Source organism: Tachypleus tridentatus, chromosome 8 (assembly GCF_004210375.1).
Source record: "Tachypleus tridentatus isolate NWPU-2018 chromosome 8, ASM421037v1, whole genome shotgun sequence".
NCBI lineage: Eukaryota > Metazoa > Arthropoda > Merostomata > Xiphosura > Limulidae > Tachypleus > Tachypleus tridentatus.
The window spans coordinates 144,234,020-144,362,820 of NC_134832.1; the positions used below are offsets into that span (position 1 = coordinate 144,234,020).

A 128,801-nucleotide genomic window follows, 5' to 3' on the forward strand; every position below is an offset into this window, starting at 1 on the left:
GGACATAGGAACAGTAGAACAAAATTTTATATAAAAAAATAAAACAGCAAGTTAAAATAATGAATTTTAAGTTCTGGAAAACTGATTTCAGTTTAAGAAAACTGTGAAATAAGTTCATAGAATTTCTTATATCCTGAGACTGGTTATTTCCAGTTAGTATATTAACATTTAGATACTTTTTATGCTATGGTAATTATAAGAACCCATGATAGAAATCAAAGGAGAATATGTTATATGTTAGTCACATTACATATGTCATCTCAGGTGTTGAGATGTCTCTTGTCAAACACTAGTAACAGTTAATATTTCAAAAGGTTTCTGATGTATTAAACAGTTATTGAGTTTTTTTCTTGTGTCTATCATCACAGTAAACAAAAAACAGTATATTAATATTAACTATCTTGTGGAAATGAAACACAAGCCACAACATCATACTTTAGACGAAACTTTGTATAAATCCAACCAACTATGAAAAAGAAACAAAAACTGAAGAGATAAATAAAACCAAATCACAAACCACAGAAGATATCTTGATGTATTCCCGTGTTTGTTTTATTAAGTTCTCTATATGTATTAACAGCTTCCTCTTTTAGTGAATAAAAATTAAAACTGTTAAGATATTTTTTGCTTCATCTATAATTTGCTTCATCTAAAAAAAATAGTTGTTATTCTATAGATTTTTAAAATACTACAGATGGCAGTAGCGCTTTGTTGCACAATGTTTTGGTGTTATTAAAGCAAAATAAACTATCTCCACTCTGCCCACCACGGGAATCAATATTTTTTAGGGTTGTAAGTTCTAATACGCTAATTCCTCTGTCATATCTGTACTGTCTAAGTATTAAACATTCAAATAATGTTTAACATACACTAGAACATGTAGAATAGCAGCCTCGTTATCCAGAAAACAAACAAACAAGCTTCTCTGTGGATTGTGATGGTAACCGCTACATTAATTTGTCATGTGGTTACAAAGCCATCAGTTTGTAAGGTATACATGACTTCACCTAATGCTTGTAAATGAGCTGTGTGTAAGTAACATGTATTAAAAGTCAGTTAGTTTAATTTGAATTTCGCATAAAGCCACACGAAGGCTGTCTGTGCTAGCCGTCCCTAATTCAGCAGTGTAAGACTAGAAGGAAGACAGCTAGTCATCACCACCCACCGCCAACACTTGGACTACTCTTTCACTAGCGAATAGTGGGATTGAACGTCATATTATAACACCCCCACTGCTAAATAGCGACTATGTTTGGTGTGACTGGAAATCGAACCTACAACTCACAGATTATGAATCGAGTGCCTTAACCACCTGGATGAGGTACAATCATATCACTAGAACATTTGCAAGACACTTGTTTCCTAGAAGGTAACTAGAAAAGTAAAACTAGTGCTAAAACCGCCACGTTATTTTGTATGCATCACATCAAAATTTGTAGTTACGAAATGTCTAGGAATTACAAAGGAAAAAATGTAAGTCGGTATTTGATATAACATTTGTTCTCAGTTTCAGTAGTGGAATTAGCAGCCTGAAACATTTACTCCAATCTCACCTAAGTAGATAATGTGATATACGTTATCTAACGCAAAACTAGTTTTTTTACCCCTTGCTTTATTTGTCTCGTTAACCTCCACCATTCTGAACCACTGGTTGAATTATCTCGTCAGATAAATTTTGATGTACCTCATAACACATCACTATTTTGATTCAGTGGCTCAACCAGTTCATCTTGAGTTATTCCACACTACTCGTTGTCATTCAGTCTCACTTGTTCAGTTATTATAGTATTGTTATATCCTTCCTTTTGCTTCGTTCTAGTTTATTTCTGCATAGCTTTCAACAACTACAATAACTTACGTGATGTGTGCTAGAATACTATATACATATGACACATAATCATGAGTGTAAAGATGAACCAACTGTATACTAGATACAATAACTTACGTGATGTGTGCTAGAATACTATATACATATGACACATAATCATGAGTGTAAAGATGAACCAACTGTATACTAGATACAATAACTTACGTGATGTGTGCTAGAATACTATATACATATGACACATAATCATGAGTGTAAAGATGAACCAACTGTATACTAGATACAATAAGTTACGTGATGTGTGCTAGAATACTATATACATATGACACATAATCATGAGTGTAAAGATGAACAAACTGTATACTAGATACAATAACTTACGTGATGTGTGCTAGAATACTATATACATATGACACATAATCATGAGTGTAAAGATGAACCAACTGTATACTAGATACAATAACTTACGTGATGTGTGCTAGAATACTATATACATATGACACATAATCATGAGTGTAAAGATGAACCAACTGTATACTAGACACAATAACTTACGTGATGTGTGCTAGAATACTATATACATATGACACATAATCATGAGTGTAAAGATGAACCAACTGTATACTAGACACAATAACTTACGTGATGTGTGCTAGAATACTATATACATATGACACATAATCATGAGTGTAAAGATGAACCAACTGTATACTAGACACAATAACTTACGTGATGTGTGCTAGAATACTATATACATATGATACATAATCATGAGTGTAAAGATGAACCAACTGTATACTAGACACAGTCAAAATTTCCTTTCTAAAATGAAAAAAAAAGTTACATAGGATAAATATGAATAAAAATTAAACCAAGTGAGTTTCCCTAAGTGCAGTCATATTTAGTTTGTTTGGTTTTATTCAGAAAGCTACATAAAGGGCTATCTGTGCTCTGCCCATTATGGGTGTCAAAACCAGGTTTCTAGCAGTGTAAGCTCGCATTGTGCCACTGAGGGGGAGTCATATTTAGATCCTTTCACTTATAGTTGGGCTTGGGAAAGTTGATTATTGAACATTAGTTTTTTTTCTGAGCTGTATATATCAATTTTATTAACTAATGTCAGCTAGTGTTTGGTTATCATATAGCATAGGAATATTTTTTTTATAGAAAAATCTATCGACGGTAGACTACTTTTTCTTTTCCTTACAAAAAACATTAACCATGTGTTAGTAGATCAATGTTGATGAAAATATACAAAATAAAAAAATAATTTTCATTTTGTTTGAGGTGTACATATCAGTACGAGAACTAATATCCCAACTTATCTAATATATATCCGTGGTAAAAATTAATCCTTCGATAATAGAAACGCTGTGATACGAATACCCAGTCAGAACTGTGCAGATTTCACACAATGTTTTTAGAAGTTACGAATTCTAATACTTTAACCAGGCAAAACTAGTTAGTTATATTACTTTAACATTTTCTCACAAGATGTGTTTCTTACATAGTCACGAGAAATGTTTCCTCGCTAGAGGGCAGTACTGCAACACACATACCAACCAGTTATATTTAACTCGAATAAATGTAAACGTATGCTTATTAATTTCTGTGAGTTGGATCTGCAGAATTGGTTTCCTTGATAATATACCATTCTTCGTTTTTTACTACAATTGAACAATGAACAACTCAAGCGACGCTGAGCTTATGAGAAACAATTCGTCAGGTAAAAAAGTGACAATACATCTTGTACTACCGTCCAGAGACTTACCAGCCCTGGAACAAGAAACTCTGACTTCATCTATCATTTTGGCTTTACTATTTTTTATTGCTATTTCTAGTAACTTGTCAATTATCATAACTTTTTTGTCAAGCTATAGTTTAAGAAGAATGACATTTAATTTTGTTATTTTAAATCTATCTTTGTGCTGTTTGGTCGAGTGTATATTTAACATGTTATTGGCTGTTTATTACGTAACTCGAACGGTGTGGACCTTGGGAATTACACTGTGTTCAGTGAATGCTTTTTTTACTTGTTTGTCTTCAATTGAGTTTAGTTTTGCTATATTTTTCATGTGCTTTCAGCGGTGGGCTGCATTATGGACACCTCTTTCATTCAAACGTGTACTCACTCGTAAGAAACAAACCGTTGCCATAGTTACACTGTGGGCCATTGGAGTGGCGCTGTCTTTACCTATCCTCGCAGGAGTAATCGAAGTCAAAGTTTTTCCAGGCCGTTACTCGTGCAGCATGGCGGATGACGAATGGTTAACATATTATTTGGTATTGACAATTTGTTGTTATGCAGTTCCCCTTTTTATTAGCTTGATTTGTCTCGTTTATTTAATAGTGCAGAATATTCAAGAAAATAGGATAGCAAAAAGACAAAGAAGGAATCAGTCTTACACAGATCTGTTTTTCCAACAATCCTTTCTCTGGAACGAATGGGTTAGCACTAAACTCATAAGTATCATTGTTGTCCTGTATCTCGTCTGTGAAATTCCGTTTATTTTTGTACAACAAAGAGGCCAACTGTGTAAGTGTTACAACAACACAGATCTTGTCTTATCTACCAACGTCACTAAACCTTTGGAAGTGGTAACATCCGACGTTGACATAACAGTAACTTGGTTTCGATATATTTTTCCCCTTCTCGTGCCCTTGGTCATATATTGGCAAAGGAAAGATTTTCGTCGCAAGTTTACGGCGATGTTTTGCTTTTGCAAAAAAGGGGCTGTTGGGGAAATTTCAGCCAGGCCAATCAAGAATAAAAAACTAAAAACTGAAGCATCTAATAAGGTTAAGAAAAATAAAGAGAAAGTTCGAGATCCCACAAACTTAGCCACTCCAGTTCTATATGCCACTCCAGAAGGGTTGCATCTTCGTCTACTGGACTTGACCTCAGAGACAAAGAAGAGAGTTAGGTTAGACCACACAATTGGGTCGAACTGGACTGTGGAACCTCATTTCATCAGCTATTTGTGTGACACTACCTGGGAAGATGAAGGTGTAGAAGATGCTATGGAAGATGAAATTGATTCCACCTCTCCACTGACCGAACGCCGGAGTTCTGGAAGCGATATATCATTGGACATGTTCGAGGACGCTGAAGAGCACCCGATCGCACCGAGAGACATCGCTATATTGTCCAGTATAGCGGACACTACAATATGCCACAAGAAACCCTGTAAAACAACAAAGTCGGTCAGATTTGCTGATACTATCACAATTTTCAGACCTTTCACCCCTAAGATGAAGGCAGTTGTAAAACAGCCTCACAGTCGAGTGTCCTGTAAAGTGATTGGTCAAGAATCATCTAATCTAAAACGCCGTGTTAACGTTAAAAAGAAGGTCGTTGCAACAGATGCGTCCACTCGCCGACACCAGACAGTGAAAAAAACAACTACTAAGATCCCCAAGGCTCCACCACCATGGAGGTAACTTGAAGGATATTATAATGTCTGTGTTGAAAATAGGATATCTTATTTTCTAAACATAAATACGCAATCGATAATATTATGTATATTGAATAATACATTGTTATATATTTCATAAAGATGTATTTTCACGGATTTTTTTTCATCTTCTACTTTCACTGTTTCGTTAAAGTATATAATTACAGACTTAACACAGAAAATATAAAACTCAACTTTTGAAGTTTTGCTGGAGAAAGGTTAGAAATGTACAGAACTGGCTCTGTAGTTAGAAAGTTGCACACATTGAACAGTGTGAAAGATAAAGCTACGCATTAAGAATATCCATAAGGTTGGTGTAGGTAGGTGTATTATACATATCACTACAAAATGTGTTATGTTATTTACATTTTTAAAGAGCCTCGGATGAAATATAAGTTGATTCAATTCAAAAAATAAAAGTAATCAAACGTAATTAAAGCTATCCACTATAATATAGTGGCCCAAAGGATCATCAGTCCCTTAGCACTGAGTCTGATGTTTATAATGGTTCAAGTGCGACGAATAAGACTGTGCACGTGCTTATATTTTGACCTATATCACTTATAAAGGTCTGCAACGTTTACTCAAGGACATTTGTAACTAGACAAAACACTGTTGTGTATATTGTATCTATAATAGCAGTAAAAATATATTATTTCTAGTAAATTTCCAATTGTTTACAATATCAGTAACAGTTAGATACTAATTAAGAATAGACTGTTCCTGGAAACTTCCTTCCAGTTCTTTACAATGTCATTAACAGTTAGATACTGAACAAGTACGTTGTTTCTGGTAACTCATCATTGGTTTACATTGTCAGTAAGAATTATATACTTAATAAGAGTGTACTACTTCTGATATTCATTGACCTGACGCTGTTCAGACTCTAATATGTGACATTTGAAGTTCGTTTACTTCACGATTTAAACTCTGTGAGTCACTGTTTCAATTGATGTTAGGCCAGTGTCTATCCTCAGCTAAAATGCATTGTTAATTTAACTTATATATACTTATCCAACTCATTGAAAATCGGCGTGGTTAACTTGATCTCTCTACTGTTAGTTACTGCTTTCAACAATGTCTAATAAGTTCCGTAAAGAAACAATTAATTTATGCCGATAAACCCTTAAGTGAGAAGGTTCATGTTTGTTATCTGTTTAGGTATATATCCTAAAGTGTCATACCTAAAATAACAAGTATAAGTGAAGTTACCCCATAAGAGAGAGAGAAAAGCATTGACATATGTTTTTCCGAAGTAGTTATGATATTGGTAAATATAGTTGAAGACCCATTACTGATGACAATGGAAAATATTATCAACAGTTAAGGTTGTCCTACGTCATGACATCTTCCAAAATTTATAAATGACATTTTCATTTCAAACTTTGGGTGAACTCTACTAAACAACTTCAAATGTTTAACTATAACTTGAATAAGAAAACAAACAAAAAACGGTAATATATTTCTTTGCTCGTCTTCAATTAATATTACTTCTGATCAAAGCAAGCATTTACACAAATCACATCTAAACATATGCAGTACTAGACGTAATTATACATAATGTTCAAACTACGTTACTTATAGTGATTAGAATACATTGTTTTCAGTTGGGTACCCTAACCATCAATGATATTTTCGGCCTTAAACACAATAATAACTCACGATGCTAAGTTACACTCTCCCCCCTTCCAAAAAAAAAATCGTATACTTATCTACCAAGTTATCTATCTTTTCTTCTTCTTTTTTTTTTTAATGCACTCCATGAGAATAACATGAAACTAAGCCTAGTTTGTGTTAGTTGCGTTATGAGGCGCTTTCTCAGCGCCGTTTATGAAGAAGTATTTCAGATGAATATACTTAGGTGTTTTTATTACTATTTTGTATTTATTGTGTTGCCAAATAGAATTAGAATGTATATCTGGTTTGCATACTTCTTGGGCACTTGTATAAAAACATATAATTAAAAACCTTTTTTTTTTTGCTTTGCACAATAAAAACTCGTTTTATTATAGACTAATCTATATTGTAAACTAAAAGAGGATGTTGTTTTTAGTTGTATTTATTTATTTGTATGTCTCTTTTATTTCATAGTTTTGTTCTTGCCAAATTCATGTGCTAATGAATCTTATTTGCCAAATGTGGACTTCTGTCACAAAATACATGCCAGAAACGTCTCGAAATCAAATATAAAGCTCAGAAATGTCTAGAATTAACTCAGTTCAACTTGTTCAACACATCATTTTAAATGTAGACCGTTTGCCAAACATAGCTTTGTATGTTTCATTGGGAGACTAGAACTTTTATAAACAAAATCTTATTTTCCTATAAGTTTGTATTCGTATAAACAAATAATGTGAACTATATATTTTTGTGAATATTCTTCCGCCATGTGTCACAAACTATATTTTTATGTAAATATTCTTTCGCTATATTTCATAACAAAAACTGTAATATTCTTGATAAAGTGGTGAAATACATACACACTGAATATGTTGCTGTCTGCGATGTTTTCTTCAAGGATTCTATTAGCAATACTTTTTACCCAAAACTTCAATTTCTGACCTTTGACCTTGAATAACTAAGATTTTGGATACCTCATTTTTTTTTATAAATATCTAATATGTTGAGGATACTGAGTTGTGTTTGCATATTCATCACTATTCTTTACATAAAACTCAAAACAAACGGTTTTAAGAAAAAACTTTCAAAGTCTCTTCTGTTCAGTACTTGAAAAAATAGTTTAAGTTAAGGCTTAAAATTAAGGTTACTTTATCTATCTGGTTTTCTTTCAGGTCCTGAATTCACACTGTAGTATACCCTGAAACTCTAACCGTGTACTGTATTTTAGAGTTACTAACTTACATACTGGATGTATTTATTTACGTGGTCAAGCATCTGTCTTTTAAACATGTATTCATTTTCAATGTCATCATAAAGTCAAAGAAACTTATAAGTTTCATATAGAATATCAATCAGTTATTCAAATATTTCTTTATACTACAACCATATAGGTGTGTCTATATTTGACGTTGTGATTATAAAAATTATGCCAACAGATTGTTGTTTAACTTGTGAAAATTACATAGATACATAAGTTTGTAGAGATTTAATACTGTGTGAATAAAGTATTGATAAAAGCAGCTGCCATCAAGCCTGTTTATAACTTGATACACTACAAGCACCTTCCTTCGAGTATCATCATCATAATACTATAATCGAACTTTTGATTATATGATACTGGAAAAACGTTTTTATCACGCAATGTGTAACTCCCAACTTCACGAATTTTTTATCCTGTATGCATGCAAATTTGCAGTATGGGTCACGGAGAACTTTATTTTTATCCATTCTCAGGATGTATATATGACGTCATGAATACGTCACACGCGGATCTAATGCACTGGCGCTACAGGTAATCATCGGCTAGTGTTAATAATAAACAATTAAATCTTTCTATGATACAATTTGATATACTATACTACAATCATCTGCTCTTGAAATAACTTAATAATGACCAAGTAAATCTGTTTATATCCTGCTACATTACACTGCATCTTTCCTCAGAGTATCTTAATAATAACCAGCCAAGTTTCTCTTGACATGCTTCATTACAGGTATCGTCCCTTCGATTATCTTAACAATAACCAACTAAGCATGCTTATAACTTAATACATTACACTACAGCCATCGTTCTTTGGACTATCTTAATATCAAAAAACATATTTCTCCATGAGTTGACGCACTATGGTATAGACACATTACTTTGAAGTAACTTAACAATAACCAATCAAGTCTGTTTATAACTTGATACACTATTCTACAAGCACCTTACCTTGGAGTGTTTGAATAATAGCCAACCAGTTTATAACTTTATACAGTATAGTACAGAGATCTTTTCTGGTTTGTTGTTTTTGAGTTATCTAATTGGTCCTAAAACATAGATAGGTGCTTTGAGTTGTCTACTGGATCCTAGAAACAAAGGAAAGTGTTGTGAGTTATTTAATTGGTTCCAAAAATATAGGTATATGTTATGAGTTCCCTATTTTATTCTTCAAACACGGATAGGTGTTTTGAGATTACTTCTTAGTCCTCCCTGTAAGAGTAGGTGTTTGAGTTGTCTAAATGGTCCTGGAAACACAGGTAGGTGTTGTGATTTTATACTTGGTTCTGAAAACACGGATAGATTTTGTGAGTTGTCTGTTTGGTTCTCGAAACATAGATAGATGTTATGAGATCTCTACTTGGATCTGGAAACACAGGTAGGTGTTGTGAGTTGTCTACATAGCCCTGTAAATAAAGGTAGGTGTTGCTATTTTATACTTAGTTCTGGAAATACGGGCAGGAGTTGAATGTGGTTTACTCTGTCCTAAAAACGAAGGTAAGTGTTGTGATTTGTTTATTTAGTCATAGAAACACCGAAACGTCTTGTAGTTTGTCTATTTGGGCCTAGAAACATTGATAGGTGTTGTCGTTTGCTTATTTAATCCTGTAAACTCGGAAATATGTTAATTACTTGATTTTCGAAATAAGAGTAGATGTTGTAAGTTGTCTTCTTTATGAAACACGGGTATATGTTCTTGTTTGTCTAAATGATTCTTAAAACGCGGGTAAACGTTGTGAGTTATATATTTATTTATGGAAACACTAGTAGGTGTTGTGAGTTGTCCACTTGTTTCTTGAAACACAGGTAGGTGTTATGAGTTTTCTTCTTGGTTCTTGAAACACGGGTAGATGTTGTGAGTTGTCTTCTTGGTTCTTGAAACACAAGTAGTTATTGTAAGCCGTCTACCTGTTTCTAGAAACACAGGTATATGTTGTGAGTTGTCGTCTTGGTTCTTGAAACACAGGTAGGCCCGGCATGGCCAGGTGGCTTAAGGCATTCGACTCGTAATCTGAGGGTCGCGGGTTTGAATCTCCGTCGCACCAAACATACTCACCCTTTCAGCCGTGGGGGCGTTATAATGTGACAGTCAATCCCACTATACGTTGGTAAAAGAGTAGCCCAAGAGTTGGCGGTGGGTGGTAATGACTAGCTGCCTTCCCTCTAGTCTTACACTACTAAATTAGGGACGGCAAGCACAGATAGCGCTCGTGTAGCTTTGTGCGAAAATTCAAAACAAACAAACAATGTTTGTTATTTTTATCTTTGTTTTGATAAATTTTACACAAAGCTACTCGAAGATTAGCATTAGCTGTTCGTAATTTTGGAGTGATGGACTAGAAATAAAACAGCTAGTCAATGCTATCCACTGACAAAGTAGTGAGATACTTTTCTCCAGTTAAGATTTGGAGGAACTGTCATATTATAACACACCCACAGTTGAAAATACAAGCAAATTTGGCAACAAAACTTTTATCCATTATCCACAAATTGCTAGCCAAGCATTGTAATAACCACACTGCTTAGGACACATCACATTAATATGATGAAGAAACTTGGAAAATACCTTCTAAAATAATATAAGAAAAATTGTGAGTAGAGCATACATGATGGTGGGACAGTTTTATACGTCACATGCGCGTATACGGTAAATATTTATGTTGACAATTATGTTATAAATTTTATATCCCAAGAAAGAACAGTGGTACAATGTAAGCAAACGGCGAGGGCCATAATATACGTTTTATACCTAAATAAAACACAATAGTAACAATATATCGGTAATTCTCGATTTACGCGAATTCATTTTACGCGTTTTTGGACTCACTCGATCGATGGAATAACACCATTTCTCGATTTACACGCTTGCGAATTCGGATAAACGCGTTTTTCGAGCGATTTGTGTGTTGTAACGGTACAAATACTGTAGAAGCATTTACTCACCGCGTGCTTCAAGGTTTAGCCGATGCACACGCTTTATTACGATAACAACCGCGATAACGTGACGCACGCCAGTTGAAGTGCGTTACAATGACAATAACAATACGGTTATTCGCGAGGTTCGTTTGATGATACAACGAAGTCATTAAGGTCAATTTATCATACATACTTCACACTGAAGCTGATGCTCTCTGTAGATATATAATTTTGACAACGTGAGCATAGACGGCACTCCTGCAGTCTATTGAGGTTTGACTAATCGCGTTCCCACTGGGGTTGTACGAATTGTGTATACTCTATGGGAAATACTATGATTTACGCGATTTTAACTTAAGCGACCAATTCCTGGAACGTAAGTATCGCATAAATCGAGGAGTACTTGTATGTTAATTGTGAGAACTATATTATAACGCTTTACTTTAGTGGTGAATAAAAGTAAGCCTCATCTGACATTTATTTTATTGACTTCACAAGATGATCTGTGTGTTTTTAGAGTTTACTGAACATCGATGATTAACGAAGGCACGTGCTATATCCGATATTAAAAATCACTTTCGTTTAGCGTCATCGTCACGCATCAAAAACTGAAACAGAAGACAAACTAGAACCGTTCCTTCCATTCCATATCCATCTAAAACTCGTTTTGGAAGCATTCGAGTTACTCTTAAATGTCATCAAAACTGCTTTAGTCAGTTTTTCACATCTTAATTATGGCGCCAAGACTCTAAAAAGAGACAGTTTTATACATAAAGATATCCTTTAAATGTGTGGACAACACTACTGGTGACAACCGTATTTTATAGCATTCTTAGAAAATCGTGTACACTGCATACATGTAATCGATTAGAATCGTGTTTTTACATTGTAAAAAATAACGTGTAATGGGTTAGAATCGTATTTTTTACATTGTTAGAAATAACGTGCCAATAGTAAGAACTGTTTCTTACACACTGAGAAAACGTGGATACGACATACGTAACTAGTAAAGCCCGTATTTCAAAATCTTAGAGAAATATAGACGTAACATATATTACTGGCAAGGATAGTATTTTACAGATGTGTGATAACACTACCTACGACCGATGGTCACTTCAAGGTTCCCAACTGCAACGCATATAATTTACATATCTTTGGTAATAATGAACCACGGATAATAATGCCACGCTCGTATTTATACAGAAAGTTCCACTCTTATTATATGAGCTTTAAAAACCATCGAACAAGCAGATAATAATGTAGTTGAAACGTTTCTGAAAGCTAACGCACGTAGAAACGCCCACAGGAAGTTATAAAACCGACCTCGCTATCTTTATGATGACGGAAAAGCCAATATCTACCTAATGATTCTACCGACATGTCGATTAGGTGCTGTCCTGTCTAGAACAGATGTGGGTGATCAATACAAGCTCGTGAGATTCTTCGTCTTCACTTTGAAAGAGCTCCGGCATGACCAGATGGCGCTCGACTCGTAATCTGGGAGTCGCGGAATTCGAATCCCCGTCACACCAGAAATACTCGCCCTTTGAGCTGTGGGGGTGTTATAACGTGAAGGTTTATTCTTTAATAAACGAGAAGCTGAAGAGTTGATGATGATGACTAGCTGCCTTCCCTCTAGTGTTTCACTTTAAAAGTCACTTTCTGTATACAAACTGTCCAATACGACAGTGTAAAATTATTTTCGAGATTCAAAGTTCTGAAAAGAGAACAAAATTTTACAGATAAACCTAATAGGTGAAATTTCCTTTTTTGTTTATTTACGCTGACTCTCATTATTGAATTAACTTCACTGAGAGAATCTAGTCAGCTATAAACATGAGATGTTAGAGAGTTACTGAATCATTCTTGATCATGATAAACCCACTTCAAATTAAAATGTATCTTAGAATGGCTGGTATGGATATTAACACTTTTATTAATGAGCATAGAACAATGTTTTGACCTTCCTAGGTCATCTTCAGAAGACCTAAGGTTGAAACATTGTTCTCTGCTTATCAATAAAAGTATTAATACCCATACCAGCCATTCTGAGCTATTGCATCAGTTTATCATCATATTCCCCCTACTGGTAATAAGAGGCTCTGATACAGTCCCCATATCTTCTAATCTGCTGTACTTCTCTGATCTTCATTGGTGGCAAATGTGCTGACATGCATAGCATTGATGTCCTTTAGGATTTACATTACAACTTGCTACTGAACAATCTATGACTTCTATAGCTTCTTGGTCAAGACAGGTCATCACAATCCTTGCTGTATTACTGTGGAACATTATCAACTGTTTGGAAAAAGTCTAACATAACTGAAAACAATGTCGCCTTGTTTAGTCACCATCAAGTAAACCCTTCCTCTGAAATTACAATACTGATGTCAAGGCATAACAAACAGGGCTCAATGATTTGTATTGTATACATTCTATAATACACAGGGTCCAAATCTATATTTTACATTGTCCATTACATAGCAAATAAATTGTATTGTATATTGTCCATAACACACAAGGCCCAGTACATTGTATTGTATGTTGTCAATAACACATAGGGCCCAATAATTTGTACTGTCTGCTATCTATGTCCATAACACATAAGGTCCACTCCTAACATGCATAACTCAACATTTGGTATTGTCTGCTTTCTGTGTACATACCACAAAAGGCCCAACAACTTGTTCTGTCTGTTGTCCATGTCCATGACAAAGAACGCCAATTCTTGATGACAAGAAACCCACTCAAAATAAAAATGTATCTCAGAATGGCTGGTATGGGTATTAACACTTTTACTCATAAGCAGAGAACAAAGTTTCGATCTTCCTAGATCATCTTCAGGTTAACAAAGAGAGTTTCCAACTGACTGTCACTGGGCACGTCTTAGAGAGGAGAGTATGAACAAGTACCTGATTGTAGGGGTGTTGCAGATGGATTTTAGGTAATTAATTAGTACAGGTATAAAAGTGTTCCTTTATGTTGGTTTAATTACGGTTTTAGTTGTTGTATAAATAGGGCTTCTCTGATTTTGCGTTTCTTTATATTTATTTCCCTACTTAGTATCTGGGTGTTTTCTATGGTTATATTGTGTTTATTCAAGTTGCAGTATTCAAAAACCTGTGAAGGTGTTGTTTTTTTTGTTCTTTGAATCTAGTTTCCATTTTTCTGCTTATCAACAGAAGTGTTGATACCCATACCAACTGTTTTGAGAAACAGAGCCAACGATTTGTATTACATGTGTTCATAATATGCAGGGCCCAAAAATTTGTATCATAGGTTGTATGTGTCTATAATGCACACAGGTACATTCTCCTGGCAAATGAAACTTTCCACAAGGAAAGCAAAACAAGTTCACTTGGTTTTAAGGGACTCATTCTTAACAGAAAAATAGTATCTGATAGCTCCAAATGACAATAAATGACAGCTATATTAGGATAAATAAGCACCATGTTTCTCAAATGGATATACCTTGATGATACAAAATTCATGTATATCATGATATATAACTACTATGTACCCCAACTAAATACACTATGATGACTAGTTAAATACATTATCCTTAATATGCACAACATTTCTCAACTTGATGCACCATGATATCACATTCCACAAACACATTATGATAGACAAGTATCATGTTTTTTTACAGAAAGTAGCATGATAACACATTATTCATTTACATCATTGTGGATAAGTACTACATTTAAGGACTAGATATACCCTAATGATCAACATTGTGACTGATCAACACCATCCTTTTCGACTGGATCTAAGGTGATGACACTCTACACACGTTATCAAGTAACCTCCATTCATAAATAATGCCAATGATGCAAAATTATTACATGACTACATCCACAAATTCTTAACACCAATTCCATTTGACTTTAAGCAGAAAGTTACCTCTTTTGCTGTTGAAACAAACCAACTAACGAACATTATCATTTTTATAAAATAGTCACGCTATAAGAAAGGAAAAATACATTAATACATACATCTACACATTTATTCCCAAATAAAACTTGAAAAATATAAGTTATCCATACAAGAAACCTTTAGTGCACATTTCTTGGACAAAATCCTTTTTGTTTTTAAATTCAAACTAGATTCAATTAAAAATATTTCCTAATAATCTCTGTAATCATAATAAAAAAAAAAACTGAAGATTTGTGAATGTTACAAAATCACTGAGTTCAGACTAAAAACTTCTAAGCTGATGATATTCTCATGTGAAACTGAAAAACAATTCTCCTTTATACCAGCAATTGTGGCACACACAATTAATAATGAATTAATAACATTCACTGAAATGTCATTACTTCCACATTTTGTTCAAGAAGTCTTACATCTTTTCAATTCATCTGGTTGTTCTGATTGTACCCAGTGAGAAGCATTCTTGACAATCCTCAAAGTGGCATCATCTGCAAAGCAGACACATCCAGTTGCAAGTTGAAGACAAAGTCTTTTCTTCTCCCCACACCACTAAAGTTGGAACTCTGATGTAATTATTTCTTAAATTCAATGCCAGTTTCTATTACAGCTATGGTCGCTTAATAGAAATTTATGGGTGGTGTTAATGCTCCTGAAGAAAAAAATTCTCAAGTATCAATCTTACAACTGATGAGAGTTAATAAACCTAATAATAAAAAGTTCCTGACTTATCACATGAAAAGCTCTAACATAGACTTGTAACTACATCACTATATTACCCAGTAAATCTGTGATAATTTCAAAACCTGATGTAAAAATCATAAAACTAAGCAACTACGTAAAGCAGAATTACAACAAAGTAAGTTTTCCTTAAGATAATAAAGAAACTTTTCAGTGAAATAACAGAAAAACAACTTCGTACGTGTTGGTTAAATTCAAACATTCAGCCAGAACTTTGTGACATCACTCTTTATTCTCACTGATTTAGTGTTTTGGTGTGTTATCGTGTTTGTCTTATGTAACTTGGGTGATGTCAGTCTTTATATCCTTACTGATTTAGTGTTTTGGTGTGTTATCGTGTTTGTCTTATGTAACTTGGGTGATGTCAGTCTTTATATTCTTACTGATTTAGTGTTTTGGTATGTTATTGTGTTTGTTCTTATGTAACTTGTGTGATGTCAGTCTTTATATTCTCAGTGATTTAGTGTTTTGGTATGTTATTGTGTTTGTCTTATGTAACTTGAGTGATGTCAGTCTTTATATTCTTACTAATTTAGTGTTTTGGTATGTTATTGTGTTTGTTCTTATGTAACTTGTGTGTTGTCACTCCTTATACAAAGTAATTTAGTGTTCTGGTATGTTATTGTGTTTGTTCTAAAATAACTTGTGTGATGTCAGTCTTTATATTCTCATTAATTTAGTGTTTTGGAATGTTAATAGTGTTTTTTCTTATGTAACTTATGTCATTATTTCAGGATACAAGATTAGTATTAGATGTTATTCTGTCAGATATTAATACAGAACTGTTACAATTGAAACTATGAACTTTACCATTAAGAGGATGAACCACAAAGGTTTCTAAGCAATATAAAAACTTTTTTATAACATCCAAATATGTTGAAAAGTAATGTGCAGCACTGGACCGTTATATGTGTAAAAACACCAAAATACTAATAAAATTACACAACAAACACAAGAGGAATTACTTTAGGCTCGTAAACAAAACTTCTTCAAAACAACATCAAAATATTTTCCAGCTGGATACCAGGCTAAAACTCCACCCCAATCATGACAAACAACAATGGCCTTCTGCAAACCTGAGTAGGAAAGAAAACACTTGAGTAAGTCATATTAAATCAAATATAAAAACATTACAACTTTATGAAAATATAGTTTTCTAAGATTATAAACATAAGGTACAATTGAATGCACAAGAGAAAGACAGTGATAAACAACAAACTCATTATATAAAAATGGAAGTAAATTGTAATTATTACTTTCACGAAATTAATACTGTTGTTTTTAAGATAAAAGCTAAAAATCAGTACATCTTCATTCTCTTTAAAACACAAGGAGAAAAGTCCTGGTCTGTAACTTACGTTCTTAATCTACATGAAACCGTACAATGAAATACGGTAATGTTATAATTTTTTCATAAGGAAATTGTATTTCTGATTGATACTTCCCTTCTTTTGCAAGATTAGCTATTACTGTCCAGTGCTGCCCTCTATATGCACACTTTTTATTTACTCATGCTAGAAGCCTTCTGCTCCTCCCTCTCAGAATCAAATGATTCCCTCATGTCTCTCATTTAAATCACCTTGCATCTCTTAACCACCAATAAGAGCATGGCATACTCATGACACATTACTCCTTCTATATGCCTCTATCAAAGTATCATTTAGAGGTTTGGTAGAAGACACCAGCACTGAAGGAAAGAGTGGGAAGTGTGAGTCTAGGGAAGTACTTATCAGAAATACCTTTTAAGTAGAGAAAAATTATAATCTCTGACACCTCTTCACTTCCAAGATTTGCTGGAGTCCCACATTGATTAGGTGGTGGAACTGATGTGAAGGAATGACAGAAGTATCCCCCAAGGATATGCCTGAAAAAAGAAAGTCACATCTAAAGACCTAATTAGGATAACCACACCACTTCTCAACCAGGTATACTCTTTGCCCATCTGTGAAATGTGTAGTGGATAAGGGCAGGAAAAAAAGGGGAGGGGCATATACAAGTGGGAGAAAAGTGTGGCATGATAGTGATCTTAAACATGTAAATATATATGTAACTCAGTCATACAAAGTACAAAAATAAGTAAAATAATGGATGTGTGCCTAGGTGTAGAATAGCTATGATGTAACTGTTCATATTTCGTAAATAAACAGCATCTAAAACCCACGCTGCTGGGAACCTACATCCACCAGGGGGAAGGGGTAACGAGAATCACATCATCAACATAACATCAAGTTTCAAAATGACATCTACATAAGTCATTCCCAACAATCATCTTTATATCCACTGTGACCTACAACACAGAAAGAATATGATTAAGAAAGGAATATAGACAACCACAAACATGTGTGAGTACTTATGTTAATTGGTTCTATTCTAAATCCAAAACCAAACCATGGTAGACCAACATCCATGTTGAGATAGGATGAGGGCTCTTAACTTAAGGAGTGAACTGTAATTTGATATCTAACTCCTTTGTGAGTGTATACTGCATATTGGAAGATAGCACATAATCTAAACCAGCAGAACATCACCTTCCTATTCTGCACTCAATGGTTATAACCATCTTTGTGAGGATACCTCCATGATCAACCACACCAGTAGCAAATAATGGGAAAGGGTAACAATACAGTGAAAATTCTGAGGGACCACAAAACCCTATTTGAAAAGTAGACCATATCAATTTATTCAATACAAGGAATGACACAGAAGGGCATCTATCCCCTTTTGCCTTACCCATGCTGTCAACTGGTGGTGCAGTCTAGAACAGGCTAGTTTACTGAGCAATTAAATTGCAAGGTTATTCGCCTATAAGTGATTTTGTGCAAATGCCCCATCTCAACTGTGAGCATTGTAAAGCCACAAAAGGCAAGATAAAACACAAGTCAACATGGCTGTACAGTGTGGATTTCACATTGAAGAATGCCTGGTCAGACATCACTCACCACAGAGTGAGATCCATATAATGAGTAAATGATGAAATGGCCCCTGAAATAAAAAGTGTTAACATAAACTTACCAAAATCGTACTAAAGTCTGAATATGAATGCAGGTGGAAGACCAAAAACCCAACAAAGAAGAAACCATGATATGGTATAAATATTGGGAAACAAATGTATTAGATTTAGCCCACATGGAGGAACAAGCCAATTGAACCAAAAGTTAAACTGTACCGGTGAGAGTAAAAAAGGAAGATCCCAAACAGAGGAAGACTGCCAAGGGATAAAGAGTCAGGAATGGGTACCAGGGAAGAAAACTGTGCAGGCAACAGAACAATGAAAATATGAACCAGGCATAGAAGACTATCTGGATTGGGACAAGGGTAGGGATGAGAAATGGAAGAAAGGGAAATAGGCAAAAAGTAGTAGTTATCCTTTGTAGCCACTGAGGTCTTAGGGACAAAGAAACAATACAGATAAAGGAGATAGGTAGGATAGTAAAATGTACATAAAATATCAATGACAAACAATGTGACTATTGACATCCACATGCTAATAGGAGAAAGAAGTATGTTTTAATGGAAAGGTGAAACATGGGACATGAGGAAAGTGGTTTGCTGGAAGTAAAGTGAGAGAATGAAGGACCACATGAATATCCCAGTCTGAAAGAGTAAGCAATCAGGAAAGATGAAGAATACAAAAGGAACACATTAACATTGTAAGGACAGAGAAAGCAAAAGAAAAATGAAAAATATAGGTTAAGACAGCCAGGGGCCTGGCAGGGCCAGGTGGTTATGGTGCTCAACTCACAATCTGAGGGTCCTGGGTTTGAATGCCTGTCACAGAATAAAAGAGTAGCAAGAGTTTGTCATGGGTGGTGATCACTAGCTGCTTTCCTTCTGGCCTAACACTACTAAATTATGGACAGATAGCACAGGTAGCTCTTGTGTTATTTTTGAATTTCACACAAATTTACCAAAACAAACAAACTGAACAGCAAGATAACCCAAGAAAAAGGAGAACAATGACTCCTTGTAAAAAATCCATGTGAGAAACCCCACCATTCAAACCACAATAAGATGGTCAGCTCTGGCTGAAGGCATCAACAGAAAGAACCTGAGGATGAGGTACTGCAGGCCAAAAGAGGGATACCTCTTAGACTGAGGGCTGTGGCAAATGCTTCTACATAAGGAAAATTCCATTGATTGCAAACCCACTACAAAACATGGGGATCTGAAAACCACTCCGTCAGATATATTTGGTCAGGGTGAAAAAAGTAATCTGCTGCAAGATTGAAAGCACCATATGAGATGAATATAGCACATGTGAATCCAGTATAGCAGACCAAACATTTGAAAACAGAGATTTCGACTGAGAGTCTCCTTGGTGATTGATATGTTCTACCACTGTAGAATTGTCAGAATAAATCATCACTAGGCAACATCTGTTGACAGAAAGGAGTTGATTCAAAGTTCAACAAACTATGAGGAACTTGAGGATGGTAACATCCAAAGACCTCATGACTACAGGTCAATAACATGAAGCCTGATGATGAATGGCTTATGCACCCTAACCCTGAAGGGTAGAATTTGTGAAAAAAGTGTAAATCTGAACAAGTAGGGGGAAGTAAAATACCCACCAACATATTAGCCTTGTCCAGTTCCCAATCGGATCATCCATCAAAGTAGGAGAAAGAGTAATGTGAGCTCATAAGAGATCCCGAGCAAGCTTTCATTGATGATGAAGAGCCCACTGAAGGGAGTGCATCAGCAAACAACCAATGGGAGACCAATGATGTTATTGAAGACAACATCCCCCAAAACAAAAAAAGCCTTGCGAGCAGAAAGTGAGGGAGCTGAAAGCGCGCATGGTCTACTAACAGTCCCATGGAATGAAGTCAGACACGATAAGATTGTGCCCAACTGAGGCAAGTGTCAAAAAAAAGATACCCAAATGGACAAAAAATTGAGTAGGTTGGAGGAAAACCTTCTCCAATGTGATTAACCACCCACCTGAGCAGCCATTAGAAGGAGTTGATGGGTATTGCTGGCAAACTCCAGTTTGGAATAAGATAAAAGAAGCCAGTCATCCATGTAATAGTTCAATTGCACCCCAGAGCATGAAAATGGTAAGCAAAAGCCCTGACCACCCAACAGAAAACACACTGGGCAGAAGCAAACCTGAAGGGTAGAGCACACAATTTATAAACCACTCTATGATGAACAAACCAAAGATACATATAAGACTGGTGATCTAGAGAAGTGAAGGTAAGTAGGTGAGAAATGACTTCATGATACAAAGGAACAGTTAAACCAAGCAAATGAGGTGCAATAAAGTGAAGAAGGTCTCCAGTCCTCGATTTTCTTCAGAACAACAGAGATTCTGGAATAAAAACTTGGTGAACGATGTAGAATAAATTTGATAGTATGCCAAGATGGTAATTCCTCAACTGCCTCCAAAAACTGCTGGCTGGTCATTGGATCCCGAAACAAAAGGAAGGAAACAGGTATAGGAAACATGGGACGTGAGGGAAAATGGGGTCATGAATCCTTCAGATAAAATTTGAAAAACCCAACAATCCTTGATGAAAAGACACCAGTGATGAAGAAAATTGGCACACTGAGCTCTCTCCTAATAGTCATTGATACTGTTGATGATGTGGCGTGCAAAGAGGAGAACAAAAGGAGGTACCCCAAGAAGAAGGAATAGGTAGGGTTGAGAAGGAGGGGATGGGAGATGGTAACAGGTGCCATATTTGGTTCTGACTGAGATAAACAGACAACAAGGTTGGAAAGGTACTGTTGTTGTACTGATGAAACTTGTGATCCAAAGACTCGGGGATTGTGTCAAAGATGTATCACTACAGAAATGAGGCTACACGTAAATCCCAAAGATAAGATATTGGTAAATGGATGCAAGTTCAGGTCACTTAGAAAGTCTCAACAACAGAGAAACCATCTATGTAAAGTTAGAGCTGAAGATGACAAACGAGTCTATTTGAAAGAAAGAAAGGGGATGATGTTCCCAGAAAATCCCTCAGAATTTTGGTGAAGAGTCTCAAAGATGAGATGGATAGCAGAGATACTACTATATAAATGGTTGCAAGGGTAAAACAAAGGCAAAAAAATTGGCCATGGATCAGACTTACAGGAGATTTAGGGGCTACACCCTTAACAGGCAAAATGGAACCTAACAACTGCTAGTCTAAAAAAGGACAGCCTGCAAAACGACATGCAAGAACAAACTGAACCAAAGCTCATAGGGGAGGCATGCTATTCCTGTCACTTAATTGTGAGGCAAGTTGGTCAGAATGTACCTGAATATCTAAAGAAGCAGAAAAATCCATAACCAAGCAAGTTAATAGCCACAAGCATACAAAGTAAAACTATAATTGATCAGAATTTGTCATATTTAAGATGACCTATTTATATGATGCCACATACTAAATACAATATAACAGCAAATTGAAAAAGTAACACTACAAAGACCTCAATACTCAATCTTTTGTTATACACTGTATACCATCAAACCTGCAAAGGGTTTTATAGGCCAATGCTATTGCATTACTTAAATAACAGTGCTAAACTGCTTTAATATATAGATGATTTCAGAAATACATAGTATTGTATTACTTAAGATGATAAGTTACATTAATTCAAATGAAAAGATAATCATTAGAGGTGTTTATAACATCATAGTAGTACATGCATATATAGACACAGAAGTTTTACCAACAAATATTTTTGTGTTTTTTAAAGATTTGTAGTGCATACTGGAGGGATTTACACATTTTGATAAAAATTAAAAAAAAAAATCTTTACAATCAGATAAAAGTACAAGAATAAATTTATCTCTAGATTACAGATGTTACAAAGTTTGAGAACTTTGTAATTTATTATCTTGTATTACCAACACTGTCTTGATAAAGTACATCACACTTTAAAATGCTTTTTCAAGTTTAATCAACTAACTGGCAGCTGGAAAGAGAAGTAAAATTAATGCCAGTCTACCTTTTTGTTATTGTTAATTTGTCATTTTACTTTACATGTAATGTTTTTGATAAAATAAATGAAGACAACATTTATTACTTAACATTCATCTTCCTTTATTGAATCATTAAGTTTTAGTAAAAATACTTTATTAGAAATATGATTTTTTTCTGCACAAAAGGCTTATATTATTTACTGAAAACTTGGCAAATTTCATGAAGGTATATCGATCATATTTCCTTGGACAATGTATCGATACAATCATATCACAGTTTCATAATATTATATCATAGTACTGTATTACCACACCTTTAGTAATTATATAGGTCCATTGTATTGTACTAATTACAATTACAAATTTATACTGCTTCAACCTTCTAACTGATTATATAAGTCCATGGTAGTATCTTACATAGATAAAACTGTTCTGTCTATTGGTCTTTAGTCATTTACAAATACATTTACATTTCTAAAAAAACAATTATTTCTACGATATATATAGAAACACACACACTAAAACATTTATTTATGCCCACCTTAAAACACAAATAATGTAGCTATATAAGAAATACTAAATTGTTAATTTCAACATTAGTACACAAAACAACAAAACTGTTTAAGAAAGAAATTGCAAGTAGCAAACACTGTAAAACAGATGTATTAAAAAAAAAAAACAATGATTCTGTGTCTACATAACCAAAATCAATAATTTAACAGTAATCCTTAGAGAATTCTTTCAGTTGATAATACTAAGTTTAACCAATAAATTACAATTAGTCCTTATAAAATTCTTTCATTTCAGGTTTCTAATGGAACAAAACTCTGCAAAAAAAAAAAAACATATCAAGGACCTACCAATTGTCCTTACAAGGTTTACAAGAAAACAAAAACACTTGAGAAATAAAACCAATGACACACCTGTAGACCTCAGGAATTCTTTCATGTGGTGGTGTCAAGACACCCAAAGCACTTTATGATACTAATACTACTTACAAAATTCTCTAATTTTATGTAAACAACAAAACCAAAAATCTTGACAGAACAAGTCAATGTGTTATCAACAGTTCTTTTAGAAGTTTTTTCAATTTATGATGCAAAGAAAACTAAAACTTTGAACCAAACCAAACTAATGACTTAAGAGTATTTTTAATGAATTATTTCAGTTGAACATAACAAGGAAGCTAAAACCCTAGACAAATTAAATTGCTGACATACTAGTAGTCCTTAAAAAAATTTAACCTTTTCAGTTGATGGCACTAGGAAAATCAGAACCCTGAACAAAACAAAACCAATGATTTATCTCTGGTCCTTACAGAATTATTTCACTTGATGACACCAAGAACAGCAAAATTCTAGAAAACTAAACTGATGATTTATCAGTGATTAATCCTCAAAGAATTATTTCAGTTTATGACACACAAAACAACATCCTGGACAAACCAACTCAATTATTCATAGGTAACCCCTACAGAATTTGTTCAGTTCATAAATGCTAAGAAAACCAAAACCCTGAACAAACCAAAAGCATTTAAGTAGTTCTTAGAAAAATCTTTCAGTTTATGATGCCAAGAAAACCAAACAACTGGATAACTCAAACACATGACATGCCAGTTATACTTTGAGAGCTATTTCAGTTGAAGATGTCAAGAAAATTATAAACCTAACCAAATAAATCCACTGACTTGCAAGTAGCCGTCAGAAATTTCTTTCACTTTCGGCTGGCCATCCCCAAAAAACCAAAACAATAGAAAAAACAACAAATAAAAGGCATACTAATAGATTTTACAGAATAATTTATGTTTATAATGACAATGACACAAAAATTCTGTACAAACCACATGAATCAGTACCCAGAACTAGTTTGAAAAGGTTTCAGTTAATAACACCAAGAAAATCAAATCTCTGGACAATATCAAACCAATGAATTACCATAAGTCCTTACACAATTCTTCAGTTAATAACAAAATGCTTAAAAAATTAAAAAGAAATACTTAATAGTAATTCATAGAATTAATACAAAGACCCCTCCACTGATGGCCAAAGAAATCCAAAATTCTGGACATATTCAAAACAATGATTTACCAGTAATCCTTAGTAAATGTGTTTAGTAAGATTAACAAATCCTAAACACCAGACAAACCAAATTAAACTAGCCACTCAGCAAAGACCAAAGCTCTACACAAACTAAATTGATGACTTATTAGTAATATTTACATAATTCTTTCAGTTGATGACACAAAGAAAACCAAATCAATTGTCAAATGAAACTAATGGCTTACCTATAGTCCTTAGAGAATTATTTCAATTGTTCATGATGCTAAAAAATTCCAAACCTTAGACAAATCAACTACAACTTATTAGCAGTCCTCAGAAAATTACTTCACTCAATTACTCCAAGAAAAGCAAAACTATAAACAACCCAAATCAACACCTTATCAGTAGCCCTTAAAAAAATTCTTTTATTTGATAATATCAAGAAAATGAAACCATGGACAAACTAAATTACTGACTTACAAAAAGTCCTTAAAGAATTCATTAAGTTGGTGACTCTAATATAATAAAAACTATGTAAAATAAACAAAAAAACAATGCCTTATCAGTAGTCCATGGAGAAAGTTTTCACTTGATGACATGGCAAGAACAAAATTCTGGGCAAATCCAAACTTATGAATTAGCAGTAGTCCTTAACAAATTATCATTTGATGACACCATGAAAAGCAAACTTCAGGTAAATCATGTCATTCACTTAGCAGTAATCCTCATAGGATTTTTTGTTCATAATGTGAAGAAAAGAAAAACTGTACAAAACAAATAACTGACTTATGAAAAAAACTCTTTCAGTTGGTAAGACTAAGAAAATCAAAACATTGGACAAAACTAAACCAATGAATAACCAGTAATCTTTACAGAAGATCTTGAGTTGATGAAACTAAGAAAATGAAACTCTAGAAAAACCAAATCAATGAATTACCAGCAGTCCTGAGAGAGTTATTTCAGTTTCTAACACCAAGAAAACTAAAACTCTGGAAATCCATGAAATAATAACATCAAGGTTTTTTCAGTATCTCCTGCTGTCACATAATGAGTTTTTATGTTTTTGTAAAAATAAATACACTTTGAATTTGATATTTATATATTTTATTTTCATCGATTATCTTTTGTTTTAGAACAAAGTAGCATTCAGTTATCTGTTATGTGCACTGCAAGAAGTCCAACCTCAGAATTCAGCATTGTAAGTCCCTAGATATACTGCCATCCAATAAGAAGACATTATTATTTTATTGAGCTGTTTGTTTCTTACTGAAAGGCTTTAATGGAATGTTTATGCTTTGTACACCAAAACAGCTGAAACCTGATGTTAACATTTTCCTCTCCTAAACATGTATTTCCAACAGAATAGTTAATTCTGTTAATCCTACTAATTATCATATTGTGCTGTACAACATCAGTGAAAAACTCTTCACAGTCATTCACCCCAACAGCCAGAAACTGTTAAGTAGAAAGGGTCTTCAGTTCTACACTTGAGTCAGGAGAAAGGGAGAATGTGTCTTGGAAAAATGCAAAGAAAAGTCTGGATCCCCATCACATGCCTGCTAGAAACGTCTTTTAATGGAGAAAGTACAATGGGTAACCATGAAACACTATTTTGAAAAGCCAACAAGCACAAGACAAACAACTGAGCAACTACTGCCTTTTCACCACAATAATCCATGTAATGGTATAGTCTGGATCAAGCAACAGAACAACCTTAATACCATGACTGGTTGAGCAATTTCTGTTACCTTTGACCCAATGCAAATTGTGAGAAATAAGCAACACCAGACATATGGAAGGATCTTATAAGAAGGAAGAGGTGATATACTTACCTTTTTCAATAACAATGTGTACTTTAATTGAAGAACAGTTGAAATCTTGCATGAAATGAAACAGCCAGGTGATGGAGATGAATGTACATGAATTCATCCACATGCTAAACTGAAAAAGTGTTGGTTAAAATCTGATGTAATAAAATGTGAAAGAATGACTAGGCACTAAAGCAGTTGATGTCTGATAAAGAAAGGCCTAGTCTGGGTAGAGAATCTAAGTACAGTGGAGAAAGTGCTGTGCATAGGGGAATTAGGTTGTGGTAAATAGCCAGTCGATTCATCACTCTGCTTAAACACAAGCTGAGAAGAAGAAACAACAGACAGATGGATTGGACAACAAGGCCCCATGTGCATGAAAGAATCCATAATACATTGAACAGCAATTGTCATGTCTTCCCCAGACACCAAGACTACAGTAACCAGGTTCTATGTTAGGTACATCACCACTATAACAAAATGAAGCACAAGCTTCCACAACTCGTGAATTTATATTAACAGGTAAACAAAAAATGCCTTTTTTTCCTTCAAGAAAACTGAAAGAAATCAATTAAGCTTGAACAAATCTACTGCAATCTAAAACACTGCTACAAATCTCATGTAATTCATTAATAACTTTAAAAATATATCAGCTGAAGAAAATGTCAAGGAAAAATAGTAAGTTATTTTGATTCAAGTGCTTGGAGAGTTACTGCAGAAAGAGGTCGTGTCACTTTCCTGCTTGGAGAGAACAACTGTTGCATGTCATCATTCACTAGAGTAGTTCACATTAAATGTGATTTTTAGATAGGAGTTAACTCCTGGCTAGTGGTATGTATATCTCATTGGATGATGCATGAGGTATCAAATTATTCTGTGTATGGAGATGAAATTTAGCACTATAAGTCTGAAAACTTACCATTGACCAACCACAGATCATCTCATTGTGATAAAATCATAGTTTTCATGTAAAGACAGCAGTACTATCCATCATGTAGCAATATGTTTACACTTCCAGGTTGTATGTTTTTAGTCATTGTTAAGCACAAAGCAATATAATAGGCTATTTGGGCTGTGCTCACCCTGAATATTATAACTCAGTTTTTAGTATTACAAGCCCTCACAGTTCAGACTTTAGCTTGAACAGATGATGAATGTGAGAAGAAAAGGATAATAAATTGGAAAGAAAGAGACGAGAATAAAAAGCATAAGAATATTATTGTTACAGAAGATTCTTGAGTACAGTACATGAATAGGGAAGTCTGTGTAGTAAACAAGGAGAAAAGAATTAAGTTTTAGTTGGCATGATTTTTAATGGGTTTTCAGTGTATATGTTAAGTTTAATTTTTCATGTTTCATTTATCACAGATTGTTTCAAATGTGTTGTTATGTATCTGTATGACTTTCTTTGTATAGATCATTACATATTAAATCTTGTACTCCATTGGAACAAACTTACAATAATAAAACCTAGGGTTTAAGCCCGTGCAGTGGACACATCAGATAACCACTCAACGTGGCTTGGTTCTAAAACAAACAAGAGCTCAACAAAAAAATCAAATATTTACAGAAAATTGTTATTGTATTTGATACTTTATTATTTCATAGTATTTCATAATGATGGGTATTGAGTAATTATGTTTTTTGTTATTTACTGATAAAGGGCTTTTACATTTTTTAGAATTAAAGAGTTTAATTTCATAATGCTAAAGGATATTTCTGTAGCATGATAAATTATATATATATATCTTTTTAAATTCAAAAATGATCATCTTTCATAAAATATTTTATCCTGTTTTTATTTGTCACAATTTTGTATTAATTAACATAAAAAATGTCATTTGATCTTTTTGGCACACATTGTCTGGCCTACATAATAAACATGTTTTCCATTGTTAAAGTACATTCACATATATAAACTATACGAGAGTATATCTTTGTGAAAAGGTATTTCTGTATTACATTTCATTGTAAAATAGATGTATTATCTGTGTTGCTTATTGTTACATGTAGAAGCAATAAAAATTTACAGAACTCCTTGACCAATACATGTGTAAATATTTATACTTTAAAACTGTCAGCTGGAAGACAAGTCTGAAAGAAATGGAGCAAGGAAAACTATACGAGTTTTCTACCTTCTTTATTTAATGAAGAATTTTATAAATAGCTTTCATTCCACCAACCTTTTTTCTTCATCATCTCTTAGAAATGACACCTTGTCTGCCATGAAGAATACAGCTGTAAAGCTGCATCTTCAGTAAGTCAAGTACCATCTAGCATGACTTATCAGTTTGCATCTGAAAAAAACAGCAAGATCAATATTTGTATAATGAGTAAATATCACAAAACACAGTGAAGATTGTAGATATCTGACTAATTAATAACTACAGTTGGTTTAATATTTCAATATGCAGATTTCAAGCTTAAATAAAACTGTAAATGATTATAAAATCACAAATATTTTAACTATTATATTATTACAGTTATGATGATACTCTTGATATAAGATTTAGTTATATCATTGGACACGTGCAAATACTCTTGATATCAGAATTATTAAAAGTTCACAAATGTCCCAAAAATGACGTTTATTCAAAGATATTTTGAATAACAGGCTTACCCAATTTTAAAATCTATTATATTGGATAATTAATTCTACAAAATATCAAATCTTTTACAAAACTATTCTGTCTCCAAATAAGTTTATTTACTATGTTTAATGTACTAATAAAGAACTTTAGTATAACCACCACCATCAGTTTTCATTAGTAGTTTAACTAAAGAACCAACATCAGTAAAACAGTTCAGCCAGTCCAAATAGTGTAGCTTCCCAACAGCTCAGTAAAATTAGATTTCAATTGCCTATTGTGTAGCTTTTCACTTAAAAACAAACAAAGTCAAACCTAAAACCACATCAAAGGCAGCATCCCAAGTGGTAAGTCTGATATAAAGCATCTTTGCTGATGTTCTAGTTTGCTACATCACAGAAAACCTGTGCATGTGTACACATATAACACATTCGTTATTCATACAACACAAAAGCTAATATAGTCAGTATCACCATTCCCAGGTTTGATGTTCTTACCTGATAAACATACCTTTTGCAACAGTCTTCCTGGTTTTAAATAATGAACATTAGTTCTGTTTCACCTCTAAATTTTTCTGCACAATTTTGTAAACAGTCCACAACATTGACAAAAACAAGAAGAGACAACATGTTTACTCAAACTTAATATTGTAAATTATGCATTATAAACAGAAACAGTTATGTGTTTAAAACAGAATCCAAGCAACACTTTATTTCATACCTATGACATATGCAGAAGACAGTCAAATGTAGAGCAGAAATACACTGTCACTCAAGCCACTCTCTGCATGAAGAATGCATTGCACCTTATCCTATAAATATCTAAGTTATTACAGATACGAAAACTGTCTTAGTAAAAAAAGAATCACAAGATCTTAAAGTTACAGTGATTGAAAATTGTCACCCATTTGTATCATATTAAATTCCATGTTATGTAGTTAATCCTGTATATCAATATGTTCTCCTTTCAGTCAATAGTTCTTAATAACAAGTTTAATGTTGTATTTCATGATTGAAAAACATGTTCATATTCAAAAAATTCAATAAAAAAATATTCAGTGTAATGTGTTTCTTAGTGCATGTGTATTGTTAACAGTTAATATAACATTAAAGGACAACAAGGAACCTTTTAATTCACCTAAACAATCTCATCAAACAAATTAAACACCAAATTACTGAGTCAGCCCTGATCATTCAAGTATCTGTTGAAGATGGCTCTTATCCTGTAGTTATGTCCTATAACCTTATCATTCTCATCTGTGTATATGAAAAAAAATTATGCATTAACACTATCATTCCCTTGACAACTTACAATATTTTTTTAACATCCAACATATATGAAGGCAATCCTTCTTAGAGGCTAAACACCTTGCTGTAAAAACAAAGTTGTCTCAGCTGAAGTTTATATTTATGCCCATTAGTTTTACAATTCTTACCACTAAATATGATAAACACTATTATCAACACTATGAATTCCCTTAACAATCATAAGCACTTCAAGAAAATCCCCTCTAGTTCTTTTTTCAAGAGAAAAATTTAGATACCTTAACCTATTCTCATGTAACAACTTATCATCCTAGATATCATCCTTGTAGCCCTGCTCTTTCCCAACAATTCTGTATTATTTCTAGGACTGAACACAGAACTCCAAATACAGCCTAGCCAATAGCCAATACAATGAAGCTATAGTCTCTTTAGACTTGTATTCAGTATTTCTATACGTAAAATGTATGTACTGTTGCATTTACTATTAACAACAGCACACTTCTTGGATGACTTGAAAGATTTTTTTTTCTTTTTCCATAACACCATTAATGTTATTTCCATCAAACTGTAATCATAGTTCAAACTGTGATATTCTATATATGTATAATCTTACATTTATTATAATTCAAAGTCACTTGCCATTCATTCATGTAACATACCAAATAATCCAAATCCTTTCAAGCACCAATAATATCCTCCTCACAGTCAATACTCATAACCTTAATATAAACAAGTTTAATGATCTGTTGACCATTCCTACATAAATGTCAAAGATCCTAACACCGAGTCCTGAGGTACCTCACTCATGATATTAATCTAGTTTCACTGAACTCCATTTTTAACAACCTTCTTCTTTCTCCTATCAAGCCAGCTTGATATCCACTGAACTAACCCATCTTTCATACCTATGGAAATAACTTTTTAACAAGCCTTTAATTTGGCAAATTGTCAAATATTTTCAGTTTGAAGTGACTTCAAGTAACCTCTTGCTGAATCATGCTCAATTGTCATGATACCACAAGAAGTCATTTTAAAATTCACAAACTACATGAAACATTCACCATTAAATATGGCCACTTATTTGAACTAATAAACATGAGAACCACTAAGAGGCAAGGAGGGCAGCCAGGAAGGTTCCCTAGGGATCCAAGAATGGACAAGCCAGTTAAATATGGATAAAAAAGACCCTATAGTGTAAGACTTCTAAAAATGGACATATAAAGCATCATATCTAAGTGGGCCTAAGTCAGTCATCACTGTCTCTGTACAGAAGCGTTAGATCATTTCTATCATCAACATAATCTCATTTCAAAAAGAATATACATTCTTGATTGTAAGCTATTAAAACCTGATCATTTTATAAAGTAAGACATTAATTAGGCAGCAAAATTAGGCATTTGAAACAGCTGCCAGATAGAGCAGCTCAAATCTTTTTTTGTTCATAGAGATAGGAAACTGGTCTTAGCAATATAGTCTTTGGTTTAACCTCTTAATAGTATTTATAAGCTATACAACTGTTCATTATATAGTAAAGCATTGTGACACCAATGCATGAAAATAAGAGGAAAACCTGATATTATTTATATGAATTAAAATCACTTTAGTGAGTAATTTGACTCAAATTTAAATCACACTTCCCTCCAAAGAAAGTAAAACTTGGTGTACATACCTGTATGTAGAGACATAAGTTGAAAAGGGTCATGCATAACTCCTGCTTATTTGTACTGTTGTAGCACTGTTCTTTTACTGGTCAAGTTATTTTATATTATAAAATAATTCAAAGTACATTTCACATGAAAGTATCAAATAAATTGATTTCTTCCAAATATTTCTACAAGCTTGTAGGCCTAAGTTCATAAATGTCATTTCAATGGAAATAATTAATGCAAAAATTAATCTTATATATTCAGACTAAATACCTGACTCAATGACTAGCATTACCATTGAAAAGGAAACAGTAACTTGCTGCTTGATTGCTTACTGACTGATCCACCTGTATTTGATGCCTTACTTATGGATTGCAATGGGTGCCTGCAACAGTCTTAATGCAAAAATAAAATACTAAACTGCCTATTCATAAATTTTTTGTTGGTGGTTTGCTCCTCTGAAGTCCATAGTAAACAGATGGGATGACTTATTGTCACTTGTTTTCATTGGCTGTCCTGTCACAAAGATAGTTCTTCTTGAACAGTTGTCTATGGGAAAATATGTAAGCATTTCCATGGTTATGCTAACCTAATCATGGCATAAAAAAGTCGAAACGTTGTTCTCTGCTTTATTAGTAAAAATATTAATACCAACCATCCTTAGATACGTTAATAAAATTTATTGAATGTTCACGTCTTAAATTTCGGAGACTAAATTGTGGCAATAGTTAGTGGTGGATTTGTTATTCCAAACTTACAGATAACTCTCGTTACTTGAAGAAGCAAATTTATATTATTCTTTTTTCTATATATACTTCCTTACTGCTACATATCTTAATTTTGCACAATTTGAGCAAACTTAAATCAGAAATTGAAGACGTAATTACTTTGTAATTATTTTAATCTCCTAAAATACTTTTCCAAACCCATTAATAATTCGTTAAGTTTTTAGTTTTTCCTTCGTCTTGAAATGTTTAAACCGAGCGATCATTTCACGGGTATACGAATATTTTTCTTTCGCGTAAAACTGCTTTATGAGCTTTACGCATTCTGTCCACCATATGCACTTGGAACTCCTATATTAGCGTCGTTAAGTCGATAAATTTACCACTAAACCACCAGAAAACTCGCAAACATTAAATTTATTTATTTATTAATATAATGTTTATAATCTACCAAATTTAATTAAAAGGAAACATTTCTCGATAATTTTAGGCATTACGTTTTCAATAATTATTGTCTCCTTAAGCTGATCAACGATAATTTTACGGTCTCAATTCCCAGTGCGAGACAAAGTACTGATAGCCTATCATGTAGCTTTGCGCTAAATCAAACACTAATTACTTTTACCATAAAGTTGAATTATAATTTGCAGCAAAATTTTAAATAGTTTCATAATTCAACACGACGTTTAGAATTTAAATCATTCAAACATTAAATAAACTAGCCTGAAAATTACATCATTTTCTTTAACTGACAGTCTTTTTTTTTCATAAACTAGATGGAAGTGATATACTTTTCTGAGATCTTTACCTTATTTTGAAACTAACTAAATCTGCTCATAACAACTAAATACTTATCCCAAATTATGATTTCTTTTAGACAAAAATTTCGTTGATTCGTTATTACTATTATTTTAAAAGCATCCTCATTTGTTTTCACACACTAAGGTGAACTGTAGTTTTTCCAGGGGCCCGGCGTGCCCAAGTGTGTTAAGGCGTGCGACTCGTAATCTGAGGGTCATGGGTTCGCAACCCCTTCGCGCCAAACATGCTCGCCCTTTCAGCCGTGGGGGCGTTATAATGTTACGGTCAGTTCCACTATTCGTTGGTAAAAGAATAGCCCAAGAGTTAGCGGTGGGTGGTAATGACTAGCTGCCTTCCCTCTCGTCTTACACTGCTAAATTAGGGACGGCTAGCACAGATAGCCCTCGAGTAGCTTGGTGCTAAATTCAAAGAAACAAACAAACATACAGTTATTCCAGGTCAGTCCCAGTCAGTAACAGAACTACCCGCACACGTCTCCGATTTATTATTTTACGTTTGTTACGCATTATGATTTCAAATAGCCGGGAGTTTTAATTTTAGTTTAGAAAGTAACTGAATTTCGATATGTTTCAAAGTTATGATATTTGCCAACAATATTGGCACACACAGTTGTTTTGCTTCACATGCTCTTCAGTAACACAGCAGTATGTCTGCGAACTTACACGGCTAAAAATCAGGTTTCAATAGCGGTGACGAGTAGTGCACAGATGAGACAGCCTATTATGTAGTTTTGTGCTTAATTCCCAGCAATTACTCAAATTTTCTTGACAAACATTTACTTTAATATACAAACAACAATAGAGTTTATAACAACCGTTATTAAAAATAGTTAAGGCCCAACATGGCAAGGTGGTTAAGGAGCTCAACTTGTAATCCCAGGGTCCCTCCGTCACACCAAACATGCTCCTCCTTTCAGCCGTGGGGGCGTTATAATGTACGGTCAATTCCACTATTCTTTGGTAAAAGAGTAGTCAAAGAATTGGCAGTTGGTGGTGATGACTAGCTGCCTTCCCTCTAGTCTTATACCGCTAAATTAGGGACGGCTAGTGCAGATAGCCCTTGTGTAGCTTTGCGCGAAATTCAAAACAAACCAAACATATTATTCGTTGGTAAAAGAGTAACCCAAGAATTGGAGGTGGGTAGTGATGACTAGTTGTCTTCCCTCTAATCTTGCACTACTAAATTAGAGGCAACTAATAGTCATTACAAGTAATGATTTATGTACAAGAGTTTTACAAACTATATTGAGTCTTCTATATGGTCTAGCACTAAATATTTTAGAAACGGTTCAGGTTCACGACAAGCTCATTAATTCTGAACTGATATTGTTACATCTCGCTTAAGCTAGCTCGCTTGACTGGCCTAGCGCCGCTTATATTTTGACTTTTTCTGGGAAAGATATTTAATGTTCTCGTAAAAATTCTGATGTCCAAAGTTAATTCACTGTAGAACTATGTCCAAAGCTAATTCACTGAAGTTAAATAGTCTGTAATATTCAAAGTCTATAAATGTTCCTGGTGAAATTCTCTACTTTTCCCATTAATAAGCGTTAGCCAGAATTACAGCTTCCAAGGCTTATGGTGTACTGATTGTAGCTGACCAACAATATTCTTTCTGTCTCTTTTTTATGTCTTGTGATGGCATGGTTTTATATACTCACGCGAGACTCTCGAATGTTCAACAATGCTCGAAAACACGCTAGGGTTTCCGTAAACCTCATATCGTTGATTTTTGCTCTAAAGAATATTCTACAAATTTAGGGAACAGGCGGGACTTAAGCAATACACATCTAACAATATACATCACATGCATAAAAAAAAAAACGTAGGTGTTAAAATAAAAGTATAACGGTAAAACCGTTACACAACAAAAGATGGGTCCCCCACAGTTATTGGGGAACACTTACGCTACTAGTCCCATTTCTCATAGAAAAGTTGTTGGGACACATAAACCGTCCCGGTTTTATGACAAATTCACCAAACTGTAGATACATCAAATCACTAATGTGATAGGCCTATTTAACTTGCTCATAATTTTACACGTACTACAACAAGTTGATGGTAGATATTTAGATGAAAAATAGTTTGAATTGTAATATTGGAATTTCAAATTATTTTGTATCTCGAGCGTTATAAGATTTCATCCTCTTTCGCCCTCGCACAAAATAATGATGTATTTTACTTCATGGGCTGGAATGGTTATGACCTATTGATTTAGATAAACTATAGAAAATATGGTACACTGTCCGTTAACACAAGATGTCGAAGCTACAGTGAAGAAGAAACATGTTCCGGGAAATAAAACCTATAATAAAAGACGTCAACAACCAAGCATCGATACCATATCAACAAGCGTGATGAACGTGAAAGATATGGTTTAGCTGGTGAAATTTCGTTTCCTAGTACTTAAACAGATCGCCGATCCAAAACAGGATCCACAGGTCTCTTCACTATTTCAGTATGCATTCGACAAAGTTGAACTGGAGAAAGTTAAAAATGGTTACTTTTTCAGAAACGGCGTTTTCGTGAGAAAATGAATACAACCAAATGTACCAACTTCAGAGGACTGGAATGTAGTTTAACAAATCGTTGTTCCCAAAGCATATTCTCAAATATTGAAAGTTATCATGAATTCTCCATGAGAGAGCATGTAGATGTTAACAAGACATGTGTCAAAATTATGTTATGTTTCGTTTGGCAAAATTTAGACAAAATGTTTCTCAATTTTGTCATACTTGTCATATCTGTCAATTGATTGGAAACCATAACCATAAATTTCGTTACTCCTTTGAAACCTATTTCAGCTTTCGAAAAACACCTCAGCGTGTGATTATTGATTGTGTTAAACCAAACGGATAACAGCTGTGTTTAAGCACTTTCACGATGCTGTGTAATTTTATGATCATTAAGTTATTTAAATTTATTGCACTATTTTTACTCTCAAGACTTTTGAAGTTGTATAGTTTTTTATAATATATTTTATTTAATGTATTGTTCGCAATGTTAAAAACTGTCTAACACCGATTTTTAAATCTCCATGGAGGGTTTGTTTGTTTGTTTGTTTTTTGAATTTCGCACAAAGCTACTCGAGGGCTATCTGTACAAGCCGTCCCTAACTTAGTAGTGTAAGACTAGAGGGAAGGCAGCTAGTCATCACCACCCACCGCCAACTCCTGGGCTACTATTTTACCAACGAATAGTGGGATTGACCGTAACATTATAACGCTCCCACGGCTGAAAGGACGAGCATGTTTGGCGAGACGGAGATGCGAACTCGCGACCTTCAGATTACGAGTCGCACGCCTTAACACGCTTGGCCATGCCGGGCCCCCCATGGAGGGAGGTGTAACAGATTTACTAATGTATATTTATTTTAATATTTGTGTTTGTTTTAGTTAAATATATATTTTGAGATACGTGTAGCTTATATTATTAAATGTGTATACGAAAGCCCAGCCTGTTTTCTAAATGTTTAGAAGATTCTCAAGTGTAAGAATCAACAATACATATATCTATGTAAATACCAGTACTGTTGGCCCGGCATGGCCAGGTGGTTAAGGCACTCGACTCGTAATCCAAGGGTAGCGGGTTCGAATCACCGCCGCACCAAACATGCTCGCCCTTTCAGCCATGGGGGCATTACATGTTTCCGTCAGTCCCACTATTCGTTGGTAAAATAGCCCAAGAGTTGGCGGTGGGTGGTGGTGAGTAACTGCCGTCCCTCTAGTCTTACACTGCTAAATTAGGGACGGCTGGCGCAGATAGCTCTCGAGTAGGTTTGCGCGAAATTCAAAACAAACCTCACCATAAAGTTTATAAATCGTAATATGCGGAGACACAGTTTACTGATATTGTTTATCTGCTACAGTCAATATATTATAAACCTTGGAAGTTGTAATTGGGATAAATGCTTATTAGACGAACAACTACAGACATTTGACCAGGAACGTTTATAGATTTCGAACATTACAAACCAAATCATTATAAATGCTCTGCCTAAATAGTCTGTCAAAGAATTAAAGTATTCCTTTAGATGATATCTGTAACGGATTCCAAACGGATTCACTGTTATACATTTATTTTAATATCCATGTTTGCTTCAATTTAATGCGTGTAACGTATATTGTCAAATGTGTATTGCACAAGTTCGGCCTGTTTTCTAAACAGAATGTAGAAGACTCTCAAGTGTATGAATCAACAATATATATTTTACGAAAACGCCGGCATATTTTCGAACATTGTTGAGCCTTCGAGAATCTCGCCTAATGAATATATAAAAGAAAGCCATCACAAGACACCAAGAGACAGTTGCAGAATATTGTTTTGTCGCTACAATCAGTGTACTATAAACCTCGGAAGCTATAATTATGCTTAATGCTTATTATTAATCAGAAAACTACAGAATTTGGCCAGGAATGTTTATATATTTCAACCATTCCAACCGTTTTGACCTCAATGAATTAACTGAATTAATTAACGTTAGTGTTTATGCAAGAAAATTAGATATCTTCGTCTAATGTGCTTGTTTGTTTTGAATTTCGCACAAAGCTACACAAGAACCATCTACGCTAACCCTTCCTTATTTAGCAGTGTAAGACCAGAGGGAAGGCAACTAGTCATCACCTCCCACCACCAACTCTTGAACTTCTCTTTTACCAAAGGAGAGTGGGATTGACTGCCGCATTATAATGCGTCCGCGACTGAAAGGGCAAACATGTTTGGTATGACGGGGATTCGAACCCACGAGCCTCATATTACGAGTCGAGTGTTTTAATCACCCGGCCATGCAGGGCCGAAATATTGAAGAAATAGTGTGAAAAGACCAATATATTCAAAAGAATAAAAAAGACTTACTCTATATGTGCTGCAGAATCAGCAGACTGTAATTATTGTTCAAAATTTTCTATTTTATGTACTTTGTGCTTTTTCTCTCATTAACTTTTTATATTTAGGGTTTATTTGAATTTAATATTGTATTATATTTCATTTAAGTTACGTTTTATTTTGGTTTGTATCTATTATTTTGATTTGTAACGTAAAAACGAAAGATGGAAGACTTTCGAAACGTCGTCCTCTACATTTGTATTGTTGTTGGAGTTTTTTTTAATTTTTTACAATAAACAGTTACCGTCCTTTCAGGTATACTCATCATGATTACGTTGTATAATGACCTTGAATGTCGTTTCTAATTTGTCCATAGAATCTTTAATTCGAAATTTGAAGGAGGATGCTTCTCAGCCAAATGATGGGAATTTGCATAGATGAAACATTTATGGATTCCATCTTTCACGTTGACTGTATGTTTAAAGGATGTAAATATGTACCCATCCTTTTAAACAGGTAAGGGTTACATAATCCAACTTTTATTCTTATCTGTCGAACTAGCATGTCCGAATTTCTGTGTCGGCTTTGAACAACGTAGCCTGTTCAAACAGGTAACACAGGATTAAGAGTAAAAAACACAATATGCCGAGTTTTTGGCACAATAAAAAGTAAATCCTTTATAATTAGTTACAATCGACTAGTTTCGGTAATACACGTAACATTATCAGGTCGCACTTTTTCTTTAGCTTGGGGCATTATGATGGGTAAAACAAAATGATCCAGCTAACTAATGAATAAACCTTTGCTGTAAAGTTGTTATCAATGTTATAAGTATAGCGACAGTTTTGGCTGCCAGTTTTGGTTACAGTTATTTAAGGCGCATGCACAATTCCTTTCTGGTTGTTCATCCCAAATTGCACTAAAGTCACTGCACCACTGGCCAAGAAAGACCAACCTAACAAGGTTACAGCAAATGGTATTCAAGAAGATGAGGAACAAATGAAGAAGTTTGTCCATCTTTAGAATGCAAGATTTCAATAGATCATTGATCGTTCAACCTGATGCATTAGACATTGGATATGGAGCATTACTTCTGCAAGAACATAAAAATGGACGGTTTACGCTTTTAACTGTGAAGTACGTTAGTAAAATGTTAGAACTAACTCTACAGGAAAAAGTTCGTCTTTCAGCCGGGTTCACCGCTGGTACAGCGGTAAGTCCACGGATTTACAAAGCTAAAATAATGGGTTTGATTCCCTTTGGTGGACTCAGCAGATAGTCCAATGTGGCTTTGCTATAAGAAAACACACACACATTCAAATGGACCATCAAGAAGTACAAAATCGACAGTGCAAGGATCAACTACCAATTTCACAAGATATTATTTATTATATTATGATTGCATTTAAATGATCAATACAGGAGCTCTTTCATTTTGCTGAATAATTAATATTTTGATAAGAAATATTTGTTTGCTAAAAGACCAGGTCTGTTGTTGTTGTTTGTTTTGGAATTTTGCGCAAAGCTACTGGAGGGTTATCTGTGCTAGCCGTCCCTAATTTAGCAGTGTAAGACCAGAGGGAAGGCAACTAGTCATCACCTCCCACCACCAACTCTTGGATTTCTCTTTTACCAACGAAAAGTGGGATTGACCGTCACATTATAACGCCCCCACGGCTGGGAGGGTGAGCATGTTTGGTGTGACTCGGGCGCGAACCCGCGACCTTCAGATTACGAAGCGCACGCCTTAACGCGTTAGGCCATGCCAGGCCCCATTATTTATTTATTAAAGGTTTCTCTTTTATTTTTCTTTGATTGGGCACATGTGTGTTTCGATGGTGAAATACGGGAACATACTATATGATTTCCATTCCTTTAATTTGTTTTTTTTATATTGTACTGTATTTCATAATTCGAGTTTTAACATAGCGAGGCACTCAAGCAAGTTACTCACTTTAGCTTTCTCTGAGTATAAAATAGGGTTCTAGATAAATGCCAAAGCTTGCTTTTCTGATTTTCTAATTAGAATGGTTAAAACAATAATGAATTAGCAATTAAGCTGCTCTTATCTGCAAATTGGTTAACAGCTACGGGTAGTCATAGATTTTTTATATGCTAATAACTCGAGATTTAATCAGCATATTGAAAGCCGTGTTTAAATTTGGGACATCAGTTTTTCAATTCGCTTTTCTTGTTGCCAGCAATATTTATATGTACAGAATTTGTATATGCAGTTCTTTGTGTACGTGTGTCCTATAAGTTCTTATCATTTTTCCCATTTTACATTTCCACTTTCTTTGTAGGATAACAGTTCTTATGGCCCATAAATGTGCTACATTTGGTGGAAACAGTAAACAAAGGCGAGGTTTAGAATAGATTGTCAAGAAGACAATAGGCTCTTGTTTTTGGGAGAGGCCTGGCATGGCCTAGCGCGTAAGGCGTGCGACTCGTAATCCGAGGGTTGCGGGTTCGAGCCCGCGTCGCGCTAAACATGCTCGCCCTCCCAGCCGTGTGGGTGTATAAGTGACGGTCAATCCCACTTTTCGTTGGTAAAAGAGAAATCCAAGAGTTGGTGGTGGGAGGTGATGACTAGTTGCCTTCCCTCTGGTCTTACACTGCTAAATTAGGGACGGCTAGCACAGATAGCCCTCGAGTAGCTTTGTGCGAAATTCCAAACAAACAAAAAAATTTTGTTCTTGGGAGGGATATGAACCTTCAAGTAAAGTGATTAGTGTAATTCAAAAGTGACTTAAAGTGATTTCAAAGGATTTTAATATACTTTGCTTTATAATGATTTGATTTCTGCTTAATTTACTTTAATTAACGGGGTGGAGGAACATGGATTTTCAAGAAGGTTTCCGCTAAATTGTTCACTGTGAATGTTATTCGTCGTGCAGTTTTTTATTTCAATTTTGCAGCACGCAATTACTGGTTGTATTGCTCTTTGTGTTATTTCGTGTTACAAACTAAGCAGGTATAGGGTAGTTGATGTATAATCACATATTTTCCTCTATTATTACTCATAAATATTAATAATTAAACATTTCTTATTCGTGTGAACCTGTGTCTTTTCCTTTCTCTGTGACAATGGTTGCTTAATGTCTCAGCTCTGTCGATTATCTGAGAGATATCACGATAGTAAAGCCCTGTTCACCTACTGTTGGGATTTTTGTTGCATACACAGTCAGTCAAAGAATCAGCATTATTTAATGTTCAACTAACTGTGTTGGTGTCTGGAACATTTCGTCTCCTTCCTCATATTTCTGAAATTTGTTTGTACATCTCCATACACGTCGACTCCTACACTTTAGCGATTCAACCATTCTTCTTCATATTGTAATTTACTACTAGCTTGATATTTATTCTCTTCTGGCTCTTCTGGCTATTTGTTTGACAACATCATATACCGTTTGTATGTATTTTTCAACGATTTATGTCCTCATGCTCAGAGTACATATCATGTTATTTATCATAGAGAACAAAGATAAGAACAAGACAACTTTAATTGTGTTTTTTTCTATCACGCAATTAACCAAAACTGTGTACAAACTAATTGCACGAAACTTTCTTTTTATCTGTTAGATGCTAAAAGCAAGTAGAAAACCTATGGCATGCCTGCATATCCCAGATGGGTACTTATTACTATAATGATTAATTTACATCGTTCTTACTTTCGATCAATTTGAATATATACCTATCTATGTACGCGAACGAAATAATAAATACAATTGTCATCTCAATTTCAGAAGTAATGACTAAAACTAGTGAAATGTGGCGACATCTATTAACTGGCACCATAAACCAAAAATCCACAAAAATGTTCACATTTTCGCCGTTCAAGGTGTGCAACAACCTCATCTTTATAATAAAACACAATTTTAAATAATAGTACTCTCTCCACAACAATAACACAACTTTCATTAGGACTGTATATAAGGATTTCATTATATCTTTATTAATGTAAAATTCAAATGTAGCTCTAAAACGTTTTTTTCAATGAAGGAAGCACTTTTACGTATAAAACATAACAGTTTATATCAGTAAAATTTATGAAAATCTTCAGCTCTGTATATTGAGTTATTTCAATGAGCACAATCCGAACACTTTTTCTGTGCAGTACTTCCAGAAAAAATACTATTTTTACAGAATGTTCAATTTTTATATACATATTTTTACAATAAGTTATAAATACTGCAGTTTGTACTTACAAGCACAAATGTCAGCCCTACAGCGTTTGTGCTAGTAATGTTAAGAAACCTGTTTAAATTTCAGTTTTCGAGGAGAAAGATTCAAGTGAGGAGAAACATTAAACAAACTGATACAATTCTTTTAACATACATTTATGAGCCATTTGTCGCATCTAACCGTTATTCTATAAAACAACAGACTTAATGATCCATAGATAGTAACTTGCCTTCGTTTTTTCTCAAAAACCATTCAATATATAGCTACATTGCTATAATCGGGAGTGTCTGATACCATGTTCATAAAATTTGTAAAGGCAGTGCAGGTGTATTGTTTATTTCTGAATGTATGTTTAGTATAATACAATTTTTCTTCTGTCACAATGGCATCTGGTTTGATTCTTGTTAAGCTTAAAACTACACAAAACGCTATCTGATCTAAGGTTGGTATCGAAACACGAGTTTTAGCGCCATTGCGGGCAACACTATTTAGTCTAAGTTACTATGGTTTGGGAGAGTAATTGTTTAGTACACTTGAAAATACTATATTTAAAGAGGAACTTGATAGATTCTAATACATTTTCAATATTAAGTGCTTGTATTATTTATTGATAGAATTCATGAGTGAAAGTAAAGGAGATGCCAATAATATCTCAACCACTCAATATCTGCTGTTTGCTACAGCTGCGATCCCTTTCACTCAATAGCGGGGATAACCAGGACAGATGAGAAACAACAAATGTAGTAGTGGTCGAGATGCTAATTATATCACGAAATAACTTGGACAATAATAACTCTGTTGATGTGAACTAAATTAAGTTGGTGAACTGTACTTTTATCGCATTTGTTTATATGATAACACATCTGATCAAGGTTTTTTCTTGTGTTTTTTAACACACACACAAAATCAAAAGTTTTTTTAGCATTTCGCGCAAAGCTATTCGAGGGCTATCTGTGCTAGCCGTCCCTAATTTAGCAATGTAAGACTAGAGGGAAGGCAACTAATCATCGCCACCCACCGCAAACTCTTGGGCTACTCTTTTACCAAGAAATAGTGTGTTTGACCGCGACATTATAACGTTCCCACGGCTAAAAAGGCGAGCATGTTTGGTGCAACGGGGATGCGAACCCGCGATCCTCAGATTACGAGTCGTACGCCTTAACCCACCCGGCCATTCTAGTTAAAAGTATAACCCCAGCGTTGTTTCACCACCGTTGATTCGTCGTTTTTGTTTGTTTTTCGATATTTGATCTTGCGAATCTTTTTTTTTTTTTTGGCCCAACAGATTTGACACTATTGCAATGATTTATGAGTAATAATCACTTTGCCTCGATAACTATGGAACTATTTTGCTATTAATAGGTCATAAAATAGAATTAGGCCTAGTAATAACATTTAGCTTGAGCTGTTACTGCCAATGCTATACTTTATCTCCTAGCAACTGTGCGTTGTTTACTTCATATTTAATTCAAGCAACCGTAAATAATGTGCGGTGTGACTTACAAGTAACATTTATCAAATCTTAACGTTTGGTTAGATATTCGGCACGGCTTCACGAGTGGAAGATCTTCGCTTGCTAATCGTTTGACATTCTTCGAACTTTGACTTTGAAGAGATTACGGCTTGTGTAGGTTAAGGTATGCATGTGGATTTGGAATTACAAACTTCCACGTAAAAGACTAGTAAAAAAGATTTGTCTCGGTAAGTATGATGGATAAGTTGACTCATTGTGTAGAAAACCATAGATTGAAAAATACAGATGGCTTCATAAATTGAGTTAGTTAAATTGATTAATGTCGTAAGTTGGGTTCCTCATGTCTCAGTGTTATAACTATTTCTAATTTATATCAGTGACATAGATGAGGAATGGTCAATATATTATTTAAATTCCCTGACAAAATTAAAGGTTTTAGGTATTTCTGGCTCTAAGTGAATATGTTAAATTTAATTTTTACAGTAATCTACCTTTTGTTAACAGTAATCAGCTGTTTTTGTTAACCTGAGGATGACCTAAGAAGGTCAAAACATTGTTCTGTACTTTATTTTAATTAAAGTTTTAATACCCATATCAGCGATCTTGAGAATACATTTTTACTTTAAGTATCACAAAGTATCAACCTTATACTAAAGCAGGGCCTGTGGTAAATTGTTTTGTAAGTGTAAACTATATATAATCCAGATAAGATCATCTCTTCAGCATTCAAGGTCTATTAAATAAGTATTTTGAAGTCTGAGATAAATTACTGTGACACATTTTATTTTACATAACATAACTAGGGAATCACACTTTGGTAATTCAGACAAATAAATACAGATGTCTCTTTGTAATAAACTTGAGTTGATACATGTGGAATATTGCAGTTTGAAATATGAGTGTAATTTTTATGGGACTCACTGTAACAGTATAATTGAATAAAAAAGACCTTGTTTTGATTGGTCATTTTATTAAGCTATCGAAGTAATGTGTGTTGCTAGTGGTAAGGCAAATAGGATGTTAGGTTGTATTTACAGAAATACTGAATACAAATCTGAAGAGTTTATTATGTCATTGTATAGGTCATTAAGTAGGCCACATTTAGAGTACTATGCTCAGTATGGGGCTCCTTGCCTCAGAAAGGACATGGGTCATTCCATGTTAAGTCATCATCCAGGGAGTTGCAGGTGGCCCCCACAGAATGCCTTGAAACAATTCACACGTGCTGATCTACCCATATAATGAACAATTACTAAAGATTAGATCAATATCTCTAATAGTTTCTGATTTACAACCCTGTAAAATTTTGTTAATTTTTTTTTATTTTTGGCAAATTCATTATTGGGCAACTTTGGCTGTTTAAAATTGCAAGAGTAAAGGTGGTAGAAGGCTGAAATTTGCTACACTGACTGAATTAATTTCACAGAATTCAAATATGGTCTCAAACCAAGTTTATCTCTTTTAGGATTTGCATAATGAGGCAGTAAAATCACCTGAAAACCCAAAATAATAAAAAACATTGGTTTATGTAATAAGCCATAGCTCTAAGAGTTATTATGATACAAAGCTGACTTTTTTTTTTCTAATTTCCTATAACATATCAGTTGATAAATCAGCAATTGTTGTAATTAAAAGTCTATTAAATCTCCTGTAAAAACTTTAGTTGCATGCAACTTTTTATGATTTTTAGCTGAAAATAGCCCTACTTTAGGCCACAGTTTGACCATGTCACCAGTTATTCAACCTTTTCAGATTTTTACCATATATTCTTACAACTCTGAATATGACCTACAAAATAAATCAGGATGGTGTTCAACCTATTTTTTGAGTTATAAATTTTTAAAGTATCCTCTGACCATACATTTTGGACTTGAAAATAAAAACTTCAATTCAGGTGTGTTACTGTGAACAAATATATCCATACAATTTTGAAATAATTGATGCATCCCATTGAAATATTCTAATCAGCCTTTACCATATATTCTTACATCTCTGAACAAGATTTTCAAAAAAATCAAGGTTGTGAAAACTAATAAATAATCAAATATTAAGTGTCTCTGATATGTACCATTTGGCAAAGAACCACATTCAGGGCATTCAGTTTTTCTTGTCAATCAGGAATCAGTCCTGCAGAATTGTGTAAAGTTTGATCTGCTTGAGTGCTATGAAAAACACAAAACTGTGGCAGGTATTAGGTCACATCACAGCTTTATTCTACCAACAAATTGTATATGAGAAGGCTATAAGATGATGATGTGTAACTGTTGTAACTGTTGGTAGTAGCAGTGAAAGTGATGCTGCAGCAGCTCAGATAGGGTCTAATGATAGCAATGACAATTATCAGCCAGGGAAATATGTGGCATGCTTATACGATCATGAATGGTATGTGGGAAACATAAAAGATAGATCAGATGAACATTCCGATGTGTTGGTGTCATTTATGAAGAAATCAAGAAACGAACTGTTCTCATGGCCTGGAAGGTCACATAAAGATGAAAGCTGGATTCCTTTCCAACATATTCTTTGTCTGATACGTGCACCTACCATGCAAGGCAGTAGTGCTCACCACTATGTTCTAAGTCAAAGTAATCTCAACATAATCAAACTCAAATTTCAGAAATTTATTCAAGCTGTCTGAACAAAGCAATGTTCATTTGATGTTGTTAAGGCTAATTTATCGCCAAAGCAGTTTTTGAAACATTTCATTGTCACGATTATTGCAGTTTGGTGTGACTATAATCTTTCTCAGTTATCCCCTGCTTTTTTGTGTCTGATTTACCTTTGTATTTATTATATTATGAATCTTAAACTCAGCCATATCTGCATAACTGTAATGCATACACAATATATTTGCATTGCCATGTGATCTAACTAGTTATGCCAATAAACTTGTTCAGAAATGAATTAATTCTTTCTTGTTTCTTACAACTTCATTAATTAACATTGTGAAAGGTTGGTTAGAATAATTCAGTGGGATTCATAAAATTCTGACAGGTATTTTACTCTTGCAGCTTTAAGCAGCCAAAGTTGCCCAAAAATGAATTTGCCAAAAATAACAAAAAAATTAATTAAATTTTACAGGGCTGTAAATCAGAAACTATTAGAGATACTGATCTAATCTTTGGTGATTTTTTATTATATGGGTAGATGAGCACATATGAAGTTTTTCAAGGCATTTTGAGGGGTCACTTGGAAACTTTTCCACAATGTGGATGATTTGACATAAAATGATCCACATTGAATTGTTGGAAAGATTTCAGAGGATAGCTCATACCTGGGTGGGAAAGGTTATCCTACAAGGAAAAAAGAAGAGTTAGGTGTGATTTGAGTGAGGTGCTTAAGGTAGTTAAGGGAATTGTTAGTACATTGAAAACATATATATTTTGTAATGGTAGGAATGATTTTCAGCTACAACCAAGAGAATAGTTTGACTTTGGAAAATGTTGTCTTCAGATATTGTGCATGCAGTAAATTTAAGGGAGTTGAAGAGAAAGCTTGATAAATATTTCAATGATAAAAGCTGTCTTATTTAGGATTTAGTAGGGAGGACAGTCTAGATGGATGAAAAGGTCCCTTGATGCCTTTTAATTTTGTACTTTAGATTAAAGTTTAGTGATTGATACATGTGGTGATACTTTCATTAAAAAAAATATACAAATGTTTTAGAAACCAAGGTTGTGTTTAGTATTTTAGTTCCCTTGTTGGTAATTTGAGGTGCTTACACTATAAAGTTTCAAAACATAAACTATTCATATGTATAAAAAACCAATGTTGTATCTAGTATTTTAATTCTCTTGTTGGTAATTCAAGGTGCTTACACTGTAAATTTTGAAAACATAACTTGTAACAGAAAATGTTTCATGAATATCAGTGTCTTATAATGAAATTTGAAATAAAATATAACCTTTTGTGAGAATAATTTTTAAAGGTATTTAAAACTGTACAGGTTGTGTATTTAGTATATTATTGTTGAACTGAATGCCTGGTGTGCTTGATAATACATGTATATCTTATTTTAAAAAAAGTTATATTTATATATATATATATATGGTTTAATAACAACAAGGGATTTATTAGTACATGAAGGCCTTCCCATCCACTGAACTAAACTTTAAAATTAAAACACTCAACACCAGTAGTTGTTCAAATATTTATGAAGCTCTTCCCATCAACTAATTTAAATTAACTCTATCCACCACATCTGAAAGCAATCAGTTCCAATGTCTAGCCATTGTGTTAGAGAAATAAAGGTATTTTATCTGAATAGGACTCCTATCCTGCCAACATTTATATTTCTGTCCATCAGTTTTATAATTCTTATCATTAAGTAAACAAAAAATGATGAACCATCAGCAATTCCCTAAACAATTTTATTAAACACCTTATTTGGTTTTTAACTTTTTTTTGCTTTTCAAGAGAACATATCAGATATCACAACACATACTTGTATTCATGATTTGTCTGTGAGGTTTGTATTGTCCTGTGATTTGTTATTAATAACATTTTGGTATCCCTTGTCCAGCCAATATATGAAGTAAATTTACTGTTTTTTTGTGTGTGTTTTTTCCCCAACCCCTTTACTAATGTCTTTCTCAACTAACCTTTTCTGTAACAACTTATCAAAAATATTTTGGAAGTTAACTACACCATTACACCTAACAATCCTTAGAATAACATTGTCAAAAAACATCAACAGTTTCGTAAGTCAAGATTCCTCTTTATGAATCAGTTTTCTCTTGTTTATGACACCACATTCCATAAAATAATTTTGATAAATTTCTTTTATCAGACTTTGCACTTTTTACCATTATCAAAGTAAGACTAATTGGCATGTAACTTTCAGGGCAACTCTTATAATCCTCATTAAAAATAGGAGTAACATTAGCAACTGTCCAGTCCTCTAGCATTTCTACCTTGTCTCTTGCCCCAAAATGAGAGAGGAGCTGAAATATGCAACCATTGACTATTCCCCTTAAAATCTTGGGAAAAAATGGTTGTGATACTATTTTTTAACCTCAGTTTTTCTACTACTCATTAAAAGATTAATATATATATAATGGTAGCAGGATAGTACAGACACTACATTAAAAGTTTGTGAAAAGGAAAAGTAACTAATTAAATGAAGAACAGAACTGTACAGTGAGTAGTAAAATACATAAAGTATAAAATTTAAATATATTAAAATAATTATTAAACACTGTGATCATATTACTCATGGCTGTCTGCCATATAAGTAGACAAGGTAGACAGACTACTGCTCTGAAGTGAAAAAATTGTTATACAAGAGAGAATGTTTATTTATCCACTCAGTGTTTTCCAGTGTTCAATGTACAGTGCCACTATGATACCTGATTCTCTAACATTTATTGAACTAACAGGAGGAAAAACACTTATGATGATTGCACTTAAGATGTGTACAAGATAGTTATGAATAGTTCATGACATGGTATAGAAAACTATTTTTAATTTCTTCATGAACCTCTTTCCTACAATCAAAATTTAGCAAAATTATTCTTTGTGAACACTGCCTTAGTATCTGTTTTAGTAACAACCCCAATTTCAATGTCATTTTCTCTCTTAAAATGTGGTCTATAACAGTCACTAGTTAAAAAATTATACCCATGAAACCCTGGTTGTAATGCATGTAGTTTCAGCAAGACTAGACTTGGCTGCTGTTTTCTGCCTCCAATCTCAACAGGTTCTTTTATGATAAAAGCCACGTTCAAATTGTAAAAAGTTTAATAAACAACTTGTAACCAATAATGAATTCCTAATATGAATATTTATGTATAACCAAGTTTTAGTATCTCTCATTATATATATCAGTCTTTCATTTCAGTTTGAAAAATGAATTTACTAATTTATTCTCTGATACTGCTAATATTAGAGTTTTAACACACAATATTATTCTTGAAACTCTTATTTGGAATTTTAAATGTGATCCATATAATTCAAACTGTTTACTTGTATTTTAAATCTTTTACTGATCTACCCTATGTCATAGATATGCTCTATACTTCATGATGGACCTAGTGCTAACATTTGTAAGCATTATAGGTTGCTTTACTTCTGTAAGATTTTATGTATTCCTGTAATGAAATATGCTGTTTAAATTAATGACATTAGTTGTAGCAACAATATTTCAAAGGAATTATGTTTATGTAGTTCATAACTATTAATGTCTAATTTATATGTGATAAGCATTCAGCATTATTTCTGTACTAGAGGTGTAGATAAATTTTAATATGAATCATAAAATAGTTCTTACACATTATAAATATGATTAAAAATCTGATATTTATGTTAATTTTAAAATTTTATATAACTATTAATGTCTAACTTATATGTGATAAGCATTCAGCATTATTTCTGTACTAGAGGTGTAGATAAATTTTAATATGAATCATAAAATAGTTCTTACACATTATAAATATGATAAAAATCTGATATTTATGTTAATATTTATTGTGTCTGCCTGTCTGTTCTTAATTTTATTCAGAGAATACTGTAATTTGGTTTTATTTAAGTTTTACTATTTTATGATATGCCTTTTAGGTTGAAGATGTGGAAACAGTTAATGAAAGTAGTGGGCAGTTTATTTCATGTAAAAGCTTGTCTGAATAGATTTTGTAGTTAAACCAAATTTGGCTTTATGAAATGTGATATGTTAGATTGTATCGAGAAATTTCTTATATAATAGTTTTAAATAAAGAGAATATCCTCCTGGAATTAATGAAGGGTAAAAATGATTAATAATTTTAGTACAAAACTGTATAAAGATAAATAAAATTTATTATGTCAGTAGTTATAACACTTGAATTAATTACATTGTTCAGACATATCTTTTGAGTGGGCTAAAAATTCTACTTTTTTCTTTTTGCTAGGATGCAAGATTTAGTTCTTAACCTATAGTCTAACTTCAAGCAGTGATAACAATATGAAAGTGAAGCTGTGATGCAACAATGGAAGTATTAAAAATGAAGGTTGAACCCTTTTCTGATGAGGAACAAGATGTTTTGTTGAATATGAAGTTGGTGAAAAATGAAGAGAAAATTGTTACAGTAACTAGTAGTAAGTAATGTAATTTAAGTGAAGGTATTTCTTGGATTTAAAACATTCAAATTATGTACGATACATCTGTTAGTAATGTTTTGTACAATTCTGTTTTTCATGGAATGGTTTCTGGTAAAAAAAGTGTTGCATTTCTGAAGACAGCTTGTAATATTACTATGAAACGATATTGTTACTGTACCCACAAGTATGAAACGATATTGTCACTGTACCCACAAGTATGAAACGATATTGTCACTGTACCCACAAGTATGAAATAATATTGTCACTGTACCCACAAGTATGAAACAATATTGTCACTGTACCCACAAGTATGAAATAATATTGTCACTGTACCCACAAGTATGAAATAATATTGTCACTGTACCCACAAGTATGAAATAATATTGTCACTGTACCCACAAGTATGAAATAATATTGTCACTGTACCCACAAGTATGAAACAATATTGTCACTGTACCCACAAGTATGAAACAATATTGTTACTGTACCTACAAGTATGAAACAATATTGTTACTGTACCGACAAGTATGAAACAATATTGTCACTGTACCCACAAGTATGAAACAATATTGTCACTGTACTGAAACAATATTGTCACTGAAACAATATTGTCACTGTACCCACAAGTATGAAATAATATTGTCACTGTACCGACAAGTATGAAACAATATTGTTACTGTACCGACAAGTATGAAACAATATTGTCACTGTACCTACAAGTATGAAACAATATTGTCACTGTACCGACAAGTATGAAACAATATTGTCACTGTACCGACAAGTATGAAACAATATTGTCACTGTACCCACAAGTATGGAACAATATTGTCACTGTACCCACAAGTATGAAATAATATTGTCACTGTACCGACAAGTATGAAACAATATTGTCACTGTACCCACAAGTATGAAATAATATTGTTACTGTACCTACAAGTATGAAACAATATTGTTACTGTACCGACAAGTATGAAACAATATTGTCCTTGTACCTACAAGTATGAAACAATATTGTCACTGTACCCACAAGTATGAAACAATATTGTCACTGTACCCACAAGTATGAAACAATATTGTCCTTGTACCTACAAGTATGAAACAATATTGTTACTGTACCGACAATGTGAAACAATATTGTCACTGTCACTGTACCTACAAGTATGAAACAATATTGTCACTGTACCCACAAGTATGAAACAATATTGTCACTGTACCCACAAGTATGAAACAATATTGTCCTTGTACCTACAAGTATGAAACAATATTGTTACTGTACCGACAAGTATGAAACAATATTGTCCTTGTACCTACAAGTATGAAACAATATTTTTACTGTACCTACAAGTCCACAAGTATGAAACAATATTGTCCTTGTACCCACAAGTATGAAACAATATTGTCACTGTACCCACAAGTATGAAACAATATTGTCCTTGTACCCACAAGTATGAAACAATATTGTCACTGTACCCACAGGTATGAAACAATATTGTCCTTGTACCTACAAGTATGAAACAATATTGTTATTGTACCGACAAGTATGAAACAATATTGTCCTTGTACCTACAAGTATGAAACAATATTGTTACTGTACCTACAAGTCCACAAGTATGAAACAATATTGTCACTGTACCCACAAGTATGAAACGATATTGTCACTGTACCCACAAGTATGAAACAATATTGTCACTGTACCCACAAGTCCACAAGTATGAAACAATATTGTCACTGTACCCACAAGTCCACAAGTATGAAACAATATTGTCACTGTACCAACAAGTATGAAACAATATTGTCACTGTACCTACAAGTATGAAACAATATTGTCACTGTACCCACAAGTCCACAAGTATGAAACAATATTGTCACTGTACCCACAAGTATGAAACAATATTGTCACTGTACCCACAAGTATGAAACAATATTGTCACTGTACCCACAAGTATGAAACAATATTGTCACTGTACCTACAAGTATGAAACAATATTGTCACTGTACCCACAAGTATGAAACAATATTGTCACTGTACCTACAAGTATGAAACAATATTGTCCTTGTACCTACAAGTATGAAACAATATTGTTACTGTACCGACAAGTATGAAACAATATTGTCACTGTACCTACAAGTATGAAACAATATTGTCACTGTACCTACAAGTATGAAACAATATTGTGACTATACCTACAAGTATGAAATAATATTGTCACTGTTCCTACAAGTACGAAACAATATTGCCACTGTACCCACAAGTATGACTACTGTGTTATATTTCTACTTACCATGTTTAAAGAAAAAAAAAATCAAGGTCAGTTAAATACAATTCAACAACAACTGTGCAAAATTATCAGGCACAGTTATCCTCATATCAGAAGAAAGATATGTTTGGATTTCACTAATGTAAACATAGCAAACTCTGCATTTCAAGTAAATTCCATCCTGGACTTAACCCTGATACTGGTTAAAATTCCACTGTGATTTAGAAGTTAGAATAATTAGTAGAAAAATGTTTGAGGATATACGTGTTCCAGCTGTGTGTTATAGTCACTTAAATATTATGAACACAGAAATCAACAGTAGTTAGGAGTTGGGCAGTAAATAGAAGCATCTATTGATATCAATAGACATTTGAAGTACCTAGCTTCTTATAGAAGGATAAAACCTTATATCCAACATTGTTTCTGTGTCTCTTTAAAGTGTTAATGTGTGTATATAAGTGTGTATTCCAAGTCAAGTCTGGCTGATATTGTAAGAGAGGCTATAAAAAAGATAATTGTAACATCGTCTAAAACCCATCCTTCTCCTACATTACTGATGTATCATTACTCCTTCTCCTACATTACTGATGTATCATTACATTATATGAAGTTTTATTGTTAGTTTATAATAAATAAATTATATTCGTTCATGTTGTTACAAATAAATACATATTGTTTTATATTTCCAGCAACACAAGAATCTGATTCATTAACAGAAAGATTTTCAGACAACAGATTTGGGTTTCATGTAACAAAAGAGGAACAAGAGGAGAAGTGTGATGTACTTCCACAGAAGACTGAGGTAACTTGTAGACTAACAGTTCTGTTATCACAGTAATATGTTTATGTAATTCATTTTTAGTTGATTATAGTTGTTACAAAAACCTTAAAAAAAGTGGTATTTTCTTCTCTTTTAAAACAGTGCTTAAATTATTTTTTTTCTCTCTCTCTCTATATATATATATCGGGTCCGAACACTACATCGCCTGTGTCACGTCCTGTTAGAGCCAGACGTGTACGTGCCCGTGTGGGTGGCGAATAGGTCCAGCTGTGTGCCAGTTATGAACATGCATGTGGAAGATAACTGTTATAAACAGTTGTTAATATCAGAGTATTATAAACAACACATTACATTAGTACATCCACTGGTTTTCCAAAAGACAGACAGCAAGCCTCAATATGTAATGGATGTAACAGAGCATTATGTACAATGTAGTATGAGAATACATGGAAGTTTATCATACCTTTATTATTAAACACAATAGTGGTTAGTATGTAGGGATAGGCAAAGAAAATAAACATCTGCCATATTCATTCTATTACTTTATAATGTTTACAGATAACTGCTAAAATTAAGTTATAGATTTCTTTGAACAACTTATTGTTGAGTGTTTCATAGCTTGTTAGACTTCCATTATTAATGAAAATAATTGCTAAGGCAGAGAACTGGGAACTAGCTAAAGAGTTCACTTTTTTTCTCTCTAGCCAAAAATTATATGTGAAGTTTTTTATAATAGCTTTAGTATAATATAAAAGTATTTTAGGAGAACTTGTGGACAGGTTATCAGGAAGCATGTTGGTACTTAATATAATCTAAAAAAACCACAATTCTAGTATAAACAATATTATCATTACCCCTTGAAGTTAGCTTTCTTACAGAAATCTAGTGTTCTTTTAAAAGTTTAAGTACAGAATGAAACAAGAATTACCAACCAGCAATACTTGAACATTAGATGAGAATAACATGTAGAATACTCAATGCTTTGAACACTACAGTGGGTGTCTTTTGGGATCCAGCCCCTATATTATATATGAAGTGAAGGACTGAAAACAAAAGTCAATACATATAATATTAAATTTTATTACACACATTCAGAGAACTCACTGAATCTCAGTCAGGAGAAAAACATGTTAGAAAGCAAGTAAGTAAATATTCAAGCATGAATATAGGGATGATACAGCTATACATCTTGAATACATTCTTTCTTTACTGTAGATTTCTCAACATTAAGTTTTGAGAGGTCACAGTTATGACCAGTGATAATCAGTGATCTATTGTAACCAGTTGTATGGTGTAATATTAATATTTGAAGTCATTTTACAAGTGCAGTGAAGAAACTGACAAAATTGATGTGATATTAACAATATATATTACCACTAAATTACAAAAATAAATCAAATGTTCACTTACCAAACAACTAACATTTATGAAATTGTTTTGAAACAAAAGTTTGCAAGAATTACATCCAGCAATGCCAAAAAATGCACAAAACCATACACAAATCAATACATTAGTAGGCCAGAACTTTCCAAGAATAAATGTTATCTACAACTAAATGTTGAATTCTTGCAGCTGCATGAATTTGGGTTTGAATAAAATTGTTTAAAATGAACAATTTTATACATACTTGTAATGACCAATAACTATGAGCTTGTAAGATTGACCCTGTACTTACTGGCTAATTAAGTAGGGATTTCTTATAGTTTTTGTACTTCTGTACATTTTGGCATTGTGATCTCTACATCATATCTAATATTTGCAAACTTTTTTTCACTACTTGTTTCACATGGATAAATTATCTCATTTCTGTTTGATTTCATTTATTTTTCTTTACCTACTGGAACAGAGCCATCTGTCAACTCCCAGCTAGTATTCACTCATTCCCCATACATTGGAAGGATTTTTTAATTAAGATTTATGTTTTTAGAATTTAAAATAAAATCAGTTATTTCATATTTTTAAAAGGCAATACTATAATTTCTTAGTACTTGCATTAGTTGTTACATTCTTTTAACACTCAGTATGTGAGGTAACAAGAAGATATAATAAAGCTTTAGATGTGTGGTGACACAAAGTGTATCTTGTATTACAGGTATACACAAATTATCACACTCTGAAAAAAAACTTAACAGGTTAAACTTATAATGTCACAGTTTTTAAAGTGGTCAGGCATTCTTCCATAGAACCTGGTCATGAATGATACACTTTTTGTACAATTATTGTAGACCATTTAATATGGTTGACCAAGAAATAACATAAGACTAAACAATCACTGTAATTGGGTAACAGTCAAAGGAAAATATATAATTGGAGTATTATATAAGAAGTATCTCTCCTGTGACATTCTAGCTCCCTCTAAGGATCGAGAGAAGATAGTGACATGCTATCATACTTTTATACTTCTATCTTTAGAGAAGATAGTGACATGCTATCACACTTTTATACTTCTATCTTTAGAGAAGATAGTGACATGCTATCACACTTTTATACTTCTATCTTTAGAGAAGATAGTGACATGCTATCATACTTTTATACTTCTATCTTTAGAGAAGATAGTGACATGCTATCATACTTTTATACTTCTATCTTTAGAGAAGATAGTGACATGCTATCACACTTTTATACTTCTATCTTTAGAGAAGATAGTGACATGCTATCACACTTTTATACTTCTATCTTTAGAGAAGATAGTGACATGCTATCACACTTTTATACTTCTATCTTTAGAGAGGATAGTGACATGCTATCACACTTTTATAATTCTATCTTTAGAGAAGATAGTGACATGCTATCACACTTTTATACTTCTATCTTTAGAGAAGATAGTGACATGCTATCACACTTTTATACTTCTATCTTTAGAGAAGATAGTGACATGCTATCACACTTTTATAATTCTATCTTTAGAGAAGATAGTGACATGCTATCACACTTTTATACTTCTATCTTTAGAGAAGATAGTGACATGCTATCACACTTTTATACTTCTATCTTTAGAGAAGATAGTGACATGCTATCACACTTTTATACTTCTATCTTTAGAGAAGATAGTGACATGCTATCACACTTTTATACTTCTATCTTTAGAGAAGATAGTGACATGCTATCATACTTTTATACTTCTATCTTTAGAGAAGATAGTGACATGCTATCATACTTTTATACTTCTATCTTTAGAGAGGATAGTGACATGCTATCACACTTTTATACTTCTATCTTTAGAGAAGATAGTGACATGCTATCACACTTTTATACTTCTATCTTTAGAGAAGATACTGACATGCTATCACACTTTTATATTTCTATCTTTAGAGAAGATAGTGACATGCTATCATACTTTTATACTTCTATCTTTAGAGAAGATAGTGACATGCTATCATACTTTTATACTTCTATCTTTAGAGAGGATAGTGACATGCTATCACACTTTTATACTTCTATCTTTAGAGAAGATAGTGACATGCTATCATACTTTTATACTTCTATCTTTAGAGAGGATAGTGACATGCTATCACACTTTTATACTTCTATCTTTAGAGAAGATAGTGACATGCTATCATACTTTTATACTTCTATCTTTAGAGAGGATAGTGACATGCTATCACACTTTTATACTTCTATCTTTAGAGAAGATAGTGACATGCTATCACACTTTTATACTTCTATCTTTAGAGAAGATAGTGACATGCTATCATACTTTTATACTTCTATCTTTAGAGAGGATAGTGACATGCTATCACACTTTTATACTTCTATCTTTAGAGAGGATAGTGACATGCTATCATACTTTTATACTTCTATCTTTAGAGAAGATAGTGACATGCTATCACACTTTTATACTTCTATCTTTAGAGAAGATAGTGACATGCTATCACACTTTTATACTTCTATCTTTAGAGAGGATAGTGACATGCTATCACACTTTTATACTTCTATCTTTAGAGAAGATAGTGACATGCTATCATACTTTTATACTTCTATCTTTAGAGAGGATAGTGACATGCTATCACACTTTTATACTTCTATCTTTAGAGAAGATAGTGACATGCTATCATACTTTTATACTTCTATCTTTAGAGAGGATAGTGACATGCTATCACACTTTTATACTTCTATCTTTAGAGAAGATAGTGACATGCTATCATACTTTTATACTTCTATCTTTAGAGAAGATAGTGACATGCTATCATACTTTTATAATTCTATCTTTAGAGAAGATAGTGACATGCTATCACACTTTTATACTTCTATCTTTAGAGAAGATAGTGACATGCTATCATACTTTTATACTTCTATCTTTAGAGAGGATAGTGACATGCTATCACACTTTTATACTTCTATCTTTAGAGAAGATAGTGACATGCTATCACACTTTTATACTTCTATCTTTAGAGAAGATAGTGACATGCTATCACACTTTTATACTTCTATCTTTAGAGAAGATAGTGACATGCTATCACACTTTTATACTTCTATCTTTAGAGAAGATAGTGACATGCTATCACACTTTTATACTTCTATCTTTAGAGAAGATACTGACATGCTATCACACTTTTATACTTCTATCTTTAGAGAAGATAGTGACATGCTATCATACTTTTATACTTCTATCTTTAGAGAAGATAGTGACATGCTATCATACTTTTATACTTCTATCTTTCTTGTTGGTATCTTTAGTTGATTCCACTCTCATGCTGATCTTTCCCCTCATTATTACCAAATTCACCCCTGTATCATTGTAGCTCTTCCCTATCAAAGATACTTTCTTACCCTATGTTGTCATTGTCCTTTGCTCATTTTTTTCATTGTGATACTGCTCTTTGCTCTTATAGTTAGATATTCATTATTGACTTATGTTAAAGTCATTGTTTGTAAGATAGGACTTGAAATCAGTTTTGTATTTCTTTGTCAACTAACTAAAGGCTGGTACAAGATGTTCCATTGATTGTTTTCCTTTAGGAGGACACCTTTAGTATTTATTTGGACACCTTCACTAGTGTGTGTTGTGTCTCAAGATAGCTTTCTATGAATTGTCTTGTTCTTTGTCACCATCACCATTTCCAAACTGATAAAACATAACAGTAGATAGGAAAAAAAAAAAGAAGCCATTCTTCTCAGGATGAAGGTGTTACCCACATTGTTTATGGACACTCACTACAAAATAATATAACCTTTCTTTTTAAATGTTTGACCTCTGAGTTTTTTTAGTTTAATACTTTGTAAAAATATTCATTTTTTATTTTGTGTCTTTAAAATGATGTTAAAACATTGTACCAGTTTATATTTTTTCTCTCATCTTAAACAATATAGCTGTATTGTTTTTAACCCTTTGGATGCCATAATCAAATTTATCCTACTTGATATTTATAGCTGTTTGTGGTGCCAAAAACTTTTCCTTATAGTGCAACAATCATGATACAGAATTTTCTGCCTTTGTGTTATGCACATGTACATCACTAAGCAAAAGCTCAACTACCAGTGGATTTTGATATAGAAAACTATTAAAAATGGATAAATTCTAAATTTCATTTTTTCATGAATAATTGACACTCCTGAGAATGCATTGAAATTTAATTGAGCACTTAAAAGTTAAAATTTGATTTTAAAAGTTTTTTGTTTTGTTCTTTCGTTCCAATGTACTGTTTATACTGTGCTAGTTTTATCAGTTTCTTCTGTAATTCATTGAATCTATTTACTTGTTTTCTCTAAACTGTATTACTTTTATACTTACATCTTTTAATTGAAACAATGTTGGTAGAAGAGAATTTTGCCTCATTAAGTTACTAATGAGATCTCTTTTATCTTTCATTTTAGTGTTACCTTTGTTATCAAATGATTTCAGCACAACCTGTTACTTATCTGTTGTAATATAAACCCAAATACATTGCTGACTTAATATACTTATTTGTTTCATGAATATAGTAGATGTTTCTTTCTTCTGTATTCTGTCAGTGATCTATCACTAAATTACCAAATGTTATAAGGTAGCTTGAATTTGTTATGTTATCTACAACATAGAATCCTCTGATATCCTCTCTCCACTTTATTATAAAATAATGGTATTGTGGTTAAGAAGTGTGGACTTACTTTCTCTTTTGAATCTTAATGGTGCTAGAGAAGTGGCTAAATCTTTATTTTCAGAGCATAACTGTAATGGTGGGGTAAAGGTAACACTAATTACTGGCTTAACACCTTCCTGAGAATCAGTTTTCATGTTATCACCTCCTGTGAAAATTTTATAACATTAAATACCACAGCTTCCCAATTTAAATGCACTTAAACTTTTTTTCACAGATTGACCACCACCTCTTGTAACCATTTTGAAATACTTCCATAGCTTATCCCTTTTTTAGTGCTTTTAAACGTTTTTTTGGAGACCATCTGAATTTGTTTTGTTTGTCAGTGGATCACATGTTCATTAGTGTATATAAACTATGTGTTATTATATATCCATAATTATGTAATCTTTCTTTGTACTGTTGACAACAGATTGTAACCTCTTCTCTATTTTATTCTTCTTTACATATATTCTATTCTTATTTTTCCTCCAAATCTTCTGTTGGCTGGCAGAACTTTTAATTCTGGAAACACCTACATTGTTTTTTACCATTACAAGTTGTATTTATTTAAAATATCAAAAACAGTTCAATTAATGACAAAAAAAAGTCCACGAACTTGAGGAAGCTTACATGTGAAAAAAAACTTTGTGACAAAATCCATTTTGTAAAATATTTATTAAAATTAGTTATATCTGATTCAAAAACTATTTTATTTATGTATTAATTTAAACCTTTTGATAAAATTCTTTTCCTCTGAAATCACAGTATAAAAGATTCACCTTGCAGCTCACCTCTTAAAACAACTAATTTCGATCTAAGTTGCTTACAAGTTAAATCCTTCTCTCTTGTGGTTTGCAAACTATATCACTAGTTTTTTTCTCTTGGTTGGTAACTGAATAGGTTAGTTCAGAGATACATGGTATGTTTTCAGTTTCTAATGCAGTGAGCCATAGCTGAATGATTCAACTGATTTAATCCATGTAATCATTTATCTATGAAAAGTGATTACATTAATTAATGTGTTATAATTCAATTCATTAATCCAAAATTATGATTAATTAATTAATATCAAGAAAAATTGATTAATCCAAAATTGTGATTAATTAATTAATTAATATCAAGAAAAATTGATTAATCAAAATTATTTTTCAGTTTATTCCAATTGTCAGTTTTTCAAAATTACAATTAAACTGATTGTTTGAAAATTATTAGAAAACATATCACTGTTCTTTGTTTAATTGAGCTATTAATTTTCATGAAAGGTTTCTTGAGGGTTCTGAAATTAACAAAGCTGAAATTCAGAGTAATTCAGTTATTTACTGTAAATAATTAAGCACTGTATTAATTACTTGCTACAGATATTACAATTGTATTGTTTCTTAATCAATGTGATTCAGGTATTATAAAACTATGTAACAAAATTTTTACTTTTTCTTGTTCTTGGACAGAAAGTGTTATTTCCCAATTGCTTATGCCTAAAGTAAATAGGAAAGGCCTGTTTTTCTCTTCAAACTTTGCTTTTGTGACCTGGGTAATGAAATTTTGAAATTAATGATTTAAAAACAGGAATAATAATGCAACTCTAAGGATGACCTCTTAAACTATTAACAGATTATTTCTAAACATATAAATGTTTCCATGGCAAAATTTCATATCTTGACTTTTTCCAGACACACTAAGAAATGTGTTTAGACTTTAGTGATCTGTTTTAGTAAGCCCTAGTAATGTCTCAAACACCTGCAGTTTCTGTAATGAAGATTCATTACAAAATTCATTTTTTCTTGTTTAGAAGATAAAAGTTTTAGGAGAAAGATATTTTTTGTTATTGATCATACAAGTGGCATGACACTATAAATGTTGAATGTGTAGAAAACTCTAAAAATCACTTTTAAAAAACTTTGTAAATCAGTTTCAAAATTCTCATTTTCACTTTGCATTTTTAAATGCTTAAAATGGTTAAAGTTTCTTGTTACCAATTGGGAAATAAATAGTTAATTTCATTCTAAATGCATTAACATCATTCACCAAGTTAGTAAATAATCTTTTTAGTGTCAAGCTTAACTGAATTGTCTCAAAATTATTAAAAAACAAGTCACTGTTCTTTGTTAATTTTTAATGAAAAACAAAGTGGAAATTAATGTTCAATTAAGTTGTTTAATATTTTAATAAAATTTTACCACTAAATGCTCCAGTGTTTCTTAATATTGTTATAAATAATAACTATTTAATTTTAATTTAAATAAATAAACTGTTTGTTTTTAAGTGTTTTTATTTCTATATCAGTCACATTACTAGAAGTAAAGATGTTTGGCTTATTAGGTTTACTTTAGAACTGTATGGTTAATGTATTATTATAATGGAAGTCCATTCTTTTTTGTAAAAGATACTGAAAAGTTGGTTACAGAGTTACATGTGACTTTTAGAAAATTAACTGATACGATACTGTCATTGTAAAAATGATATATTGGAGCAGCATATGGGGAGAAGTTAAACATTCCATCTGTAAGTTGCATTCATTGGAGAAAACTGCAGTTGCTATGGTATTGTGTATTTTCACTTCACTGTGGTTGTCTTCAACTATCTGTGATGGTGGCTGCAATATACCATAAGTACAATGTTTTAAACCATAGAAAATTTAGATTTTATTAATGTTTCTCACTGAACTTAAGTATTTGGTAGTAAATTGTCCATTTTATTGGAGAAACAAAGATTAAAATTCCTGAATTTTGAAGTTTTAGCTAGATATCCTCATCTACTGAATTTAGTAAGTTGTGGAGACCCTTAATATTTTGGTGATGTTATTTTCTATTAATCTTTTTGTTTCAGCACACAGTTGTCAGATGGAAAACTGGACAATCAGATGCCTTAGAACAACATAATGTTATTTCAAAGTTCAGTGACAATGATGATGAAGCTAATGATGTAGTGAATGTGAAAAAAGAAAATGTGCAACAAATCAATTCTGGGTCAGAAGATACATCTGGTAAGTATAAATGTCTTAAAATTAACATAGTTAATACTGATTGAAAGAGTTTTTCATATAATCAAATGATATTAGTAGTTTATATTTACTGGACGTCTTATGCTAATACAGAACTACTTGTTTTGATATAATTACTGATATTTTATAAATGTTGCCTTTACTAATGAGAAAGAATATAGTTATATCAGGGATTTGCTTCCTCTTGTCTCTTAGTTTTTGTGCTGTTTCATCATCCACACTCATCCCTGTATCAGTTCAATTATCTGTATCCATTCAACCTTGTCATTGGTGTTATATCTTTTATGATCAGATACTCTTAAATTATGTTCTGAGTGATAATATGAAATTCCACACATATGAACATAACATGAACATAAATTAGGAAGCTTACACTTCAATACGGTCCTATCTCCTCTTCATAAAGCCATCTTGATTCTTTTCTGCCCTATAAACATTACCAAACATTTTTGCAATCACTGCTCTAGTCTTTATATCCATCAATTTCATGTCATTTCTGAACATATACATATCATGTGACTACTTGTCTTGCCTATATTGGTGCAGGTAGTTCCTTTTCCACTCATTTCTTACTTTTTTAGTGACATAATATTGTTTAGATGTGTGTTTGTTTTCCCATGTAGCTACTGTTATGAATATGCTTCTCTGTCACTTTTATTTTTTAACAATTTTATTTTACTGTGTTTGCATTCACTTCTTTCAAAATTTTTATTTTGCAGTTATTCTTTGTTACCAAATTATAAGAGATTGTAGTATGAATTTGCAATCAATCTATCGAATATGGAAATTCCTGTTACAGTCTAAAGTCTTATCAACATGAATTCCCAGGAATTGGGTTCAACTTTATTTGCACAGGGAGTTACAGGCTAATTCAGAGGGAGCTAGATTCATGTGTTTGACCTTGGAATTTTTCTTTGTAATGTGACAATGTTTTTTAGAAAGAATGTATCAATGAGGAGACATCTGGACTCTCTTTTTTCCTGCCACCTTCCATCAGTTGCCGTACTGCCACCTCATTCACTTCGGTGGAGAATTATTCTTCTCATTTCTTCCTGTTGCTACCAGCTACCCCAGGATCTCTGTTGTAAGGTCTTTTACTTGTACATCTCACATTTCATTGATTTACCTGACAGAGGTCTGTCCAGATGCCCTTTGTGAGGTTTTTGTCCTTATCAACACACAGGAGAATTAACTATTTCACAACATTGGTGCTTGGTCTCTGGTAAGTTAGATATTTATGTGTTCGTTGTCATTAAGTCACTTAAGATGAATTGTAAGTGAGATATTATTTTTTACTTTGTTTTTTAAGTAAATTTGATCATTTAGCATATTTATTAATATCACATACTTTGTAGACTTGGCAAGTTTTGTGGTTTGTAGTTTATTACTAATAACTACTTTAATTAGGTATGTTTAAATTGTTCATTACTATTAGTAACATTCTACTTGAGTTGTGTTTTTTCTCTCATTGTTTACTGTATGCCTTCTCATCCTAATTTTTGTCAGGGTGGGAATTGATTTAGTGTCTTTTGTCTTCTAGGTTAATTTAAAGGAATATTAAATTAGATTTTGATTATTAGGGTGTTTTCTCTCTAATTTTTGTCAGTTTGAATGTCAATTATTAATGTATACCTTTCAGACTAAATAAATGTAGATAGTTTGTCTATTAGATATTTATCATATTTTATTAACTGGTTATATTTTGATAGTTGGGACATTACACATCATTACCACTAGGTAACATATAATTCATTGTTCTGTCTTAATCATTTTTTCATATTGTTAACTATGTGTCTTACCATCCTAATTTTCATCATTGTGGGACTGGGGAGGCAGAATCTGATCATTCTGTTTGTTCACTCCACACCCAATTATCCCACCTTCATCTCACCCTGTCAATTCTTCTGCAGTATTTATCTGCTATCCACCTTCTTTCCAAGGCAATCCACAGAGATTCTGCAGGGTGACCTCTTTTCCATGGTTTTTGTCCTTCCCACCCTTCCATTTCTCATTTATCCATATTCTTCACCTAATTTTTTTGACAAAGTGTTATATTTGGAGGTACCCATGAAAGGTTGCCTTCTGCACAGTGTCTTTTCACATCATTATGTTCTTTGCTTTACAACTTCAACATTCTTTGGAAGAAATTGTTCAGGCCAGAATATGGACTATTTCCTTTGTTGCTTCATATTTGCAAGATCTAGCTGTATCTTCCTCTGGTGGATATTGTTTACCTACCATGGAGATTCTACAAAATGCTAGTTTGCCTTTGACTGGAGTAAGTCTTATCACTTCAGTTCATTTGTTTTTATTTCAGAAACCTTAGTTTTAATTGCTGATAATGGGATCCCACTCTGTAGCAGGTGTCACCTGGTGAAGTATGGTAAACCTTAAACCTACACTATATATATATATATATATATATTCCTCCAGTCTATCCACTGTTTACTTTTCCCCTTTTTTTATACCAGTGGAGCTCAGGAGTCCTTAATTCCCAATTGTTGAGTTTGAGAGACTTGACATCTACCTCATAATGTTGGCAATAGGGTGTGTGTATACTGTTCCTGCAGTGGAATAAATGTGCAACGTCCTCCTCATAATTCTGAATGTAAGATGTTTCTTCTCACATTTATGATTCAGTGACTTATCATTTCTGTTCATGATACTTATAACAGGTATAACCTGCTCTTACAATTCAGCTTAGGCATTACCATGACCCCATAATGCTGGGTTTATTTTCGTGTGCTTATAGTTCCTACTGTTGTTTTATCTGCTTTGCACCAAAAACTTACTTTATCCTCATAATTCCAATTGGTTGACATATGGTACTCTCCTTACAATTGGGATTCCAAATTGTGTATAATATGATCTCCATACCTTAATCACTATATATATTCTACATAATGTTAAAGAAATATTTTTATTTACAAGTTCAAGTTGTGAACCTTGTCTGTTCAGTTGAGGTTATATATTTACATAGTTACTTCTGATTATATTTTATTTTGCATTATGGCTCTCAGAACTAACAGCAGTTTTGGACGTTCTCCTAATGCCAAGGATGAATCTTGGAACCTCATCAGTCTAGTTGAGGTTGTTTATGTATGTAGTTAATTCTGTTCATATTTTAGTATGCATTACACCTCTAACAATGACTTGCATTTGTTGCATATTCTTCTAATACTGAGGATGATTTATGAAATTTTGTGTGTCTGTTTGGGGTTGTGTATGTATCTCCTCGTGTCAAATTCATTTCCTGCTTCAAGGGCAAAGAGAATACCTTTTCTATACATAGTGCAGTATTGCACTTGTGCACTTCATTCATCTGTGAGCACACTCATTCATTCTGGGCAGTCTATTTCTGCTTGATTACTCTGTTGCAATCAGAAATTCTAGATTTGTGTAAGAGAAGGTAGGACTGTGTTATTACACTGAAAATATATTTCTGATAGGTACTTACTTCCTCTCACACACTTCATACCCTAACTACCGGTGTTCTTCTCTTAGAACATACAAAAGTGAGGATTTAACAGGAACAGCAGAGAGAGCTAGTTACACCATTAGAGGTGATTCAATATTATTGTTGAAAAGTAGTCACATGATGTGCATGTTCAAAAATGGTGCAAAATCGATGGGGTGTAAATACTGGTAGGCTGATCACGAAAACTTTCAACAATGCTCAGGGACAGAAACAAATCTAAATAGGTAGGAGGTAAGAACCTATCTGAAATAACTTTTCAGTGTGAGAAAAATTTTAACATGTTGTGAGAGTTAAAGTTTGCATAGTTTTACTTGTTCCAGTCCTTCATAAATAATTCAGTTGTTTCACTTTTGTAGACATTTAATATAAATCCAGTTTGATATGACGTGTAAAAATGTGTAAGAGATAATTTTACGTTGAATTCTTATGTTTCAATTGAATGTTTTTTAAATTAAATATTTTATTATTCACAGTCCATTATAAATACGTCATTTTGTTGATGTATTTCTCCTAATTTTTGTTTTAAATTTGTAATTTCAAAAGAACAACTATATTAATGTCACAAGTGCAGAAACTGGAATGTTCATTTTCATACTCTAGCCTGTGCATTATGAACATGTACAATTAAATTTTGTTTTCTTAGCACTTGTGTATAATGTTAGAATAATAAGTAAATAACACACAATGTTAAAATTGATACACAATTAAAAATACTTCTGAAATATGGACTCTACAGGTATCCAACTTTACCACATCATCATTAGGAGTAAACTTGAACACATAACTGTTGTATTTATGTTTTATTAGTTAGATAATGTGACCTGTATGTAAATTTATATTTCTGCATAAGTCTTAGAGAAAGTCCCAGAACATTTTTACACAGATAAATGCCAGACCTTTGTATCTGTTTAAAAATATTATGAATTATTAAATAGAGATGGAGGTATGAGAAAAATCTTTGTAAAAATGTGGCAGGACTTCCTCTGAGATGTATGGAAATGTTAAGTTACATGCATGTTACATAATCTAATTAAGAAGAAAATAAATATGATCCTTATGTCCTGCAAGTTCATTCCTAATAATGACATGGTAAACATTAAAGTATGTGAAGTCCACTGTTTAATTGTATATTGATTTTAATATTACATGTTATTTATTTGTTATACTCCACAGTTAATATGTGAATATATTGTAGTTCCTATATCACTGTTTTTCATTCTCTTAAATGGTGGATATATATGTATATATTTATCTTTTAAGTATATGATTCTCATGAGTTATAAACAAAAATAACATCTTGTTCTGAGTACTTCAACATTTAATTTTTCTGTTGATAACAATGAGTTGAGTACTAAATCACAATGCAAGCATTTCTACAAGATACTGTTCCCTCATATGCAAACTTCCTACCTTCCAGAGTGTAGAAAAAGGAGTTATGTTACTGATGCTACCAATGCTCTACTAATAAGTATAACATAAGTATAACATAAGTATAACATAAGAAGAAAGTAGTTTAATAACATTTTAATGTAAAGCACTAAACCTTTGTGTCATGTGCAGTATAACATAAGTATAACATAAGAAGAAAGTAGTTTAATAACATTTTAATGTAAAGCACTAAACCTTTGTGTCATGTGCAGTATAACATAAGTATAACATAAGAAGAAAGTAGTTTAATAACATTTTAATGTAAAGCACTAAACCTTTGTGTCATGTGCAGTATAACATAAGTATAACATAAGAAGAAAGTAGTTTAATAACATTTTAATGTAAAGCACTAAACCTTTGTGTCATGTGCAGTATAACATAAGTATAACATAAGAAGAAAGTAGTTTAATAACATTTTAATGTAAAGCACTAAACCTTTGTGTCATGTGCAGTAAGGAATACCCAGGCGATTGTGTTAAAGAGAACAGTGGTTAGATAATGTAAAGTATAGTCCACATCCTAGTGAGTAATTTTGCTTGTAAACACTTGCAACTCAATGTTCTATTTCCAGTTTTCTGATGAAGCTAATTGAACTGTTGTTCGTTGTTGGGAATATTAAAGAAATACTTGGTACTAAGAACAGTTTGTTGTAATTCTTTGTTTTGGTAAAGTTAATTAAACTATTACTTATTGTTATTGAGCATATTAGAGAAATAGCTATAACACTTGAAATCTAACCCACAGTTGTATATTTCTTATACATGTGTATATCTGGGAGAATATTTTTCACAGAAATAAGTTTTGTTTGGTAATTAAACTGTTTACTTTTCCAGTTTCATAATGTAACTCTTCAGTAAAACGATCATTAATGACCCATAGTTTCATTTTTTCTTTTATGAATATGTTATGTTTGTTTGAAAATTGAAAAAAAAATTGTTGTTCCACTTACATGACTGTGCCTATATTTTCACTGCCAACTTCATATTTTGTTAATTGGTAAAACAATGACAAATAGCTTTTACAAAAGTTTAGTCTGTCAATGAGCCTGTTTTACATCAATAGTTTTCGTGTAATGTCAGATAGTGTGTACTGATTTACTGCTAAAAGATGTTATAATGATGGCAGTCACAGGTGGTGCTATCTTTGAAAAAAATGCCAACATTATGTGACTTCAAATTGAATTTTTATTCAAGTTGGAGAGTCAGATATTTACAAAAGTTTGCAAATAATTAGACAGTAGGAGTGCACAAAAACAAATCTCAGTATTCTGTTTGAATACAGAAATAGGTAAATGGAGAGAGGCAGAAAAGGAACTTGCCTATCATGTTAGCAGTTGAAAACATGTAATGTTAATTTTGTACACTTCCAATGTGATTTTATCCCTTAGTTGGTGGATCTTCTTAACTCTGACCACCTTTCACATACTGATGGCTTTGAATAGTTTGTTTAAAAACCAATGCAGTACGCTACCAAAATTTTTATTTCTTTATAAACCTGGCTTTATTTTAGTAGTGCAAGCTATTTTACCTCTACCAACACATGTAATTAATATACTGAACAATTCTCACTTTACTATGAAATCAACACTTGCTTCAAGGTAATCCTACATAAGACTTTTCTTTTTGCATTGAACTTGTAATTAGCAAAATCGTCAAGTTGCCATCATATGAAAACATGGCTTAGGTGGTGACAAGTTAAACTTAGAATAGTGTCCTCTACTAATCAAAATAAATAACAAAAGGAACTCTAGTTTAGAACTCGTGGCTAGTGTTTGATGATGTCTTGGATTTGTCATCCCATTCTTTGTCACTCATCTGCTTCTCAATCTGATCCCTCCTAACATTTGATCTACTTGGAGCAAGACCAGAAGCTGATCCTCTCAGACAAGATATAAAGTGGTCTTGATCATCTTCATATTGCTGAACTATTTTTTTTCCCTTTCAGAGCTGGTTGCTACAGACAGCAGTAGGTCACAGATGTTAGGTGGTTCCTCCTTAACTACTAGCCTTTCTTTCTATGCCTGGTGAATAAAGTAATGAAACAGATGTATCTGAGAGATCATCCTTAGAGTTGCATTATTATTCCTGTTTTTAAATCATTAATTTCAAAATTTCATTACCCAGGTCACAAAAGCAAAGTTTGAAGAGAAAAACAGGCCTTTCCCATTTACTTTATGCATAAGCAATTGGGAAATAACACTTTCTGTCCAAGAACAAGAAAAAGTAAAAATTTTGTAACAGAGTTTTATAGTACCTGAATCACATTGATTAAGAAACAATACAATTGTAATATCTGTAGCAAGTAATTAATACAGTGCTTAATTATTTACAGTAAACATTAACTTAGTTGAGTGTGGTAATGATTTTGACAGTAATAGTAGCTAGAAACTTGTTGACTTACAAGAAACTTACACACAGTTTTCTCTTATACATACACCATCTGCTTAACACAATGGAGATAATCTTATATCAGTGTGGTGTACAATATGATGTTCAGAAATAGTATCAAAAAATGTGTTGAAAATTCATAATTTGGTAGAATATTTTCAAAGTGAGTCAGGTTTACAAACTTAGCAAAACAACTGTAGTGGATACACACTAATAATTTGTGAAACTTGTGGCAAATAACTTTCAAATTATGTGATGTGACTATAGACGTTTAATAAGAAGCACTGAATTGGAATCATAATTGCTTATTTGATGAGAGTCTTACTAATCATTTAATTATTAAACATTTTAGTACAATTAGATGTTTTATTTGATGTCAAAGGTCAACTGTTGGTAATTGTTGGCTTTCATATAATAAATTGTTAAGCTTTCTATGAGTTATGAATCATTTCAGTGGCTAAAATATTAACACTTGTTATATAAATGGTCAGTTCTAGTGAATGTTCATATTAAAGTATTAAATGGTTTTTCATTAGTTGTTATATAAAGTACTGAGTTATCATAATGGGAAAGTTAATTATATTTGATAGCCGTTATTTTTTCCATAAAGCTATGTTGAAGCCAATTATTATGACAACGTTTCCTTGTGTTTGTTAAATGAAACTCAAAAATATTCTTTCAAGATTTTAAAGAAGGTAGTTGTGCTGACTATGAAACATATATTATCTGTATGTCAGATCTTGTGATTCATAGTTGTGTCTTCTTGGATAACAAACTTATTTTTATGAAATCTGTTTTTTCAAATATCATAATATTCAAAAAACGTTTTTATTTATTATTATATTTATTGCATATTTATTTGATTTTTAGATGTAAAGACTGATATAAGCAGCTGTGGTGGAAATCAGTTTCAACATTGTCATGATTTAACACAGGAAGATTCTCAAACCCAAATTATCAAATCTCAGATGCCAAACACTAAGTATATGTTTGGTAAAAGTACTTCAATAAGAAATCATGTACAGCATTATGATGTACCCTACACTGGAGTGAAACCATACAGTTGTAGAATCTGTGGAAAAGGGTTTGTAAAAAATCATAACTTAAAAATGCATCAGACAATACACACTGGTGAGAAACCATACAATTGTTTTATGTGTGGCAAAAATTTTAGGACAAAGAGTGAACTAAAAATACATCAGAGAACACACACTGGGGAGAAACCATTTAGTTGTGTTATTTGTGGAAAGGAATTTGGAAGAAATACTGACCTGAAACTGCATGAGAGAATACACACTGGAGAGAAACCATACAGTTGTGGCATCTGTGGAAAAGAATTTAGAAGTAATAGTAATCTGAAAATACATCAGAAGATACATACTGGGGAGAAACCATACAGTTGTTTAATCTGTGGTAAAGATTTCAGAAGAAACTGTAAACTAAAAATACATCAGAGAGTTCATACTGGGGAGAAACCATACAGCTGTGATATCTGTGGGAAACAGTTTGGAAGAAATAGTAACCTGAATATACATCAGAGGACACACACTGGGGAGAAACCATACAGCTGTGTAGTGTGTGGTAAAGGATTTGGAACAAATAGTGAACTAAAAAAACATGAGATTATACATACTGGAGAGAAACCATATTGTTGTGTATTATGTGGCAAAAAATTTGGAAGAAGTTTTGATCTAAAAATACATCAGAGGATGCACACTGTGGAGAAACCGTATAGCTGTGGAATTTGTGGTAAAAAATTCAAAATAAACAGCAATTTAAAAATACATGAAAGAACACATGCTGGAGAAAAGCCATATTGTTGTGTAGTATGCAGTAAAGAATTTGTAAGTAATAGTTATCTAAGGAAACATGAGAAGATACACTCTATGGAAAAACCATACAGTTGTGCAGTGTGTGGCAAAGAATTCCGAAGAAATTGTAAACTGAAAATACATCAGAGAATTCACACTGGAGAGAAACCATACAATTGTGCAATTTGTGGCAAAGAATTTGGAAGAAGTTGTAACCTAAAAATACATCAAAGAATCCACACTGGGGAGAAACCATACATTTGTGTAGTTTGTGGCAAAGACTTTGGAACAAATAGTGAACTAAAAAAACATGAAAGGATACACACTGGTGAGAAACCCTATAATTGTGTAGTGTGTGGTAAAAAGTTTGGAAGAAGTGGTGACTTAACAATACATCAGAGAGTTCATACTGGTGAGAAACCATACAGTTGTGAAATCTGTGGAAAAGAATTTGGAATAAACAGTAATTTAAAAATACACCAAAAATTACATACTGGGGAGAAACCATACAGTTGTGTAATGTGTGGCAAAGATTTTGTTAGTAAAAGTTACCTAAAAAAACATGCACGAGTACACAGCATGGATAAGCCATACAGTTGTGTTGTGTGTGGCAAGAAATTTCGAAGGAGTACTTATTTAAAAGATCATGGAGAATACACACTGGGGAAAAACCATATAGTTGTATAATATGTGGCAAAGAATTTATAAGCAATAGTAGTGTAAGAAAACATGAAAAGACACACAGCAGGGAAAGATTAGAGATAGAAGTGTGGGACAAAAATATTTTGTAATGAAATGTTGAAGTTATATCTGAAGATATAATCCACAGTTGTGTGATGTGGTTGACAAATAAGAGCTGCAAAATAAACTCAATAATTTCACAAACATAACATTACTGGCAGCAGGCTTAGTTAAATTCATGTTTTTGTGTCTTATTTTAGCATAGAAACAGTGAACCAATAATATAAGTACACTTCTCTTAATTTTGGCTGAAAAACTTATGAAACTAACTTGGTCACAAAATAATACTCCTTTAATTAATTATGACACACAGTTGGCTGTAGAAAGGTTTAGTGGTGGATGCATGTAATTAAGGCTAGGCCTGATGCACCCCCCACCCCTAAGGTGGGAATGGTGTGTGAGAGTCAATGGAAGCCATAAGTCTTTTTTTTACTTTCATATTTATTGCTAACAATTCAGAAACAAACAACTGATAATTAATATGCATAAATTTTATATTGTTTATCTTGAGTTTGGTATTTCAGCATACTTGCTGCTTGACAATCGAAGTTTAGTGATATTCATGACTTATGTATGTTAGAAATATGCAAGGTTATTGGTAACTCAACACTAAGAGAATTTGACTCAAATGTTTCCACATTTACACACACAAATTGTATCATACACGTGTGTTTATGTATGAAACATTTGGTTCACACACATAAAAGCAGAAAGAAAAAAAACATTAATTTTACTGTTCTTACACTTATCGACATCAGAGTAATTGCCAATATCAAACTCGTATGTTTTGATACATGTATGTAAATGGTACATCTGAAGTGAAGTAAACTTAGCACTGTCTTAAACCAAAAGTAAATATTTGTTAGTGTAGTGTTTTGATTATAAGTATGTGTCAATGGAGATGTCCTTTCTTTGAACACAAAATCATATGATTTTGTTCTATACTGTGATGAAAAGAAAAGTCAGAGTTTACATTGATATGTAGTTAAACCTAAGGCTAATACAGACTGGAATGTTTAGATGAATAAACACAATACCCTCCCCTAGATCCATTATATCAGTTAAAATAATAATAGCCTTTGACTAACTGCAGCCATATTATTATAGGCTACCTTTCCATGATACTTAGCTAATCATAGTGTTTAATATCTCATTCTGTTTACTGAGTGCTTAGCCAGTCATAATATTTAGTATTCCACTCTTGCTAGTTGTCATGGTACTTAACCTAACATAATGTTTAGGGACGTACTGGCCCATGCAGGTTGTTCCATTCTCCAAACTCATCTAAAACTATTAAATACAAATAAAAAATAAACTTTGAATATTCTAATGTAACTTAGGTGATGTCATACACTACATTCTTAGTGATTTGGAATGATATGTAGTGATTTGGAATGTTATTGTGTTTTTTCTTATGCAACTTGTGTGAACTCACTCTTTATATTCTCATTAATTTAGTGTTTTGGAATGTTATTGTGAATGTAACTTGTGTGATGTCAGTCTTTATATTCTAGGTGATTTAGTGTTTTGGAATGTTATTGTGTTTTTTGTTGTGTTTATTCTAATGTTCTTATGTCACTTGTGTGATGTCTTAGTGATTTAGTTTTGGTATGTTATTGTATTTGTTCTTATGTCACTTGTGTGAACTCACTCTTTATAGTCTTAGTGATTTAGTGTTTTGGTATGTTATTTATATGTATTGTGTTCTTATGTCTTAGTGATTTAGTGTTTTGGTATGTTATTGTACTTGTGTGAACTCACTCTTGTTTACTCTTTATAGTCTTAGTGATTTAGTGTTTTGGTATGTTATTGTATTTGTTCTTATGTCACTTGTGTGAACTCACTCTTTATAGTCTTAGTGATTTAGTTTTGCCACATTTTTTTACTGTAAGATATTTATTAACTTATACAATCATTTCCACAGTTTCATACCAGACTCCTTCACACATAACTTTGTTCTACATTTTCTAACCACAGCATATAATATCTATTCTGAATAATTTTATCTTCTCTCAGAATTGTAAAAAGCACATAACATATTACAAAGTAGTAGTTATCCCCTTGACTCACTGCACTTTATCTTACAGAAAGTTTTAACAAATAAAATATAAACTACCACAAACCACACACTGTCTCAAAATAACTACCACTATTTACCACTCCTTTCATTAGCAAACAAAGGTTTAAACTCACATCCCAAATTCAATAAATAATAAAAACATATTACTCACAAACTAAGCTAAGTTTTATTTTTTACACCAACATTCATAATTAAAAATATGTTTAAAACGAAAGACATTACCCATTCCTATGCACTTGTGGATCATGTAATTTTAGCTAGAAGCAGATATAATCGAAACTAATCCACCTTCATCTTGTATCTGATTACACAGTGAGAATAACAAAAAACTCATACTTCTAGAAAAATTAAAATATTTGACTCCAGAACCACCAAAATAAACTCTTTACTAAGGAGTCAACTCCTCTCTGTTATGGTTTATTCAATTTCAGATTCTCAGGTGATAATCTCAGGTGATTTTATTTTATAATTATTATTAGCATTTATTTAGAAATGCAATGTTTATACTTACACCTCAACATTTCTTTATAATGTTTTCTCTTTACAGTGTTATTTGTTAAACATGTGTGTTGCATGTTTTATTGTATAATCTATTACATTGTTACCATTTAAATCTGTTCTTTCTAAACTTCTGATTAAATATGAAAACTACTCAATCAATAGTTGATGTTGCTCACTGTACATAGAATATTATTAGTTAATTCATATGAGGTTTTAAAGCAGATGAAGTAATAATATAGCACTTTGGAAACATCCTTAATTACAGATGATCTTTGGTATTACTGTTTTTTAATATTTATTATAAAGCTTCACTTTCCACCCAACGAATCAATGTCAAGTAACAATCATTTAGAAATTACAAGATAATATAGAAAAATATTTGTTAAAATTGTAATGCTGTGTGTCATTATTTCAGGATACAAGATTAGTATTAGATGTTATTCTGTCAGATATTAATATAGAACTGTTACAATTGAAACTATGAACTTTACCATTAAGAGGATGCACCACAAAGGTTTCTAAGCAATATAAAATCTTTTTCATAACATCTAAATATGTTGAAAAGTAATGTGAAGCACTGGACCGTTATATGTGTAAAAACACCAAAATACTAATAAAATTACACAACAAACACAAGAGGAATTACTTTAGGCTTGTAAACAAAACTTCTTCAAAACAACATCAAAATATTTTCCAGCCGGATACCAGGCTAAAACTCCACCCCAATCATGACAAACAACAATGGCCTTCTGCAAACCTGAGTAGGAAAGAAAACACTTGAGTAAGTCATATTAACACAAATAAAAAAACATTACAAGTTTATGAAAATATAGTTTTCTAAGATTATAAACATAAGGTACAATTGAATGCACAAGAGAAAGACAGTGATAAACAACAAACTCATTATATAAAAATGGAAGTAAATTGTAATTATTACTTTCACGAAATTAATACTGTTGTTTTTAAGATAAAAGCTAAAAATCAGTACATCTTCATTCTCTTTAAAACACAAGGAGAAAAGTCCTGGTCTGTAACTTACGTTCTTAATCTACATGAAACCCATTACAATGAAATACGGTAATGTTATAATTTTTTCATAAGGAAATTGTATTTCTGATTGATACTTCCCTTCTTTTGCAAGATTAGCTATTACTGTCCAGTGCTGCCCTCTATATGCACACTTTTTATTTACTCATGCTAGAAGCCTTCTGCTCCTCCCTCTCAGAATCAAATGATTCCCTCATGTCTCTCATTTAAATCATCTTGCATCTCTTAACCACCAATAAGAGCATGGCATACTCATGACACATTACTCCTTCTATATGCCTCTAACAAAGTATCATTTAGAGGTTTGGTAGAAGACACAAGCACTGGAGAAAAGAGTGGGAAGTGTGAGTCTAGGGAAGTACTTATCAGAAATACCTTTTAAGTAGAGAAAAATTATAATTTCTGACACCTTTTCACTTCCAAGATTTGCTGGAGTCCCACATTGATTAGGTGGTGGAACTGATGTGAGGAATGACAGAAGTATCCTGCAAGAACATCCAAAATATATGCCTGAAAAAGAAAGTCAGATCTAATGACCTAATTAGGAGAACCACACCACTACTCAACCACGTATACTCTTTGCCCATCTGTGAAATATGTAGTGGATTAGGGCAGAAAAAAAAGGGGAGGGCATACACAAGTGGCAGGACAGTGATCTTAAACATGTAAATATATAACTCAGTCATACAAAGTACAAAAATAGGTAAAATAATGGATGCATGCCTAGGTGTAGAATAGCTATGATGTAATGGTTCATATTTCATAAATTAATTACATCTAAAATGGGGGAAGGGGTAATGAGTATCACATCATCAACATGACATCAGGTTTCAAAATGATATCTATATAAGTCATTCCCAAGAATAATCTTTATCTCCACTGTGACCTACAACACAGAAGGAATATGATTGAGAAAAGAATATAGACAACCACAAACATGTGTGAGTACTTATGTTAATTGGTTCTATTCTAAATCCAAAACCAAGCCATGGCAGGCTAACAACCATGTTGGGGAAGGATGAGAGCTCTCAACTGAAGGAGTGAACTGTAATTTGATATCTAACTCTTTGTGAGTGTATATTGCATATTGGAAGATAGCACATAATTTAAACCAGCAAAACCTTCCTATTCTGCACTCAATGGTTATAACCATTTTTGTGAGGATACCTCCATGATCAACCACACCAGTAGCAAATAATGGGAAAGGGTAACAATACAGTGAAAAGTCTGAGGGACCACAAAACCCTATTTGAAAAGTAGACCATATCAATTTATTCAATACAAGGAATGACACAGAAGGGCATCTATCCCCTTTTGCCTTACCCATGCTGTCAACTGGTGGTGCAGTCTAGAACAGGCAAGTTTACTGAGCAATTAAATTGCAAGGTTATTTGCCTATAAGTGATTTTGTGCAAATGCCCCATCTCAACTGTGAGCATTGTAAAGCCACAAAAGGCAAAATAAAACACAAGTCAACATGGCTGTACAGTGTGGATTTCAAATTGAAGAATGCCTGGTCAGACATCACTCACCACAGAGTGAGATCCATATAATGAGTAAATGAAGAAATAGCATCTGAAATAAAAAGTAGTAACATAAACTTACCAAGTCAAAGTTATACTAAAGTCTGAAAAATGGCTGCAGGTGGAAGAAGATAAACCCAACAAAGAAGAAACCACGATATGGCATAAATAATGGGAAATATACGTATTAGATTTAGCCCACATGGAGGAACAAGCCAAGTGAATCAAAAATCAAACCAAAGTGGTGAGGGTTGAAAGGGAAAGATCCCAAATAGAGGAAGACTGCCAAGGGATAAAGAGTCAGGAATGGGTACCATGGAAGAAAACTGTGCAGGCAACACAACAAAAATATGGACCAGACATGGAAGACTATCTGGATTGGGACGAGGGTAGGGATGAGAAATGGAAGAAAGAGAAACAGGGAAAAAGAAGTAGTCACCCTCTTTAGCCACTGAGGTTGTAGGGACAAAGAAACAATCCAGATAAAGAAGATAGGTAGGATGGTAAAATGTACATAAAATATCAATGACAAACAATGTGACTATTGACATCCACATGCTAATAGGAGAAAGAAGTATGTTTTAATGGAAAGGTGAAACATGGGACATGAGGAAAGTGGTTTGCTGGAAGTAAAGTGAGAGAATGAAGGACCACATTAATATCCCAGTCTGAAAGAGTAAGCAATCAGGGGAGATGAAGAATACAAAAGTAACAAATTAACATAGTAAGGGCAAGGAAAGCAAAAGAGAAATGAAAGGTATGGGTTAAGACAGGCAGGGCCAGGTGGTTAAGGTGCTAGACTCATAATCTGAGGGTCCTGGGTTTGAATGCCTGTCACAGAGTAAAAGAGTAGCTCAAGAGTTGATGATGGGTGGTGATCACTAGCTGTCTTCCTTCTGGCCTTACACTGCTAAATTAGGGACAGATAGCAAAGATGGCCCTTGTGTTGTTTTTGAATTACACACAAATTTAACAAAACAAACAAACCCAACAGCAAGATAACCCAAGAAAAAGGAGAACAATGGCTCCTGGTCAAAATCCATGTGATAAACCCCACCACACAAACCTCAGTAGACTGGTTAGCAGAGAATCACAGAGTTGCAGACTAACTACAGAACACTTTCAATTTCTTCTGATACACCTCCACTAAAGAAAGACATATGGATCAAGCTAAAAAGAATGCTACCTGATGGAAAAACTTGATCTCCTCTTCAAGAACCAAATAAAAACCGGATATGAATTATTGTAGGTCAAATCATTGACAGAGGTTAATGAAGAAGAGATGGAGACAAATGAAGTACTGGAGGGAAAGTTATAGTTGTTGTAATCATGGAAATCACAGTTTAGCTAACCAATAAAAAGTGATCAGAAGAACTCGACACAGGGGTATGTATAAGAATGATCACCCAACAAAGTTACCAGATAGAGGATAAGCAAAGAAGAATTTCTAAGATCAGTTCTGGCTAAAGGCATCAACAGCAAGAACCTAAAGATGAGGTATTTCAGGCCAAAAGAGGGGTACCTTATGACTGAAGGCTGTGGCAAATGCATTTACATAAAAAAAACTCCATTGATTGCATTCCCTGGGACTCAGCACATGAAACGAAACAAAAACTCATCATATTAAGAAATGAAATAAACACAGCCACAAAACCATGCTCACCTAATAAAATTAATGATGAAATCAACAAAATAAAACAACACTTCATTAACGTCAACAAATTTCTCCAAAAAACCATGGAAAAAGTTATAAGTACACACCTAGACCAAGAACAAACAAACAACAGTAAATCCAAAGATACAACAAACTACATAACCTTATAGTGCTCCATACCATTTGTTCCCGACATCAGCGAAAAAATAACCAACATTTGGAAGACACTTGTAACAAAACACAACATTCCAGTAAACACCAAATTTATTCAAAAACCATGATGGAACCTCCTCGACTGTGTCATGTAAAAAATGTCTCAGGTGGAATATCCTTATCGTGCCAGTAATGTTGAAAGCCATCTTGACAATCCAGGTTAAATTTTTTTCTCTTTAGAGAACAAAACCTTCTTCCACTTTTCTATGTCCCATGTTTGGTGCTTCTCAACAAAGTTTAACCGAACTGTTTCGTGGTGTGGAAGGAAGCATGGCCTTTGAAGATGTTTACAGTTTTTAACGCCTTTATCTTGCAGATGCTGTCTTATTGTTCTTGAGCTGCATTCTCCGTTCGTAAGGGCCTTAATCTGGTTCAATGATTGGCTGGTATCTTGCCAGACAACCCGTTGAATCCTCCTGCTCAAAGCCAGTAAAAATTTTCTTGGGCTGACCACTTGAAATTCTCCTTCCATATCCCTCAGGGTCTTTTAAGAAATTTGTAACAGCAGCTTTACTATGCCCAATCTCACTAGTAATAGCACGTTGAGTGAGACCTTGCTTTTACAGCTTGACAATTCTGCCATGTTCAAACTCTGTCAACTTTTTAGCCTTTGCCATGTTTTTACCCAATGATAACACAGGAAATGTCAGTGAGAGATGCTGACAACACTAATGCTTGAACACAAATGACTAAATTTTGTTACGTGTTTACTGATTAACGCTTCGTTTCAGTATGGTCTTAAACTTTTGACCAGGTAGTAATTAGGCTAAATTCATATTTATATGCAAAAACGGCTCATTTGGATTGAGAAAATATTTTACATAGAAGGTCGAAACGTTGTTCGCTCTTCTATGTAAAATATTTTCTCAACCCAAACGAGCCGTTTTTGCATATAAATTTCTCAACAACTGGGTTTCTCGACATCACTGATTATAAATTCATATTGTTCACATTGTCTCTATTAAATGCCTAAAAAGGTTTTTATTTTTATTTTCATCTTTCAAAGCTCAACTCAAATAATTGGTTGAGTCTAACAACGCAAAATGCATATTTATTCTTTATGTTCATTGGTCTTAAGATTTTGGCAAGCAGTGTGTTTCTTCTAGTTGATGATGCAAAACAAAACCATAACTCTTTACAAAACCAAATTAATAATTTTTGTATAGTCCTCAGAGATTTCTATGAGTTGATGGCATGAAAATAAACCAAAAGTCTAGGCAAAACCACACTGATAACTTATTAGTACTGTTTTAAGAGTTTTGTCAACTGTTTACACCAAGAAAGCAGAAACTCTGAAAAAAAAAGACTTCCAACTAATCCATACATAATTCTATGAGTTGATGATAGATATACAACAAAAATTATGGACAAAGACATCCATATGACCTACCAGTAATCTTTGGAGAATTCTTTCAGTTGGTGACACTGAGACTAAAGCTCTACACAAACTAAATTGATGACTTATTAGTAATATTTAGATAATTCTTTCAGTTGATGATGCAAAGAAAACCAAATCAATTGTCAAATGAAACTAATGGCTTACCTATAGTCCTTAGAGAATTATTTCAATTGTTCATGATGCTAAAAAATTCCAAACCTTAGACAAATCAACTACAACTTATTAGCAGTCCTCAGAAAATTACTTCACTCAATTACTCCAAGAAAAGCAAAACTATAAACAACCCAAATCAACACCTTATCAGTAGCCCTTAAAAAATTCTTTTATTTGATAATATCAAGAAAATGAAACCATGGACAAACTAAATTACTGACTTACAAAAAGTCCTTAAAGAATTCATTAAGTTGGTGACTCTAATATAATAAAAACTATGTAAAATAAACAAAAAAACAATGCCTTATCAGTAGTCCATGGAGAAAGTTTTCACTTGATGACATTGCAAGAACAAAATTCTGGGCAAATCCAAACTTATGAATTAGCAGTAGTCCTTAACAAATTATCATTTGATGACACCATGAAAAGCAAACTTTAGATAAATCATGTCATTCACTTAGCAGTAATCCTCATAGGATTTTTTGTTCATAAAATGAAGAAAAGAAAAACTGTACAAAACAAATAACTGACTTATGAAAAAAACTCTTTCAGTTGGTAAGACTAAGAAAATCAAAACATTGGACAAAACTAAACCAATGAATAACCAGTAATCTTTACAGAAGATCTTGAGTTGATGAAACTAAGAAAATGAAACTCTAGAAAAACCAAATCAATGAATTACCAGCAGTCCTTGAGAGTTATTTCAGTTTCTAACACCAAAAAAACTAAAACTCTGGAAATCCATGAAATAATAACATCAAGGTTTTTTCACTACCTCCTGCTGTCACATAATGAGTTTTTATGTTTTTGTAAAAATAAATACACTTTGAATTTGATATTTATATATTTTATTTTCATCGATTATCTTTTGTTTTAGAACAAAGTAGCATTCAGTTATCTGTTATGTGCACTGCAAGAAGTCCAACCTCAGAGTTCAGCATTGTAAGTCCCCAGATATACTGCCATCCAATAAGAAGACATGATTATTTTATTGAGCTGTTTGTTTCTTACTGAAAGGCTTTAATGGAATGTTTATGCTTTGTACACCAAAACAGCTGAAACCTGATGTTAATATTTTCCTCTCCTAAACATGTATTTCCAACAGAATAGTTAATTCTGTTAATCCTACTAATGATTATATTGTGCTGTACACCATCAGTGAAAAACTCTTCACAGTCATTCACCCCAGCAGCCAGAAACTGTTAAGTGGCAAGGGTCTTCAGTACTACACTTGAGTCAGGAGAAAGGGAGAATGTGTCTTGAAAAATGCAAAGAAGGGTTTGAATCCCCCATCAGATGCCTGCCAGAAACGTCTTTTAATGAAGAAGATACAATGGGTAACCATGAAACACTATTTTGAAAAGCCAACAAGCACAAGACAAACAACTGAGCAGGTACTATCTTTTCACCACGATAATCCATGGAATGGCATAGTCTGGATCAAGCAAGAGAACAACCTTAATACCATGACTGGTTGAGCAATTTCCGTTACCTTTGACCCAATGCAGATTGTGGGAAATAAGCTACACCAGCTCTTTGGAAGGATCTTACAAGAAGGAAGAAGTGATATACTTACCCTTTTCAAAGATGATGTGTACTTTTATTGAAGAACAGTTGAAATTTTGCAGGAAATGAAACAGCCAGGTGATGGAGATGAATGTACATGAATTCATCCACATGCTAAGCTGAAAAAGGGTTGGTTAAAATAAAACATAGGAGTGAAAAAAACTTATGAATCTGATGTAATGAAATGTGAAAGAATGACTAGGCACTAAATCAGTTGATGTCTGATAAAGAAAGGCCTAGTCTGGGTAGAGAACCTGAGTACAGTGGAGAAAGTGCTGTGCATAGGGGAATTAGGTTGTGGTAAATAGCCAGTCAAGTCATCACTCTGCTTAAACACAAGCTGGGAAGAAGGAACAACAGCAAGATGGATGGGACAACAAGGCCCCATGTGCATGAAAGAATCCATAACACATTGAACAGCAATTGTCATGTCTTCCCCAGATGCCAAGACTACAGTAACCAGGTTCTATGTTAGGTACATCACCACTATAACAAAATGAAGCACAAGCTTCCACAATTCGTGAATTTGTATTGACAGGTAAACAAAAAAATGCCTTTTTTTCCTTCAAGAAAACTGAAAGAAATCAATTAAGCTTGAACAAATCTACTGCAATCTAAAACTGCTACAAATCTCATGTAATTCATTAACAACTTTAAAAATATATCACTTGAAGAAAATGTCAAGGAAAAATAGTAAGTTATTTTGATTCAAGTGCTTGGAGAGTTACTGCAGAAAGAGGTCGTGTCACTTTCCTGCTTGGAGACAACAACTGTTGCATGTCATCATTCACTAGAGTAGTTCACATTAAATGTGATTTTTAGATAGGAGTTACCTCCAGGCTAGTGGTATGTATATCTCATTGGATGATGCATGAGGTATCAAATTATTCTGTGTATGGAGATAGTTAAGCACAAAGCAATATAATAAGCTATTTGGGCTGTGCTCACCCTAAATATTATAACTCAGTTTTTAGTATTACAAGCCCTCACAGTTCAGACTTTAGCTTGAACAGATGATGAATGTGAGAAGAAAAGGATAATAAATTGGAAAGAAAGATACGGGAATAAAAAGCATAAGAATATTATTGTTACAGAAGATTCTTGAGTACAGTACATGAATAGGGCAGTCTGTGTAGTAAACAAGGAGAAAAGAGTTAGGTTTTAGTTGGCATGATTTTTAATGGGTTTTCAGTGTATAAGTCAAGTTTAATTTTTCAGATTGTTTTAAGTCTGTTGTTATGTATCTGTATGGCCTTCTTTGTATAGATCATTACATATTAAATCTTGTACTCCATTGGAACAAACTTACAATAATAAAACCTAGGGTTTAAGCCCATGCAGTGGACACATCAGATAACCACTCAATGTGGCTTGGTTCTAAAACAAACAAAAGCTCAACAAAAAATCAAATATTTACAGAAAATTGTTTTGTATTTGATACTTTATTATTTCATAGTATTTCATAATGATAGGTCTTGAGTAATTATGTTTTTTGTTATTTACTGATAAAGGGATTTTACATTTTTTAGAATTAAAGAGTTTAATTTCATAATGCTAAAGGATATTTCTGTAGCATGATTAATTATATATATATATATCTTTTAAATTCAAAAATGATCATCTTTCATAAAATATTTTATCCTGTTTTTATTTGTCACAATTTTGTATTAATTAACATAAAAAATGTCATTTGATCTTTTTGGCACACATTGTCTGGCCTACATAATAAACATGTTTTCCATTGTTAAAGTACATACACATATATAAACTATACGAGAGTATATCTTTGTGAAAAGGTATTTCTGTATTACATTTCATTGTAAAATAGATGTATTATCTGTGTTGCTTATTGTTACACATAGAAGCAATAAAAATTTACAGAACTCCTTGACCAATACATGTGTAAATATTTATACTTTAAAACTGTCAGCTGGATGACAAGTCTAAAAGAAATGGAGCAAGGAAAACTATACGAGTTTTCTACCTTCTTTATTTAATGAAGAATTTTTTAAATAGCTTTCATTCCACCAACCTTTTTTCTTCATCATCTCTTAGAAATGACACCTTGTCTGCCATGAAGAATACAGCTGTAAAGCTGCATCTTCAGTAAGTCAAGTACCATCTAGCATGACTTATCAGTTTGCATCTGAAAAAAACAGCAAGATCAATATTTGTATAATGAGTAAATATCACAAAACACAGTGAAGATTGTGGATATCTGACTAATTAATAACTACAGTTGGTTTAATATTTCAATATGGAGATTTCAAGCTTAAGTAAAACTGTAAATGATTATAAAATTACATATATTTTAACTATTATGTTATTACAGTTATGATGACAATCTTGAAATTAGAATCAGCTACATCATTAGACACATGTAAATAATATTGATATCAGAATTTTTATAAGTTCATTAATGTCCAAAAAATGGTTGGTTGGTTGATTTGGTGTTTTATGGCACAAAGCAGCTAGGCTATCAGCACCAAATATTGGATAAAAAGTTAAAATTAAAAGTAAATTTAATAAAATTCATAAAATGAAATTAAGGTGAAACAAAACAAAGTTTTAAAAAACATAAATAGCATAAAAGCAATGTTTATATCTAGTCTACAATGTTAAGAGAAAAACTTCAATAATACAGGTTGTAAAGGACTTTCTGTAGCATAACTGTAATTATCACAACTCACCAGGAAAACCAACAGGTAAGCACAAAAACCATCATCAGTCATCTGAAGTTGGCCTTTCTGGTCCTGGTTCCGAGTTATTTGATGTTATGGCCATTTTCAAAGAGGAAATTAATAAAATTTTTAAAAGACTTGTTGGAAAATTTTAATAATAACTCACCAGGACAACTAACGGGTAGTTCAAATAGCAGTGTCAGTCACCTGAAGCTGGTCTTTCCAGTCCTGGTTTTGAGTTATTTCATATTATGGCCATTTTCTAATTTCAAATCAAACTAGATCGAATGTGATTCTTAAAAGGGAATCACATTAAAAGAGGTTTAATGTATAAATTAAAAAACTTAAATGTCATTAAAAAGATTAATGGCCTTTAAAACACTAAAAACGTTTCCAAGGTGGACAGTGTCACCATCACTAATAACACTGTATAACGTTATGGACAAATCATGGGGCAGAACATGTTTAAAATGGTGCCGTCATTACGACTCTCAATGATGGCAAGAAAGTAAAATGTAGCCTATTGTGACTTGAGTGTTACACAGACAACACATTGGTGCATCAGTTTCAGATAAAAGAAAATGATGAGTTACAAAACTGTGACCAATGCGTAGTATAGTTAGAACAACTTCCTCTTTCTGATCCTTATGGAAGCAAGACAGCCAAAATCCAATATAGGTTTTATTTGGAAAAGCTTGTTTTCACATTGCTCACTCCAAGTCAACTGCCAGCTGGCACAGAGCCAACCCCTGAATACAGGACCATAGTCCATGTATGGAACAGGCACAACAGATGTGAACTAGCTGCAGTGTCAGCAAGCTTGTTCCTGGGAATACCAACGTGACCCAGTTTCAAGAAAAATTGGATAGAAGAAGATGTTAAAGAGAAATGGGCCAGTCGATTTTGAATATCAGTAAGAACAGGATGTGAACTAACGTGAAGCGATTCCAGAGCCAGTAAAAACCTAAGCGAGTCAGTATAAATAGTGCAGTTTGAGTACTGTTTAGCTTCTATGTGCTCCATGGCAATAGAAATGGTGTACAGTTCAGCAGTGAACACAGAAACTGTAGAGGGGAATCTGCACACAACCACCAAACCACAACAAACCATAGCAGAGCCCACAGAGTTACCTGATTTCAAACCATCTGTATAAATAGGAATGGAAAGTTGTTACAGATGATAAAGATTGCTGCTCAGAATTTTCAAAATGTAGTCATTTACCTATAGGCTGTTTTTTCACTATGTTATTTAAGTTTTTATTTGGAGGATCCATCATAAAAAAAAGGAAATTTTAGTGCCCACTGACCCCACCCACCATGGAGCCCTACAAGAAAACACACTACAATGTCAAATAAGGACACTGCAGCAACACAGGGTTTCATGAGCACTATACAGAAACACCAGCATCAGATACAATGTCCACAACACATGTTGAGAACATCCAACACTGGTACTTGGTTGACCCTAGCCCAAGTGGACCAGCCGAATGACCCAAGAGTGGCCACCCCAAAGCCACCCGTCTACAGGAATTCAAGGCCAAAGTTGTGTGTTAGGGTTGAACCCCTCAACTGCCAGGATCCTCTCCTCCCCTTCACAGGTCACCATGCATGGCAAACACATGGGTGGATGTTTAGATAAACAGGTAAACTGGGAACAGAACCTTCCCTGGGAGGTCCCCTTACCACATACAGAAATCCACACTGATGAACCCAAAAATTTTGAATAACAGGCTTATCCAATTTTAACATCTGTTATATTGGATAATTAATTCTACAAAATATCAAATCTTTTCCAAAACTATTCTGTCTCCAACTAAATTTATTTACTATGTTTAATGTACTAATACAGAACTTTAGTATGACAACCACCATCAGTTTTCATTAGTAGTTTAACTAAAGAACCTACATCAGTAAAACAGTTCAGCCAGTCCAAATAGTGTAGCTTCCCAATAGCTCAGTAAAATTAGGGTTCAATAGCCTATTGTGTAGCTTTGCACTTAAAAACAAAGTCAAACCAAAAACTATAACCAGATTAAAGGCAGCATCCCAAAGGGTAAGTCCCAAGATATAAAGCATCTTTGCTGATGTTTTAGTTTGCTACATCACAGAAAACCTGTGCATGTGTACACATATAATACATTTGTTATTCATACAACACAAAAGCTAATATAGTCAGTATCACCATTCCCAGGTTTGATGTTCTTACCTGATAAACATACCTTTTGCAACAGTCTTCCTGGTTTTAAATAATGAACATTAGTTCTGTTTCACCTCTAAATTTTTCTGCACAATTTTGTAAACAGTCCACAACATTGACAAAACAAGAAGAGACAACATGTTTACTCAAACTTAATATTGTAAATTATGCATTATAAACAGAAACAGTTATGTGTTTAAAACAGAATCCAAACAACACTTTATTTCATACCTATGACATATGCAGAAGACAGTCAAATGTAGAGCAGAAATACACTGTCACTCAAGCCACTCTCTGCATGAAGAATGCATTGCACCTTATCCTATAAATATCTAAGTTATTACAGATACGAAAACTGTCTTAGTAAAAAAAGAATCACAAGATCTTGAAGTTACAGTGATTGAAAATTGTCACCCATTTGTATCATATTAAATTCCATATTATGCAGTTAATCCTGTATATCAATATGTTCTCCTTTCAGTCAATAGTTCTTAATAACAAGTTTAATGTTGTATTTCATGATTGAAAAACATGTTCATATTCAAAAAATTCAATAAAAAATATTCAGTGTAATGTGTTTCTTAGTGCATGTATATTGTTAACAGTTAATATAACATTAAAGGACAAGGAACCTTTTAATTCACCTAAACAATCTCATCAAACAAATTAAACACCAAATTACTGAGTCAGCCCTGATCATTCAAGTATCTGTTGAAGATGGCTCTTATCCTGTAGTTATATAACCTTATCATTCTCATCTGTGTATATAAAAAAATATATGCATTAACACTATCATTCCCTTGACAACTTACAATATTTCTTTAACATCCAACAAATATGAAGACAACTCTTCTCAGAGGCAAAACACCTTGCTGTAAAAACAAAGTTGTCTCAGCTGAAGTTTATATTTATGCCCATTAGTTTTACAATTCTTACCACTAAATATGATAAACACTATCATCAACACTATGAATTCCCTTAACAATCATATACACTTCAACAAGGTCCACTCTTGCTCTTCTTTTTTCAAGAGAAAAACATATGTAGGTACCCTAACCTTTCCTCATCTAACAACTTTCCATCCCAAGTGTCATCCTAAAAGCCCTGCTCTTTCCCAACAATTCTATATTATTTTTAGGACTAAGCACAGTATTCCAAATATAGCCTAGCCAGTAGCCAATACAATGAAGCTATAGTCTCTTTAGACTTGTATTCAGTATTTCTATACGTAAAATGTATGTACTGTTGCATTTATTATTAACAACAGCACACTTCTTGGATGACTTGAAATTTTTTTTTTTTTTTTTTCCATAACACCTCTAATGTTATTTCCATCAAACTGTAATCATAGTTCAAACTGTGATATTCTATATATGTATAATCTTACATTTATTATAATTCAAAGTCACTTGCCATTCATTCATATAACATACCAAATAATCCAAATCCTTTCAAGCACCAATGATATCCTCCTCACAGCCAATACTCATAACCTTAATATCAGCAAGTTTAATGATCTGTTGACCATTCCTACATAAATGTCAAAGATCCTAACACTGAGTCCTGAGGTACCTCACTCATGATATTAATCTAGTTTCACTGAACTCCATTTTTAACAACCTTCTTCTTTCTCCTATCAAGCCAGCTTGATATCCACTGAACTAACCCATCTTTCATACCTATGGAAATAACTTTTTAACAAGCCTTTAATTTAGCAAATTGTCAAATATTTTCAGTTTGAAGTGACTTCAAGTAACCTCTTGCTGAATCATGCTCAATTGTCATGATACCACAAGAAGTCATTTTAAAATTCACAAACTACATGAAACATTCACCATTAAATGTGGCCACTTATTTGAACTAATAAACATAAGAACCACTAAGAGGCAAGGAGGACAGCCAGGAAGGTTCCCTAGGGATCCAAGAATGGACAAGCCAGTTAAATATGGATAAAAAAGACCCTCTAGTGTAACACTTCTAAAAAGGGACATAAAAAGTCAAATCTAAGTGAGCCTAAGTAAGTCATCACTGTCTTTGTACACAAATGTTAGATTATTTCTATCATCAACATGATCTCATTTCAAAAAGAAGAAAAACATTCTTAATTATAGGCTATCAAAACCAGATCATTTTATAAAGTGTGACATTAGGCAGCAATATTAGGCATTTTAAACAGCTGCCAGATAGAGCAGCTCAAATTTTGTTCTGCTTATAGAGATAGGAAACTGGTCTTAGCAATATAGTCTTTGGTTTAACCTCTTAATAGTATTTATAAGCTATACAACTGTTCATTATATAGTAAAGCATTATGACACCGACGCAAGAAAATAAGAGGAAAACCGATATTATTTGTATGAATTAAAATCACTTTAGTGAGTAATTACGACTTAGATTTAAATCACACTTCCCTCCAAAGAAAATAAAACTTGGTGTACATATCTGTAAATAGATGTGATGACTTCTTGTCCCTTGTTTTCATTGGCTGTTCTGTCACTAGGATAGTTCTTCTTGAACAGTTGTCTATGAGAAAATATGTCAGCATTTCCATAGTTATGCTAACCCGATGATGACATAAAAAGTTCGAAACGTTGTTCTCTGCTTTATTAGTAAAAATGTTAATACCCATACCAGCCATCCTGAGACACGTTAATAAAATTTATTGAATGTTCACGTCTTAAATTTCAGAGGTTAAATTGTGGCAATAGTTAGGAGTGGATTTGTTATTCCAAACTTACAGATAACTCTCGTTACTTAAATAAGCAAATTTATGTTATTCTTTTTCCTATATTTCGTTACTGCTACATATCTTAATTTTGCACAATATGAGCAAAAGTGAGTCAGAAATTGAAGACTTAACTACTTTGTAATTATTTTAACCTCCTGAAAGTATTTTTCCAAACCCATTAATAATTCGTTAAGCTTTTAGTTTTTCCTTCGTCTTGAAAGGTATAAATAGAGTGAACATTTCACGGACATACGAACGTTTTTCGTTGGTGTAAAACTACTTTATGAGCTTTACGAATTCTGTCCACCATATGCACTCGGAACTCCGATATTAGCGTCGTTAAGTCGATAAACTTACCGCTGACCCACCAGGAAACTCGCGAACATTATTTTTTTTTTAATATAATCTTTACAATTTACCAAATTTAATTAAAAACAAACATTTCTCAGTAATTTTAGACATTACGTTTTCAATTATTATCGGCCCCTCAAGCAGATCAACGATAATTTTACGGTCTCAATTTCCAGTGCTAGACAAAGTACTGATACCTATCGAGTAGCTTTGTGCTAAAGCAAACACAAATTACTTTTACGTTAAAGTTGAATTACAATATGCAGAAAAATTTTAAATAGTTTCATAATTCAACACGACGTTTTGAATTTAAGTCATTCAAAAATTAAATAAACTAGTTGTCTGAAAATTACATCATTTTCATTAACTAGCAATCTTTTTTTTATCATAAACTAGATGGAAGTGATATACTTTTCTAAAATGTTTTCCTTAATTTGAAACTAACTAAATCTGCTCATAAGAACATTACACCCTTGTGCAAATTAATTGAAACAAATTGCCATTTTACAATATTTTCAGCATGGCGGTTGGTGTAGGCTCGCTGATTTCCTTTAATAGTCATTTTTTCACACAGCCGGCGTCATTAGCTGTTTTGCGGTACGGTCGATCAATTTTTGGGATATACGACGAAATTTTGAGGAATAATACGTCATTCGAAATTGCGTTAGACTTTTCTCAAAAATGAGGCTATTTGTTTTACTGCTAATCAATCGTCTTTCAGCCGTCATACACAATGGACGTGACTCCTAGAAAGCGTACAAAGATTGTGACACTGCACGAGCACACCGGCATGACTTACAGGGAAATCGCGGACGTTGTTGGTGTTAGCCTATCGACCGTCAGCCGTGTGATCAAGGCCAAAGTGAGTACCGGATCTATCAGTCCGAAACGTAAAGGAAGATGTGGCCGAAAAAGGAAAGCAACGCCAAGAGACGACGCGTACGTGGTTAGGGAGAGTGTGAAGATCCACGGAAGACAAGTAACGCCATAAAAAGAGATTTGGAGGTCAAAGGAATAAAAGTCAGCTCTTCAACGGTTCGTCGTAGGCTTCTTGATGTCGGTCGAAGGGCAAGGAGACCAGTCAAAATACAACTTTTACCAATTCAGTGAAGAAAAAACGGTATCAATGGGGTCTGAAATACAAGAAGTGGACGCAAGAACAATAGAGGAAGGTATTATTCAGTGACGAGACTCATTTCTTCGTACAGGGTCAAAGAAGTCTGCATGTTCGCAGATATCCAGGCGAGAAAATTCGAGAATCCAACATCAATCAGTTCGTGAAACATCCCTTGAAGATGTTTTGGGGCTTTTTCAGCTACTATGGCGTCAGACAGAGGCTTACATATCATAGAAGGTGTGATGCGAGGACCACAGTACATCGAAGTTTTGTAGAGAAGAGTCATTCCAGAATTGAAAAAGAGATTTCCAGATGGATCTGGCATTTTTCAGCAAAATCTTGCTCCATGCCACACATCGAAACTTGTGAAGAATTTTATTGTTACAACGCGAATAAAGATGCTGAACTGGCCTGGAAACTCTCTGAACTTAAATCCTATTGAAAATCTTTGGGCGATTTGTAAAGAAGGACTTCGTGGAAAAGACTGTACTGCGAAAGATAAGCTAATTGAGACCATAATTGAGGTGTGGTACCGCGATCCAAAAATTAGTAAAGATTGCAGTCAATCGTGGACTCGATGCCAAAGAGGATTAATGATCTTCTGAAAAGTAAAGGCAGTCATATCATGTATTAATCTGTGAGTAATTTTTGGATTATCAGAAATAAAATGCAAAAAAATGAAAAAATCGTAATTTTCCGTCTTATTTCAATTAATTTGCACAAGGGTGTAGCTATACACTAAATACTTATCCCAAATTATCATTTTTTTTGAGACAAAGATTTCGTTGATTCTTTATTACTAACATTTTGAAAGTATCCTCATTCGTTTTCACACACTAAGGTGAACAAATAGTTTTACAGATTTATCCCAGTCAGTAGCAGAACTCCCATTACGTGTTATAATTTATCCCGCACACATCTCCGATTTATTATATTACGTTTGTTACATATTACGATTTCAAATAGCGGTGAATTTTAATTTTAGTTTAGAAGGTAATTGAATTTCGATGTGTTTCAAATTTATGATATTTGCCAACAACATTAGCACACACAATTGTTTTTTGCTTCACATGCCCTTCAGTAGCACAGCAGTATGTCTGCCAACTTACACGGATAAAAACCGGGTTTCGATACCGGTGATGGGTAGTGCACAGATCAAACAGCCCATTATGTAGTCTTGTGCTTAATTCCAAGCAATTAATCAAACTTTCTTGACAAAAATTTATTTTAATATGCAAACAACAATAGAGTTTATAATAACGGTTATTATAATAAAACTATTATAATAAAATAGTTAAGGCCCAGCATGGCAAGGTTGTTCAGGCGTTCGACTCGTATACCGAGGGTCGCAGGTTAGAATCCCGGTCGCACCAAATATGCACGCCCTCCCAGCCGTGGGGGCGTTATAATGTGACGGTCAATCCCACTCTTCGTTGGTAAAAGAGTAGCCCAAGAGTTGGCGGTGGGTGGTGATGTTCAAAGTCTAAAAAGGTTTCTGATCAAATTCTGTAGTTTTCCGATTAATAAGCGTTAGCCACAATTATAGCTCTCGAGGCTTATAGTGTACTGATTGTAGCTGACCAACAATTTTCTTTGTTTCTTTTATGTCTTGTAATGCCATGGTTTTATATACTCACGCGAGACTCTCGAACGTTCAACAATACTCGAAAACACGCTAGTGTTTCCGTAAATCACATGTTTTTGCTCTCAAGAATATTCTACAAATTTAGAGAACAGGCGGGACTTGCGCAATACACATCCAACAATATACATCACATGCATAAAAACAAACGTAGGATCTTTGCGTTTGTTTGTTTTGTTTTTTTAATTTCGCGCAAAGCTACTCGAGAGCTATCTGCACTAGCCTTCCCTAATTTAGCAGTGTAAGGCTAGAGGGGAAGCAGCTAGTCATCACCACCCACCGCCAACTCTTGGGCTAGTCTTTTACCAACGAATAGTGGGATTGACCGTACATTGTAACGCCCCCACGGCTGAAAGGGCAAGCATGTTTGGCGCGACGAGGATGCGAACCCGCGACCCTCAAATTAGGAGTCGCACGCCTTAACACGCTTGGCCATGCCGGGCCTTTTTTTTTTATTACCTCAAACAGTTACCGTCCTGTAATTGTTTACTCATCATGATTACGTTGTGTAATGACCTTGAATGTCGTTTCTAATTTGTCCATCGAATCTTTATTTCAAAATTTGAAGGAGGATGCTTCTCAGATAAATGATGGAAATTGACATAAATGAAACATTTATGAGTTCCGTCTTTCCATAATTATTTTAAAATATATTCTTATTCATGTATATTCATATAGTTTTAAATTTTGTGTTTCTGTGCTGATTCTGCATGTGGTTATTCACAAACACGTTGACTGTATGTTTAAAGGATATAAATATGTACCCATCCTTTTAAACAGGTAAGGGTTACATAATACAGTTTTTGTTCCTGTCTGTCGAACTAGCATGTCCGCATTTCTGTGTCGTCTTTGAACAACGTAGCCTGTTCAAACAGGTTTTTTCAGGATATATCCTTCACATGGACAATCTTCCGACATGACTTGTTTTATATTTAGTATTTTAATTTAGAACAGTCTGTTTTTGTAAAAAGTTCACATATTTTATAATAATTTTAAACTGTATTTATTATTCATTCTATATTTCTTGTTATTAAGTGGAGTTGGGAGAAATTTCATTATGTGACTATTGCATTATGGAATGATATTTTTCTGATTTACACTTACATGATAAGTATTTAAAATATATGAAGGTTTATTATTGTTAAATATTTGTGATCTTGCCGTAGTATAGCTTGATTTGTAAATAATGTTTATTGCTGTTTTTATTTTTGTGCTGTGTTATAATAATTTATGGGTTTCAAGTACTTGTATTTCATAATCTATCACATACTCACCGATAATACAGCGGTAAGTCTACGGAGTTACAACGCTAAAATCAGGGATTCGATTCCCTGCGGTGGGTTCAGCGGAAAGCCCCATGTAGCTTTTTTGTAAGAAAACACACACACACACTTATCACATATTTTGAATTTTGATTATTCTTTATGTATGTTTGTTTTTGTGTGGAAGAAGCTGTCATTGCCTTTTTTGAGATGTTATTTATTATATTATGATTGCATTTAAATGATCAATACAGGAGCTCTTTCATTTTGCTGAATAATTAATATTTTGGTATGAAATATTTGTTTACTAAAAGATCACGTCTGTCTATTATGGCTCTTTTAATTATTAATTTTATTATTAAAGGTTTGTCTTTCATTGGTTGGGTACATGTGTGTTTCGATGGTGAAATACGGGAACATACTATATGATTTCCATTCCTTTAATTTGTACTTTTATATTGTACTGTATTTCATAATTCGAGTTTTAACATAGCGAGGCACTCAAGCAAGTTACTCACTTTAGCATTCTCTAAGTATAAAATGGAGTTCTAGGTAAAGGGCAAAGCTTACTTTTCTTATTAGAATAGTTAAAACAATAATGAATAAGCTTTGTTTTGAATTTCGAGCAAAGCTACACGAGGGCTATCTGCGCTAGCCGTCCCTAATTTAGCAATGTAAAACTAGAGGGAAAGCAGCTAGTCATCACCATCTACCGCCAATTCTTGGGCTATTTTATCAACGAATAGTGGGATTGACCGTAACATTATAACGCCCCACGGCTGACAGGGCGAGTATGTTTGTTGTGATGGGGATTCGTACCCGCGACCCTCGAATTACGAGTCGAACGCCTTAACCCACCTGGCCATGCCGGACATGAATTAGCAACTAAGCTGTTGTTGTCTGCAAATTGGTTAACAGCTACGGGTAGCCATAGTTTTTTCATATGCTAATAACTCGAAATTTAATCAGCATATTGAAAGCCGTGTTTGGATTTGAGACATCAGTTTTTCAATTCACTTTTCTTGTTGCTAGCAATATTTATATGTCAAGAAGTTGTGTATGCAGTTGTTTAATTTTTGAATGTGTGTCCTATTAGTTCTCATCATTTTTCCCATTTTACATTTTCACTTTCTTTGTAGAATAAGAGTTCTTGTGACCCATAAATGTTCGTCATTTGGTGGAAACAGTAAACAAAGCCGAGGTTTAGAATACATTGCCAAGAAGACAACAGACTTTTGTTCTTGGGAGGGATATGAACCTTCAAGTGAAGTGATTAGTGTAATTCAAAAGTGACTTAAAGTGATTTCAAAGGATTTTAGTATACTTTGCTTTATAATGATTTGATTTTTGCTTAACATAAGGTTAGTTTTATTCATTTTTTATGCTTACTTACTTTAATTAAGGGGGAGGAGGGACATAGATTTTCAATAAGGTTTCCGCTAAAGTCTTCACTGTGAATGTTATTAGTCCTACAGTTTTTTATTTTAATTTCACAGCACGCAATTACTGGTCGTATTGCTCTTTGTGTTGTTTCGTGTTACAAATTGGGCAGGTATTATGTGGTTGATGTACAATCACATATTTTCTTCTATTATTACTCATAAGTATTAATAATTAAACATTTCTTATTCGTGTAAACCTGTGTCTTTTCCTTTCTCTGTGACAATGGTTGCTTAATGTCTCAGCTCTGTCGATTATCTGAGAGATACCACGATAGTAAAACCCTGTTCACCTACTGTTGGCATTTTTGTTGCATACACAGTCAGTCAAAGAATCAGCATTATTTAATGTTCAACTAACTGTGTTGGTGTCTGGAACATTTCGTCTCCTTCCTCATATTTCTGAACTTAACCTAATTTTGTTTGTACATCTCCACGTCGACTCCTACACTTTAGCGATTCAACCATTTTTCTTCAAATATTAGTAATTTACCGCTAGCTTGATATTAATTCTCCTCTGGATATCCTGGTTGTGTGACTTACCTTCGTGTAATTATTTGTTCGACAACATCACATACCGTTTGTATCTACTTTTCAACGATTTATATCCTCATGCTCAGAGAAGATATCATGTTATCTACCATAGAGAACAAAGATAAAAGCAAGACAACTCTAATGGTGTTTTTTTCTATCACGCAATTAACCAAAACTGTGTACAAACTAATTGCACGAAACTTTCTTTTTATCTGTTAGGTGCTAAAATAAAGTAGAAAACCTATGGCATGCCTGCATATCTTAAATAGACACTTATTACTATAATGATTTATTTACATCGTTCTTGCTTTCAATCAATGTGGATAGTTTTCATCATTATTAGATATTCCATTTATGTAACTACTTCACTAGAGAGTTAATATTCACAAAATTATTTATTATAAGTGAATACATTTCTTTAATTCTTGTAATTTGTATCTCGAAATGACAGTTTTTTACTCTTGTACAAATTCAGTGTCCAATGATATTTTCTTTAAAAATAGTTGAAAGAAAGAAATTTTCTCAATTCATTGGTGAATTCCCAATTTATGGTAACAACAAGGAAAAGCTCTTTGTATATGATAAAATAGACATTCTTCCATAACGAAGCAATGGCGTGGCCGTCTATATACGCACCTATCTATGTATACGAACGAAATGATAAATACAATTGTGTCATCTCAATGTCAAAAGTAATGACTGAAACCAGTGAAATGTGTGGGTATCTATTAACTAGTACCACAAACAAAAAATCCACAAAAATATTCACATTTTGCCATTCAAGATGCGCAACAAACTCTTATCTATAATAAAACACAATTTTAAATAAAAGTACTTTTTCACAACAATAACACAACTTTCATTAAGACTGTATATAAGGATTTGATGATATCTTTATTAATGTGAATTTTAAATGCAGCTCTAAAAAACAGGAGTTCTTTAAAAACTTTATTACAATAAAGGTGGCACTTTATTATATCAATACAATATCTATACAATCAATATCTATACAAAGAATCAATTTGATGCAATAAGTTACGTACTTATGACAGACGAATACAATCCAAACACTTTTTCCGTGCAGTACTTCCAGAAAAAAATACTGTTTTTACAGAATGTTCTGCTTTATATACACTGCTAACCAAAATCTTAAGGCCAGTCAACATAAAGAAAAAAATGCATATTCGAGTAGAGCTTCGAAAGATGAAAATAAGAAAAGGGAAAATAAAAATAAAAAACTTTTTAGCATTTAATAGGGAAAATGTGAACACTGTGAAATTAGCCTAAATACTAGCTGCTCAAAAGATTAAGACTATACCAAAAAGAAGTCCTAAACAGGGTAGGAAATGCCCAACAAGAGGTCTCAGAAGTGAGTTGCACGGCGCACCATTGCGGATAACTGCAAACATTCGCTTTGGCATAGTCGATATAAGCGTTTGTAGAAGGCTGGCTGGAATGTTATTCCAAATGGTGAAGATGGCTTCACGGAGATCATGCACTGTTTGGAATTGACGTCCATTTCTATATACTTCCCTAGTCATCCACCTCCAAACATTTTCAATGGAGTTCAGTTCGGGCGAACATGCTGGATGGTCCAAAAGAATCACGTTATTCGCCATGAAAAAAGTTCTTTGTCCTGCAAGTATTGTGGATTGCAGCGTTGTCCTGCTGAAAGATCCAATTCAGTCAGTAAAGATGCTCTCTCCAGCATGCCAGTGTAGCCAGCTGCTGTTTGATGTCCCTGTATAACCTGAAGCTCCATTGTTCCATGGAAGGAGAAAGCACCCCAAATCATGATGGAACCTCCTCCACTGTGTCGTGTAGAAAATGTCTCCAGTGGGATATCTTTATCTTACCACTAACGTTGGAAGCCATTTGGACCATCCAGGTTAAATTTTTTCTCATTAGGAAACAAAACCTTCTTCCACTTTTCTATGTTCCATGTTTGGTGCTTCTCAGCAAAGTTTAACCGAGCTGTTTCGTGGTGTGGAAGGAGGCGTGGCCTTTGAAGAGGTTTATGGTTTTTAAAGCCTTTCTCTCGTAGATGCCGTGTTATTGTTCTTGAGCTACATTCTGCGTCCGTAAGGTTGTCCGGCAAGACACCAGCCAATTGTCGAATCCTCCTGCTCAACGCAGGCAAAATTTTCTTGGGCCGACCACTTGAAATTTTCGTTCCGTATCCCTCAGGGTCTTTTAAGAAATTTGAAACAGCAGTTTTACTACGCCTAATCTCACCAGCGATTGCACGTTGAGAGAGATCTTGCTTTTGCAGCTCGACAATTCTACCATGTTCAAACTCTCTCAACTTTTTAGCCTTTGCCATGTTTTTACCCAATGTAACACAGGAAATGTCATTTAGAGATGTTGACAACCCTAATGCTTGAACACAAATGACTAAATTTTGTTACATGTTTACCGATTAATTCTTCGTTTCAGTATGGTCTTAAACTTTTGACCAGGTAGAAATTAGGCTAAATTCATACTATTCACATTTTCCCTATTAAATGCTAAAAAGTTTTTTTTCCCCTTTTCTTATTTTCATCTTTCGAAGCTCTACTCAAATAAGTGGTTGAATCTAACAAAGCAAAATGCTTTTTTTATCTTTATGTTCATTGGCCTTAAGATTTTGGCCAGCAGTGTATATTTTTTAACAACAAATTATAAATACTACAGTTAGTACTTAGTAGCACAAATATCAGCCCTACAGCGTTTCTGCTAGTAATGTTAATAAAACATGTTTAGGTTTCAGTTTTCGAGGAGAAAGATTCCAGTGAGGTAGAAACTGTTTGTTTTGGAATTTCGCACAAAGCTACTCGAGGGCTATCTGTGCAAGCCGTCCCTAATTTAGCAGTGTAAGACTAGAGGGAAGGCAGCTAGTCATCCTCACCCACCGCCAACTCTTGGGCTACTCTTTTACCAACGAAAAGTGGGATTGACCGTCATTAAACAAACTGATATAATTCTTTTAACATACATTTATGAGCTATTTGTCTCATCTAACCGTTATTCTATAAAACAACAGACTTAATGATCTATAGATAGTAACTTGCCTTCGTTTTTCTCAAAAACATAATATTACCAACATACTCTACGTGTGTCCATGTTTAATTGTTGTCACCATTCAATATATAGCCACATTGCTATAATCGGGAGTTTCTGATGTCATGTTCATAAAATTTGTAAAGGCAATGTCGGTGTATTGTTTATTTCTAAATGTATTTTTAGTGTAATATAATGTCTCTTCTGTTATAATGGCATCTGGTTTGGTTCTTGTTCAGCTCAAAGCTACACAAAACGCTATCTGATCTAAGGTGGGTATCGAAACATGAGTTTTAGCGCGATTGCAGACAACACCGTTTAGTCTAAATTACTATGGTTAGGGAAAGTAATTGTTTAGTTCACTTGAAAATACTATATTTAAAGAGGAACCTGATAGATTCTAATACACTTTCAATATTAAGTGCTTGTATTATTTATTGAAAGAATTCATGAGTGAAAGTAAAGGAGATGCCAATAATATCTCAACCACCCAATATCTGCTGTTTGCTATAGCTGCGAGTCCTTTCACTCAATAGCGGGGATTACCAGGACAGATGAGAAACAACAAATGTAGTTGTGGTCGAGATGCTAATTTTATCACGAAATAACTTGGACAATAATATCTCTGTTGATGTGCACTAAATTAAGTCGGTGAGCTGTATTTTTATCGCGTTTGTTTATATGATTACACATCTGATCAAGGTTTTTTTTCTTGTGATTTTTAACACACACAAAATTAAAACTCCAGCGTCGTCTCACCACCGTTGTTTCGTCGTTTTTGTTTGTTTTTCGATATTTTATTTTGCGAATCCTTTTTTTTTTTCTCAACAGGTTTGATACTATTGTACATAATAATTGTGAAAATAATCACTTTGCCTCGATAGATATGGAACTAACTTGCTCTTAATAGGTCATAAAATAGAATTAGGCCTAATAACATTTAGCTTGAGCTGTTACTGCTTGTGTTATACTCCTATCTCCAAGCGACTGCGCGTTGTTTACTTCATATTTAATTCAAGCAACCGTAAATAATGTGCGGTGTGACTTACAAGTAACATTTATCAAATCTTAACGTTTGGTTAGATATTCGGCACGGCTTCACGAGTGGAAGATCTTCGCTTGCTAATCGTTTGACATTCTTCGAACTTTGACTTTGAAGAGATTACGGCTTGTGTAGGTTAAGGTATGCATGTGGATTTGGAATTTCAAAGTTCCACGTAAAAGACTAGTCAAAAAAGATTTGTCTCGGTAAGTATGATGGATAAGTTGACTCATTGTGTAGAAAACCATAGATTGAAAAATACAGATGGCTTCATAAATTGAGTTAGTTAAATTGATTAATGTCGTAAGTTGGGTTCCTCATGTCTCAGTGCGATAACCATTTCTGATTTATATCAGTGACATAGATGAGGAATGCCAGTAGATTATTTAAATTTCCTGACAAAATTAAAGGTTTCAGGTATTGCTGGCTCGAAGTGAATATGTTAAATTTAAGGTTTATAATAATCTACCTTTTGTTCACAGTAATCAGCTATTTTTGTTAACCTGAGGATGACCTAAGAAGGTCCAAACATTGTTCTGTACTTTATTTTAATTAAAGTTTTAATACCCATACCAGCCATCTTGAGAATACATTTTTACTTTAAATATCACAAAGTATCAACCTTATACTAAAGCAGGGTCTGTGGTAAATTGTTTTGTAAGTGTAAACTATATATAATCCAGATAAGATCATCTCTTCAGCATTCAAGGTCTATTAAATAAGTATTTTGAAGTCTGAGATAAATTACTGTGACACATTTTATTTTACATAACATAACTAGGGAATCACACTTTGGTAATTCAGACAAATAAATACAGATGTCTCTTTGTAATAAATTTGAGCTGATACATGTGGAATATTGCAGTTTGAAATATCAGTGTAATTTTTATGGGACTAACTGTAACAGTATAATTGAATAAGAAAAATACCTTGTTTTGATTGGTCATTCTTTTTTAAGCTATCCAAGTAATGTGTGTTGCTAGTGGTAAGGCAAATACGATGTTAGGTTGTATTTACAGATATACTGAATACAAATCTGAAGAGTTTATTATGTCATTGTATAGGTCATTAAGTTGGCCACATTTAGAGTACTATGCTCAGTATGGGGCTCCTTGCCTCAGAAAGGACATTGAATTGTTGGAAAGGGTTTAAAGGAGAGCTCATACCTGGTTGAGAAAGGTTATCTTACAAGGATAGGTTAACATCTCTTGACTTCTTTTTTCTTGAAAAAAGAAGAGTTAGGTGTGATTTGATTGAGGTGCTTAAGGTAGTTAAGGGAATTGTTAGTACAATGAAAACATATATATTTTGTAATGGTAGGAATGATTTTCAGCTACAACCAAGAGAATAGTTTGACTTTGGAAAATGTTGTCTTCAGATATTGTGCATGCAGTAAATTTAAGGGAGTTGAAGAGAAAGCTTGATAAATATTTCAATGATAAAAGCTGTCTTATTTAGGATTTAGTAGGGAGGACAGTCTAGATGGATGAAAAGGTCCCTTGATGCCTTTTAATTTTGTACTTTAGATTAAAGTTTAGTGATTGATACATGTGGTGGTACTTTCATTAAAAAAAATATACAAATGTTTTAGAAACCAAGGTTGTGTTTAGTATTTTAGTTCCCTTGTTGGTAATTTGAGGTGCTTACACTATAAAGTTTCAAAACATAAACTATTCATATGTATAAAAAACCAATGTTGTATCTAGTATTTTAATTCTCTTGTTGGTAATTCAAGGTGCTTACACTGTAAATTTTGAAAACATAACTTATATTCATGAAACATTTTCTGTTACCAGTGTCTTATAATGAAATTTGAAATAAAATATAACCTTTTGTGAGAATAATTTTTAAAGGTATTTAAAACTGTACAGGTTGTGTATTTAGTATATTATTGTTGAACTGAATGCCTGATGTGCTTGATAATACATGTATATCTTATTTAAAAAAAATATATTTTTATATATATATATATATATGGTTTAATTATAACAAGGGATTTATTAGTACATGAAGGCCTTCTCATCCACTAAACTAAACTTTAAAATTAAAACACTCAAAACCAGTAGTTGTTCAAATATTTATGAAGCTCTTCCCATCAACTAATTTAAATTAACTCTGTCCAACACATCTGAAAGCAATCAGTTCCAATGTCTAGCCATTGTGTTAGAGAAATAAAGGTATTTTATCTGAATAGGACTCCTATCGTGCCAACATTTATATTTCTGTCCATCAGTTTTATATTATTCTTACCATTAAGTAAACAAAAAATGATGAACCATCAGCAATTCCCTTAACAATCTTATTAAACACCTTATTCAGTGAGGTTTGTATTGTCCTGTGATTTGTTATTTATAACATTTTGGTATAACTTGTCCAGCTAATGTATGAAGCAAATTTACTGTTTTTTTGTGTTTTTTTTCCCAACCCCTTTACTAATGTCTTTCTCAACTAACCTTTTCTGTAACACCTTATCAAAAGTATTTTGAAAGTTAACTACACCATTACACCTAACAATCCTTAGAATAACATTGTCAAAAAACATTAACAGTTTCGTAAGTCAAGATTCCTCTTTATGAATCAGTTTTCTCTTGTTTATGACACCACATTCCATAAAATAATTTTGATAAATTTCTTTTATCAGACTTTGCAATTTTTACCATTATCAAAGTAAGACTAATTGTTTTATTAGTTTCTCATTTTTACAGAGAAAAAGCCCTGTATTCAGGGCAATTCTTATAATCCCCATTAAAAATAGGAGTAACATTAGCAGCTGTCCAGTCCTCTAGCATTTCTACCTTGTCTCTTGCCCCAAAATGAGAGAGGAGCTGAAATATGCAACCATTGACTATTCCCCCTTAAAAATTTTGGGAAAAAATGGTTGTGATACTATTTTTAACCTCAGTTTTTCTACTACTCATTAAAAGATTAATATGTATATATAATGGTAGCAGGATAGTACAGACACTACATTAAAAGTTTGTGAAAAGGAAAAGTAACTAATTAAATGAAGAACAGAACTGTACAGTGAGTAGTAAAATACATAAAGTATAAAATTTAAACTTATTAAAATAATTATTAAACACTGATCATATTACTCATGGCTGTCTGCCACATAAGTAGACAAGGTAGGCAGACTATTGCTCTGAAGTGAAAAAATTAGTTATACAGGACAGAATGTTTATTTATCCACTCAGTGTTTTCCAGTGTTCAATGTACAGTGTCACTATGATACTTGATTCTCTAACATTTATTGAACTAACAGGATGAAAAAACTTATGATGGTTGCACTTAAGATGTGTACATGACAGTTATGAATAGTTCATGACATGGTATAGAAAACTATTTTTAATTTCTTCATGAACCTCTTTCCTACAATCAAAATTCAGCAAAATTATTCTTTGTGATCACTGCCTCAGTATCTGTTTTAGTAACAACCCCAATTTTAGTGTCATTTTCGTTCGTAAAATATGGCCTGTAACAGTTACCAGTTAAAAAATTATACCCATGAAACCCTGGTTGTAACATATGTAGTTTCAACTAGACTGGACTTGGCTGCTGTTTTCTGCCTCCAATCTCAACAGGTTCTTTCATGTAGAAAGCCACTTTCAGATTGTAAAAAGTTTAATAAACAACTTGTAACCTAGAATGAATTCCTAACATGAATATTTATGTATAACCAAGTTTTAGTATCTCTCATTATATATATGTCTTTCATTTCAGTATGAAAAATGAATTTACTAATTTATTCTGTGACACTGCTATCTTTGAATGTTATACATATAATTCAAACTTTTACTTCTATTATAAATCTTTTACTGATCTACCCTATGTCATAGATATGCTCTATACTTCATGATGGACCTAGTGCTAACGTGTGAAAGCATTCAAGGTTACTTTACTTCTGTAAGATTTTATGTATTCCAGTAATGAAATATGCTGTTTAAATTAATGACATTAGTTGTAGCAACAATATTTCAAAGGAATTATGTTTATGTAGTTCATAACTATTAATGTCTAATTTATATGTGATAAGCATTCGGCATTATTTCTGTACTAGAGGTGTAGATAAATTTTAATATGAATCATAAAATAGTTCTTACACATTATAAATATGATTAAAAATCTGATATTTATGTTAATATTTATTGTGTCTGCCTGTCTGTTTTTAATTTTATTTAGATAATACTGTAATTTGGTTTTATTTAAGTTTTACTATTTTATGATATGCCTTTTAGGTTGAAGATGTGGAAACAGTTAATGAAAGTAGTGGGCAATTTATTTCATGTAAAAGCTTGTCTAAATAGATTTTGTAGTTAACCAAATTTGGCTTTATAATATGTGATATGTTAGATTGTATTGAGAAAGTTCTTATATAATAGTTTTAAATAAAGAGAATATTCTCTTGGAATTAATGAAGGGTTAAAATTATTAATAATTTTAGTACAAAACTGTATAAAGATAAATAAGGTTTATTATATCAGTAGTTATAACACTTGAATTAATTACATTGTTCAGACATATCTTTTGAGTGGGCTAAAAATTCTACTTTTTTCTTTTTGCTAGAATACAAGATTTAGTTCTTAACCTGTAGTCTAACTTCAAGCAGTGATAACAATATGAAAGTGAAGCTGTGATGCAACAATGGAAGTATTAAAAATGAAGGTTGAACCCTTTTCTGATGAGGAACAAGATGTTTTGTTGAATATGAAGTTGGTGAAAAATGAAGAGAAAATTGTTACAGTAACTAGTAGTAAGTAATGTAATTTAAGTGAAGGTATTTCTTGGATTTAAAACATTCAAATTATGTACGATACATCTGTTAGTAATGTTTTGTACAATTCTGTTTTTCATGGAATGGTTTCTGGTAAAAATAAGTGTTGCATTTCTGAAGACAGCTTGTAATATTACTATGAAACGATATTGTCACTGTACCCACAAGTATGAAACGATATTGTCACTGTACCCACAAGTATGAAACGATATTGTCACTGTACCCACAAGTATGAAACGATATTGTCACTGTACCCACAAGTATGAAACGATATTGTCACTGTACCCACAAGTATGAAACGATATTGTCACTGTACCCACAAGTATGAAACAATATTGTCACTGTACCCACAAGTATGAAATAATATTGTCCTTGTACCTACAAGTATGAAACAATATTGTCACTGTACCCACAAGTATGAAACAATATAAGAAACATCATTAAATTACAAATACCTTTTTAACTTGAGCACTTTCAAAACATGGACCCGTCATCTTCAGTTTACTCCTGAAGAACAAGAAAGGTCTACTTTTAAAAATTGCTTGAGGTAGAGGATTTTTAACAGCTTATTTTAAGACTTCCTGAACCTTTGTGTTTTTCTGACAAGTATGAAATAATATTGTCACTGTACCTACAAGTATGAAACAATATTGGCACTGTACCCACAAGTATGAAATAATATTGTTACTATACCTTCAAGTATGAAACAATATTGTCCTTGTACCTGCAAATATGAAACAATATTGTCACTGTACCCACAAGTATGACTACTGTGTTATATTTCTACTTACCATTTTTGAAAAAAAAATTCAAGGTCAGTTAAATACAATTCAACAACAACTGTGCAAAATTATCAGGCACAGTTATCCTCATATCAGAAGAAAGATATATTTGGATTTCATTAATGTAAACATAGCAAAGACTGCATTTCAAGTAACTTCCATCCTGGACTTAACCCTAATACTGGTTAAAATTCCACTGTGATTTAGAAGTAAGAATAATTAGTAGAAAAATGTTTGAGGATATACGTGTTCCAGCTGTGTGTTATAGTCACTTAAATATTATGAACACAGAAATCAACAGTAGTTAGGAGTTGGGCAGTAAATAGAAGCATCTATTGATATCAATAGACATTTGAAGTACCTAGCTTCTTATAGAAGGATAAAACCTTATATCCAACATTGTTTCTGTGTCTCTTTAAAGTGTTAATGTGTGTATATAAGTGTGTATTCCAAGTCAAGTCTGGCTGATATTGTAAGAGAAGCTATAAAAAAGACAATTGTAACATCGTCTAAAACCCATGCTTCTCCTACAGTACTGATGTATCATTACATTATATGAAGTTTTATTGTTAGTTAATAATAAATAAATTATATTCATTCTTGTTGTTACAAATAAATACATATTGTTTTATACTTCCAGCAACACAAGAATCTGATTCATTAACAGAAAGATTTTCAGACAACAGTTTTGGGTTTCATATAACAAAAGAGGAACAAGAGGAGAAGTGTGATGTACTTCCACAGAAGACTGAGGTAACTTGTAGACTAACAGTTCTGTTATCACAGTAATATGTTTAAGTAGTTCATCGTTAGTTGATTATAATTGTTACAAAACCTTAAAAAAGTAGTATTTTCTTTTTTAAAACACTTTCAAACAGTGCTTAAGGTACACTGTGTAACATAAATTTTGTTTGTGGACAGTATGTGTTATTTCTAAATTGCTTATGTTGTAAAAGTACAAAAAATGGCCATTATTCCCTTCAGACTTTGCTTTTATGACCTGGATAATGAAATTTAAAAATTAAACTATTTTCTGTGTAAAAACGGACAAATTGGCACATTTTCATTTGCAAAAGGTTTGAATGAAACAACATATGAATCAAGATTTACATGTACACTGCTGGTCAAAATCTTAAGGCCAATGAACCTAAAGAAAAATTCTGCATTTTGCATTGTTAGACTGAACCACTTATTTGATTAGAGCTTCGCAAGATAAAAACAAGAAAAGGGAAAATAAAGATAAAAAAAAACTGTTTTAGCATTTAATAGGGAAAAAGTGAACACTATGAAATTAGTGTAAATACCAGCTGGTCAAAAGTTTAAGACCATAATGAAAAAAGGCATTAATCGGTAAACATGTAACAAACTTTAGTCATTTGTGTTCAAGCATTAGCATTGTCAACATCTCCCACTGACATCTCCTGTGTTACATTGGATAAAAACATGGCAAAGGCTAAAAAGTTGACAGAGTTTGAACATCGCAGAATTGTCGAGCTGCAAAAGCAAGGTCTCTCTCAACGTGTCATTATTGGTGAGATTGGGCATAATAAAACTGCTGTTTCAAATTTCTTAAAAGACACTGAGGGATATGGAATGAGAATTTCAAGTGGTCGGACCAAGAAAATTTCACCAGCTTTGAGCAGGAGGATCGACAGATCATCTGGCAAGATACCAGCCAATCGTCAAACCAGATTAAGGCCTTTACAGATGGAGAATGCAGCTCAAGAACAATAAGACGGCATCTACAAAAGAAAAGCTTTAAAAACCGTAAACGTCTTCAATGGTCATGCCTCCTTCCACACCATGAAACAGCTCGGTTAAACTTTGCTGAGAAGCACCAAACATGGGATGTAGAAGAGTGGAAGAAGGTGTTGTTCTCTAATGAGAAAAATTTAACTTGCACGATAAGGACATCCCACCAGAGACATTTTCTACACGACACAGTGAAGGAGGTTCCATCATTATGTGGGGTGCTTTCTCCTTCCATGGAATAATGGAGCTTCAGGTTATACAGGGGCATCAAACAGCAGCTGTCTACATTGGCATGTTGGAGAGAGCATTCTTATTGACTGATGGCCCTTGCTTTTGTATAAATGACTGAATCTTTCAGCAGGTCAATGCTGAAATCCACAATGCCCACAGGACAATGGACTTTTTCATGGCAAATAACGTGATTGTTTTGGACCATCAGCATGTTTGCCCGAACTGAACCCCTTTGAAAATGTTTGGGGGTGGACGGCAAGGGAAGTATATAGAAATGGACGTCAATTCCAAACAGTGCATGATCTTCATGAAGCCATCTTTACCACTCGGAATAACATTCCAGCCAGCCTTCTACAAACACTTATATCGACTATGCCAAAGCGAATGTTTGCAGTTATTTGGAATGGCGTGCCGTGCACCTCACTACTGAGACCTCTGGTTGGGCATTTCCTACCCTGCTTAGGACTTCTTTTTGATATGGTCTTAAACATTTGACCAGCCAGTATTTAGGCTAATTTCATAGTGTTCATTTTCCTTATTAAATGCAAAAAAAGTTTCTTATTTTTATTTTCCCTTTTCTTATTTTCATCTTTTGAAGCTCTACTCAAATAATTGGTTGAGTCTAACAATGCAAAATGCACATTTTTTTCTTTATGTTCATTGGCCTTAAGATTTTGGCCAGCAGTGTATTTATACTAAAGTTATAAGCTTTGCGTGAAATTCAAAACAATAAATAAATAAATGTAAAAACGGGCAAATTTGTACATTTTCATTTACATAACGTCTGAATAAAACAACATATGAATCAAAATTTACATGTATTTATGCTAAAGATACACAAAAATGTTTAGAAGTGAGTAATTTTACAAGATTTTCAACTGTAATATAAATCGCTTTCACGAATCAGCCTCCAAATATAGTCTTGGCATTTGACTTTGTTAGACTAAGATCTTTGATCAAGTCATTGAGGTCTCTTTGGTTGGGATAGTATGGGTTTCTCTTACCAGCTGCACCTCTGAAATTGTAACCTGGATCTTCAACATCTATCTTCTCTTCTGATTTGCTGCTCTCTTCTGAGGATGGCTGCTTTCTCTCTGGCAGAGTGGGTACAAGGAGCTGAGAGCAGTGTGGCACTGGGGTGATGGATGATGAATGGTCCAGATACGTAATAGCAGTTGCATTCTTGCCAACCTAACATTTGGAAGGGTTCACCGTGCAGAAGTAGCAATTGCTTGAGTGGTCAGTTGATTCATGCCAAATTTTTGGAATGGTAAACTTCATGGCACTTTCTTCCCCTCTGTACCATCCTGTAAAAGAGCAAAATAAAATTATTATGAAGAATAAATTTATTTCATCCACAACTGATGTGTAAGAGGTTCATGCAAAATATTTGTCATAGTTTTTCTATACTATTGGAAAGAAAAAGGTATTTAAATTTTAAAAGGTCTAAAATTTGTATAATATAAAATCTTACTGTTCAAGCAAGCAGACATTGTCTGTCTTATCTTCTAGAGTTTTTTTTGCAGTGCTTGCAGGTAAAATGAGGTGCCCATGGTTTGTTTTGATCCACGACAGGCATGCCAAAATATGCCTTGTAGGCTTCACACATTTTAGCAGATGCTGTCACAGTTCTTTTTTGCTCTTGTCTCAATAAATTGACCACATACATAGCAGAATGCTTGCAGCTTCTTGATGCCATCTCTGATAAAATCAGATAGGTCTATGTGTTCACTTAGGTAGCTGTAACTAATCTGAAGTGGTGAGTGTTGAGCCCATGTGTGTGCATGTATATATATATTACTGTGGAAAGTTCTAGAAAATTCTAAAAGGTTCTTGAAAATTATCATAAGTTCTACAACATTCTAGAAAGTTCTTAAAAATCCATACAAGTTTGAGAAAATTCTCTGTAAGCTACTCAGCACTGAATCTACTTGGAATGTTCTGAAAAATGGGTAAATTTCAAAATTTCATAGCCATGTCACAAAAGCAAAGTTTGAAGAGAAAAATAGGTCTTTTTCATTTATTTTAGGCATAAGCAATTGGGATATAACACCTTTCTGTCCAGGAACAAGAAAAAGTAAAAATTTTGTTTCGTAGTGTTATTTCCTGTATGTATATATATATATATATATGTGTGTGTGTGTGTGTGTGTGTGTGTACATATATCAGGTCCAAACACGAAATCTCCTGTGTCACTTCCTTTCAGAGCCCAAAGTATACTTGAAAGTTTTGGTGGCAAATTGGTCTAGCAGTTTGCCAGCTATGAACATGCATGTGGAAGATAACTTTGATAAACAGTTGTTAATATCTTTTTATTATGAGAAACACATTAGTACTTCAACTGGTTTTCCAAAAGACAAACTGCAAGCCTCAATATTTAATGGATATGGCAGAGTGTACTGTTAGATTGTGTACAATGTAGTATGAGAATACATGGAAGTTTATCATACCTTTATTATTAAACACAATAGTGCTTAGTATGTAGGGATAGGCAAAGAAAATAAACATCTGCCATATTCATTCTATTACTTTATGATGTTTACAAATAACTGCTAAAATTAAGTTATAGCTTTCTTTGAACAACTTATTGTTGAGTGTTTCATAGCTTGTTAGACTTCCATTATTAATGAAAATAATTGCTAAAGCAGAGAACTAGGAACTAGCTAAAGAGTTGACCTTTTTCTTTTCTCTCTAGCCAAAACAAAATGTGTGAAGTTTTTTATAATAGCTTTAGTATGATATAAAAGTATTTTGGAGAACTTGGGGACAGGTTATCAGGAAGCATGTTAGTACTTAATATAATCTAAAAAAACCACAATTCTAGTATAAACAATATTATCATTACCCCTTGAAATTAGCTTTCTTGCAGAAATCTAGTGTTCTTTTAAAAGTTTAAGTACAGAGTGAAACAAGAATTACCAACCAGCAATAATTGAACATTAGATGAGAATAACATGTAGAATACTCAATGCTTTGAACACTACAGTGGGTGTCTTTAGGGATCCAGCCCCTATATTGTGTATGAAGTGAAGGACTGAAAACAAAAGTCAATACATATAATATTAAATTTTATTACACACATTCAGAGAACTCACTGAATCTCAGAAAGGAGAAAAACATGTTAGAAAGCAAGTAAGTAAATATTGAAGCATGAATATAGGGATGATACAGCTATACATCTTGAATACGTTCTTTCTTTACTGTAGATTCCTCAACATTAAGTTTTAAGAAGTCACAGTTATGACTAGTGATAATCAGTGATTTGTTGTAACCAGTTGTATAGTGTAACATTAATATTTGAAGTCATTTTACAAGTGCAGTGAAGAAACTGACAAAATTGATGTGATATTAACAATATATATTACCACTAAATTACAAAAATAAATCAAATGTTCACTTGCCAAAGCAAGGGTAGAAATATTCTAAATTTTCAGCAGGACACGTCCTGCTGGACAGTGAGACTTGCCAGACATTTGAAATTTTAGCAGGACACATCAAAATTGTAATTGAACATTATCGAAAACAAGAAATCAAGTAGAGATAATTATTATATAAAACAGAATCATTTTATTTATGGCACTGAAACATTATTTCAAAGCAAGTGGCAACAAGCCTTGTATCCATTAAAAATGACACATAAATCAAACTGGTAGATTTAGTCATCCAGCACTAAGACATCAGCTGATGTAGACTCAGTATCTCTGTTGTCTCTACATGTGTGAGTTCCATGTGGACTCGCAAATTGTCTGTTTTTTTTACTGTCCTTCCACCAGGATTCTACAGATTTGCACAGTAATTCTGTGTGTGTGTGATCTTGCAAGATCACAGGTCTTATTCTTAGCTAATTTTATTGTCATCAAGTCATTAATTATTAGTTTCGACTGCCAGCCATCCTTAATAACTGCCATCTGGGAAAATCCACATTCTGGTTCAGCAGATGGCATGGAAATCACCTGCATGAGGCACACCAAGGCCAACACTGTTGATCCAGGGAAAGGTTTACCGTCCTCAACAGTAATTTGATTGTGGGCCCACAATCCACTTACACTAGTAGCCAGGGACTCATCTGATTTGGCAAGTCTTGTGGCTTTGAGCAGTGTCTCATGTAACTCAGCTTGGCAAATATCAGTTGCAATGTTGAAACCCTTAGTTTGTAGCAGAGCACCAAAGTGGTCCAATAGTGTCTGGAGTTCATTATGGCCATAAGATGACAATGCTTCCTTGCTTTTAGGCCAGTTGCTTGGTTCAAAAATTTGAAAGGCACCAATAAAATCCTTATCAGATTCCTCAAATCTTTCATTTAGATATGTGACAATTCTACCTATGAAGATGGCAGTTTCTTCAGCCACAGCTTGAGCAACTGTCTCTTTTGTGGCATGTTTTGAGCCTCTGGCCCTTGTCTGACCACTAATAACAATCACCTTTCCTCTAAGTAACCACTTGCCAGTTTGTTCACATGTTGTGAGCTCTTTAACAATTTTCTGGGATCTCTCAACATTATTCAGGTTGCCCAGCTTCTCTTTGCAAACAGCGAGTTTGTCAGAAACAGTGTTCACAGTAGCAGAATTGTCTTGCATTTTGAGACTAAGAGATGTCAAAACAGGCAGAACTACCAAGAGTATGTCCATGTACAGGATGAATTTAAGGCTTGTCAAAGTACTGTATAATTCTGCAGCTTTCTGTCCACATTCCCTTTTGTCATGCAGCTTTACTTGATACAAATGCTCTGCTGAAGCTGGCCAGTTATGAGAAACTGATTCCAGAGCACACTCTTTGTTGGCCACCCACAGGGTTCCTGACCCTTTTGTTGGCTTTTTAACAACAATGTTGTTGGCTTTACCAGTTTCTTTGAGGCCAGCCCAGTTCTGTGGCGAATTGTCATAAAACTTCCATAGGTTTCCTAAAAAGGTTTGGATAATATCAAGGTAAGGGATGTCCTTGATGGTCTTCTTAATTGCAAGTTCTAATCTGTGATTAACATGGTGGATCCCTATCAAATAAGGTTTTTGCACCTTCAATCTGTTGACAAGTCCTTTATTTGTGCCAAAATTGACAGTTGCCCCATCAGCTGTCAGGCATACAATTGATTCAAATGTAAGTTTGTACTTTGGAAAGTTCAATTGCTCCATTATCTATTACGCTAGTTGTGCAAGGTTAAGCTCCAATTCTGTCAGTGGTAAATACATGGTTCTTGGTTTAAATCAATTGAAAAATGTTTGAATTTTCACTGATGTATATTAATAATGGAATGACTATGTAAACCTGAATTAAAACACAAATGTACATGAAATATTGTCCATTTTATTTTTTCTTAATTAGGAATTCAGGATAAATCCAGAAAATTCTCATCCCAGGTAATTAAGAAACCTTTACCTGAACTAAGTGCCTGTAGCAAGTGTTCAGAATCAACCTTCTCAACTGACTGCAGACACAGGAAGTGGGTTACTGGGAAACAGTCACTGTTCAAATATCTGACATAGACTATCTCCTGCTTAGTGTTGGCTGTGTCTGTTGAGCCGTCAGTCATAATGCCAAAGAATAATGAGGTGTGCAGACAAGATCTGACATTAATTCTAATTGTTTCTGCAATATACTTCGTAAAGATAACTGCTTGTTTGTCATTGGCATAATGTTCTGTTAAGTTCATACCAAAGTTGTGCTCCTGCAGCAACAGAAGCTCTTGAAAATCACTGAATGGTTTGGCATTCAAAGCCATATAAAGGGCAGTCCTGAACAGCACAGGTAAACGATCTTTCTCAGTCTGATTAAGTTTGCTCAATTCTTTCATCATGGAAGTTAAATCAGGCATTTCTTTTGCTGTCTAAGCTTGACAACTTGGACTGTGGGCATGACTGTTTTCATGCTGCTTAACAGCACTTGCTCTCAGGTTGGAAGATCCTGTTATGAAGGTGTTCTTCTGCCTTCCACTATTTTGGTCATATTCTTGACAAATTGAACAAAACATCAGTCCAGTAGCGTTATTATATTCCATGGTCGGCCTCTATTCCATTCATCCTGGAAACAACGAGTAGGCTTAGCGCCAGTATTAGCAGTCACAGTTTTTGCTTTAACACTTGGGCTTGGGTCAACAAGCTTGGGTGTTTTTACTCAAGGTTCCATAGTAATGTCTTCTGATTCATTAGCCTTACTTGTGAAGCCAAACTAATATAGATTGTGAGACTTTCCCGTTTTTTTTTACTATCGGACGCCATGGTCAGATTGTCGAATGATTTGGCAGTCACGTGACTATCCAGGACAGTACGGATAAGGCAACCTAAATAGCGCATTTTGTGAGCATTCACAACCTTTATTAAAATTTGCTTTTTTTGTCTTAAATTAAATCTTAAATTTTGCAAGTTATTTTCCACTCATTTTTGAATATACTTTTTTAAGCAAAATTTTTGGGCTGTGCATACAGAGCTTTTGCCTCACTTATTTTAGAGGGGACAATGTATTTGTGTCTGATATGTTAGGAATATGACCACTGGTCATGATGTCGGTGATAGATGGTCAAACTTGATTTTTTAACGTACATGTCCAGCTTTAATAAAAAATAAAAAATTTTGAACCCTGCAAAGAACTTTAATAAAATTGTTTTAAAACAAAGTTTGCAAAAATTACGTATAGCAATGTTAAACAATGCACAAATCTATACAAAAATCAATACATAAGTTGGCCAAACTTTCCAAGAAACATTTTATCTACAACTAAATGCTGAATTCTTGTCAGCTGCGAATTTGGGTTTGAATAAAATCATTTAAATTGAACAGTGTTATATAGTCTTACAGTTACTAACAACTATGAGCTTGTAAGATTGACCCTGTACTTACTGGCTAATTAAGTAGGGATTTCTTATAGTTTTTGTACTTCTGTACATTTTGGCATTGTCATCTCTACATCATATCTAATATTTGCAAACTTTTTTTCACTACTTGTTTCACATGGATAAATTATCTCATTTGTGTTTGATTTCATTTATTTTTCTTTACCTACTGGAACAGAGCCATCTGTCAACTCCCAGCTAGTATTCACTCATTCCCCATACATTGGAAGGTTTTCTTAATTAAAATTACTGTTGTAACTAATGGATAGGAAACAGATAAAGTTGTATACCACAGAACTGAGTAAATTATTACTTTAACTACAACTCTTTTTTGGCATCGGTCTTATAACCTTCCTTTTTATGTGATTGACCTCTGAGTTTTTTAGTTTAATACTTTGTAAAAATATTCATTTTTTTATTTTGTGTCTTTAAAATGATGTTAAAACATTGTACCAGTTTATATTTTTTCTCTCATCTTAAACAATATAGCTGTATTGTTTTTAACCCTTTGGGTGCCATAACCGAATTTATCCTACTTGATATTTATAGCTGTTTGTGGTGCCAAAAACTTTTCCTTATAGTGCAACAATCATGATACTCGCAAGTTCTTGAATTTTCTGCCTTAGTGTTATGCACATGTACATCAGTGAGCAAACGTTCAACTACCAGTGGATTTTGATATAGAAAAGTATTAAAAATGGATAAATTCTAAATTTCAATTTTTCATGAATAATTGACACTTCTGAGAATGGACTGAACTTTAATTAAGCACTTAAAGGTTAAAATTTGACTTTAAAAGTTTTTTGTTTTGTTCTGTCGTTCCAACATACTGTTTATACTGTGCTAGTTTTATCAGTTTCTTCTGTAGTTCACTGAATCTATTTACTTATTTTCTCTAAACTGTATTACTCTGATACTTACATCTGTTAATTGAAACAATGTTGGTAGAAGAGAATTTTGCCTCATTAAGTTAGTAATGAGATCTCTTTTATCTTTCATTTTAGTATTACCTTTGTTATCAAATGATTTCAGCACAACCTGTTACTTATCTGTTGTAATATAAACCCAAATACATTGCTGACTTAATATACTTATTTGTTTCATGAATATAGTCAATGTTGCTTTCTTCTGTATTCTGTCAGTGATCTATCACTAAATTACCAAATGTTATAAGGTAGCTTGAATTTATGTTACCTACAACATAGAATCCTCTGATATCCTCTCTCCACTTTATTATAAAATAATGGTATTGTGGTTAAGAAGTGTGGACTTACTTTCTCTTTTGAATCTTAATGGTGCTAGAGAAGTGACTAAATCTTTATTTTCAGAGCATAACTGTAATGGAGGGGTAGAGGTAACACTAATTACTGGCTTAACACCTTCCTAAGAATCAGTTTTCATGTTATCACTTCCTGTAGCAATTTTATAACATTAAATACCACAGCTTCCCAATTTAAATGCACTTAAACTTTTTTTCACAGATTGACCACCACCTCTTGTAACCATTTTGAAATACTTCCATAGCTTATCCCTTTTTAGTGCCAAAATGATTAAAGTTTCTTGTTACCAATTGGGAAATAAATAGTTAATTTCATTCTAAATGCATTAACATCATTCACCAAGATAGTAAATAATCTTTTTAGTGTCAAGCTTAACTGAATTGTCTCAAAATTATTAAAAAACAAGTCACTGTTCTTTGTTAATTTTAATGAAAAACAAAGCTGAAATTAATGTTTAATTAATTTGTTTAATTTTTAATAAAATTTTACCACTAAATGCTCCAGTGTTTCTTAATATTGTTATAAATAATAACTATTTAATTTTAATTTAAATAAATCAACTGTTTGTTTTTAAGTGTTTTTATTTCTATATCAGTCACTTTACTAGAAGTAAAGATGTTTGACTTATTTGGTTTACTTTAGAACTGTATGGTTAATGTATTATTATAATGGAAGTCCATTCTTTTTTGTAAAAGATACTGAAAAGTTGGTTACAGAGTTACATGTGACTTTCAAAAAATTAACTGATACGATACTGTCATTGTAAAAATGATATATTGGAGCAGCATAAGGGGAGAAATTAAACATTCCATCTGTAAGTTGCATTCATTGGAGAAAACTGCAGTTGCTATGGTATTGTGTATTTTCACTTCACTGTGGTTGTCTTCAACTATCTGTGATGGTGGCTGCAATATACCATAAGTACAATGTTTTAAGCCATGGAAAGTTTAGATTTTATTAATGTTTCTCACTGAACTTAAGTATTTGGTAATAAATTGTCCATTTTATTGGAGAAACAAAGGTTAAAATTCCTGAATTTTGAAGTTTTAGTTAGATATCCTCATCTACTGAATTTAGTAAGTTGTGGAGACCCCTAATATTTTGGTGGTGTTATTTTCTATTAATCTTTTTGTTTCAGCACACACTTGTCAGATGGAAAACTGAACAATCAGATGCCTTAGAACAACATAATGTTATTTCAAAGTTCAGTGACAATGATGATGAAGCTAATGATGTAGTGAATGTGAAAAAAGAAAATGTGCAACAAATCAATTCTGGGTCAGAAGATACATCTAGTAAGTATAAATGTCTTAAAATTAACATAGTTAATACTGATTGAAAGAGTTTTTCATATAATCAAATGATATTAGTAGTTTATATTTACTGGACTTCTTATGCTAATACAGAACTACTTGTTTTGATATAATTACTGATAATTTGTAAGTGTTACCTTTATTAATGAGAAAGAATATAGTTATATGAAGGAATTGCTTCCTCTTGTCTCTTGTTTTTGTGCTGTTTCATCATCCACACTCATCCCTGTATCAGTTCAATTATCTGTATCCATTCATCCTTGTCATTGGTGTTATATCTTTTATGATCAGATACTCTTAAATTATGTTCTGTGTGATAATATGAAATTCCAAGGTATGGTAACTGCTGGCTGTGTATCTGTTATTATTGTTTAGCTTTTAAAATTATGAAAGGTAATTATTGTTAAAACAGTTAAAGAATAGACACATGAACATAAATTAGGAAGCTTACACTTCAATACAGTCCTACCTCCTCTTCATAAAGCCATCTTGATTCTTTTCTGCCCTATAAACATTACCAAACATTTTCACGATTACTGCTCTAGTCTTTATATCGATCAATTTCATGTCATGTGACTACTTATCTTACCTATATTGGTGCAGGTAGTTCCTTTTCCACTCATTTCTTACTTTTTTAGTGACATAATATTGTTTAGATGTGTGTTTATTTTCCCATGTAGCTACAGTTATGAATATGCTTCTCTGCCATTTTTTTTTATACATACACCATCTGCTTGACACAATGGAAATAATCTTATATCAGTGTAGTGTACAAAATGATGTTCAGAAATAGTATCAAAAAATGTGTTGAAAATTCATAATTTGGTGGAATATTTCAATGTGAGTCAGGTTTACAAACTTAGCAAAACAACTGTAGTGGATACACATCAATAATTTGTGAAAGTTGTGGCAAATAACTTTCAAATTATGTGATGTGACTATAGACGTTTAATAAGAAGCACTGAATTGGAATCATAATTGCTTATTTGATGAGAGTCTTACTAATCATTTAATTATTAAACATTTTAGTACAATTAGATGTTTTATTTGATGTCAAAGATCAACTGTTGGTAATTGTTGGCTTTCATATAATAAATTATTAAGCTTTCTATGAGTTATGAGTCATTTTAATGGCTAAAATATTAACACTTGTTATATAAATGGTCAGTTCTAGTGAATGTTCATATTAAAGTATTAAATGATTTTTCATTACTTGTTATATAAAGTACTGAATTATCATAATGGGAAAGTTAATTATATCTGATAGCTGTTATGTTTTCCATAAAACGATGTTAAAGCCTATTATTATGACAACATTTCCTTGTGTTTGTTAAAAGAAACTCAAAAATCTTCTTTCAAGATTTTAAAGAAAGTAATTGTGTTGACTGAGAAACATGATCTGTATGTCAGATCTTGTGATTCATAGTTGTGTCTTTGCATTTTATTCCTCATGGATAACAAACTTATTATTTTTATGAAATCTTTGAAATATTTCAAATATCATGATATTCAAAAAACATTTTTATTTATTATTATATTTATTGCATATTTATTTGATTTTTAGATGTAAAGACTGATATAAGCAGCTGTGGTGGAAATCAGTTTCAACATTGTCATGATTTAACACAGGAAGATTCTCAAACCCAAATTATCAAATCTCAGATGCCAAACACTAAGTATATGTTTGGTAAAAGTACTTCAATAAGAAATCATGTACAGCATTATGATGTACCCTACACTGGAGTGAAACCATACAGTTGTAGAATCTGTGGAAAAGGGTTTGTAAAAAATCATAACTTAAAAATGCATCAGACAATACACACTGGTGAGAAACCATACAATTGTTTAGTATGTGGCAAAGATTTTAGGACAAAGAGTGAACTAAAAATACATCAGAGAACTCACACTGGGGAGAAACCATTTAGTTGTGTTATTTGTGGAAAGGAATTTGGAAGAAATACTGACATGAAATTGCATGAGAGAATACACACTGGAGAGAAACCATACAGTTGTGGCATCTGTGGAAAAGAATTTAGAAGTAATAGTAATCTGAAAATACATCAGAAGATACATACTGGGGAGAAACCATACAGTTGTTTAATCTGTGGTAAAGATTTCAGAAGAAACTGTAAACTAAAAATACATCAGAGAGTTCATACTGGGGAGAAACCATACAGCTGTGATATCTGTGGGAAACAGTTTGGAAGAAATAGTAACCTGAATATACATCAGAGGACACACACTGGGGAGAAACCATTCAGCTGTGTAGTGTGTGGTAAAGGATTTGGAACAAATAGTGAACTAAAAAAACATGAGATTATACATACTGGAGAGAAACCATATTGTTGTGTATTATGTGGCAAAAAATTTGGAAGAAGTTTTGATCTAAAAATACATCAGAGGATGCACGCTGTGGAGAAACCGTACAGCTGTGGAATTTGTGGTAAAAAATTCAAAATAAATAGTAATTTAAAAATACATGAAAGAACACATGCTAGAGAAAAGCCATATTGTTGTGTAATGTGTGGTAAAGAATTTGTAAGTAATAGTTATCTAAGGAAACATGAGAAGATACACTCTATGGAAAAACCATACAGTTGTGCAGTGTGTGGCAAAAAATTCCGAAGAAATTGTAAACTAAAAATACATCAGAGAATTCACACTGGAGAGAAACCATACAATTGTGCAATTTGTGGCAAAGAATTTGGAAGAAGTTGTAACCTAAAAATACATCAAAGAATCCACACTGGGGAGAAACCATACATTTGTGTAGTTTGTGGCAAAGACTTTGGAACAAATAGTGAACTAAAAAAACATGAAAGGATACACACTGGTGAGAAACCCTATAGTTGTGTAGTGTGTGGTAAAAAGTTTGGCAGAAGTGGTGACTTAACAATGCATCAGAGAGTTCATACTGGTGAGAGACCATACAGTTGTGTAGTATGTGGCAAGAAATTTCGAAGGAGTACTTACTTAAAAGACCATGGAAGAATACACACTGGGGAAAAACCGTACAGTTGTATAATATGTGGCAAAGAATTTATAAGTAATAGCAGCTTAAGAAAACATGAAAAGACACACAGCAGGGAAAGTTTAGAGATAGAAGTGTGGGACAAAAATATTTTGTAATGAAATGTTGAAGTTATATCTGAAGATATAATCCACAGTTGTGTGATGTGGTTGACAAATAATATCTGTAAAATAAACTCAATAATTTCACAAACATAACATTACTGATAGCAGGCTTAGTTAATTTCATGTTTTTGTGTCTTATTTTAGCATAGAAACAGTGAACCAACAATATAAGTACACTTCTCTTAATTTTGGCTGAAAAACTTATGAAACTAACTTGGTCGCAAAATAATACCCTTTAATTAATTATGACACACAGTTGGCTGAAGAAAGGTTTAGTGGTGGATGCATGTAATTAAAGCTAGGCCTGATGCACCCCCCACCTCCAAGTTGGGAATGGTGTGAGAGAGTCTATGGAAGCCATAAGTCTTTTTTTTACTTTTATATTTATTGCTAACAATTCAGAAACAAACACCTGATAATTAATATGCATAAATTTTACTTTTTTATTTATCTTGGGTTTGGTATTTCAGAATACTTGCTGCTTGACAATCGAAGTTTAGTGATATTCATGACTTATGTATGTTAGAAATATGCAAGGTTATTGGTAACTCAACACCAAGAGAATTTGACTCAAATGTTTCCACATTTACACACACAAATTGTATCATACACGTGTGTTTATGTATGAAACATTTGGTTCACACACATAAAAGTAGTAAGAAATAAAATACTTCAATTTTACTGTTCTTACACTTATCGACTTCAGAGTAATCGCCAATATCAAACTCGTATGTTTTGATACGTGTATGTAAATGGTACATCTGAAGCAAAGGAAACTTAGCACTGTCTTAAACCAAAAGTAAATATTTGTTAGTGTAGTGTTTTGATTATAAGTATGTGTCAATGGAGATGTCCTTTCTTTGAACACAAAATCATATGATTTTGTTCTCTACTGTGATGAAAAGAAAAGTCAGAGTTTACATTGATATGTAGTTAAACCTAAGGCTAATACAGACTGCAATGTTTAGATGAATAAACACAATACCCTCCCCTAGATCCATTATATCAGTTAAAATAATAATAGCCTTTGACTAACTGCAGCCATATTATTACAGGCCACCTTTCCAGGATACTTAGCTAATCATAGTGTTTAATATATCATTCTGTTCATTGAGTGCTTAACCAGTCATGGTACTTAACGTAACATAATGGTTAGGGACGTACTGGCCCATGTAGGCTGTTCCATTCTCCAAACTCATCTAAAACTATTAAATACAAATTAAAAAATAAACTTTGCCAGCCCTTATTCATATAGTTGTTAAGCTTTCTTTTAAACTCGCTTAAATTCACTGCCTCCACAACATCCGAAAATAGCACATTCTAGAAGCTAATCACCCTCTCAGAAAAATAAAACTGTCTTAAACTGAAGATGACTCTTACCGCCCCAAAATTTAATATGTTTTATAGTCCCACCATTCTCACCATTAAGTACTAAAAAAAAGTTACATCAACATTATTAATTTACTTAACAATCTTAAATCCATCAATCTGATTCAAACTTTTCAACTGAAAATTTTGGAAATCTTAACCTCTTGTGATAACCCCCTCATTTCCAAGCACCCTACGGCAACATTTAAATAGGTTAACATTAGTGACTGCTACAAGAAACTTCCTTTTAAGAACAAATCCTGGAAATTATTCGGGGAGAAGCCCGGCATGGCCGAGTGCGTTAGGCGTGCGACTCGTAATCCGAGGGTTCGCATCCCAGTCGCGCTGAACATGCTCGCCCTTTAAGCCGTGGGGGCGTTATAATGTGACGATCAATCCCACTATTCGTTGGTACAAGAGTTGTTGGTGGGTGGTGATGACTAGCTGCCTTCCCTCTTGTCTTACACTACAAAATTAGGGACGGCTCAGGTTTCTCCTCCTGGTTGGGGTTGTGCAGTAGGCTAACAATCTGCTCACTTAATAAAACCAGCCTGTTAATGAATCCGCAAGCGATTGCGGCCCTATGTTCCTTCATGGAATCGAGTGGCATAATAAAAATAATAATTTGGCGAGAAGTCATGAAAAATCCTTGAAAGCCCTTGATTTGATGGTTTAAAACTTAACTTTATGAATCCTGATATAATCTTTCTTATATTTCTTCCAAGTTAAACCTTCATCACATTGAAATTACATCACAACAGTTTCATTCTGTCTTCTGAATACAAGAAGCGCCCTAAACATGAATACTCTTGGAAACCTGTGTTGATGGAGTAAATTGTTTCGACTTATCAACCAGTCACAGAAACCGTATGATGGAGTAATCGCGTTATGCAAAACAACACTCACAGTAACAGTTTTGATGTAGAATAACCAATTGACACTAAAAAACAATCGCATAAACCATATAGTGGAGTAATCACTTTAAACAAACAGACAAAAAAATCGTCTGGTGGTTCCATAATCGCTTTCTTCTAAACAATCACAGGCACCGTGTGGTGGTGAAGTAATAACTTTGTAACCAAATTTACAGACACCACATGATAGAGGTGTGATAACTTTCTGTTAATTAAACAGTGATCGGTTTGTATTAAAAGCTCCCTAGTTTTACACTCTCTTCCCGCGTTACCTTCGTTCTTTCTAGTTTCTGTTAATTCTTCCACCATCCTTGTTATCCTCAAAAATAGCACATATTCTGTCATGTTTGCCCCACAGTGGCGTGTCTGTGGACTCACGCTGCAAAAAATTGGGTTTCGATACCCGTGGTTGACAGAGCACAAATAGTCCATTATGCAGTTTTATGCTTAACTTCAAATAACAAAATAATTCATTTAGACTAAATTACTGTCGCAGAAATCACGGTGATAATCACTTTCTGCTAAGCAAAGTCACACAAACCATATGGTGTGAAATAACCACTTTAAACATAAGCAATCAAAGAAACTTTATGGCGGAGGAGTGATGCTTTTCTGCTAAGCATACAATCATATAAAACCTCCAGTATACATCAACAGGAATTTCATATTGTTTTTCTCAAAAACATGAAAAATATCAGTGTTATTTGTTTCCTAGGTAAATTATTCCTGAAAGTATCGAACCCAAAACTGCTGAACCACGAGGCAATCCCCAAGACACTAGACCATGGTGAGCCAAAGCTGAACAAACTCTTGTGTTAATAAAACAATGATGAATCGTACAACACTAAACACCAGGTTTCAATGTTTATAATGGTCAAGGACATCATCTTGTGTAAATTGATAAAATTTAAAATAATTAGTTAGCACTTTGTAAAGTAACATTGTTATAGGAAGGAGGTGCAAAGTGGGAGCGTTTGGCTAGGTATGCACATAATTTCAATAATTTGCAGTTTCTATACAAGTCAAACGTGTAAAAAATGGATGTGCTACAGCATTCCATCTTCTGATACCCCTGAAAAGTAACAAAGAGCTTAATTTTAATGTATTTCAATATTTAGTGCTTGTATTATTTATCATAGAAACTTATGACTGAAAGTAGGAAAGATGTAAAAATATTTCAAATCACTACACATGTGGTGTATCCAGTGGCTGTTGTGGCAATTCAGAGATTACCACAACTCATCAGAATTGCTAGGATACAACATGCATGGTAGTGGTCGAGATGCTATTTATATCAATAAATTGCTCGAATAATAGTAATTCTGTCAAAATGATCTAAGTGAAGTTGAGGAAGTGTAACTTTTATCAATATTATTTACATCTCTCCACATCTGAATTAATTTTCCTCATCACCGTCGTTTCAAATACAAAAAGGAAAAGAAAAAACAGATGGAGTTGCATTAGTTATTGTTTATGAAATTTAAGTTTATCAAACTTTTTTTTTTTGCAGTATGTTTCTATGCACTCATAAAATAATGATTTTAGGTGCAATAAAATTGAAAATAACAACTTTGGCCCTAGAAACATGAAACCACCCAAGCAGATCCAAAAGTTGAGTTAGGCATAAATAAATGTTTTGAAGCGTGTACGACTAACTGTGAATAATAAATTGTGTATCTCTTACTTAAAAATTCCATAACTTCAAACATGCTCGCCCATTCAGCCGTGGGGGCATTATAATGTGATGGTCAATCCCACTATTCGTTGCTAAAAAAAAAGAGTAGCTCAAGAGTTGGCGGTGGGCGGTGATGACTAGTTGCCTTTCCTCTAGTCTTACACTGCAAAATTTGCGCGAAATTCATAAAAAACCAAATACTTATAAACTAAATTTTAATTATTATAAAATGTTTTAAGACAATTAAGTAAATTACTACAAATTTGTTAGAAACCGCTTTACTGATTAGTATTTCAATCATCTTCCAATGTGGGCCCAGCATCTGATATGTTAATAATATAAACCGTATTTACTCTCTTTTTTCATGTCAGTTTCAGCCAGTACTGTATATTACTATGTTTTCTAAAACAGTTTGGCGAGATATGATACCTTATCTCTACTTGCATGATAACTTTCCTCAATTTGAGCAGCCTCCCAGTGGCACAGCAGTATGTCTACAGACTTACAACTCTAGAAACCAAGTTTCGATATGGGCACAGCACAAATAGCCCATTGTGCAGTTTGTGCTTAATTACGAAAAAACAAACGAGTTTGAGCTGCCTTCTATAGGCGCAATTTTGCTCTCCACCATTTATTGTATAATTGCGTTGTAGTAAGCAAATAAGAATGCAACCCTCCAACAATAGGAGTGCGACATACTTTACCAGCGCACGTAACTCCCTCTATACTGAAAATCACTCTATTCACTTCTCATTTTGTGAAACGAAGTAGAATCTTTCATGGCCTGGCATGGCCGAGCGCGTAAGGCGTGCGACTCGTAATCCAAAGGTCGCGGGTTCGCGCCCACGTCGCGCTAAACATGCTCGCCCTCCCAGCCGTGGGGGTGTATAATGTGACGGTCAATCCCACTATTCGTTGGTAAAAGAGTAGCCCAAGAGTTGGCGGTGGGTGGTGATGATTAGCTGCCTTCCCTCTAGTCTTACACTGCTAAATTAGGGACGGCTACACAGATAGCCCTCGAGTAGCTTTGTGCGAAATTCCAAAACAAACAAACAAGCATCTTTCTTTGCGTCTGTAAACTTTTAAGTGTGAGTATCTACAAAGACGTTGCCTGTTGTAAAAGTCTTTACTATTGGATTTTCGCATCCAACATTTTCTGCACTTGCAGATGTTGTGGACTTTTATTTCTAAATTATTATTTCACTGATATCAGTAATGTTTACTTTGTCTGATATGAAACAAGACGTTCTTCACGCTAATACACACCTATGTACATTGACTTCAGGTTTGTCTTTGTCTGTTGGGAGATGGTGGAGTAGTTTATGCGAACTGTGTCTTCTTTTATATCTGACATTCTTCCATTCTTGTTTCTTGTTCGTGATAGTTTTCCAACTGTCTATCTTCGTCTTATCTTATAACCATGCCATTTTAAATCCACCGAATAGTTTTTTCGGAACTATTTTTTGAAGTATATTTCTCTTTGTAACTCATTCCCTGCTTCTTACTATTTTCTTTCTATCCAGATACACTAGTCCATCTTAAATTCCTTTTACCACTACTCTAGAGCAGTTCGGTCGAATCATAAGAGATAACATTAGAGGATAAGGCATGACTATGTAGTCTTTTCTTCAACCTTGTGGGTCAGATCCCTTGTTTTCTGTTTGTCCTTAATTTCAGCTTAAGTTTCCACCTTCATCTTACACTCACTATACGTTTCCATTATTTTGCCCATTCACCTTCTTTACATGGTAATCTACTATTCGTTTCTGGCTTTTGCTTGTTGTTCGTTCACTTATCTTCTCTACAGTGGCGTATTTATCTTCCTCAAACGAATCCTTTCGCTCTTGATTGATTTGTTGCTAGTTTTTTGTGAATGGTGCTCTTGTTAGTCAAGTTCTTTTGCCTCCCTCTCATATGCTTTTATCTAGCTCCTATAATTTCTCTTTGTGATTTTATTAGAGTGATTGTTTCCCTGGGTTCAAAGGTTGTGCTGCATGCCAATATTCTACTTCATCACTGCTGTTTTGTCTCTCTCTCATGCTCCTTCTTTGTCTCTCTCTAGTTACTTATCTCCTGCTTTCCCTTCTCTCTGTCTCATCACTCTCTGTTCTTCTGTTCCCATTTGTTTTCTCATTGCTTGTAGACTTCAATGCTGTAAGTTTTTGTAATGATTGACCTACAGAGTCAGAATATGTATTTAATCAGGCTTACAGATCTTTGGCCTCCTCCATTTGTTTCCAATTACGGAGTACTGGGAGTTCTGTCAGGGAACATTACTTTTCGTTTTTTATTTTGCTTACTCCTTTGTCTTCTTTTCATTATTTTTCTGCCTCTAAGGGATCTTGTTTCTTCCAACAATCCGTAGCAATGTTAAATGTAATGGCTAAAGACTACTGAATTGATTCCTTAACCTTTTTTAGTATCTACTGCTTTCTTTACGTCATTCTCAATGGATCCGTAGTTATGGATACAGTCTTAATACTATACGTTTTAATAAGTTTTTGGACCTACCTTTTTTTACAGTGAGGATTTTTCTCTCCCTACAATTATCTTGTGCCCAAGATCTCGAGATGGACTTCTTGGATGCTATATTTTTCATATGGTTCCGTCCCAACAAGCCCAGTTACTCCCACTATCTTCTACTCTTTTGGTAAGCAGAGTCTTGGTTCATTAGACAACTTGGAGAAATCACTTCTCACACACACATTTAGTTTTTAATTCATTTGAGTATTTTTCAGTTTGTCTCTCCACATGACTCAATATTCTTTTCCTTTGAAACATGTGAATCAACTAGTTTACTGTGTCCTACTCTCTTCTTCTCTCCCTGTGATCTTACAATGGACTCTGTATGATCATTGGTTCTTTGCTTGCATTCTCTTGTCCTTCACAATTTTCCTTTCTCCTTCCTTATTCAAAGCCTTTACCTGATGACTTGCTACACTTAATACCATCTTCTCTCCTCAGGGTTTCCATCCGTTTCCACATGCCTCCTTGATGAAAGGGGACATGTCCCAACTCGTAAATGAGTTTTTGGTTAGTGGTATCACAACAGTTCATTTCTTCCTTTCACTCTCAGAGCTTTTAACAGTATGTCAGACTTCGAATCATATTCTTATGATGGCTTATGGACATCTCGTGACGATGCATATATACAAATCTGTTGTATTTCCAATATTACTTTCCAGGGAACATCTTATCTCGTTCTCGTTTTCTGAGGCCATTTTTCACATATGTCTCATTGTTTTTCATATTCTTGGTACCATTCATCTTGTCATGAACCATCGTACGTGGCCCAACAAGATAATGCCTATGCTGTGATCTCTTGACCCACTGGTATTCAAGTAGCTGTACTCTTGTCTGGAAATTCCTTTTCTAGCTACTTTCGCCACTCGTCTTAATACCACACTTCCCTTTTTCTAGTCCACAGTTTCTCATCCCTCAGTTCTTGCTGTGGATTTATTCAGTTATGACTGGTCAAACTTTTATCTCTATGCTTACTCCCTAGTTTGTCTTTTCCCTCTTGTACTTTCCTT

At 33.3% G+C, this 128,801-nt stretch overlaps 3 protein-coding genes, 1 long non-coding RNA gene and 1 pseudogene across 47 annotated transcripts; 3 read left to right on the top strand and 2 right to left on the bottom strand.

The window, feature by feature from the left end:
* Window positions 1-3,396: 3,396 nt before the first annotated feature.
* LOC143223668 (uncharacterized) lies at window positions 3,397-8,390 on the top strand. Its single transcript, XM_076451916.1, has 2 exons — window positions 3,397-5,262; window positions 8,073-8,390. Exons 1-2 carry the CDS (start codon window positions 3,506-3,508, stop codon window positions 8,077-8,079), a joined length of 1,764 nt encoding a protein of 587 aa, XP_076308031.1. The 5' UTR covers window positions 3,397-3,505; the 3' UTR covers window positions 8,080-8,390.
* A 6,678-nt stretch (window positions 8,391-15,068) lies between these two features.
* Window positions 15,069-33,355, bottom strand: LOC143223671 (uncharacterized). 26 transcript variants are annotated; one of them, XR_013013000.1, is made up of 6 exons: window positions 32,037-33,229; window positions 29,823-29,913; window positions 28,698-28,811; window positions 17,525-17,615; window positions 16,717-16,827; window positions 15,069-15,662 (listed from the first exon to the last, which is right to left on the bottom strand). It is a non-coding gene; the product is annotated as an uncharacterized LOC143223671 (long non-coding RNA). The 26 variants fall into 26 exon arrangements; XR_013012999.1 differs by having other exon boundaries at window positions 29,600-29,913; XR_013013001.1 differs by lacking the exon at window positions 29,823-29,913 and adding an exon at window positions 30,240-30,358.
* Window positions 33,356-43,566: 10,211 nt separating this feature from the next.
* Window positions 43,567-73,206, top strand: LOC143223665 (uncharacterized; annotated as a pseudogene). The gene is made up of 5 exons (XR_013012995.1): window positions 43,567-44,269; window positions 50,927-51,113; window positions 54,064-54,176; window positions 63,041-63,197; window positions 71,379-73,206. The product of XR_013012995.1 is annotated as an uncharacterized LOC143223665 (transcript).
* On the bottom strand, window positions 69,288-91,404 carry LOC143223673 (epoxide hydrolase 1-like). 17 transcript variants are annotated; one of them, XM_076451938.1, is made up of 6 exons: window positions 88,305-91,367; window positions 85,229-85,342; window positions 77,098-77,198; window positions 76,288-76,398; window positions 71,780-71,832; window positions 69,288-70,141 (listed from the first exon to the last, which is right to left on the bottom strand). In XM_076451938.1, the coding sequence occupies exons 2-4, from the start codon at window positions 85,242-85,244 to the stop codon at window positions 76,351-76,353; spliced, it is 165 nt and encodes a 54-aa protein (XP_076308053.1). In that variant the 5' UTR covers window positions 85,245-85,342; window positions 88,305-91,367; the 3' UTR covers window positions 69,288-70,141; window positions 71,780-71,832; window positions 76,288-76,350. The 17 variants fall into 17 exon arrangements, 11 of the variants coding, with proteins under 11 accessions (XP_076308053.1, XP_076308051.1, XP_076308049.1 ...); XR_013013029.1 differs by lacking the exon at window positions 77,098-77,198; XM_076451936.1 differs by lacking the exon at window positions 71,780-71,832 and having other exon boundaries at window positions 85,229-85,340; window positions 90,511-91,367.
* A 9,282-nt stretch (window positions 91,405-100,686) lies between these two features.
* LOC143223667 (uncharacterized) lies at window positions 100,687-121,404 on the top strand. Of its 2 annotated transcripts, none has more exons than XM_076451914.1 (5): window positions 100,687-101,430; window positions 105,788-105,974; window positions 107,418-107,530; window positions 118,002-118,158; window positions 119,741-121,404. In XM_076451914.1, exons 2-5 carry the CDS (start codon window positions 105,866-105,868, stop codon window positions 121,303-121,305), a joined length of 1,944 nt encoding a protein of 647 aa, XP_076308029.1. In that variant the 5' UTR covers window positions 100,687-101,430; window positions 105,788-105,865; the 3' UTR covers window positions 121,306-121,404. The 2 variants fall into 2 exon arrangements, with proteins under 2 accessions (XP_076308029.1, XP_076308030.1); XM_076451915.1 differs by having other exon boundaries at window positions 100,687-100,833.
* Window positions 121,405-128,801: the final 7,397 nt, after the last annotated feature.

What these genes read in the sequence shown, in the direction of transcription:
- LOC143223668 (XM_076451916.1), top strand. Translation starts at nt 3,506, where the DNA reads ATGAACAACTCAAGCGACGCTGAGCTTATGAGAAACAATTCGTCAGGT.
- LOC143223673 (XM_076451930.1), bottom strand. Translation starts at nt 85,244, where the DNA reads ATGATGAAGAAAAAAGGTTGGTGGAATGAAAGCTATTTAAAAAATTCT. An exon ending in TTCTTCATTAAATAAAGAAG is followed by an intron (nt 76,399 to 85,180) that starts GTAGAAAACTCG and finishes TTTCCTACTCAG; the next exon opens with GTTTGCAGAAGGCCATTGTT.
- LOC143223667 (XM_076451914.1), top strand. Translation starts at nt 105,866, where the DNA reads ATGGAAGTATTAAAAATGAAGGTTGAACCCTTTTCTGATGAGGAACAA. An exon ending in TACTTCCACAGAAGACTGAG is followed by an intron (nt 107,531 to 118,001) that starts GTAACTTGTAGA and finishes TTTTTGTTTCAG; the next exon opens with CACACACTTGTCAGATGGAA. An exon ending in TGGGTCAGAAGATACATCTA is followed by an intron (nt 118,159 to 119,740) that starts GTAAGTATAAAT and finishes TTTGATTTTTAG; the next exon opens with ATGTAAAGACTGATATAAGC.